General features: G+C 46.3%; 1 protein-coding gene across 1 annotated transcript; it reads left to right on the top strand.

The window, feature by feature from the left end:
* Positions 1–24850: 24850 nt before the first annotated feature.
* Positions 24851–103400, top strand: LOC126539918 (BOS complex subunit NOMO1). The gene is made up of 10 exons (XM_050186736.2): positions 24851–25109; positions 29693–29921; positions 37013–37207; positions 47095–47475; positions 70904–71886; positions 75122–75560; positions 88254–88561; positions 92675–92921; positions 95329–95439; positions 101899–103400. Exons 1-10 carry the CDS (start codon positions 24973–24975, stop codon positions 102334–102336), a joined length of 3468 nt encoding a protein of 1155 aa, XP_050042693.1. The 5' UTR covers positions 24851–24972; the 3' UTR covers positions 102337–103400.
* Positions 103401–123796: the final 20396 nt, after the last annotated feature.

The following is a 123796-nucleotide window of genomic DNA, read 5'->3' as shown; positions in this document are numbered from 1 at the left end:
TGTATGGTGCGAGATTGTCAGCATACGCTGCTAAAGCAGGTCGCGGTACCCTTCAAGGCCATCAGGGGGAGACGCCCGGTATAGAAGAGCTCGGGCATGCCTGTGAGCGGCTTCGTTTCTTCCTGGTAGTTCCAGGTGACCGGGAAACCAGATGACTGAGACTTGGCTGGGCGGATGCTTAATCAGCAATGACAACCTTGACCTGTCAATTAATCCATTATTGAAGTTGCGGCAGGCGTTCTGGGAATCAGTGAACACATCGGCGTTGGGGTTAGATGCTATAGCTAATGCAATAGCTGCTTCCTCTGCGTGAGTGGGGTTGGATGTTTTCATCGAGGCGCAGTTCACCATCGATCCTGAGGGCGTTGAGACTACAATAGTCATCACTCCATTTTTTGGTCCTGCGGCGTCCACGTAAAGGGTGTTAGGTTGCTCGTCCCATTTCTTCTGCAGGGCTTCCCATCTTGCTTTTCTCCTTTCGATGTTATACGCGCGATGCATGTTCCGCGGAATTAGGTACCCGTTGATGCGTCTCCTCACATCACGTGGTACCTCTTCCCTTTGGTGTATCGTACAGGGCAGATTAATGTGGATCCTTTCGAGCAGATTTCTACCTGGTTTTGTGAGTGCGAGCCTATTGAGTTGTGAAAGGTATTGCGCTTCCCACATCTCTTTGAGGGTATTATGTACTCGTAGAGCCATGAGCTTTGCCGTTGACGTGGAGTTTGGTAGCCCCAGTGCCGTCTTGTAGGCTTTCCTGATCAGTGTCTCCAACTTTTCAATTTCCGACCTGGAGAGGTTAAGGAATGCCGTCCCGTACATTATCCGAGAGATCACGAAAGCCTGCACTAAGCGGATGGTGTCCCTTTCCTTTATGCCATGGTGCTTATTTCTGATACGATGTATCATCCGGAGGATTTACTCGGTGGATGTTGTAAGCTTCTTCATAGTGGTGGTGTACTGTCGCCCCTGCAGGATATACAGCCCTAGGATCTTGATCTCCGTGGATTTCGATACTGAGTGGTTGTCTATATACACCGTGATGTTATGCGCCAGGGGTGTCCTCAGGTTCTTCAGGATGAGCAACTCGGACTTTTCCGGCGCACACAGGAGGCCCCTCTCCCTGGCGTACCGGTCCACCGTGCCCACTGCTGCTTGAAGACGTTCCTCGATCTCGGCGTCACTCCCCGAGTTGATCCGGACAGTGATATCATCCGCATACAATGTGTGTTTGATACCCGGGATTTCGGAGAGACGGCCTGACAGATCTTTCATGGCCAAATTGAACAAAAGGGGTGGCAAATATACGGAGCAGAAGTAGAATGCTAATACTCCACCGTCTTCACTCCATACCCAATGAGAAAATTTACTACGTGAAGTGGTTGGTTGCATTTAACTTTGGACTTGCTAAACGTCACCATAACCAGAATAGGTGGATTGGCGAACTTCAGGAGGACGCAATTAAAACACGTCTTTTATGATAATATAGTGCAAATTCCTCCAGCATGCACACGTAGCCACTTTTTGTCACTCTGTCAAAACGCATTTTGCGACAAACTCCAGGGAAGCCTGAGCACAAAGACGACGTGGCATCTCCTGCGCGCCCTTCTTGACAAAGGCCCTACGAAGACGCAGCAGCGACAGAACCTCTGTAGGCTCGTGCACAACCACGCCGGATCGGAAGAGAACCTCCTCCGAGAAATTCGGAAGAAGATGTGTGGCGACCCACCCGTTAATGCGACGGCACATGACAAAGTTTACGGTGGGAAACCAAACCCCGACCTTGACCAACCCTTCACGCATGCTGAACTCTCTGCAGCACTATCGACGCTCACCAGAAACACCAGCCCCGGCAAAGATCGGATCATGAACAAGCATCTTCGGAACCTTCCGCGGCAGGCTACCGCAGCCCTGCTCCAGTACTTCAATGCATGCTGGGAGAGAGGAAGGCTACCGGCTGCATGGAAGCACTCGGAGATTACCATGATCCCCAAACCAAATAAACAGCTCAGCATCGAGAACTTGCGCCCTATTACCCTTACCTCGTGCGTAGGGAAACTTTTCGAGCATATGATTCACAACCGGCTAACCTCGTACCTCGAAGACAACGGATATTTTCCAAACACTATGTTCGGTTTCAGGCAGAACCTGTCAGCACAAGATGTCTTCCTTCTACTCAAGGAAGACCTCATCGACCACCTGAGTACCAGAAGCAAATCATCGATTTAAGACATCGACGTAAAGGGAGCTTTTGACAACGTCACTCACGAAGCTATCCTCTGCAACCTCGAAGACCTGGGCTGCGGTTCTCGGACATACGACTATGTCAGGAATTTCCTCACGGGCCGCACGGCCACAGTTGTAATATACAACCTGCGCAGCGACAGCTTCCGACTACCGAGCAAAGGCACCCCGCAGGGTTCAGTCATATCGCCGTTGCTCTTCAACGTCGCAATCATCAAACTACCCAGCATCCTTGACGCGATAGCAGACGTAAGACACGCTTTCTATGCAGATGATATCACGTTATGGACAAGGGCCTCAAACACTGGAACACAAGAAACACGCCTACAGGAAGCAGTAGATACCATCGAGAGCTACTTGCACAAATGCGGCCTCCGCTGTGCTCCCGAGAAGTCCGAACACCTCGTCCTCAAGTCAAGAACGAGAGGCAGACCACCCGGCTACGATGAACCCGATCCTAACGTCACTCTCAATGGAACGCCCATTCCAAAAGTGGAAACCCTACGAGTTCTAGGGCTACACATACACAAAGACGGGTCCGGGGCGGCCACCCTCCCGCGACTACAGCGAACGCTATCACAACTCACGCATCTCGTCAGGAGAGTTGCAAGCCATAGAAGCGGACTTAAAGAACAAGACACGCTACGCGTGATGCAAGCACTCCTCATCAGTCGAATAACATACGGCACGCCCTACCTCGAGCTGAAGAATGTAGAGGTAGAAAAAATTAACATTCAAATACGGAAAGCCATCAAAATCGCCCTGGGTCTACCACCTACGGCTTCGGCTACGAGACTTCTCAAGATGGGCGTACACAACACCTGGCAACAGCTAGCTGAAGCTCACATAGCCAGTCAATTATAACGACTGAAGCTCACGCCCACCGGAAGATCAGTGCTGCAACGGCTGAGCTACGGTGAAACCTTTATAGCCACCACGTTCCGAAAAGAAAGAATTCCTTCAAACCTCCGCGAATTCCTGTGCATAGCCCCAATTCCACGCAACATGCACCCCACGTACCACAAGGAAAGAAGACAAGCCCGAGTGGATGCTCTACGGCGAAGACACAGGCAAGATCCGGACGCCAGATACACCGACGCAGCCAAATACCCGCAAAGAAACGCTTACGCCCTGAGCGTCGTAGACGTTCAGGGCTGAGAGATAGCGTCTGCCACAGTCTGTGCACAAAACCCAAAGACTGCAGAAGAGACGGCGATCGCTCTAGCAACTACGACGTTCATGGACACAGCTGTCATCTTCTCCGATTCTCAAGCAGCCGTCAGGAACTACGCTAAGGGTCACGTATCGACAGAAGCACTGAAGCTATTGAAGCACCGCAGTACTCCGATCCCCTACACCTGCGTGACATGGGTTCCTGGGCACGAGGGGCTGGAGGGGAACGAAGCGGCACACGCCGCGGCCCGAGGCCACACCTGCCGGGCCAACCCTTCCTACTCTCGAGACGCCCGGTCTGCGCCAGCGGAGGCAGAGACCGTACCCATCACGTACTCAGGGATCCTTCAACATCACAGGCTGGAACGCAGGGTGTACCCACCACCTCACCCAAAGCTCAACAAAGAAGAAAGCACTACACTCAGAAGACTGCAAAGTAATACTTATATCCACGGAATCATCATGCATAGACTGTACCAAACGCTACAAGGATACCACTGCCCAATATGCGGCGTACCGGACACCTTAGCGCACCTGATCGTCGAATGTCCATGGCATCTAGACAAAGACGCATTGCCTTCACCGAGAGACTGTTGCGACGCCAGACAAAGCGAAGACCTCATAGAAACGTGGGAGGCCAAGCTCGTCTCCGAGGACCTGGAACGACAACGACGTCTCGTCGCCAGGGCCAAGGAAGCAGCGAAGGCCAGAGGGTTCCTGGAATGAGGAGACCTCCCACCGAGAGTAGAACCGGGGCTTACCCGGGAATACTGTTTCCAAAATAAAAGTTTATTCCTCCTCCTCCTGTCAAAAAGAGCCTTGCGTGGTTTGTCATTAATTCTGAACATTCTAACATGTTTCATAACACTATGAATGTGGCAGAATTGGATTGGATTGGAGCCAACTTTACTTATGCCTGCAGTTGGGCGCTCGCGCGCCCGACGAGGGCAGAAGGAACACGTTGGCGAGGGCGATAGTCCTATTTTGTGCTGTCATGCGAGTGTTCACGCTGACCCCGTGCGATTACGGTGTTGTAGTACGTTCCGATCGGTTTAGTCCCTCGGTCGCGCACGGCTGACATGGTGAAGGCCACAAGAAATGAAGTCTGTATGAACGTTGTTTGAAGTTAATGTTCGTACTGAGTACTAACAAAACTGGGGGTTTGATGTGCCTGCTCTCGCTGTCTGCCTTACGTTAGCGCTTGGAGCTCAACACTATCAGTAGCTGGAGAGAGATTCGCGCCAGTTCATGGAGCCAACAACATGTCATATTTTTAGGTAAGTTTACTAGCGAAAATGTCACGTCTTTTTTATCTTTCCTATACCGGTTGTGCCGACAAAACGTTGGTCCACGTTTAACCCTTCCAGCCCTCGATTGTTTGCCCATAAGTGCTCATTTCTTTCCTTTACATTGCTGTTGTAAGCAAGCTTTCAGAAGCACAACACAAACAGAATAAAGATTTTGCACTTTTGACCAAACGCACGGATATGCCGACAAATTAGGCCACCAGGGGGCTCGAACTCTGTGAATGGACACCAAACGTACTGTGGAAACACTGGCAAATTTCACTGCCACAGCAGCTAGAAGCTGAAACTTGGGTGTGCTGTGCCTGTCCCTCGGTCCTTTTCGTGACGATTACAGCAGTCGTCGTCGTGTATTGCATCATCATCACGGCCGTGTTGTATTTGTGTTCTCCGCTGTCCCCGTCTTTATTCGCGGTCAATATGATATGCAGTAAACACCAAGTAGGCCAAACTGAAGTTCTGTTGCAAGTCCTCTGATGGTGACATCGTACAAGAGGGATATACTTGCAGAGCTTGGTAAAGATAAGCCGCATATGTATAATGACACAGATTCAAGATACTGAGTTGATAAGTATTTGAGATACAGATACAATATACGAGTGGAATAATTGTATCCCACACGATACTCGTCATACGTATCTTAAGATACTTCGATACATTAGTTAGTTCCTTGTTATAGCTCCACTGTAGAGACCAATGCAAGTTTACAGCTTTTTACACACCATTTTCATATTACCCTCAGCAGATATCCTTCTTTTCGAATTTCCTCTCCTAAATTTAATGCCCATTTTTTTCCGCTTTTCTAAGAAAGCACTGTATTAAGATTCCATATGAATCAACAGTGAAAGTGTACGTCCACTCAACTAAGCAGCTTCTATATTAAAAACGGCTGCTTTCAGTTATCCGGTGCACTATCATAAGGACAATAATGAAGCAATGAAATGAACGGCACGCCTACCATACCAATAGAGATATTTGTAGATCTGCTGTGTTCGTTTAAGAAGATAAGTGTGGTACCACATTGGGCACCCAGTTTTAATGGGTTGCAGACATGGTGAGACTGTGAAAAAAAATTTCCTTTGCCTGGATCAAGTTAGCAGATTTACAGGCCGCCCCAAAATGTGGCGTTTATATCGATTGGCAGCTGGGAAATTGTTAAGCAGGACCGATTAGCACCCGTGCCTTAATTCTCTCAAGAACTGGTGCGCCTCTGCGCGACAGCCACGACTCTCCAGCAGCAATTCGTAGTAAGTGTCCCCGCTTGCATATCGGCCCCTCACCTTCGAGGCTTCAAAAATGCGGTTATGCGTTACATTCGAACGGAAACGGCTATTTGATAACTTTTTAATAGTGGATTCTCAAGTCGAATACAATCTGAATACCAAATACAATTCAAATTTTTTCTACTCCATTTCGCCTACTGGCACGTTGAAGGAGATCGCCAGACAAGCCACGGAGATTACATGGGTAAATACTCCCCGGTCTTCCCGATTCAGTCTGAGAACGTAGGCAACATCCTTTCCCTAACGCTGTTGTTCACATTAACGTCCAATAATTGCCTTCATTACTCTTCTCGGAAAGTCGGCTTGTTCACCTGGGGCTGGTGCAGCTTTTAAAGTAAACACGATTATTCCCACCGGGAGCTTCAACTTAATCAGTGCATTAAGGCTGTTTCATCAATTTTCTCTTAGATATATGTAGTGGATATAAAGGCTGTCCCACACAACTTGAGTCAAAGTTCTAAAAATGAAAGGCACTCCGAACGCGAGTTGAACCGAAAGCATAATGTTGGCACTGGCCTAGAGTTACTCAGACTATTTTTTTTTATTTTCCCCTTAACTTACGTATTAGTTATGTTGAATTAGTCAACATTCTAAGTATTGGCTGCAGACCCCAAGTGTGATACGCGAAGTTGTATAGAGCACCTTGAGAAACCTCTTAATGAATTGTTTCCAGCACGATATACTTCACGTTCCAAAGAACGCCCGCGAAATATTAAAAACAAAATAGCACGTGACGGGGCGATTGCGCACTGTTATTGGGCTGCTCTCGAGCGTGCGACGGGTGAACGAGGTCGGCTGCTGCGAGACTGGCCCGCGACAGTGCACGTTACGCCTGGTATCTGGGCGTCCGGCTTTTGTCGCATGACGGCGCAAATGCGCGCTGCTGGCCGAGCGGTGCCGAAGCGATGAAGCGTCTGAGACGGAAGCGAACAAGAACATAGTTTTATTTTTTGGTGCGTAAAATGGGGGGCAAGAGCCGACGGAGTGTAATGTGGTTGGGTGGGAAGGCGACGTTAGGGCTGGAATGATTATCCAGTGACCTTCAATTCAAAAAGCGCCGAGGCGCTTTTTCAATTTTCAGAGGCGCTCTCGATCATGGTATCAGGGATGGAGTTGCGGACTTGTCTTATTTTTTCTTATAGGTTCTCTGATGTGGTTGGTGTCCGGTATAGTTGATCCTTGGCGTAGCCCCAGAGAAAGAAATCGAGGGGAGCTAAATCTGATGACCGTGCCGGCCAAGCAATGGGCCCGTGCCGTCCAATCCATTGCTGCGGGAATACTTCGTGCACCATTTGCGAGCTTTGCTGCCACCGTGCGCGGGAGCACCACCATGCTGATACCGAATATCCTTTATCCTAGCCTATGAAACTTGGCAAAGAAAATCCTCAAGCGCCCCATCGCGGATGTCGTTGACGTATCTTTCCCCTGTAAGCATGTTATCAAAAAACACGGAGCCAATGATAGTGCCACCGTAAGTTACACACCACATATTAACCGACCACTGATATTGACGATGTGTCTTCAAAACCCAGTGAGGGTTTTCGTCGCTCCAATGGTGGCCATTGTGGATGTTCACTTGGGCATTACGTGAGAAGCAGGGGCGCAGCTATAAATTTCGTTCCGGGGGAGGGGGGGGGGGCTCACGTTGCAGCTAGGCCTCCTCCTTATAGAATTTGTAGGCGGATCAAATACATAAATAAGTGCACTGACATTGCCAAAGATGCTGCAAGCAAAGTGAACGCTACGCACTGTCAAGATAAGTAAAATATGTATTTTTTCATGAAAGAATGTACTCGTATATCCCAAAAACTGTTACCGAAATAACTGACATCAATGGTTCCATGTTTTTTGTCTGTTTAATAAGTAAAGAAAATATCACACGAACTTTAGAACTATATCAGTTCGAAACCAGCAACGCATTGCATGCCGCTGATATGAAAAATGTAAAGGCCAGGAAATGAACAAGTTGAGGACACATATTCTAATGAAACTTTGTCATTCAAGAACTTTGTTTACATTTTTGTACATATGCAACGGCCAGGAAAAAATCTCAAGGACCCTGTCCTTTGCTCCATTGCGCAGAAGGAGCTGTCACCAGTCGTGTATTGAGAGTAATTGCACCGAAATTATAGCCGCAACAGAGAGCACATATAAAAAGTAGAAGTTCTACAAAAAATACGAGAGCGAGTCAAATGAAACTGAGCCAAGGCAAATGTATGACAAACGGCGTACTTTATTTAAAAGTAGTCTCCATGACCATTTAGACATTAGTCCCACTGACTAACGAGTCGCGTGACTCCGTCTCGTAGAACTCGTTGAGTTGCTCCTTAAAGAAGTCTGTAACTGACTCTTTCACGTCCTCGTCCTAAACTAATCTGGTTCCCTTGAGCTGTTTTTTTTTTCAATTGCCCCAAAATGTGGAAGTCTCAAGGTGACAAGTCTGGGCTGTATGGCGGATGTTGCAGCGTTTCCCACTTGAACTTTGCGAGTTTTGTGTTAACCACATCAGCGACGTGGCGACGGGTACTGTCGTGGAGCAAGATGACCGCATTCCTCAATTTGCCGCATCGTTTGTTCTTGATTGCGACACGCAGCCGATCCGCCGTTTCACAATATCGGAAACGATTGGTAGTCTCTCCAAGTTTCGCAAATTCGATCAGTAATGGCCCCTGACGATTGAAAAACGTCAACACCTTTCCGGCAAAAATGACACCCTTTGCTTTCTTTGGGTATGGTGAATTCGAATTTTTCCATTGTAAGCTTTGCCGTCGTGTTTCAGGCTCGTAGTAGTGGCACCATGATTTGTCCGCGGTCGCAATTGCAGACAAGAAGTCGCCGCCCTCATTGCAATACCGAATCAGATAAGTCAAAGCAGCACCGAACCTCTCCATCTTCTGACGGTGGTTCCTAATCTTGGCATCCATTGCGCTGATAAGAGCCGATAACCGAGATGTTCATGACTTATAGTGTGAACCGAACCATGACTGATCTTCACACGTTCTGCCAGTTCATCCATGCTTATCCTCCGTTCTTGTTTAATCAGCTCATCAACCTTTGCAATTGTGTTGGGGGTGATTGCACGGTGGCTTTGGCCCGGTCTTCGATCGTCTTTGCAACTTTCACGTCCTTTGAACCGTTTCCTCCAACGCTTCACAGTGGCCAATCAAATGCGATGTTCAACGTGCTCGGCAGCCATACGGCGCCTAATTTCTTTTTGGGAAACACCTTCAGCTGTCAAAAACTTCACCGCACCACGTTGCTCAACTTCTGGGGCGTGCATTACGTGACGCAATCATGTTAAACCCAGTGTATGAGAGCATTAAAGAACATTTGTCCTCACACCTGCGTGTCACTTTTGTAAATGAGAGATAATGAACCGAACATTGTAAAATTGTGATTGTAAAATCGCAGATAATTAACTGAACAACTATTGCCCGGGGTGGGTTGGCTCACTTTCATTTCACTCGCACTCACGCATCAGAATTGCAAAGATACAATGGAATATACAAATGCGAAGATGCAGCTTAATAAACGGCAGAAAAGTGTCACTGGAAAGAAAGTTCACTGCACAAATACACAACACCTCCCAACAAAATATTTAAATATGCGTAGAAGTCTCCAATAAATCTACGTATCTAAGAAAAAGTCACTGTATATAATGCGTCAAACAAGGCAAATAAACATGCTGCGGAATCACTGATTCACAGATCACAAAATCCTAAGGCCCGCCCCCCCCTCCCTCCACTCCCCCTGATGTATCGCGCGCGATGGAAGGTGGCGAGCTTCCTCCCCGCTTTTCTCCCTTGCGCACACAAGACTGGGCCACCATCGTTGGCTCACCTATGCCACCACCATCTCCCTACGCTTTCACTCACACATACAGCATGAGACGCGCGGTCACGATGTTATCGCATGGGACTTTATACGGAACATGAGGGCGACGGCGACGGCAGGAATGCACCTGGAGTGTCCATATAGTTGCTATCGCAATAATATTGCTACGGAATAGTATTACCAATGACGAAGAGGCGAGCAGTAAGAAGACGACGACGACGATTGGAGGCTAGCGCGGGCTGTTGCCTCTTGGCCAAGTGCGGCGTATTACGTTGTAAATATTCAGAAAAGCTCCTTTCGCGATACACGGGGCCCTACCGCGTGCTGCGCCAGGTGACGCCTGTGACGTACGAAATTGCTCCTGTGAGCTCAACCTCGTCATCTACTCTGGCATCTAGTGATGTCGTGCACGTCAGTAGGCTCAAGGCCTACTACACTGCTTCCGAGTCCGGCCTTTAGTCGCTCCGGGACGGCGCTTTTGCCGCCGGGGGTAGTGCTACGGAATAGTATTACCGATGACGAAGAGGCGAGCAGTAAGAAGACGACGACGACGATTGGAGGCTAGCGCGGGCTGTTGCCTCTTGGCCAAGTGCGGCGTATTACGTTGTAAATATACTTGTATATAGCTTTTCATCTGCGTCTTCTTACGTAACAATATAATAAGAATATCCGGCAACTGAAGCGTCCCGTGGGCCATTACCTTCCGCAATAGAAGAAGTAACAAAATCGAACTTTCACCACGCGGCAATTCGCTGCGCCGCAACAATGTCATTTTTTCTTTTGTGGGGCAAGGACACCGAAATGAAAAAACAAAAGAACTCAAAGGAAAGCATGTTGGCCAAAATCGAATGCCTTCTTTGGGCACTTAATGTGACTACCGAAGGAATATCGAAAAAAACGTGAGACGCTTGGTCCACAGAGAACCATACGCATAGTGCTCAGTATCCTACACCGGCGAGACAAAACTTTTCGAAGAGGTTGCGTTCAAGCGAACACGTTGCAATCCGTCGAGTCCCTACAGTGAAAACCGCGAGCGACCATTGTTTCTTTTTCTCGTCTGCTAGCCAGAAAGCGTCCAAACTCGTCCAGGCGAAGTCCACTAGGCCACAGAAAAACGAACGCGCACCGAGTTGCGCCAGGTGGTGGTCGGGGCAACACGAGAAAAATGCAAGCTGGCTCTGGCAGCCCGCGGGTAGCGAGAACAAGAAAAGTGAAGAGGCTGAATGTGTCCTCGCGAACAAAAGGAAAAGTAGAAAAATAAATAAGAACATAGTTACCTTTGCTGGCTTTAGTGTCTTGATATGAATGCTTTGGCGCAGGTGAAATAAAAATGATATTCTTTCCTATGACATAACGTACGGCACAAATGAACCACCACAACGCTTCGTCTCATGGGACCTCTCTGCGTCATTTGTCAACTTGTCTGATGGTGTGTTGATTTGGCTTGTCTCGTTGTATGGTCCGATGTGCGACTTTAGAAAAGTCAATGCATCTTTGGCGTCAAGTGTTTATAAGAACATTAAACCCACAATGTTCAGGAATTGAAAATCTAAAGAACGACTTTGGAAATGTCAATGTACCTTTCGCATCAAAAGTTTATGTGAACTTTGTATACCCATAAAGTTTCGAAATCGAAATTCATGTGCTCCGTGGATTCCGCAGCCTCTGCGAAATTCCGCGACGAGCTCGCTCGCCATCAAAACGCCCTTGAGGCTCGGATGGGGCTTTTTGCGTTATGAGACTCCCGGTGCATGGGTGTTGCCGCGAAATCCAGCCCGAATTCGCGATTTTCGTGCCGAAAAGGGTCAGCGGTGCATGACAGCACGCAAAAATGTCGGGGGCGGGGGGGGGGGGGGGGCTGAAGCCCCATAAGCCCCCCCCCCTCCACCCCTGGCTATGCCTCTGGTGAGAAGATAGCTTCATCGGTCCACAATATTTTGTTGACAAAGCCTGGGTCCTCTTCCGTCTCGATTATAATCCAGTTTGCAAAGTCCTTTCAAATTTAGAAATCGCGGGGCTCCAACATCTGGTGCAGCTGCACGCACATGGTACGGATGAAGTTGCCTCTTCTTAAGTACTCTCCACACTGAAGACACTCCAGCTTCAGCACCCACACTACGAGCACTTGCATGTGGCTCTGAAGAAAACTTTGACAGAATATCTGTCTCCACGTCCTCGCCCAGGATTGAAGATATATGTCGTTTCTTCGTAAAAGTCCCAGTCTGTCTCAACGTTTCATATGCGCGCACAATCGTCATTGAGCTCGGATGCGTACCTGGATGCCAGTGTTGAAATAGTTCAACTGGGCGCCTTCTACGTCCACTTGACGCACCTAGAGCCAAAACCATATCCGCACTTTCCTCATTGGAATAAGCCATATCTGCTGCTCAACGTTGGTCACAGCCAAATAGCGTTGCTGTAGAAAAATTATGCACATCCCACGCACTGTGGGAATCGATGTAAGCGAAGCTTTCTGTGCTGGGAGTTTTGATTGACGATAATTAGCGGTGATGTTGACGGCTAAAGCTTACTTTCTTCAATATTTAGGCTAACACGAGAGTGGTGAGTTGATGTTAAACGTTACCTTGCGTGCACCACTGCTGTTTGTCAGCGTAGTACACAGAACACACAGGGAGAGGTGTTTGCTTGAGGCGTTGTTGTGCGCCATATTTTATAACCTCTGATAGGGTTGAGCGTTGTCATTTCCTCACATGGCACATCGCATTGTGGCAGGAGTATTAAACTTGAATGGTATTATGGGGCTGTACGTGTCAAAACCACACTCGGATTATGAGGCACGCCGTAGTGGCCAACTCCGGATTAATTTTGGCGCCGTGATGTTTTTTAATGTGTCCCAAAATCTAAGTGTACGTGCGTTTTCTACTTCGCCCCTGTCAAAAGGCGGCTGCCGTGATTGGGATCAAAACCGCGACCTCTAGTAATGCCATAGCAGCAAAACTAATGCGGCGGGCACAGAAGTGCAGATTTGACGGTCGACCGCTTCCGTAGTGTCTCTGGACCCTGCCGTTTAATTAATGCGGCTCTGCTTCTGCACGCCCTGGGTAAGTTGCCCACTTGGCATATTTGCATGGCGTTTATTTTTCAGAAATAGCAGCAACGTACTGTACCATACAGTACTCTACCGTACCGTAAAATAGTGGGGTTTCCTTGCCTTCTCATGTCACCTCCCCCCTCTATTATGTGGGAACTGCCTTCTCCTCCTCCCTCTCCTTCTCCTCTCTACAGCTCTATCTGCGTCCCCTCTGGCTTCGCAAGTTAGTAGAAAGGGAAGCGCTGCAGCTTCTGCAATGCTTCTGAGTAGAGTCACCGATAATTACAGCTCTCAAGCGGGTAACGTGTCGACGGCCACCGAGCTCCAGAGGTCATTGTGCACATTCGACGCGGTAGGGTGAAAACGAGTTTCTCCCGTCGCCTTTCCTCTCTTAAGCGCGCCTCTGAACCACCCCCCGACGCAGTGTGCGCGACAGTAGCAGCAGCAGCAGCAGGAATGGGAAAGTCGAAGGAAGAGGCAAAGAAAGCTTCGCTTTAAAACACGCAGGGGTACGGGCGCCTGAGGAGCACTGAATATATTGCAGTTCGCTGTGATTGATTCAGATGATATACATAAGGTATGATCTACGTCCGGTAAACTGGAACAGCCTGCGGGCGCACTCTCTCAGGGACTGACGCGCCAGTCATGGTGCCCATGTGTGAAGCCAGACGCGGCCACCCAGTACTGTGACCACGAAGCGATGCACACATGCGGGGTGCAAGATCAAAAAAGAACATCTGGTAGACAGTAAGCGTGAGAAGGAGAGCAGACGGGGCCAGTGCGAAAAGAGTCATCGTCTGAAGAAGACATGCGTAATCTTCCTTGAATATAGCCAAGGTTTTTTTACCATTAGTTAGTTTTGTCCCCGTGTGATTTATCCGAACCTTAAGGTTTAAAGTTGCAGCATCATTGTTCAATTCGAAACTGCTAGAAGGTCATTTGTGTACAAAGGCAAAATTGTAGCAGCCGTCATCGCTTTCCATATTTCCCACGCGCTTCGCCTGTTCCTTCTTTCAAGCAGAATCAAAATGCTGCTTTCATCTTTTCTTATTCGTGGCCTTAGACGCTTTATCGCTTTGGCGACGCTCGGCCAGCAGCATGCACTTGCGCCGTCATGCGACAAGAGCCGCACACCCACATACCTACACCAGGCATAACGTGCACTGTCGCGGGCGTCTCGCTGCAGCCGACCTTCTTCATGCATCGCACGCTTGAGAGCAGCCCAATAAAGGCTGTTTCACATGCTGCGACTGCAACGACGAAAATCGGTGCTGTCGCACGCGTCGCAATGCGATTTTTTCAGGGCTCATTTCACACGATTGCGATTTCAACAATGCGACTGGTGCGACGCCCAGGGTTGCTTACTGCCAGGCTTCGTGGCACACGCTGCATAATTCTTTTATTGTAGTGAATAAAACGTTTACACTATAATATTATTGACTGCTCTTGATTAGAAGCAAATAATATGTACGTTTACTAATTTAAAAACGTTAGTTAAGATTTGTCTTGGGGTGCGGGACGGCGGTTTCTGTAGTTCAGTGCGACATCGCGCACGTAAACAGCTGTTCGCAGGTGGTTCAGCGCTGTGTGTTGTCTTATCTACATTCTATGACCGTTTCGTTCTGCCTGCGCTACAACAATCTACAAGATGACCTATCGACAAGTTCATATAGCTACCCTCACCGTATATGCAGTATTCGGAATTCGGCTGCCACGAAGTTGTCGTGTCAGCCCAACAAGATCCTCGCGCTACCCGTGCTCGGCGTCAGCTTCTGGAGAAATGATGCGTGTATATTGCCCGTCATTGCGCATATGTGGTGCCTGCTCCTAGCCATATTCTTACGCCAAACGCAACAAGAAGCACCAACCTGAACGAAGCCTCAAACGATCTGTGTGATTACGACGTGGAATGAAAATCGTGTTGTGAAATTCAACCTTAGCGCTAGCCTGGTTCGTCCATCGCCGTGCTTGCGCTGCGAATATATATGTGGGAGCCCTCTCTAAATATTTCTAAAGGCGCAAAAGCCGACGCATCAAATGTTTCGAGCAGTTACCGTCACTTTTGTAGAAACCTGTACGTTGTAACATAGCATTCTAAAAGACACGCTTCTCGTCCACTTTGTTGTCCCGTGTCTCGCGCTGGTAGTATACTCGGAACTTCTAACAAGAAGACCATATCAATACGCGCTATTCGTAATGCAGGATCGTAGGCCCACGGCAGGTGCACTTGCCGTAGAATTTTTCAGCTTTCTGCTCAGCCTCGCACGCCTCTCACGGTTAGCCTGTTTTGTGGAAATAAATATTATTATTATATTATTAATGTTATTAGATATTATAGTTTCTTCACTGTAATATATAGCAATCATCCAGATTTCTTAAGCTAGTCATGCATTTAACCTGTATTAGATCAACATTGTTACGACATGCTTATGGGAGTCATTTCAAACTAGATTGCTCAGCCAGAGAAAGTACAAATGCAAGCCTCAATGGTTATTCCAATTTGGTATTCCTAAACAGATTATATTGGCAGAATTTTATGCCTGCTTGCATTTCCTGCAATTCAATGTTCAGAGCTGGAAAAACTGATTCCTTTTCTAGCTGTCGAAAGGCTGCTTCAATGTCGATAGCAAGCTATAATTATTCATTTCGAAAGTGTGAAGCAATGACTATATGTCTAAGCTTATCAATGCGTTTTTGTTCCACGCACAAAATGAATGCATGACGTGCTTATGTACTTATTTATTTATATACCTCGCAGGCTGCAAAGTTGGAGTATTATGCAAGGGGGAATAAAAAAGTTGTTACAAAAGGAAGAAGGGCACAACATTAAGAAAAAAAACAGCAAAAAAAGCAGTACCAATACATTGCACCAACTAGCCCAACGTGTTTTACTGGCGCAACATTATACCATACTTAACAAACAATAACAGAAAAAGTTACTGCCCATGCACCCTGTAGAGACGGTGAACCAGCAAAGCTGAAATGTGCAGCCCCGGTGTTTATCACCGGGTTAATTCCAATGGTTTATTCAAGTCTTTCTATATTATTGGTTATGTCCGCGTTTCTTAATGAGGTTATGCACATGTTTGGCTTGGGTTTATCACATTCTTTATTTGGAATGCCACACATTGCACTTTGCAAGATCACCATCATAGAAAGTGCAATGGAGTGGTTCATTGTGTTAATCCAGCGGGTCCATCAAAGTCTTTCTGAATTATGTTACGCACTTGTGTTTTGTAATGCGTTAATCATAATGTTTATGACTCAGTTATGCACTGTAGTTACGAAGTGACACACTGGGGCTGCACATTTCATTTAATTAAATACAGGGACACATTTTCGAACCTATTGGGAAGTCGGAGAGACTGCTGCACGCGCGCTCTGCTGCTAGAGAGAAACGACGTCACTATCTGTCTAGCCAATGGCCCACCACACCTTTGCTGTGATAATAATGACATCATGATCTTGTCTTAACCCCATCCCCCTCTGTGTCCCTTCCCTGCAATAATACGCAGATATAATGTATGTTAGAAATGCATAAGCATTTCTATGTCTACCCAACAAGAAATGTCTCCATCCATCATGCAAGACGAATGCAATGGCTCATACCCCTACACTAGGGTTTTCGGGATCGGACCATGAGTGTTTCGCCTAGGCATATACAGCTTCACTGTAAAAAGAATGAACGCCTTTCTGCTAGAGACCAAGACAATCATGAGGTGTATTAACAAATGAAAGTTTATTGAACATGCCGAGTAAATGCTGTTCGACAAGCAATAAATCGAATTTACACAAAAAGCAGAAGCAAGATCTGATGTGTGTCCATACAGATCCCAACAGGAAACGCATCCATCTCTGAAAGTGTAACAGCGGCCATGCTGACACAAGATTCTCCCAGTGTATTTGCATCTACAGCATCCATAATTTCTCTAGGCAGCGGATCTCCACAGAATGCTAGCTTCTTCCTCTACAATGCACTCTCCACATCTGAGCGTGCATTGTAGAGGAAGAAGCTAGCATTCTGTGCAGATCGGCTGCCTAGAGAAATTACGGAAGCTGTAAATCTAAAAATGCTGGGTTAATCTTGTCAGCACGGCCTCCGTTAGAAATGGATGCATTTCCTGTTAGGAAACGCACATGAATTTTTGCTTCTCCTTCTTGTGTATGTTCAGTCTATTGCTTGTTAGCGAGCATTTACTCGGTGTGTACATTAAACTTTTGGTTGTTAGATCATCTCGGTTTTCTTGTTTGTCCTATGTGTTCTCTGGTGCCATTTGCAGCCAGGCTATTCATTTTTTTTTTTTTTAGACTGCAACAAGTCACTTTAATGGCCCTCATGATACCTTATAAAATCTTTTATTTGGCCAATGTAGCCAGAATGTACAGTGTGAAGCAGTAAGAACAGGGTATGCTAACTTCTAATTAAAAGGTTTATTGTGAAAATGCAGTGATCTATAAAGGTTACCACAAAGTAGTACAGCAATGAAACCTGATAAAGACTAGTGCTTGATGAAACCAAACATAAAAGCGGGAAAAGGAGAAAATACATATAGATATACAAGTCCAGGGGAAAAAAACATTGTGATCACCAAGTGTGCATGGGGCTACCCTCCAGGAAACTCATTTTTTTCCCAATGGCATGGAACTGGAAGAATGTGCTTGCATATGCAAGCTGTCAGTCTGTCTATTGGAATAACAACAGTGTTTCTTGAAAGGTGCCGGCATGCAGGATTGGCAATTGTAATGATTTTTTCCTGCACTTGGAATTTTTCTCTATTTTCTTTCTGTAGCATATTTATTTATGTTTGGCTGCATCAAGCACCAATTTTTATCTATCCTTCAAAGATGTCTTTCTTTTTCTGGGGAAAACTCGGGGAAGGCAGGAGATGGAAATTCAAGAGGATGAGCAACATGAGAACAAGGTGAAAGTAGGAGCCAACATTTCCACACGTGGACCTTGAAGAAGACAAGTCCACTTGTCGAAACGTTATATGGGGTTTAAGTTTATGTAGTGTCATACTACTGTTACACTGCTATTGCCAGATCAGTGTACTATATGTGCCTTATGTTTGCTTGCATCTTCATGATTAGCAACCTCCTCTGTGTGTTTGGCAGTTGCATACAGTCTCCTGGCCTAATTGTTTGCCCCCATATTCCACGGTATGGGCCTGTTATGTTTCAAGTTCAGGTACTCCCGAGGTTGTGTCTCTGAAGGGAGGGGTAGTCGTCTTTGCATCTCATATGCTAGCTGGCATGGTATCTTGGGACGAGGTTCTGAGCTCTTGAGACAAAGAATTTGTGCTGCAGGCTGCAACTCTACTCTGTCTAGGTGCTTGTTCATTAGCTCTTTCTCATAGAGGTCTTCAAGCATGGTACAGTTGGAAAGACCTGTTATTACTACCCGATGCCTGTATTCGATGAGTTGTCTTTTTTGTGTGCTGCTGGTAATGCATACCGTACCACACCTTGGACACAAGCACAGCATCTGCGATTTTCTATAGTATCCACTCGTCCGCCCCCATTATTTCGAGATTATTCTTCTCACCAGGTGAGGAAGTTGCGCCCAGGCATTGCATAATTGTTTCACCCACGTGCTGGCTCTGCCGTCATGGGCTTACACTAGCTGAGGATTTGTGGATGTTGACTTGCGGGCATATTTGTCCAGCTATGTGGATCACAATGTGCAATCTGGGGTAGTTCTTGATTCTAGTCTTTCTTTTTTTTCCAACGTCGATATGAGCTGACTTATCAGAAAGCGAGAGGCCAGACTGGCCAAGAAAGTCTGCAGTGTTGTTGAGGGCTTGTTGCATCATTCTTGATTTCTGTATAAGATAGCTTTCCCACAGACTGTAATACACCATAGGCTGTAGTGTTTCTTGTAGTATGCCTGTGTTGTTGGTGTGTGTGGGCCTAATGTACCTCCAACTCTCACCTGGAATTTTCTGTCTTTCAGAAAGTTACCGTTTAAGTGTTCTACCAGAAATGTTTTTGCTCATCGTTCCTCTTATTAGAGCAGCATGAGCTACTGCTGTTAAAAGCCTCTTCACTCTCTTCATTCTTTCATAAGCGGTATTACACAATGTCCTGCAATAAAGTTTCTGCTGCTTATGGCCCACTCATATCTGCCAGAAGGGACAACTCTTGAAAAAGGTTTTTTTTGTGCTATGTGTGCGACGTAGTATGAGCATTCATGCCTTGACATTTATACATCTGTAGAACCAGCTTCCTGACAGAGTACTTTCTATACCTGATCATGCTTATTTGTGCAGTGCTGTTGAACAATACATATGGATGCAATGAATATTTACACACTCGAATTATCACGAAAGATGGTTGTTTTACAATTCTGCCCTTTGCTTTCTATTGGTGTTAGATTTTGCATAAGCATGCCCCCCTATGCAATAGCATTTTGAAGTGTAAGGGTTCAATAAAAGGTGAACTAAACCTAAGTGCAAGAGCTTTTTTTCTCACCTGCGACTCCCATCGAAATGCGACTTCCATGGCTGGCAAATCAACCCCTCGCCTTGTGTTAGCAGCAGATTGCTATAGCCACAGTGGCAGGTGAACAAATTGAAGAACAATATTTCTGTCTATAATTTTTTTTCTTCCCTATATGTAAGTAAAGTTTGGAATAAGTTTGTCATTGCAAAAAAAGCCCAGTTTGTGGTCTTTTATTGAATAAACAACATATTGTGTAAGTTGAAATGCAGAAATTTGTTCTAAAATCCTCGGGCGATGTATGTTCTTGCAAGTAGCATGGTATTTCATTACTTCTAAAGATAGTAATCGCAGCGGATATCGTTATATGGGTTTACACACTAATATATGTGATCACAAACTTATTAGAAACTTACTAGAAACATGTAAGGCATGAATGTTTCTGCACACTTGATCAGCTGTGAACATGCAAGAACTGCTTGTACTGGCTGACTTCACTGCACAGTTTTGATTTACTTTTCTTCAGCGTGTCGTTTTATACTGGTTTATCCCCACAAGAACAGGCCGTTTGCCTGCTTTTCGCATTGTTGCACGAGTTCTACATAATTGTGCAGGAGGGTACGTCGTCACTTTGCCACTATAGCAAGCAATTTAATTAATCTACTAGCTGTACAGTTAATTACCTTGCAGAGCAAGTGTTCATACAGATGCAGTACGGATACAAAGTCCGCAACATAGTCTATGTTTATTGGTTTCTGTGCAAGAAAAAAAAAATTCTCCAGAGAAGAGGTGCAACTTAACGTGCATGTAATATTTTATTCAAGCCACGGATTTAATGCTATCGTAGCAAATTCATTACGATAGCCTACACTTTTGCTCTGTCAAATTTAATAAGAGGCAAGATAAGCTTTCAAGATGCATCGGGAAATTCATGCTTGAAAACCGACAAGAAAATGCAACTGAACGGTACCGCGTTCAGCGCAACGTTGAAACTTCGGGTACTTTGCTGTCTTGTCATTTGCCCTTGCCGAGGTTGAAATAATTCAAGCTGCTCCGTAAGCGCGATTTTACAAAAGAACATTGTGACGACCTCGTCGTCTGCTGGGGATCGAACACCTCCTAGCACTGACAACTCGCAAAGGCGTACGAAGCAAACGTGAAAATGCACTTCATTTGCTGTGTAGCGTGTCAACAAACGCATAGCAATCGGAGAATGCAATCTGCGGTACAAGTTTTTTTATTCTCCCTTCGCGTACGTACCGAATTCGACGATCCACGTCTCCGCGCATTGCACTTGTCGTACGAGACGCCATTTTCCAAAACAAACCGGCGAAATAGCTCCGTTGACAGCTCTCCGCGCAATTTCGACGGAAAATCGCAGCGATCGGTGCGACGGTGCGACTGTGCGACCAACCGGTTGGTCGCAGCCGAAAATCGGGGGGTCGGCACTGCGACTGCGATTTTCATCGCAAACGACGGAAATCGCACTTCCGGTGCGACGAAAATCGCATCATGTGAAACAGGCTTAACAGTGCGCAATCGCCCGGTCACGTGCTATTTTTTCATATTTCGCGGGCTCTCTTTGCAACGCGGAAGAAAGGACCACGTGAGATGTATCGTGTCGGAAACAATTTCTTGAAAAGTTTCTCAAGGTGCTCTACAACTTCGCGTATCATACTTGGGGTCTGCAGCCAATACTTAAAAAGTTGATAATACGTAATCATCATAATACACAAATATACATACGCATAACTAATCCGTTAGTAAGGGGAAAATAAGAAACAGCCTCACTAGCTCTAGGCCAGTGCCAACATTATGCATTCGGTTCAACTCGCGTCCGAATAGGCTATTTCTTATTAAGTGCCTTTCATTTTTGAAACTTTGGTTCAAGTTATGTGGGGCAACCTGTATATGTGTATGTACCCTTGGATTTACCTTATAAAGGTGCATTGGTCATCTGCACCTCTTCGCGCCACTCAGTTAATAAGCCTGGTTTATTTCACTATAATATTGTTATGTTTGCTCATTGTTCCTGATCAATATTCCTCTAACAAGTAGCGCTCGTAAAATAACGCGCTATCAATAAAATTTTCTTACGTAGCTTCATGTTGAAGATAGGCGGCTTCTGTGGCAAAATATACGTGTTACTTTTAGAAAACAGAGTTTAAAACAGCAGGTCACTGGCTAAATTAGGCCACAACTGGTACCAGCCGACAAGGGTCGCGAGCGCACCAAAGCAAGTAAACCCATGAAAAGATTTACTGCAGATACTTTTTTGCGAGAGAAACTGGGCGCACGCCAGCGTCCATGCAACGAACGCGCCCTCGCTAGCAGACGACGCACTTGACAACGACATCAAAATCGAAGACGTCATGTTGTATAAACCATGCCTCAAATATTTATAAGAGGCAAAAACGTGTCATTGTCAATTTCCAGTTTAAATAAAGCACCATTATAAGAGCGTTCGCGCGCAATCGGTCAATCGGCGCAATCGCAGCGAAATTACGTTGAAAAAACCGCGAAGCGCGTCTCCACCCCAATCCAGCGCCCTGGCACAATTTCTCGCTTGATTTTTCCGGACGTGGTGCCTCAGCGGGAGAGCGCCGGTCGGCCCAACGTTTTGAGATTCTAAAAACGCTGGTTCGGCCCACTCGACCATTGTCTAGTACACTCTACTGCAGCTCTTGCAACAGCGCGAAATACTCAATTTTTGAATGTTTTCCCTCACCTGGGGTTTCCCTCCATATGATGAAATTCAAATGGCCCTTACGTCCTTACGTGTTGAAATATTTGTTTCGTTCAATATATCTTTGAAAAATTAAGTTCATGGTATGTTAATGTGCTCGCATGTTCTTTAAGAAAGTAATTTAAGATAGTCTAGCATTCCACTTGAGATCATTGGCGTAGAATGACCCGTATATGTGCTCGCGTTTCAATCAGGTACGATCGAGGTACGAAAACCGAAACTGCCAGCACGCGCAATGAATGGATGGATGGATGATTAAGGCTCAACCCTTTGAATTGGGTGGAAGCGGCGCGCGCCACCTAGCCTTGAAAGGTGCTATATGCATGCATACCTATGTTTTTACTCCTTTACTTTTGCGTTGATATTATCCACCAATCAGATAGCCTCCGTTTAGTTATTTCGACCTGTTCAAAGTCTATTTCACTTTCACTGTCTTTAAAACCCAAAGCTTTGAATAGTTCCCCGTTACATTCAACTCCAGGGTGAAGTCAATTGCTTACAAGCATCAGGTGTTCAGCCGTTTCCTCCTCCTCTCCACACGCCCCGCACAACAAATATATCTCCTGGTATCTGACTCGGTACGTTTTAGTCCGCAGTACACCTGTCCTGGCCTCAAACAACAATGAGCTTCCCTTAGACTTATCGTAAATATTTTCTTTGCCTATTTCTTGCTTAAACGTCCTGTATGTCTCTAATGCTGATTTGGTTTGCATCTCTGTTTTCCACATACCCCTCTCTGTCTCCTTAACCTTTTTCTTGACGGATGATTCCTTACCTGTCCCCCCACTGCTGCCCATTAAGTATTTGCTTATCAATTTTCTAGTTCGCTTCCTCCACGTTGTGTCAATATTCCTTGTGTATAAGTAACTGAAAACCTTCCTAGCCCACCGCATTTCCCCAATTTTTCTCAATCGCTCCTCAAATGCTATCTTGCTATTAGCCTTCCTGCCCTAGAAAGAAGACCATCCCAGATCCCCCTGCACCCCAAGATTTGGTGTCTTGCCATATGTGCTTCCAGAGCGAGCCTACCCACACTACGTTTCCAACTGTTGCCGGGTCTCTACTCTCATGCATAAAACTGCGTTGGCAAAAGTCAGGCCTGGACCATTACCCCCTTCCATATCCCTCGTACTACCTCGTACCTAATGTATAGTTCCACAGTGCCCTACTCTTCATAATCACTGCCCTTCTGTCACCTTTAGTAGTTACATATTTTTCGTACTCTGTCAGATATACTCAATGCCGTTATTTATCCACACCCCAAGGTACTTGTATTTATCGACTATCTCCAGCGCGGCCTCCTGTATCTTATGCTCGCCGCAAAGGTTATCATTAAAAATCATGACTGCTGATTTTTCTTTGCTAAACTTCAAGCCTAATCTGTCTCCTTCTGTACCACATATGTCCATCAATCCCTGCAGATCTTCTGTAATGTCAGCCATTAATACAATATCATCCGCGTACATCAGTCCTGGTAATGACTGTTCAATCAATTTTCCTTGTTTGAAAAATGATAGGTTGAAGTCGAGTCCGCTTTGCTGTATTTTGGCCTCTAAACCTTGTAGGTACAGCATAAACATCAGTGGTGACAACGGGAACCCCTGCCTAAGCCCCCGCCGAATCATTACAGGCTCCGAAACCTGGTTTTCCCATTGTATAATCACCAGGTTACATTTATAGATATCTTTTAAGAAATTGGTTACTCCATCTTGTACTCCTAAAGTTTCCAGAATGCCCCACAAGCCCTCTTGAAGTACACTGTCATAGGCTCCCTTGATATCCAAAAAAGCCAGTCATAGGGGTCTGTGTTCCTTTTCAGCTATTTCAATGCACTGTGCTAGTGAGCAGATTGTCTTCTAGCCTCCTATGCTTCCGGAACCCATTTTGTAGCTCTCCAAGCACCCCCTCGTTCTCTACCCATGCCTGCAGTCTGTCCTTTATAATCTGCATAACCACCCTGTAAACCACTGACGTCACCAGCTGTTATAGGCCGGTAGTTATTTATGTCAGCTTTGTCCCCCTTTCCCTTATATATCATTCTCATCCTACTTAGCCTCCATTCGTCAGGTACTTTACCATCCATTAGCATTTAGCTCACCACCTTCCTTAATGCTTTCTTAGATTTCGGGCCCAATTTCTTTATTAACCTAATTGGAATACCATCGGGGCCTGCCGATGTGCTACTTGGTACCTTCTTCTCGGCATTTTCCCACTCTCTTTGTCCAAGCGAAAGCAGTGGATTGACCGGGCTATCCCTCTCCGACATACTGCATGTACCATTTCCCTGTCCTTCCCTCATCATGGTTCCTATATGCTCCATTGCCTCTCCTTCTAACCGAGTACCTTGAGCTGTTACTATATACCTCTGCTTGGCTTGTCCTATTACCCAAGGAGTTCAGATGTTGCCAGAATTTCCCAGCTGCCTGTTATCTGTTTTATTGCTTATTTCTGACAGCCATTGGGACCATTTTGTCTTGATTTTCTCGTTGATCAAATAGGATGCTTCCCTTCGGCATTTTATGTAGTTTACCCATTTCCTCTCTACTTCTGCTTCAGGTTCTCCCTTACTTTTGGAATACCTGTGTTCCCTGGAGGCTTACCTATCTCACGCTCAAATAGTCTCATTAACTTTGGGTAAGTCCAATCAGTTTCAGTACCCTCTGATATTTCCTCTTCAATTTGTTTGGCCGCTATTTCCACTTGGTCTCCTGAGTAAAAAATCACATCTGGCACACCAATTGACAACGCCATCGCTTGTTAGTGACGTCACTGCACGAGGTTTGTTGCCTGTCTGCTTGCGCCAAGCCGAGTGCCCTGGGACGAAGGAAGCATATCGGCACCGTGACTGCGTTGAATGAACTGTGTTTAATTTAATTTTAGCAACGCCGATAGTGTACAATGTGGGGCTTTCTGTATAACATAGCAACCGTACTTTTAGCCGTCGTGAGCTTAGCGAAATCTGACGATGTGATGGGCTGCGGTGGTTTCATTCGGTCCAACGTAACGATAAACTACTCTCGGGTTGAAGTAAAGTTGTAAGTATCCCAAGACGATTTTTCGTCATATTTCGTGCTGCTCAAAGTTGGAAAGTTGCATGTTTTACCTTGCATAAGCGGCAAGATTATGATGTCCGCTGAGGTACCGCTGTTTCCTGAACCGGGCTCGGCCGCCCGTGCTTCCAAGCCAGGGCGGTGAAACTTTGCCGTTGCAGAAATTTGTCTTCCTTCTGTCGGCACTTTTGTGAACAACTCACAAAGCTCGCTAGCGCTCGGGAAGGCCGTGTCACAGTACATCTACTGTGACATCTACTGTGACACGGCCTGGTGCTCTTTCGTAGATGTAGCTGATATTTGTTTCCTCGTCTTCAACCTTGAAATCGGCCATGGAAGTAAGATCGGGAGTGGTAACTCTGCATCTTCAAAGACCTGACCTGAGATCGCGGGGGCAAAATATTTAACCACCTCTGCTTCACTGTTGAAATTTGCGACACATTATTCCTGTTTCCTAATTGAATACTTGCGCTATAGATGCAGCGTGTACGGCCCTTTGGGAAGCATAAAAACGGCGTTAAGGCAGGACACAGTAAAAGTAAGAGAACACACACGAGCACCATGCGCTTAATGTTTATCTGCATTCCAGTGCTCCGTGTCCCGACTTGCCCTCTTTCATAACACATACAGCAACAAGAACACAATCCAACAACTGGTTGGCAGTCCTGCAATAATTCAGAGGCTACATACCTTTTCAGTCGGTGTGGTTTAATCGGGAGGCTAAGGCTCCGACTCGCGATCCTTTCATTGCATTTCTGGGCCAAGTTGTTGCTCGTATTGTTGATCATTCTGAATGGAAAGTTTCTCAATTATGACAGTGCTTCAAGGCAGCATGCAAGTACAAATTTCATCACCGTGTTCACAATCCTAGCAGAACTGTGTTGGTTCCTGAAAGACAGCATGGAACTGCATTGCTACTCCAGACAAAATTTGTTTTATTTCACCTGTGATCACATTCAGGAATTGTGTACAAATAGTTGCAGCCTTCACGGCCAGGCATTTCATTAGCACTTACGTTTTTTGCATCTAGTATCAACATGTCCTCGCATAGCAGATCAGGCGTGTAGTCAGCAGGGCTTGAGGCATTTGTTGTTGCCTTGTAGATTATGCAACAGCCAATTGGGTTCACAAACTAGGCAGCTGTGTGTACAACCATACATCTAAGGAAGAGCATCAAAAATGGATGCACTCATAGAAAAAATGACATTTTAAGAACACATCACATGCACCTTAAGAGACTTCTCTGCTTGGAAGTGTGTTCAAAGATTTAGTAATGAAGTGTGTGTGTAGGGAGCTGTTAGATGTCCGCATGTTTCTTACAGTGCTAGTATCTCATCATGTGGCAAGTTCTCTCCTATTGTGTTGTTTTTGACAGTAGTGATTCGCACTAGGCAAATATCTGAAGTGGCTTGCTGTTTCTCAAGTGCAATTCACATGAAACGGGTGGTATCATTGCCATCTTCCAAGTATCCTTTAGCATATATAATGGCGTGCATATGTTTGTGGATGCAACAACACCTCCTGAAAAGTGCAGGATTTCAAATCTGTTCTGCTGCTCTGCGTACGTAATGATGCTGCAGATGCATGCAATGTATGAAAATGTAATTGTTCTCAAGCTAAATTGGTGTTTGAAAGAGTTGTAAGCACAGCTGGGTAAAGAGGTGCTCCTTCTTCACGAGCTCTGTCACTAGTGAAGTTCAGATGTGCAGAGCATTGATATCTGTATTCATTCTTGAAACCAAAAGCACTTGGTCAATAGCAGTTACTGCTATGTAATAAATACCATTTTGTGACCGTGCATTGTTGCATTAATCTTGGCTTTCTTTTCCAGTAAAGCATAAATGATGTAATGCTTAAAGGGACCCTGAAATGATTATGACAATATTGCACAAACGTACTGGCTCGTTAGAGTAGGTCCGCCTGATCATTAATTGATGCATCTAACTGCTCTGCTTAAATAGTGTAATTTATAATAAGGTTCTAAAAATGTTCGTCGCTGCCGATCACAGCACACTGCTTGGCTGAATTTTCAGCCGCCCCTAACCATTTCACTTAAACGGCCCTAATGACGCTAGTAGGGCGAGCTATACAATTGGCTGTCCAGGGCACGTCCTTGATAATTTTTTCAACTTTATGGTAAACAAATGTTACTCGTAATAGTTGAAGTGTTAGTTAATTTGTTTCTACAAAAAGAAAATAACAGAAAGAGAATGCACAAGGACTACACTTAAGAACTTCCGGCACAAAGCAAGTGTCGTCTGCTTGTGTTACAACGTGCCCCGTGTTGGCAAGCGCTCCGCAGTCAGTGTTGATCTTTATTTTCGCTAGAACCATAGTTCACCCTTGTTACGTTGTGGGCCGCAAACATAGTGACTGGCAATATGTCAAGCTGCGACACCGTGTCCCTCTGCAAGGCAGCAGACGAGTGGAGTGGCTGCAGCACATCGGACTGTCGCTATCTGATCGGCGCCAGGATTTGTGCATTTGTAGCCATCACTTTACACCGGAGGATTACTACTACAGTAGTGTTTCACCTATCCGGTATTCAGGTAAACACAAGCACAAGCGAACTGGGCCTGGCCGTTTGACCGTTCCGTTTTACAGGATGACCAGAGGAGCAAACATGAATGGTCTGTACAGTGGAGCCACTTGGTAGCAAGAGCTCAACCAAACACAGGAGCTGTAACGAAGGCTATTCCACTTTGCTGCTGGTGTAAATTTTCTTAAGGAGCGTAATTGTGAATATGTTTCTGTAAATGTTTAAAATGCTTTACACTTGGTTAGAGCAATATTAGCTCTTTGTTTGGCTGGTTAAGCTCTGCGCCACCAGGTGGTTGAACCATGCAGACCGATCAGGCCACTCACGTACCTCTACGCTAAAGCTCCTTCATCAGCTTGAGTTTATGCCTCCACCCATCCATTGAAGCACCCATCTCGCCTGTGGTTACCGGAATACTGGACACACTCGGTTCTGTGACAGAATGCTTACAGTGCTTCGCTGCTTGCTGCTTCGATAGCTCTCGCTTGGGGTCGACGGCCAAGCTGCTGGTGGAAAGGTTGAAGAAGCTTCACGCGCTTGCTCCTAGACAGCTGGAAGTAGATGACACAATGTGTCGTCATGATGCAGAGCCAGGGAAGGTGGAGCTCAGCCCCGATTACTCGGCGAACGAGTTGAGAAAATGCATGGCTATGGAAGAGGGTAACTTGCAATCGTCCGTAGCTCTCTTAATATGAGACACTTCACACAAATTGTGCGAATCATTAACTTTAGCTGTACCCTACTCGTCTACAAAATTTGTCCAAACCGTTTCAGGGGCCCTTTAAGAAAAGATGCTGCACCAAAGACAGATGAGGAAGAGAGGGTATCGACAAGCACAAACTCTTAACTAAATGTTGCTTCCGTCAGAGGCGTCGATATAAATGGTTGACCACAGATTCACAGTGAAGCAACAAATGAACAAGCCTAGTGAAATATGAGCATAATGATTACGCCACCGTAACATTCCGTGCATGAACCTTTCCTCACTGCTAAACAAAAAAAAAATAGAAGTTTTGCTAATGCATACGTTCTCTCTGGAGGCAATATAAAATGCTTCCATCAGCTCTCTGGCAGTAGAATCTTTGTGTTTGCCCAGAATCTTCATTTCCTGAAGCCACGAAGTGCACATGGAAACTCGACAATGTGCAGGAAAATGCATAATACCGCTGTTTCTTATTGAAAGCTTATGTTCCCTTGCATGATCCTAATGATCATGTAAGGCTAGTTTGCCGAATATATGACTTGCCACAGGACAACGGAATTTCATAAGAAGAACACCCTTCATGCATTTTACAAACACCCGAGTGTGTTTCTTGTGGAAACCACTAGTTTTTTCACCATCATAGGCAATTCTGTGGCATAGGCCAGCGAGCTCTTATTTCTTTGTTTTGCTGCAAGAAAAGGTTTCTGAGCGGGACGTTGCAGGGATCTAATCATTATGCTCATATTTCACTGGTTTTGCATGTTTTTTTCTTCATCGCACGTGCATGGTCTACTTTTTATCTTGAGATCTCTGATAGAAATAAATTTTTGTTGAAAGTTTGGTCTTCTCTTTGTCAATACCCTCTCATCCTTGTCTGTCTTCAGTGCAGCATCTTTTCTTCCGCACTATGAACCAAATTGTCCAACAACAAGTTTTATTGAGCTACCTAAACGATTTGCATCCTTGAGGCATACAAAACTTTATTCTCCGGAGCGCACGCAGTAAAAATTTGTGCTGTCATGTTATACTTTTGTGGATGTAAGTGTATGCATGCATTGAACGCATTACACTTACAAAAATGACATTAAAGTGTTATTATCGGCAGTCTAAGCAATCCTTTTGTGCAGTTGTGCATAATGTGTGTCGTAGTGAGTGCCAAGGATGGTTGATTCGGTGTTTTGTATCCTCTGGCACACCCAGATGCAATAGAATGCCTTGAGGAAATTGTTCGAGCTTAGAGCCATTGGCGAGCTCGTGAACAAGGAGCATGCATACTTACAATCTGTCTTTATGTGTAGCAGCATTCAATGCTTTCTTTGTCTACAGGTTGACGCGGCAAGGTAGCCAGAAGTACCAGACAGAAGGGGCACCTAACAATGGCTACTACCTAATCCCGCTGTACGACCGAGGTGACTACACCTTGCGGGTGGACCCACCTCCCGGCTGGGTCTTCGAGCCTGCTTCAGTGGACCTGCACATTGATGGCACCACGGATCCCTGCAGCACAGCGCAAGACATTAACTTTGTGTTCAAAGGATTCTCCATCGTGGGCAAAGTAGGCATTTCTGTCTAGCATACAACACTTGTGGTATGAGAACAGACGCATCCAGCAATCTTGCCTCAAGTAGCCAATTTCCGAGCAGATTACACAACCGTAAAAGTGAACTAGTTATCAAAAATTATACATCAATGAGTTCTTCAATGTTTTACATTTATATTCAACATACAGGTACATGTTAAATATATGTACAGAAGGAGGTCCTATAGCACACAAGCAATAAAAGTCCTTGTGTTAAAAATTAACAAGAATTTACCATGTCAGTGCAGCAAATTCAATTGAAATCAATTCAGTGGTTGCCTCCTTGAGGCCATTTCTTCATTTCAACTGTACCGCTTCAATAGGTAAATACAGCTGGGCCGAAGTTGGAGCTTCCTCTTGACATTACACTTTCTTATTCCTTTTTAGGAAGTACTTAGGCAACATTTTATATTTCATCTTTTTTTCTTTTGTGGTAAATGAAGATCCAAGCTCTCTAAACAGTAGAAAAAGTGATAATCTACTATAATCTTAGATAATACACTATAATGCTTTTTTGTAAGAACCATTTTCACGTTTGGCACTCAACAGGTGGATGCACCATGTCATTGTTATACATTAGCTTGCTCTGCTCATGCAATTGCTTAGGCTGCTACAGGACAGTGCAGCCAGAGGAAATGCACGCATAATTTATGTTATGAGCAACACCACCATACCTGGCCTTAATACAACACGTCTGTAAACCTTACGTTATGTTATGATGCCACTGTTTGTATTACACCCCATGTATTATTGCTGTGCCATGTCAGTAAATGTTGCTGTGTTTCATGGCATCATAGTAATGCATCAGAACGGCAAGTTGGGTCAGTTGGTTGGGATTCATGGTATGGGCTGTAACAGCGCACACAAGACAGGGACAACAGAAGGAATAAAACGACGACACAGTGCTGACTCTCAACTGAGTTGAGAGATTAGTCAGAGATTAGTCTTGGCAGAACTCATTGTGTGATTCACTTCAGCATAAATCTTGGGAGGCTTATGGGGCAGAGAGAAACAACATTTGACTTTGGTAGTGCGTGCCAACAAAGACAGTCTGAGCAACTATGTCGATAAAATATACATTGTAGTACTATACATTGTAGGCACCTACTCATGACCATCTTTATCCCTCGTTTGATTGCTTTCGTTTCCATGTCTGCCTGTAAAGAAACTGAGCTCTTGTGTCTTAAAGGGGACCTGAACCACACCTCGGGCTTGGTAGAAAAACACAGCCTGCACATAGCACACGCTGCTGTGAGCATTTCAGCCAAATTTTGCAGTCATGTGCAGCGCGTGGAGCTTGCAAGCGAAGCCCGAAGTCACCTTTTTCTCAAATGCTCTCTTTTCAACAGAAGCCTGCTTCTTACTATTTTCTGGACGCTTTATTTCGTAATGCAGCAGATTCTCATATGTGGCTGGTATTGACCACTAGCTAACATGAATCAGGAACAGTGTTTGGATCAGTGCACTTCTTCCTGCTGTTGATGTGCACAGTCGAACCCGATTATATCGAACCCGTTTACAACGAATTATTCTATATATCTGGGCACGGTATATTTCTAATTCTAATTCTTGTAATTGTAATTCTAATTTCTGGGCACGGTATAGTTACAATGAGTATATATAGCAAAAATTACATTTACATAGAACAAAAATAGCAGCGACTCCCGATATATCAAACGTAGAGCAGCGGAAAAGTGCCCCCAGAGGTTGGCTTTTCCTCGCGGTAGCGGGGAAACCAGACGGCGCGGCTCAATCCAACCTCTCTTCCTACCGTGACCGCGCTGCTTCGGACGAGCCGTTGACACCCCTCTGCAAAAAATGATCCTGGCCCGCCCGGACCGCTTGCTCAAACAGCCAATCAGGGGCTCTTGTGCCCTCGTTGTGCAAAATGACGAAAGTGCGAGTTGTCTCGCTCCTTTTCTGGTTCATTGTGTGTGTGCCTTGTGGGCCTTCTCCCGCAGTGTTGCCGTGATGAAGCGGCAGAATTTGCCTTTTGTCGTGAAGCTCGAAATCATAAATCGGGTTGAACGCGGTGAGAAGTCGGATGTGTCCCCGCACTGTGAATAATTCCGAGGAACACTCTCAGGACGTTTTTGAAGAATAAGGGGGAAATTGGGGCTAAAGCGGCCACTTTCTCGCCCCGGTGCCCGTGGCGCCCGACGCGTACGCACGGCCGTGTACGAGTGGTTCATCCGAAATTGCTTCAGCCGTGCTGGCTTCTGCGTGCTCGGTGATGACCGTAAATTCTGATGACTGCAACGCAGCCGTTGCCGGTGTTGCCGAAACTTCGAGCAAGCTGTCAGAATTTCCGGAAGCTATTGAGGAATCAACAGTGGACGAGTTTGTGAGTGCAAATGATGGTGTCACGACCACAGGAGAGCCCGAAAACGAAGACTCCATTGCCGACGTCGTACCGAGCACAAGTGAAAGTGGGCACAACGAGGAAAGCAACGACGGTCCTTTGCCTACATCCTCCGAAGTGACTGGTGCGCTCGCACTAGTCCGGTGCTTCTGCGCGAATGCGGAAGGTTGCGGCCTCAGCTGCTCCCGACTCCTTAGACAATGTGGAGAAATGCGTGCGTTGCAGGCAGCGAAATTGCCCGAGCAGAAAGAAATGCAGGACTATTTCATGCGAAACTAAGCTAGTTTCATCAGTAAAGTGATTTTATAAATGGTATGTGCTTTTATGACATCCAATTATTCAGCAGGCTTATATCAAATTATGCTCTATATCGAACTGATGGGCGTTTTTTTGTGAGTTCGATATAGCCGGGTTCGACTGTATATTTATTGTCTAAATTCTATAAACAGGCTGAAGTAAGCGAAAAATCTGCTTTTGAATTTCAGTAATTACGTACTTCTGAAAAAAGTCGACTATCATGCGCTTGCACTTGGCCGCAGCTGCCAGCGTAGGAATTAAACTTTGGCCAGCTTGTCTATTGTTGTCGTAGCCGTTGGGTCCTGCTAATTTCAACTGGTTCTGAACGCTCCACTTGCCTCAAACCTCAAGAAACTTCAGGTCAAACCACACGCACGCTTGCCAGTGCCTGCTTACTCCTGGCCACTCCTGGTTACACACTTTGGCAGACTTCAGTTCGTGTACAGCTATTCATAGCGCTTCAAAATCAGCAGGTAGGATGTGGCTACTATCCATCAGTCAAGCTGGTCCAGGCCAAAGCCGGACTGCACCACGTAGCACGGTTAGACTGGAGTGTATGAGCATGAGCACACACTCTTGCCCTGTTCTGCACAATGCAAACACTGTGCATACGCACTGCAGTTGCACGTAGCTGCAGCCTGCTATGTAGCATAGATACCACGGCCGCTTCAGAATTCTGTGACCAGCTCGTTGACTGAGCACACTGCAGCTCTCTGAGAACAACCACGCTTGGCACGTCGTAGGCACCAAAATAAAAAATACTGTTGTCTATGTGAACATCCAAAATCAAATTTTAACTGCACGCCACGGTGATATTCAGTTTGCTGACCGTTGTGGGTATGTGTTGCTTCTCTGTAGCCTTCGCAGTGCAAATCATTGAAGGAAGAGTGGAAGTACCGCGAACGGTATATTCAATTGCTGATGACTCCACTTCTGCTGAACGTATTAAAGTACTTTTTGTGGCAAGGTATTTCTAGACTTCAATAAAAAGTGGTTCAGGGCACCTTTAAACGTGGAAATTGAGTCAGGCCCTCACATTGTAAAAGTAATGCTGAAGAAAGAGTGCTAATGTGAACTTTAAGTTCACATGTATGTTGTATGATATGCTTTATAGCTAACGAATGTAGTATTCTGCAATGTCTGTGAGTTGGCTCTAGTTTATTTATAAGATACAAGGAGAGAAAAAGTGGCTGGAAACTGTAATGGCATGAACCGCTTTGAACCACAACTAAGCAACTACAGCACAGAAACTAAAGAAGGATGAATAAGTGTGGACAAGCACTGCACCTGTCCCTCTTTATTTTTCGCTCACTGGTTTATGTGCTGTATTTGTTTGGAAATACGTTAACAACTAGTGCTTCCTCAAACACTGTTGCACCATAAGTCAATAACACGCTTGTGGTTGGTTGATACCATTGTGTTTTTGTCAACTAGACAGAAATTCAGTGCAGTCATGGCACCATTCTCAAATAGCATGATGATTGGAAGCGTCGTGTAAAACTTGGCCTGGGCTCCCAAATCCTTAGATAACGCATCAACTTTGTGCCAGAAAGCGGATTTGCAGATGTGAACCAGGCCCCAGGATGGAAAGATTCACACAAAAGGCTCAATTCATGAATGTTAGGATAATAAGCTGGCTCCTTCCTTGGCATTTCTCCATAATGACACTGTTTCTCTGACACCAGCCTGCTTCCTTGGTGTACCCGCCAGAGACATTTCACTCAAGCAGAGAGCCACATGTTGACGGGTTTCTTTGCAGGTGTCATTCCCCATGCTGCAGTGAGGATGAGAGCTCTTCTTTGTCGCCTTGTCTACCTCCATTTAGGGTGACATCAGTCAGCTAAGGCAACGTAACAAAGCTGTGCGAAGCCAGTGGTTCTGGTAGCACATGCTGTATAACTAAATAACACAGGCATCTCATTCTCAATTGGCTTGTCTTATGATGTGACCGGGAACAAGGGAAATAGAAGCAATTTATTTTTTCATTTACAGCTTGTGTTTATTGAGAAACATACTTAAATGTTTATTTATTTATTTATTCGGTATACCTACATCGCCTGCACGGCATTATCGTAGGGGGGTTAAAATACAGGTGGTCACGATGGAAACATATTCAGCAACATCAAAAGAATACATCAGTAAATAGAACATAGTTTAAGCACTGAAATTCGCAAAAGCGGAATAGAAACTAACAAAGTACAAAACAAAGTGAGTGACAAACTAACTAACAAAACAGAAAAAAAAAGTAGCGCATGTGCACAGATGAATAACAGAACAATCAAAGAATATGACTCTCAATAGCATTTTCAAAACTAGAAGCTGCCATCACTTCATTAGGGAGCTCATTCCAATCGCTAATCGTGTTAGGAAAAAATGAATACTTAAACACATTGGTACGGCACTGATAAGCTCTAATTTTGTTAGCGTGGTCTCTCCTAGATGAAACGTAATGCGGCTCCTTGATGAACAGTGTTTTGTCGATACCAGTTTTACTTTTATATATATTGTAAAGGAATTTGAATCTTAGGATTTTCCTGCGTGAAGAAAGAGTTTTCCAACCCAACCCTTCCCTTATTTTGGATCCTCTGGTAGTAAAATTATAATTTCCTGTTACGAAGCGTGCTGCTTGCTTTTGGACGCGTTCTATTTTTTCTGTGAGGTTTTTAGTGTATGGATCCCAGATAACGCATGCATATTCTAGAATAGGCCTGATGTTTGTTAAATACAAGGTTGCCTTCAGTGATGAAGGAGAATGCTTAAAATTTCGTCGGAAAAAGTGAAGAAGACGGTAAGCTTTCGCGCTGATTGAGTTAACATGATTAGTCCAGTCAAGCGTTTCAGAAAACGTAACTCCGAGGTACTGAACATCCTTAGCGGTACTGAGTGCAATATTATTTAGGCAATAGGAACTGGGGAATTTTTTCTTTTTCTTTGTAAACTGCACATGGTAGCATTTACCAGTATTCAGAGTCATCTGCCACCGCTTGCACCAAATAGAAACTTTTTCAAGGTCGTCCTGTAAGACAGACATATCGGCATAACATTTCACTGCACGATACATGACACAGTCGGCATACAGTCTAACTGTTGAATTAAGGCCTACTACTAAATCATTAATATAAACTAGGAACAAAAGAGGCCCAAGCACAGAGCCTTGAGGCACTCCCGATAGCACCTGCATTGGAGCCGAGTTTACCTCATGTTGCAAAATATTGTGTAGGGAATTAGGATCACAATTTCGGGAGGGAAATAAACCAATTTTAAAGTTGGCTTTAGTGTTTCTTTAAACACTTGCATACCAGGGCAGTGTCGACATGGTCAGCAAGCCCTTGTAGGAGCTTGTTTGGTGACTGGAGGAGTCAGTTGCTGCACCCTTCCAGGCAGCCTCGTGGAAAAGCAGACCTAATATAGCAGGCATGAGCAGGGCTCTTACTCAGTGTTGGTAACTTTCTTTAGGTAAGTCCACCAGTTTGCAGCCTAAAGCACTCCATCTTTGATGTGAAAGCATCAAATGGCTCATTGAGCAACAAAGCTTGCGGTGTCTGTAGCTGCAAAACGGCACCTCAATTCCCATTAGCTGCCATGCCACGTCACAAGCGCAACTCTAGTGAGCAGTGCAGGCAAATCGGCACACCTGCTGCCACGGTAGCTTGCCAGTTGTTTGGTAGTGCTAACTAGCACGCCAGGCTGCGTGAGGGCAGAGGGTATCGCTGTGACGCCATGTCACCAGCGCACCTGGACGGAGCAGATACAGCAATGCGCTGCCGCAGGCTACTGATTGCTGGCTCATGCAACACATATTGCTATGGTACTCGCAGTGAAAAACTTGAAGGACTGCTGAACGGCGTTCAGTTGGACATTAATGCTTTCTCATTCACATCTCATAAGTGCTCAGGTGTCCTCAGATTCTTTTCTTTAGTGGAAAGTTGCAATGTGATGCTGATGACTATAACCTTTTCTTTTTATTTGAACTTTTTGAATTTTAATTATTTCTTTACTTATCCATATTGTGAAGCACTGGATACAACTGGAGACCATAGAAACACAAATTAGACAAGGACAACAGACTGTCGTCCTTGTCTAGTGTGTCTTTTTGTGGTTGTCAGTTGTGCTCATCATATTGCAAGATGAGCAAACACCAACTAACCCAATTTCTGACTTAATGACTTCTGCGTACAGTGAGAAGTCGTGACATATGGAGGCTCATATATGCCCTTTGTGGTAAAACGGGTCTGAGGCATTGAACTTAGCCAAAGTCCCTCAAGGCATTCTATCAGGGCAATTTACTGGCAATTTACTTCTCTAAGTTATTTACTAGAGCTCCAAAAGGGTAAAGTTGTCTTTCAGATTACTAAAACTCACTAAATTTAGTGACTCTCTCACTGGCCCACCAACAACTGGAGTGCAGGTGCTGAGCGATGGCCAGCAGGAGGGTCCCGCCGGGGTGACGGTGGAGCTTCGTGACAGCCAGGGTAAGACGCTGCAGAAGGCCCAGAGCACCAAAGGGGGTGGTTACGCCTTCACACGCATCCTGCCTGGTGAATACACGCTGACCGCCTCACACCCTACCTGGACCCTGGGCCACTCCAGCACCACCGTCAAGGTGCCTGCCGTCATTTTGACCTTTCCCCCACCTACCTACCCACATTGGTGTGCATCCCACCTTTACAGCACAAAGCAGTAATGTCTTATGAAACCGAGTATGATAGTAGTTCATAATGTTATGCTGCAGTGCTACACTGAAAGTGTACACTTTAAATTGTCCTCATGGGCACTTTTATGTCTGTGGAATGGCTCATGCTCCCAGTGCAACAGGCTTGCCCTCAGTTGTGAACAAGTGTTGCGAGGTGGCGTTTGGGACTGACACGATCATCACGGGTGGCGGGCAGTACCGATGGCTGGTGACCCAGTGCACAATGTTTACGTGGTCAATACCACAGCGAACCCACGATTGGCAAAGCCCTTTGTGTGTCCTTTTTAAAGGTTAGTTGTCTGACTCTAGAATAGCTGTCGCCTGTAATGTCTGCAAACGTACGCTGTGCTGCGATGGAGATTTCGGAAGCCATGCGAGGTTGCGCCCAGTGGTTCCGGCAGCCTCGTGTGGTGCTCACGACCGACGCTATTTGAGGGTAATGGCAGCTGGTTATATGCTCATGCGGCAGGTTTCTAGTAAAAGAGGCATTGGCTCAGAAAACCTGAGACAGCCCCAGAGGAGAAAAACACGGGAGGGGACTTTTCATTTCTATTGTGGAGCCAACAATGCACCAGATTTTGTGAGTGCATGCTCCTCCCAGACAAGTGTTGCCTAAAAACAGAGGTACTTCTCTTCCTTCTTTTGCCCTTCTTTCTGTACACACCTCTTCTTTCTCGTGCACTTCATTCTGCGGCCATACTGGCTATGCATGTGAAGAAATGCAACCCCCGTGCTCACCACATGGTCGCACTTTTTGGGCATTGTCATTTACACACGCTTGCACTTTGGAATAGTTCATGTGTTCGCCTTGAGGGAGACAGTTGCGGTGTACACAGCAAGAAATGTGATAAACAAACAAGAAGATACATTGCACTTTGGAGGCAACATGGAGCTTCCTCTTTTGTAAGTGGTTTTCTTGGTGTCATCGCCTCTTTTGTTCACACCACTCTTACTATATGGTGCTTTGTTGGCGCGTGGAAGTGGCATCTATGAAAAATAGCAATAGCGCGAGTTGAGAGCCAACAGCGACATTTTCATGCATAGCTCATATGGTGAAAACTGATGAACTGGTGGGTTGATGGGCAGAATGGTAATATTTCAATAGGATTTGGGCCAAGAGATCCTTGGAGGCAGATTACAATGTTCTCATACATGGACGAGGATCCCATGAAGGATTCAGTCGTGACATAATAATTGAGTGCAAAACACACGTAGCACGAAAGAAATAGATGCTTGTCCCTTATCAATCCCTATTTCTTTTGTGCTTGTTTGTTTTTGGCACTAACTATTTATGTCACGTATACACCAAATTTGTGACTTGTAACCAGCAGGTGGCAGTGCTAGTCAAGATGCTAAATCAGTTTTTCCTGCTATCCTCACCATTTTAAGTACATCCTGCTCTGTACTGATATGGTGAAATGGACCACATCTGAAAAAATATCACAAATCTTAAATTAGGCCCTCAGCAGGTGCTTTTAAGATTCAGTCAAATTTGGAAAAGGTGCTTTCTGCGTACCTGTCAACTTTTAAATTCATCGTAAAATGCCTGATTTTTGGACCTTGTTTATGATTGTTGTATTCACACCAATTATTTTATGATTTTTCATTTGCGTCTAGTTTAGGTCAAACTGATCTCTAAAGATGCAGTGACTAAGCGATTTCATAGCCTGATTTCTGGTGCCTATCAATGATATGGCTTTAACAGTGCAGCAGCGACACCAACTTATAATATCAAACTATAAAGGAAATCTTAATTTTGGCTTTCATTACATCAATATTTCATAAATTAACTTCATAAGTACTTCTGTTTGTTTGTAGCGCAAATCATTTTTGCTGCGACTACAGTCGAACCTGACTATATTGAACCCATTTACATCGAATTATTCTTTATATCGAACAATTTCTTGACACGGTATAGTTATGAGTATATATAGCAAAAATTACGCTTACATCGAACAAAAATAGCAGCGACTCCCGATATATAGAAAGTCAAGCGGTGGAAAAATGCCCCCAGAAGTTGGCTTTTCATCGCGGTGGTAGGCAAACCCGCCGGTGCGGCTCCATCCAACCGCTCCCCCTACCGTGACCATGCTGCCTCGGACGAGTCGTCGACACCCCCCTGCAAAAAATGATCCCGGCCTGCCCGCAGCGCTTGCTCAGACAGCCAATCAGAGGCTCTTGTGCTCTCTTCGTGCAAGATGGCAAAGTTTGAGTGGTCTCACTGCTTTTCTGGTTCATTGTCTGTGCGCCTTGTGGGCCTTCTCCCGCAGTGTCGCCGTGATGAAGCAGCAGAATTTGCCTTTCATCGTGAAGCTCGAAATCATAAATCGGGTTGAACGCGGTGAGAAGTCGGATGTCCCCACAGCGCGAAAGATTCCGAGGAGCACTCTCAGCACGATTCTCAGCAATTCTCTCAGCACACGCGTATGCACAGCCGTGTACGAGTGGTTCATCCGAAATTGCTTCAGCCGTGCCAGCTTCTGCGTGCTTGGCGATGACAGTAAGTTCTGATGAATGCGACGTAGCCGTTGCCGGTGTTGCCGAAGTTTGGAGCGAGCTGTCAGAATTTCCTGAAGCTCTTGACGAATCAATGGTGAACGAGTTTGTGAGTGCAAATGATGGTGTTGCAACCACAGGAGAGCCCGAAAACGAAGACTACATTACCGACATCGTACCGAGCACAAGCGAAAGTGGGCACAATGAGAAAAGCGACGACGGTCCTTTGCCCACATTGTTCGAAGTGATTGGTGCGCTTGCACTAGTCCGGTGCTTCTGTGCAAATGCAGAAGGTTGCGGCCTCAGCTGCTCCGACTCCTTAGACAATGTGGGGAAGTGCGTGCATCGCAGGCAGCGAAATTGCCTTAGCAGAAGAAGATGCAGGACTATTTCATGCGAAACTCAACTAGTTTCATCGATAAAGTGATTTTATAAATGGTATGTGCTTTTGTGACATCTAATTATTTAGCAGGCTTATATAGAATTATGCTCTATATTGAACTGATAAGTGTTTTTTTGCAAGTTCGATATAGCTGGGTTGACTGCATACCTATATCAACATGCCTGTTCACAACACAACTACCAACAAAGTGCGTCAATCATTAATGCAATTTCCGACATGTAAGCAACACACCCTACATTGCGCAGACACCACATACGCATGTAAGTAGGGTTTCAAAGTGCTGCACCGTCTGTGGCTCTTTTGCTTAGCACCTGCATGTCTGCACCAAGTCGGTACCATGGGTATGAAGGGTGCAGAAAAAATGCACTTCCATTCCACCTTGTGAAAGTGGATACAGCGAGGCTGTTGTCGACGTTAGACCAGCGCAATCGACGTTAGTCAAGTTCAAGTACCACCACCCCAACTGACGTTAGACAAGCACTGCGACCACAAGCGACGTATGTCACGCGCACGCACATGTGTACAGAAGTACAGTATACATCGCGATTCTTCTAGACTCTCCGCCAAGCGCAAGTGCCTTATTGAGCTAATTGAATTTTTCAGAAAATTCGTAAAGTACAACTTACACACAAGCTGCATACATGATAGATTCGCATTGTAATTCAAATATAAGAGAAAACATAATTCTGTTATGTGGAAAATTTAAGGACAAAACCCTTTTGCAGCTGCGCTTTGAGGTTTGGCTGTGTGGCCACAGCCACTAGGTGGAGGTTACGCTTCTTCGATAAGCATGAGCCCACAAAAAATTCTGACCAACTAGAGGCTAACAGCTTCGCTGTAGAATCATGAACCAGCCATGCATCTTTCCTGCACCTTTCGAAACGAACGGTGTGGTTCAGAGAGCACCATTGCTATATCGCTGAAATGAATGGCAGGGTGCAGCTCCTCAATAACTAGCTCAGCTGGTGCAGGTGAATAGAACAGACCTTGTGTTTGGCCATATGTTGTTGAATGCATGGTCGTGTGGTCGTTTTGTACTGTTGTGCGCTCTGCAATGCTAGCTAGGCCTAGCTGTATACATTCCCTACCGGGCTTTCTGCTGTTTAGTGCCGTGTTTTGTATTTAAAGGATTGTATCAACAATGTTCTACTGTAGTAACACAGAATGTCGCTAGGGCATTAGAAAAATAAAATGGCAGTGTTCACTGCAAAATTTGGTTGAATTCTCAAGCCATAACTTGTTTTCTGAATTTCGAGGGACACAATGTGAAATAGGTTTGTATCAAGCTGGTGACTGCAAACAGTAACAGTCACCGTATGCAGCCACCAGCTTCTATGGACCCGAGCTTTTGTTATTTCAAATCTTGAAAATCTTCATTGAAAAGAGAGCGTCTGAGAGAAAGGTGATTTCACACTCCTTTTGTGCACTCCACTCACTGTGTACAACAGCAAAACTCGACTGAGATCTTCACAGCAGCATATGCTACCCACAGGCTATGTTATTTCTCCAAGCCTTAGGGTTGGTTCAGGGCACCTGTAAGAAAAATCGAGCCCTTTAGTTCCCTGGCTTTTTATTTCTCTTTTAGAGCTTCTGCATGGGCCCAATACTAGCATTGTTGCCGGCTAAGGTGCATGCAGTCGAACCCACTTATAACAATATCCAGGTGCCATGAAAATTCCATTGTTATAACCGGGTTGCAGGGAAAAAAATTGAAATTGGAGGATGGCAGAGCTGTTGTAAGAAAACTATAATGGCGGGGAGGCCAGTCCCCCTCCCCACCACTTTCCTCCATCCGGCTGCTGATTGTGTTTCCTTGTTTAACTGCTTCCTGGGCGCTCTGATCGCGTGTAACAAGTCGCGGCTGTTGGCATGAAAGAATGGCACTGCTATAACAACTGCAAAGAGGGGTCGGGTGGCAAGTGATATGCGAGGACCGCCGAGGCATCACTTTAGTGGCCCCAAAAGGGGTCTTTTAAAAATCGCGAGAAGGCTGCTGCGGCAGCCTGTCAGCTTGAGAAATCCAGAAGAAACGCTGAGGCGATATCGCCACAAGCATCTTGGCACATAATTCTCACTGGCTTGCACGAGAAAACCCTATGTCCATCAGCCTTGCATGCTTTATGCGAAGCTTGCCAACATCCTTCTCCAAGGCATCCAGGCACTCCATGGAGTGCAGCAGAAGGTTCCTTGCGAAAACGAAGCTCCGGAGGGGGGCAGAATCATCTGCTGGGCCTCCTGTGAGGACAACGTTGAGGCCCTACCACCCTACCTACCCTACCGTCTGCCTTACCACATCATCGCTGCCGTCGCTATCTGATGCGAGCACGTTCATGACAATCGCCTCATCAGGCAGCCTGTCCTACCGCATCATCACTGCCATCGCTATCTGGTGCAAGCCCAGTCTTGACTATCTCCTCATCGGTTATCAGCACTTAGTTTCAAAATCTATGGCCGTGTCCTTTCTTTCCACTGGCAACGTCGTGCATTGCTGATGATCAGCGGGCGGATCAGCCATCTTACGTTTCGGCAGCGAGAAACCACTTGGCCAGGAACGATTTCGACGCAAACAACGAAGACGAATGCGAGCGATTAAGCTGTTTGCAGAACTGCGCTGAATGAGGAGCCGGCGAGCAACATGCAAGCGGCACAGTTGGCGCAGTCCATTCATGTTTTGGAAGGTGGGGCGGCGTAGAACTGTGGGTGTAGACGAGCTGTGTGCCAGCCCACTCGTGTTCGGAGGGGTGGAAGGGCGGCAGGAGAAAGGTGCGCGGAGATGGCTAGAAAATGAGTGCGCGGCGGCTGTTGGAGCAGCGGCCCATTGTGCAACATCTCGAATTTCTCGTTTTCTTTTTTCTTTTCAAGGATTTCGCATTTCACTACCTTTCTGCTCGGACACCCAGCAGCCAAACTTCATCGTTATAACTGATAATGCGGCATCAGGGCATTGTAAGTGCGTTATTTCACCATAGAAAACATACAAAAGTTGCTGGTGCGGCAGCTTCTCATTGTTATAACCAATATGTTGTTAAAACCGGTATCGTTATAGGTGGGTTCGACGCTGTTGGGACGTGAGTACGTGGGGAGAGGAGAGATGACTCAACAGCGTGAATCACAACTGTCAACTTCTCCGGGGACAAGTGGCGAGGCCACATGTGCACGGGCGGGCCGCTGGTGGTGATGTGCACAGGCACCTCTTGCTTCACTGCAGAGCCGGTTGGCGGCTACCTCATCAGTTCAGGAAATTCATGCAGGATGCGAGCAAAACGTTCGGCGGCTGCCAGCCAGAACAACATAGGACTCGGCAGAGGGTGTTTTGAAGGCTCGCCTTGCACAATCGCTTGCTATACGGGATCGGGAAGGTGTTTGTTGTGCACATTGACGAGAAGACCAAAGTGCCAAAGGAGGCCTGTACCCAGGATACTGAATTTCACCTTTGTCACAATGAAAATCCATCTGAATATTTTCTTCAAACCTAAATCCAGCGATAGCGAGTGATATCCGTAAGTGGCAATGGTTGTGTTGTTCACTGCCTGAAGGGCAGACGCACTGGGGACACAGCGCTCTGTTGACAAAGCTAGCACCACGCTTACCCTACACCGGTATCCACAAGGAATCGCAGGCCACTGTCACGGTCGGTGAGGAAGAACACTGATGGACTGGGGTATCTGGGGTATCCAGAACACTGGTCGCCCTCAGTGCCGGCGGCGGCCGTTTTCTGCGTAATCGCAAGGTGGAATGCATTTGTGGGCAGAATTGCCGTGCTTCCTGTGGTACCAACAGATTCTCTGTCGCAGTTGCTGGGTTGCGCTGCAACACGCTGGTGCTCTGCAAGAGCACTGCTGTACCGTATGGCTGACACTGTGTCGGTGAGGTGAGATATCTGCTGCCATATGTCCTTAAGCTCGTTGGTAAATGTGGGAAGTCCCGTATCTGTTTGCACCATTGGGAAGGATGGCGAAGCCACTGCATTACAAAGTCGGCGAGCTGAGAAAGTCGTTTGTCAGCAGCTGAGGCAAGGATCATCCGCATGTTTGTAGGAAGCCATTGTAGGAAGAGCTCCTGAAGCAGCCTGTTGTCAATATCGGTGGTCGTCATGAAGAGCATCTGTTGCATCTGATGCAACAATTGACCAGGGGTCCAGTTGCTGAGCTCAGCGCCGTGTAGCAGCTGTCTCAGTCACTGTGGTTGTCATGGCGTGAGTCGGCTAATGAGCAGTTGCTTGAGCCTTGTGTACGCATTCGCTGCCGCGGGAGCCACCGGTAGATCCCGTACTTCACTTGCTGTTATAGGTGGAAGGCTGCAGACCACGTGGTGATACTTTGCCTGGTAGGCGTCAATGCGTTGGGTGGCGAATTGCGATTCCACTTGCAGAAACCATAGGTCTGGGTCGGCTGTCCAAAGTGGCAGTAGTTTAACGTCGACTGCAGAGATGGCTGGTGCATCAGCTGTAGTCTCCATGGCATCGATATGTACCTGTCCGGGTCACGGCTGTTGTGAATTCAGATATATACGACATTTGGGGCGATTCCCAGACTGTGTGCGTGCTACCGGCACATCTTAGCTAGTGCAGGACGTAGGTAAGTGGCTTGTGGTCAGGAAGGACGAAAAATTCTACGCCTTCCAGGGATGGCCGCCTACATGGCCAGCAGTTCTTTCCCAAAAGTACTGTAGCGGCACTGTGGTGGTTAGGGGGGGAGGTAGCTTCCTCAGGAAAAACAAGTCGGGCACCAGATTCCATTGACGATGTGCTGTAAGACAGCACCAATGGCTGTGTTGGAGGCATCAACCATCACACACTGCAGAATGCCTGGCCTAGGGTATTCAAGGAGTGCGGCATTTGCCAGGGTGTCCTTGATCTCTCAGAAGGCTTCTGTTGGCTCATTGGACCAGGAAAGGGTGTCTGGAAAGCTTCGTGAGCTGGACAGCAGTTTGTGGAGGGGTTGGACGATTTGTGTGCAGTGGGAGATGAAACGGGGATAGAAATTCACCAAGCCCAGGAATTCTCGCAGCAGGTGCTTCGTATTTGGCTGCGCAAATTCTTGCACTGCTTTAACTTTGCTGAGGTGAGGCCAAACTCCAGAGCTAGAAATTATGTGTCCCAAGAATGACACCTCAGGTACACCGAGCTCACTTTGGCCATGTTCACAACCACCCTGTGGTCGACTAAGCTCTGGAAAATGGTGTGCAGATGCTTTATGTGTTCTTTCGGCATGCCACTTGCAACTAACAGGTCATCAAGGTGAGTGTGGCAGAAGTTCAGGCCACATGTGAAGCCATTCATGAATCTCTAAAAGGTCTGACCCGTGCTTCGGAGGCCGAACGGCATCCGAAGGAACTTGAATAGTCCGTAGGGCGTTGCGATGGACGTGTTCAGAACATCCTCTGGTGCAATGGGAATTTGATGGTATGCCCGCACTTGGTCTATCTTTGAGAAGATGGTAGCACCGTGTGGGCTCGTCATGATGTCATGGTTATATGGTACCGGATACCTGTCTGGTGTCATAACCCGATTTAATGCCCGGTAGTCTCCACATGGCTGCCAGTCTCCCGGCGATGACTTGGGGACCATGCAAAGTGGAGATGCCCAAGGGCTCAACAAGGGCCTGATGATCCCCACTTCCAGCATGTGGTCAAATTCTTGTCAGACATTGTCTTGTTCAGCCACACTGGAGGCGAGTTAAACAAATGATTGAGGACCTTAACAGAGAGAGTGTAACAGTAGGGTTGAAGGTTATTATGCAGAAAACAAAGATAATGGTCAGTAGCTCGGCAAGGGTTCAAGAGCACAAGATCGCCAGTCAGCCTCTAGAGTCTGTGAAGGAGTACGTTTACCTAGGTCAATTACTCACTGGGGACCCTGATCATGAGAAGGAAATTTACAGAAGAATAAAAATAGGTTGGAGTGCATACGGCAGACATTGTCAGATCCTGACTGGAAGCAAACCATTATCATTGAAAAGAAAGGTGTACAATCAGTGTATTCTACTGGTGCTAACATATGGGGCAGAAACTTGTAGATTGACAAACAAGCTTGAGAACAAGTTAAGGACCGTGCAAAGAGTGGTGGAACAAAGAATGATAGGCATAACGATAAGAGACAGGAAGAGAATGGTGTGGATCAGAGAGCAAATGGGGGATAGTCAATATTCTAATTGACATTAAGAGAAAAAGATGGAGCTGGGCAGGCCATGTAATGCGTAGGTTAGATAGCCGGTGGGCCATTAGGGTTACCAAACAGGTGCCAAGAGAAGGGAAGCACAGTCGAGGATGACAGAATACTAGGTGGGGTAATGAAATTAGGAAATTTGCAGGCACAAGTTGGAATCGGTTAGCACAGGACAAAAGTAATTGGAGATCGCAAGGAGAGGCCTTCATCCTGCAGTGGACATAAAATAGGCCAATGGGGATGATCCTTTTATGTAATAAACGTTACATAATGTTAAGACATTGAATGTGGCACGTACAAGTCGTAAGTTGGCCATGGTAGTTAACCTCCTTCTGTAGTCGTGGAAGTTCAGATTTATTGTGTGGTGCTGCAGAAATGACATTCTTTCACTTCTGCAGATTTTTGTGGTTTCTTCCAAGCACAAGTGTAGCACATCATCTCTTTGGAGCTTGAGAAAGGTGCAGAGGTGCATCTCACCGGTCACCTGTCATTTATAACAGGAGGCCCACTGGTGAGTCATGACATACAGAAATTGAGACCTTGAAAAGTACTGCTCTGTGCGCATAGAAATAAAAGCAGCCACAGATGTTCTGGATCAAACGCGTGTTTTATGGTTTTCTCAAGGAAAGTTTGCATGCTGATCATGATATCCATGGTGGTTGAGTGATTGCTGCAATGGAATGTTAACCAGCGTTAACCGCATGGAATTTAATCCGCCAAACATCTCTGCAGGTAATTGATGACAATGGCAGCCCCGCTGAAAGCCTTGTTGTTGCTGGCTACGATGTCCGTGGTGAAGTCTTTGGCGAGGGCGACCCAATACGAGGCGTGCACTTTGTGCTTGCAGCTGACAAGTCTGAGACGGCGACGAAGTTGGCTCTCAAAGGCTGTGAGGCCAGCTCGCCCAGGGGTTTCAACCTGCCAGTTGGCTTGCGCTTCCTCTGCGCCGTGACATCTGCCAATGATGGACAGTTTGTGTTCCCCGCTGTGCCACCAGGCTCCTACAAGCTGCTGCCTTTCTACAAGGCGGAGCGCATTGAGTTTGACATAGCACCACGGCAGGCCGTCTTCTCTGTCAAACACGGCAGCCACCGCTTCCCCAGCAAGTTCCAGGTAAGTGGCGCAGCAACCAGAGCAGCATTTCGTTAGCAGTGCATCCACTACTGCAAAACAGATCTGCCTGTAATACAGTAAAGCTTGTTAATTCGCATTCCACAGGGATGCTACGAAAATTAAAATTATACAAAATTCGAACTAATGGAAGGCGGAGAAAAAGAATCGCTCGGTTAAGGCGCGTATATAGTCCGACGTGGCGTGAGCGCGCGTGCGTACACGTGCTACGTCACGTTGGCGAGAACAACGTCTATAGTTCGAAGCATTGGCGCAGCCTGCAGTCCTACGTCAAGATGGCTCTTGCTCCATCCGCGCGCTTGTTGCGCCGACTGGCGCAAATAAAACAGGTGCCCACACCGCTTCGCCGACGTTCGAAGACAGCTGTTCAAAGCGGCACACAGGTTAGGGATCGTTCTGCGCATACTCTGAAGAGAGCAGCTGACAGTGCGCGCGTCGAAGTCCAGAACAGACGATATTTCCGCTGGCGCAGTGCAAGCGGCGTAGCGCGACAGGCCGCAAGCGACAATGAGGGTGTCTACCAACTGGAAAAACCGGGAATTCTCAGGGAACTTGAATGGTCTAGAAATACTGGGGGAAACTCAGGGAATTTGTGCTTCTATCAGGGAAAATTAGCTGTAACTTTATTGAAAGCGAACGAGAGTCGTGGTAATGCTGGCTCCAGTAACAGAGGAATCGCAACGAATCGTCATTGACGCCGTGTCATCGGCACGATGTATTGCCAGAGTAGTTAACGACCGATTTTCCAGATGCCCGATAATTCGCACGGCTTTGCGGCACCACCACGTACTCCATATAGTCGATGTATATTGCCCTGACTGCAGGTCTGAAATGGCATTAATCAAAGCCACCACCGCCGCCATTTTCATTATCTCGCCGCCTCGAACCGGCACTCTCGCACGCAGATCCTCTGGCAACCGTAGCCACCACCGCGGCAACGTTAGGCCTAGCTGCTTCTGCGTTCGCTATTAAGCTTCTTGTCGTGCGGTGCCGCGTTTTTCATTTAAAGAATTCGCCCCAGTCAGCAATGGCACCGACTCCGCCTTTGTAATCCTCGCGATTGGCTTCGAAGCTCGCAGAGCACAGCGCGTTGCATAATGCCAGTCTCCGAAAGTTAGCTTCGCCTCGGTACAGCAGTGTTACGCGGTGAAGCATAACAAGCGTGGGAAGGGGCAATTGTCACGGGACACAGTATGTATTCCTTAATTATACATGCGTGCACCCCCGTTTCCTGTCACAGTACGAGCACCGATATGCCTAATAAGTGTACTGGCAGGCCTTCAGAGCTTTTTCTGACCTGCCTGTGGCAATTTTAGCCCTTAAGGGCAGTTAAAGACATGCATTCATTTTTTTTTCTGACTTCCCGATTTTTCTGATGTTCTTGCGGCCCCTAGGGAGTCCAAAAGATCGGACGTTGACTGTACAACTGACCAAGAGGATGCTTCAAATGTCCATGGGGTGAAAGCGTGGCAGAAGGAGGATGAGAACAGAAAGGGTCGACACACTGAGGAATTAATGGGAAAGGAAGCATGCCGCCGCCTCTTTGAAGGAGCTTGAGCTCAAGAAACAAAGTGTTAGCTGACGTGGAGATGCAGGTGTCCCTCATCCAAACCAAAATAAACTCTTTAAAGCAATGAAACCCAACACTGAGATGTTGTGGATAGGCTGAGAGTATGTCAGGACAGTTGAGGTTGACTTCCCAGCTGCGCTGAGAGAGAATCTTAATTGTGACAAACTTCAGGCCTCATACCGATGAGCTTGCTATCCGTTGATAGAAATAGCTCATATTCAAAAATATTTACTTATGTATGCATCTCCTTTCCATTCGTGTTTGAAAATGTTCGACTCAATTTGGAATGGGTTTTACCATTTTCTTTTTCGCTGTGCATTTTACTAACACCTTCCTTCTCTTTTCTTTTTAAATAAAACAGATATTACTCCTTACTATTCAAACTGGATGAAGTCATTTTATTGTTTCAACATGCTTACTAGAGAGTGACAGCATCGGGCCACATGGTGTCAACCTGTCTTGACATAAAACAAAGTTCTGACTCATTCAGGGAATTTCGCAAAGGTGCTCAGGGAAAACCTGGAAAACTCAGGGAATTTGGAAATGTCAACTTGGTAGACACCCTGGACATGTGCCGAAAACATCGGACTGTTATTAGACGCGCCTCTGCGCCGCCGACGCTCACTGCAGGAACAAGAGCTGCGCTCTAAAATGCGCTCACGAAACGCACCAAAACCTGCTGCGACATTGATCTTCGTTGTACTTTCATAGCTGCACCGTCCAAACACGTATCCCAGCGATGCTTTCCTTTGAGTGACAGCCACGAATCTCAGAGGCTATATTTTTTGGTACTGCGAGCGCCGATAAACGTCATGTCAATAAATGGACAAAAACACGTAGCGCCGTGTCCGCATCTTTTATCTTGAAGTTCTTGAGAGAGGGAGAAAACCAACCTGCTACAGAGGCGTTGCCTATGCTTGGCCAGGCGCAAACGTGTCTCTCTCGTCCCTCTCTCCAGTCAGGCCTAAACGAAGGGCACCGCAGATGGAAAGAGCAAAGCTGCGTGGCCGGCGTGGCGACGCCAGTGTCGACAATATGCTCCTGTGCACTAGCACTCTCCTCATCCACGATGGCGCGGAGTTGGAATTATCGGTGGCGGTGCGGATTTCAGTGTGAATTAGCGGGATGCGTTACGTATCGCTGTCAATACATTGTTGGACAGACCGCGGCAGCTACTTCAAATTATCCATAGTTTCGAATTAACGAGTTGTGAATTAATGAGCTTTTACTGTATAAACAGCAGCAGTTCATGCTACATATAACGGGCATTCATAAAGTTTGTATTACTGTCAGTACCATAAATTTGGAACAGGCTTACACGAGAAGCATCAAAATAAGTGCACATCTTTATAGCTCTAGCGAAATATAAGAATGGTCTACTACAGCCGAACCCCACTATATCAAACCCATTTACATCTAATTATATATCAAGCAATTTCTGGACACGGTATAGTTAAAATGAGTATATATAGCAAACATTACGCTTACATCGAACAAAAATAGCAGCGACTCCCGATATATCGAACATCAAGCAAAGGAAAAGTGCCCCCAGAAGTTGGCTTTCCCTCGTGGTGGTAGGCAAACCTGGCGGCGCGGCTCCATCCAACAGCTCTCCCTACCATGACCACGCTGCCTCGGACGAGCCATCGACACCCCCCTACAAAAAATTATCCTGGCCCACCCGCAGTGCTTGTTCAGGCAGCCAATCAGAGGCTCTTGTGCCCTCGTCGTGCAAGATGGTGAAAGTGCAAGTTGTCTCAGTTGTCTGCAGTTGTCAGTGCAGTTGTCTGCTTTTCTGGTTCATTGTGTGTGCACCTTGTGGGCCTTCTCCCGCAGTGTTGCTGTGATCAAGCGGCAGAATTCGCCTTTCGTCGTTAAGCTCGAAATCATAAATCGGGTCGAACGCAGGGAGAAGTCGGATGTCCCCACAGCCTGCAAGATTCCGAAGAGCATTCTCAGCATGATCTTGAAGAATAAGGGTGCGATTAGGGCTAAAGCAGCCAAACTCGCAACCCAGTGCCCATGGTGCCCGACACGTACGCGCGGCCGTGCACGAGTGGTTCATCCGAAATTGCTACAGCCGTGCCAGCTTCCGCATGCTCGTTGATAAAAATGTTCGTTGATAAAATTGTAAATTCTGATGAATGCGACGAAGCCGTTGCTGGTGTTGCCGAAGTTTGGAGCGAGCTGTCAGAATTTCCGGAAGCTGTTGACGAATCAACAGTGGACGAGTTTGTGAGTGCAAATGATCGTGTCGCGATCAAGGGAGAGCCTGAAAACGAAGACTACATTGCTGACATCGTACCGAGCACAAGCCAAAATGGGCACAATGAGGAATGCAACGACGGTCCTTTGCCCACATCCTCCGAAGTGATTGGTGCGCTCGCACTAGTCTGGTGCTTCTGTGCGAATGCGGAAGGTTGTGGCCTCAGCTGCTCTGACCCCTGAGACAATGTGGAGAAGTGCGTGCGTCACAGGCAGCGAAGTGCACAAGCAGAAGAATATGCAGGACTATTTCATGCAAAACTAAGCTAGTTTCATCAATAAAGTGATTTTATAAATGGTATGCACTTTTATGACGTCCAATTATTTAGCAGGCTTATATCGTATTATGCTCTATATCGAACTGATAGGCATTTTTTTGTGAATTCGATATAGCCTGGTTCGACTGTATTCACAGTAAAATCTTGTTCATGCATTTTGGGAGAAAGACACGAGAGAAAATGTACTAACCAGAAGAATGCATGATCTGAAGTCACAGAAAAATTTGACAGACTCAACTGTAGTTGACATCTACATAATGCAGAGTGTTACACAAAACGTTGCAGCATGAGATGCTGACATGCACCTAGCTTGTGAGGCTCAAGCGGCTAGGGACATGCGTTGTTGTTTTTGAGGCTTCAGCAAGCTCACATTTGCGCTCCTCAATTTCAGCCTTCGTCAGCAGCTTCTTCGAGTGGGGCATTTTGGCACGAAGCTTTAACGTGCCCGCTCGGTGCAAATCGTTGCGAGGCGAGACGCTGACAGGCGTCAAGCTTTTGGTGTCCGAGCAACCCGAGACACACATTATCGTTTTCCTACTGCACAGTGTTGTAAGACGGCGTCGAGAAACCGAAACAAAATCGAATTGGTCAGTGACGCCAGAACCCCATGCCACCAGAGCAAAACATGATGCTCGCTTTGCACTGCCTGCATCAGGGAACAGTCGCTCAAAAGCATGCTGTATGCTTCCAACATCACTACGCCCCACAGGCTGGGAAACAGATAGGTAAAGATGCTCATTCCCAATAGAGTTGGCCGTGGTGGCTGGGAATGCGACATGCAATGATTTGCTTCTAGTACTGGGATAGGAAACTGAGTGCATGCCGGCGTCAAGCTGCTAATTATCTCAGTCGCGTGCATCTCATGCCTTTTCTTGTTCACGTGACATCTAACAGCCAGAAAACGTATCAAGCGATTGCAGTTTGGCGATGTGCTGAACGTTGGTGCCGAATGATTGGGTTTTCCGGAAACATAAAAATCTGTAAAAGAGAGGCGTAACTGTATTAGGTCATTTTCTGTGTTTTCGATTTTGGAAGTGATGCCGGAAAATCGTACGTAACAGGATTGCATCAACAATGTTCTGCTGTAGTACCGCAGAATATCACTAGGGCACCAAAAAAATAAAATGGCAGCATCCACCGAGAAATTTCGTTGAATGCAAAGACGTGGGATCGTTCTCCACCTGCAGCAAGTTGTTTTTTTCATCCACTTTCATTGCCATTACTTTATCATTCCTTTAATTCAATTAGTAAGTACATTTAATTTCCCCTATGTTTTCTTTGGTGTCTTTGTTGGCGCCTCATGATATGTTACGGAGACGTTGGGAATACAGTAAAACCTCATTAGAACGTACCCGATTAAACAGTAGTTTAATTTTAAAAGTAGTAAAGTCAAATCCCCAACTCAGCGGCCATTGAACATAATGTGTTTTGTATCCGCATAAACCGCACCAGCTCATTGCGTACGCATCGGTTAAAACGTAGCGTTTTCACTTTTCGTCGCACAAACACGGTGGTGAGTCGTCTCCATCGAGCAGCCCGGCAGCACAACAAGCCTCAGAGATCGGAACAACGGCCTTCAAGCACCCTGCACGTTTGTGCGTGAAGCCACATCAACATCAACATCATTTTGACGCCGTGCTAGAGAGATGCCAGAGGGCGTTGTGGCGTCGTGCAAGCGAGGACTCGCATCACACCGAAGCTCGGATAAAAAAAAGACGCTGAGGGCTCAGCATAGAGGAAAAATTAGACATAGTTTTTGCTATGGAACGTGACACGGAAAAGTCGGCGCTGGCATGCAACAGGGATCTGCTGTTGACTACAGTGTGTGGCATTTGGAATGCGAAGAAGTTGCTCGGCAGCGCTGCTGCGACTGTGAAGAAATGTCGGCTACAAGGTTCTACTTTTCGCCATCGTTGCCTCTGTTGTTGCTGAAGTGTCGACTAGCGACAGTGATGAGGACGGCACGGAAAGCGACAGCACGGGCGATTTAGGCCTGACAGTAGCAGAAGCTGCGCGTTACGTCAGACTCATGAATGCAATCATCACGATGAGAACAGCACCTGGCAATGAAAAAGGTGCCCCGGGACTTCTGCAGCACTACTGTGTGCGTGCACGGAGAATACATAACACCAACGAGGAATCTGCCATGCCAGTGTTCGCCAAGAAGAGGGGGCTGGCTGAAAAGCTGGCCCGCAGCTTCAGTAAGTTTGAGGCCGCTGTCGTCGTGCTAGGCCGCCGTGGCATCAAACGAAAATAACAGTTTTGTCGCGCGAAGTGAATAAATACTGCATGTATTTTTCCCCTTTCATCGCACTCTCTCTGAGTTCCGTTTTCGACAGGTAAGTGGGCAATCTCATGCTAATTCGGTTGAACAGTACGACCGTTTAGTACGTACTTTTTCCGAGCTCCAGCCAACTACGGTTTAACAAGGTTTCACTGTATAGAAAGACTATTTACAATATATACGAAAGCAGAGTCAGTGCAGTTAAAGACCATTTACCTTGGCAGGTGACAGCAGGCGGCTGGCGTAAGCTATCACACGCTCGGTACCATTCTGTTGTTGGGCGAGAACAGCGCCGATGCCATGGCCGCTTGCGTCAGTGTGGACTTTGGTCGGTGCAGACGGATCAAAGTGGGCAAGTATGGGAGGGGTGGTCAGAAACCCGATGAGAGCGGCAAACGCATGAGCTTGCTCCGTGCCCCATGTGAATGACGTGTTCTTCTTTAGAAGATCTGTCAAAGGCCAAGCAACGTCGGCAAAGTATTTGACGAAACGGTGAAACACAAACACAAACACAGCCCAATAAAACAATGCACATCAGAAGCAGAAACACAAACACAGCCCCAACAAAACAACGCACATCAGAAGCAGAACGTGGCACAGTGAAATGGCGAACGGCGTAAACTTTTTTCGGACCTGGTTGTACACCAGATGCGTCAATGAGGTGTCCCAACATGATAATCTGACAGCGCCCTAATTGACATTTCGTGGAGTTCAGTTGGAGGCTGGCTTTCCGAAAGGCCAAGAGAATGGCAACAAGTCGGGTAAGGTGGCTGCCGAATGTGGGAGAAAAAACAATAACGTCGTCAAGGTAACAAAGACAGGTGGTCTATGTATAGCCTCGCAGTTCAAATGTCGCAGGAGCATTGCATAGGCCATAGGGCATGACTTTGAACTGATATAAACCATCCGGCTTGATGAAGGCCTTCTTCTCGTGGTCCATTCAATCAACTGAAATCTGCCAGTAGCCGGATCGAAGATCAATGGACGAGAAGTATTTAACTCCATGCAAGCAGTCCAAGGCATCATCGATGCATGGTATTGGGTAGACGTCTTTCCGTGTGATTTTGTTTAAGTGCCGATAATTGATGCAAAAACGCCAGGTGCCATTTTTCTTTTTTCACAAGGACAACAGGCGAAGCCCAAGGGCTGTCTAATGGTTCGATGACCCCTTTGTGGAGCATTTGGTCCACTTCTGATTGGATGACTCGATGTTCAGCATGTGATACACAATAGGGGGATGCCAATGAATAGGACTCGTGTATCCGGTGTTTATACGGTGCTGAACAACAGATGTTTGGCCTAAAGGCCTGTCCCCGAAATCAAAGATGTCACTGTACGACTCAAGCAAGAGACGCATGTCCGTGGCCTCTGCAGAGGTGAGGTCAGGTGCAATAATTTTCGCGAAGTCATCCGTTAAGGAACCAGAGCTGTGAGTTGCAATTGGCGCTAATAAACTACTCTCGCATTCAGACTCTCATATGTGAATACCTGTTCAGCAAAATTCAAGCCCTAAATCGAAATTACGCTTCCAATAATAAACTACTCTCGCATTCAGACTCTCATTGTCAAATTCGGAATGCTGGCAAAGAACATGCTGGCCGGCAGCACTTGGCACGCAGGCTGAAATTCAGGAGCGGTAGAACGACGTCGTTATTAGTAACCGTGACCAGTGCATGTGTAACAGCAAAGTTCCGGTTCAAAAGCACATCGATGATGGGGTGAAGTACATATTCACCGTCGGGAACCTGTGGCTGGGTGGTCAAAGTGACGTAAGTAACTGGCTCGGGTGACAGACGCACATTGTGAAGCGAGCACAAGTGTGGTGGGGCGATGCGTGGATCATCGGCGAGTTGAGGCAGTTCTAACTGAAGAAAGCCGGTTGCGCAGTCGATGAGAGCAGAATGATTGGATAAAATGTCCAACCTAAGAATGATGTCGTGAGGCCAGTTGTCGATCACAGCAAAGAGAACAGAAGTAGGGCAGCCGGCTATACTTAAACGCACAGTACACATTCCAAGAACAACCAGCACGCTGCCGTCGGCCACACGAAGCACTCGGGCAGCTGCTGTGGTGAGGACCTTCCTTAAACGTCTACGTAGGCTAGCACTCATCACAGATTCGTGGGCTCCTGTGTCGATGAGTGCTTGGACAGGTACGCCGTCTATTTTAACCTCAATTACACTTCTCTTTGTGGGCACAGACAGAGGATTTGCTGCAGTAGTAGGCAATGCAGCACCTTCTCCGCAGGCTGCATTTCTTAGTTTTCCGAAAGGGTGCGGCCAAAAGCCACAGGGGACGAAAGGCGATGTGGCTGCAGCGAACGGGAAGATAGGCGATGTGCTTGCGGTGAACGAGACTGGTGTCCATGCAGCGATGGTGAGCGACTGTACCACATATTCCTAGCAGAGTTGTCGGTGCTGTTAGACTCGGCGTTGGGCAAAACATTGCGGGCATTTCCGTCAAAACAGCTCAGGTTGGTTGGCGGGCGAGGTGTTGAGGGCCACAAGTTGCGACAGTATTGGGCGACATGACCAATGCGGCGACAGGTGAAGCATATTGACTGGTCGTCCGCAGTTCTGCACTCAGTCGGGTTGTGATAATGCAAAGAGAAGTGTCGGGGTGGAGCGAAAATAGTAGAAGGGCGTTCTTTGGCTCTCGGGTTGGCGATAGCACAGACAGAACGTAAGCCAATGTTTTCAAGCTCCTGGCGAACGATGGCTTGTACGAGGGGAACTGAAAGAGGGGTAGCATCAGGGCTATGGGAACAGAAAGCTGCGGGCACCATCGCATCCAGTTCACGCCGAACAATTCGCACCACATCCTCTAATGGCGATGCATGCTGCTATGCGGGTTGATCTTCACACGTCGATGTTGCGGCAGCATTGGGAAGTCTGGCGAATGGTACAGTCGAACCCAGCTATATTGAACTCGCAACAAGATGCCTATCAGTTCGATATAGAGCATGATTCGATATAAGCCTGCTAAATAATTGCATGTCATAAAAGCACATACCATTTATAAAATCACTTTATTGATGAAACTAGCTTGTTTCGCATGAAATAGTCCTGCATTTTCTTCTGCTAAGGCAATTTCGCTGCCTGCGATGCATGCACTTCCCGACATTGTCTAAGGAGTCGGAGCAGCTGAGGCCACAACGTTCCACATTTGCACAGAAGCACTGGACTAGTGCGAGTGCACCAATCACTTCGGAGGATGTGGGTAAAGGACCGTCTTTCCTTTCCTCATTGTGGCCACTTTCCCTTGTGCTCGATACAATGTCGGCAATGTAGCCTTCGTTTTCGGGCTCTCCCGTGGTAGCGACACCATCATTTACACTCACAAACTCGTCCACCGTTGATTCATCATCAGCTTCCGGAAATTCTGACACCTCGCCCTAAACTTCGACATCACCGGCAATGGCTGTGTCGCATTCATCAGAACTTACTGTCATCGCCAAGCACGCAGAAGCCGGCACGGCTGAAGCAATTTCGGAGGAACGACTCGTACACGGCCGTGCATACGCGTTAGGCGCCACGGGCACCGGGTCACGAGTTTGGCTGCTTTAGCCATAATCTCTACCTTATTCTTCAAGATCATGCTGAAAGTGCTTCTCAGAATCTTTCACGCTGCGGGGACATCCAACTTCTCACCTCGTTCAACCCGATTTATGATTTCGAGCTTCACGACAAAAGGCGAATCCTGCCACTTCATCACAGCAACACTGCGGGAGAAGGCCCACGAGGCGCACAGACAGTGAACCAGAAAAGCAGTGAGACAAGTGAAACTTCCGCCATCTTGCACGATGAGGGCACAAGAGCCTGTGATTGGCTGTCTGAGCAAACGCTGCAGGCAGGCCAGGATCATTTTTGGCAGGGGGGTGTCATTGTTGCAGAGAGCGATTGGATGGAGCCACGCCGCCGGGTTTTCCCGTCACCGTGAGGGAAAGCCATGTTCCGGGTTCACTTTTCCGCCTCTTGACGTTCGATATAAGTGTAATTTTTGCTATATATACTCATTGTAACTATATACTGTGTCCAGAAATTGTTCGATATATAGAATGATTCTGTGTAAACGGGTTCGATATACAGCCGCCGACAGTTTATTCGGACCTCACGGGAACTGCGGAAATGTCCGAATAAATAGGTGTCCCAAAAAGCAGATTAAGAAAAAAAAAGAAAAAATCCTTTATTTCCACGCACTTATTCGGGCTCGGCAGTAGGCTAGAAGAAATCGCGAATGCGCCGTTGCACACTGTTTCGTTTATGTGCAATCAGATGCGCTTGAATCTCGGAGAGGGTCGTACGGTCACTATAGGTGGCTGAAAGCACAGTCACTGCTTGTACTTGCTCCGCATGTGACGGCAGCGTAGCACATGGTGCGTCATCTTCCGACTTGATTCATCGTCCGGTGGTGCAGCAGAAACCTGACGAATGATCTCGCCGTCGTCGAGTTCTGTGCATGTCAATACAGCAGTGTCAGCACCTGTGAAACTGTCAAATGAGACGGTGTCCGGAATCGCAATGCAACCACTGCACAGGTCTCGGCAGAACATTTTCCGCGTCAGTAGGGAGCACATCGGAAGGCGACAAATCCCAGGCCTCCCGGCACCCGCTTGCCGGCATTCCCCAGCGCAGTCTGTGCGGGCACTGTCGGCGCCATTAGACACTTGACGCGATGTTTCCGTATGCCACGTTGGATCACCGCACCTCAGCACACAGCACACAAAGCAAACACCACCGTGCCGTCACGCCGACACCAGTCGTACAAACGAAAAACGTGGCCTACTCGCAGCGTTGTGCACGAAAAAACAAATCAGCTGCTGGATTGTCTTGACATGGCTTACAAGCTGAGATCAGAACTGCTGTAACCACTCTATCGAACCAGGCAGAAACGATGATGATGAGCGGGGATTTGCACTAGCGCCACTTCGTGGGGCAGCAAGGAGGCTCCGTTCAAAACAAAAATGGCGTTCAGCAAGTCAAACCATGCACCGATCAGAGTCGGTGCATGGTGCACTCGATCAAGTTGGCTCAAGGAGTGTCCGAAAAATCAGATGAGAGGTTGCAAGGTGTCCGAACTTTCGGCAGCTGTTATACATTCTGCTCTATGGGGAGAATGGCAGTGCCGCGAAGCAGACCGAATAATTGAGCATGTCAGAACTTTTGGAGTCCGAAAAATCAGTCGGCCACTGTAGTCGGGTTCAGCTGTAGCAAGACTCGTCGGGTTTTGGCCTGCTCGAATTGTCGGCACTCTTTGGTGATAGCATCAACTGTAGAGCAGCTTTTGCACATGAGTGGATTAAAGGTGTCGTCAGCAATACCCTTTAGCACATGCCCGACCTTCTCAGCTTGTGTCATGTCGTGATCGGCTTTACGACAAAACGCCAGCACGTCCTCGAATTATGAGACATAGGACTCCGTGGGAGATTGGGTGCAGGAGGCCAGTTCCTGCTTTGCGGCAATTTCACGGCAGGCTGGTTTGCCAAACAACTCTGTCAACTTCTCTTTGCATTGGTCCCAGCTGGTTAGCTCCTCTTCGTGGTTTTCGTACCACACCTTTGCAGTGCCTCTTATGTAGAGCAACAGGTTAGCTAGCATAATCATAGGGTCCCATCTGTTGATTCCACTCACGCGTTCGTACATTGCCACCCACTTCTCAACGTCGGTGCCATCGGTCTCACATAAAGTTCCAGTGTCCTTGGGTTACACAACCACAACCGAAGGGGACAACGACGTAGCTGGTGCTGGTGCCGTTGGAGGTGGCAACAACATTGATCCTGCATGCTCATCGTCATTAATGGTGGTGAAGGTGATGCAATGTCCATTGCAGATCTCCGTTTCCAGCCATGGTACCCAGTACCTCCACCAATATGTTACGGGGATGCTGGGAGCATAGAAAGACTGTGTTTACAATATATATACACAATCAGAGTCAGTGTAGTTAAAGATGGCTGTTCAGCAACAACACACAGCAGCGAGCGTCTCGCGATCTTCATCTTCCTTCCTCTTCTTTTATTCTTCCGTAACAATATGATTAATAAAAATCGGGCCCCTTGGTTAACCCCCTTTGAACCTAGTGGCATAGCAACTTTGTCAAGCAACTGTGTGGCATGTGATGTGAGAGATGTGCGCAGAGGCAGGTCCTGCAAAATAGCCCACTTGATGCAGTTCATTTTGTTAACTTTATGCAACGTGATATACCATCAGAGGTCTGATTTCAATTTAAATTTTATTCTATGCAACGTAGAACAAAGACGCACGTGCCAAGTGCATTCCGATACATCCTGCCCGCGTACTTGTGAATGCTCACGTCACTTGCTTATGCAACGCACGTGGTACAGACTTACCATGAACGGTGCCACAGAAATTGACATGAGCATTCATGAGTACGCGCTATGTGGGCAGCATGCATCGGGTGAATTTAATGTCACCGAGGTCGCTGGGACAGCTACAAATAGAGGGGCGACGAAGCCGGCAACCAAAGACCTCGAGAGGTGCCAACATTCGTTGAAGCAAGAATGTACTCATCGCAGATGGATTTCGAGATAGGGCTCGTGTGGCTACACTCAGCCGCGCCATGCGCAGCCGCTGCAGCAGTGGAATTGCCCCCGATGCTTTGTGCACGGTGGAAGACGCCTTGCTTCCTCCCTTGTGCAGGTGAGGTGAAGCCACCATCCTCGGCTCACCATCGCACACACAGCGCGGCCGCAGTGTTATCACACCTGGACTTTATACGCAACATCACGGCGATGCCAACGGCGGAAATGTGCCTAGACTGTCCTTATATTTGCTATCACAGTAAAAGACGAAACCAGCAAACTTTGCCTTCACAGAATGGAAATTCATTTACTTAATGTCCATAGTAACCACCCTGAAGCAGCACTTTATCACTGTTTACAAAGAACCACAACATGTTGTTCTCCATACGCTCCATAGTGTTTGATATTCTGCATTTATCAAACAATTCTGTGACAGTAGCAAATGGGATAGTGCCCATGTCTACACTGACCACTTTGAAAAGTCATCCTGCAATGGATCTCTGGAAGGGAAAGAAAGCATGCCGTGACTTGTTGCTGCTAGTTCAATACATAAAATAACTTATCGTTTGAATGCTCTTTCATAATCTGACGAAAGCAGCGGGTCGCTGTCATGGTATGTGAGAACTTGTTCTGTTATCATCAATAGACGCCTTCTTGTCGTGGCATTGGTGGTGACACTGGCTAGGCTGGCTCTTACAGTAGGCTGTTTCAAATGCCGTGAATGCGGTTTTGGTTTTATATTGGATTGTACCGTGCAGGCATCATTTGGATTAATTTTCTTGGAAATAAAAGCATGACGTTACAATCCGGTAAGTACTACAGTGCAGTTCACTTATAACAATGCCACATATATTGATATATCGGTATAACATATGAGTTGACTTAAGCGAACAGTATGAGATTAAGAAGTTTGCAGGGACGACATGGCCACAATTAGTACATGACCGGGGTTGTTGGAGAAGTATGGGAGAGGCCTTTGCCTTGCAGTGGGCGTAACCAGGCTGATGATGATGATGATGAAGAGAACAGTAATATCTCGTTAACTCGAAGTAGTAAAAACCGAGGAAAATTTCAAGATAAGCACATTTTCGAGATAAGCAAAGTTGCGGGAATTGCAGTGACAAGTCCAGTTTTTCTAAAAAGTTCACTGCTACTGACCAGCTTTTCAAGAAGAGCTTCTAAACTGGCTCTTCGTAAATGTTTCAAAGAAAAAAAAAATATCAACCTGCGCCGTTTTTCGGCAGTGGCATTTTATTCAGTGCATAAAAACTGCACAAGGCTGGTCTGCTTCGCAGCAGCGCTTGGGCTTAGAAAAGCGCCCTCGAGCTGCTTCACACATCGCATGAGCCAATTGTTCTTGCCACTGCAGTCAACTTTATTTCGCATCAAGCGAAGTGTAGTATAGGAGCGCTGAGGGCTGATAGCTCCATGTGTGCTGTGTTCTCGCCGCTTAGTTTGTGTTCAAGCGAGAGGCAGCAAGAAGGTCACTTTGCACGCTGCTGCTGCCGCATTTCCTCACGCCAGGACCGCAAGTGTCCGTGCTTATCGAGTGCGATGTGTTTATGTTTGCCTTTGTGTGCATGACACCATGCTTGTTAATTTAGTTAGTAGGTGAATATTTACGTGCTTATACGGCTGATAAAACTATTATTCTCCTTTCCTGTAGCTGTCCACTAATGTGCTATTGCAAGATGCTTCCCCTTTCGGTCAAAACTGTGAATTTTCTTTTTCTTATTGTCAGAATCGCAGGCAATGCTATGTTTTTATTGCTAAAATATCAGTTGCATGTTCTATTTCTACTTTTATTAGGAGCTGTAATGTCATATCTGTTAGTTTCAATTGTTGTTAATCGCACTTTAAAAGAAAAAACTTACATAAAGCGCAATAAAACGCATCATTGTTTTCAATATTAGCAATGTCAGGCGAAAGAGCATTCCATTCTCTTATAGATAGAGCAAAAAAGAATACCTAAGCACGTCACCCCTGAAAGGGAACTCGTGGACTTTCAGTGCATGATCGAGTCTCATCGACATACTATAAGTAGGTGACTTAATATATCCTTCTCTCTCAATCCCTTATCTTGAATAATAAACAACGTGAAGAAGTTTCAACCGGAGATTTTTTCGGCGGTCTTTTAATGCTTGCCACGATAATTTAATTTTACTTTCTGTCATCCTTAATTTTCTACTATAATTATTATGAAGAAACCTAGCAGCCCTATTCTGTACTCTTTCAAGCTGTTCCGTGAGATCAGCTATGTACGGATCCCAACAGATACAACCGTAATCAGGTAAAGTAAGAGCATAAGTGAAATACACTTGCTCTTTTAATTTATCCGGTAACTGACTAAAATTATGGTGCAGTAATCCCAATGAACCTATTGCCTTATTCTTAATATGCATAATGTGCCTGTTCCATCTTAATCAGATGTCATTAAAATTCCTAAATATTTATATTTGCAACCTTTATTAATGCCATATTACTCAAGGTATAAGTACATGACTGAAATGCATGCTTCCTTGAAAAGGTGACGAACGCATTTTTGAACATTTAGTGACATTTCCCATGTATTGCACCATGTTGCTATAATGTCTAAATCAGTCTGTAATAATGAAATGTCACTTGCCTTATCTCTGATTCTATAAATGACGCAGTCATCTGCAAACATTCTAAATCAAGAAGTAAGGTCAGTTTCAATATTATTAATAAACAGTAAAAATAATAGGGGACCCAAAACTGATCCCTGAGGAGCACCTGAGGTTACTGGAACATAAACAGAAGAAAAACCATTGAGCACCACAGACTGCTGTCTTGCGCGAAGATGCTCAGCAATCCAAGCTATCACACTGTTGTCCAATCTGTAGGCCCTAAGTTCGAGATTAGAAGATCGTGTGCAACCACATCGAAGGCTTTCTTGAAATCTAGTAATATGCAATCTATTATTTTGGTTTTCTAGCATAGCCGTGGCATCGCATGGCTGTCAGCGCAGCTGAGCGCACATGCAGCCCAGGCACCCTGTTTTAGAGGTAGTCTGCCACATGTGCTAAAGTGAGCCTGCCGAAATGGCATAGTATCTTCTGCTTTGTCTTCCTGTGCCCTTAGTACTCTAGATTACTTAATCTCTAAATTCGGAGACTCGTTGAAGCAAGAAGCAGACGAAGCCTTCGCTTCATGATGTAGCTTGATGGTGGTGGGGGACTTGGTCAACATGCCACAGCACTACTCCAGCTGGCGTTTCATCCTTTAATCCTTCTGGCTCCGCAAGTAGACTGCACGTGCCCCAGTGCCCAGTCTGGACCGGTTCCCTAATTCTACACATAGACACTGCTGCCTAGGGAGACGGCCCAGTCGTCAGGGCTCGCGGATGAATCAGCAGCCCTCGACGGCAAGCATGCGTCCAAGCGGGAATGTAGCGGATAGTCGAACAGCATCTCGGAGAGAAACGTTCCTTCCCTTTGAGGGGTTCGCCTGTAATTAAACAACAGTCGCATTAAATTATCTTCCAGCAACCCTTCTGTCATCTTGTGAAACCCATCCATCATGGTACGAGCTGCTCTTTCCAATCGGTTGTGGATAGAATGGCGCTATACGCAGGTGCACATTGTTGGTTCTTGCTATGAACATGACGAACTCCTGGCTTATGAATTATGTGCTAAATTATCGGACATGATTGTGTGTGGTACCCCAAAATGGCAGAACATGCTTCACAAACACCAAATAGTACAAGCTGTGTTTGCGTGCCTCATACGGACGGCTTCAATCCACTTCATGTGTACATCTACCACCACCAGGATCATTTGGCCTGCTAACGGTCATGCAAAATCGATGTGGTTCCAAGATCACCTGTCAGATGTTCTTGGCAGATCTACTGGCTTGGCTGCCGAAGGCATAGGCAAGTTCTGCACACAGTTTGTGCATTGAGCTAACAAGTTCTCTATGTCCTTGTTCAGACCAGGCCACAAAAAAATGACCACGGCACTGATTTCATTGACGATGAGCCCTGGTGTGTTTCATGGAGCTGTAATTCTTTTTTGTGCCGCATATGGTATCACGACTCAGCTACCCCAGTAGACTAATTGGTGGACCCAAGACAGCTCTAATTTGCCATCGAAGAATGCTAATAGCAATCGCTCCATTCCCTTAGCCATTCGAGGGCCCTCATGCATTATGTAGTGCATGACGCGGATTTACACAGGGTCCTTGGCAGTTAGCTTCTGTAATTTGTGGGTCGTTACAACACCTTCTTCAAGGGCCTCCAACGACAAGATGTATTCAGGGTGTTCGCCTTCCAACGTTGGACCACTCACCCCTACTGACAGTCTACTGAAGGCTTCTGCTGTCAGCAGTTGTTTTCCAGGTACATACTGTGGCTTGTACTTGTAGCCACCCAGAAACAGTGCCCACTGTTGAATACAAGCAGTTCCCATCACTAGCGCCTGGCAATCAGTCCTCAGTAGTCGCAGCAGGTGTTGATGGTTGGTGACCAGGGTGAACTGTCAACCTAGAACGCAATCACCAATGAGATATAGCAAACATGAATGCCAACGCCTCTCGCTCCAGCTGTGAGTAGTTTCGTTCTGCTTTAGTTAGCGTCTGGAGTGGAATCCAATTGGTCTGTGCTCCTTTCCCTCCGAGTGAGACAGAACCACTCCCATGCCATACAGAGACACGTCACATTCTAGCTTAAGCTTCTTGTTAGGGTCAAAGTGGATCAAAAGTTGTGCATTCAAGTTTTGCTTAGCTTTTTCAAATGCAGTCTGCTGCGGGGGCAGCCACTCCCAGCACGTAGTTTTTTTTTCATTAGCCGGTACAATGGCAAGAGTACCGTGGACATATTCAGAAAGAATTGTGCACAGTACGTGAGCATGCCCAAGAATGAATGCAACTCTGCTACATTTCGTGCGCCTGGCACTTGCACGATGGCATCTACATTCTTCTCAGTGGGGTGCAGTCTTTCACAATCTACGCATTGCCTAAGGTGGGAGACTGAATGTTGTTGAATCTTGCATTTGTCAGCTCTAAGCTTAACGCCATGGTCTCGGAATCATTTTAAAACTTCCTTAGGCTGCTCTCCACTGCCACTAGCATGTCATCAAAATAGGCTTGGACACCTGGTAGCTCACCGAGTATTGCGTCCATCTTTCTTTGAAAAATAACCAGCACCGATGCTATATCAAACAGAAGTCTGTTATAACAAAACAGACTACGATGAGCGTCAATAACACAGCTTGCATGACACGTCATCGAGCAGTGCCTGATTGTACACGTCCTTAAAATCCAACGTGCTGCAGCTCTCACCCCCTTTCACGCTAACAAACATGTCCTCAATTACTGGAACTTTGTAATGCTCCACATCACATGCCGGGTTGAGAGTGACCTTAAAATCTCTGCATATTCTTAGAGTGTTATACTTTTTTAATACCACTACGACAGCCTTGCCCACTCCGCATGTTGTACCAGTGATAAGACTCCAAATGCCGCCAACTGATCAATTTCATACAATACCTTGTCGTGGAGTGCATAAGAAAGGGATCTACAGAATTTTAGTATCGCCGTCTCCTTGAGCTTCAGGCTTGTGGGAGGACCTTTGATGAGACCCAGGTCTGCCAAGAAGACGTCCTCGTAACCGGTGAGCAGCCTGTTCACCATGTGCTTGGTTGGCCTAGTATTGGCTAGAAAATCCGGCACTGTCAGCTCTCCAATCAAAGCGCCCCTCTTGCCGAGCACAGTTATCAGGTCGCATCCACACAAACTTGGTCCTGTACAGTCAAGCACAGTTAGCATGCATGCAACTGAATTTTTTTTTTTTTTTTTACTGCACCGACAGTGCGAGTTCACCTAGCACAGGCAATTTTCCTGCATAACACGACAACTTCATTCGTGCGCCTTCAAGCATGGCCATTGTGCGAAGTGTCTGTCGTAAACTTGTTGCGATATGACGCACACCGAGGATCCCATGTCGATTTCCATGGGCAGTTCTGCGTATCCCCAACAAAACGTTCGTCGTATCGAGGATTCCAATCTATCTTTACTTTTTGAAGTTAGCGTCCAAATGTACGCATCGCTCGCTTCATCATTATTGTCATTGTTCGTTGCGGTTTGCATGTCTGTCAGTGCTTATGCACTCGCTGTCCACTTTGCAACTTCTACGTCTGCTGGCATGGCGTAGCATAACCTAGCTAAGTGACTGCGCCGCCCACAGCAAAAACAGCGTGCTTTCGCCAACCGGCAGGCATTATCGTCATGCCTCGTCCTTCCACGTCTTCCACAATTTTGTGCTGTGCTTTGCTTATGGTTATATTGAAATAATTGATGACGGGCTTGCACTTTGAGCACTATTGGCGGTTCTTGCTCATATCTTTAGCACCATAGTGCTATGCGCCGTATGTCGACGAAAACTCTTGCATTGACTCCCCTTCCTGTTGGCAATGCATAAAAATACTTGTACCTCTCTGATGTCTCATGATGCTTGTGGTCGTAGTAGTTGTTTAGAGCTGCGACTGCCTTGGCATACGTGATAGAATTGGGTGTCTTTGGCACGATTCGGCCAGCTAGCACCTGAACTGTTTGCTTGCTGAGAGCAGCCACAAGCGGTGCTCGGTGCTCGTTCGCGTCGGTATTGCCGTTGGCTTCAAAAGATGCTTCTGCCCTTATGACATATGGTTTCCACTTACCTCTGGTGTCATCAAACAGCGGTAGCTGGGGGTGGGCCATGGCTCTCCTTGGTGGTCCACCTAGCGGCAGTCCATCTTAGTCTACTTTCACTGGGTGATTGGTATGTGTGATCTTCGTCACCACTGTTGCAAATTAGCTATGACCAGGGTAGCAGCATGAATGATACACTGGCTGGTGGTGAACAACAACTTTATTGATAGCACCACTGCGTTATAGGAAGCAGTGTGGAAAGGGCTTAGGCAAGGGAAAGGGAAATAATATGCTGGTTCAGGAACGGGAAACGGGGGGGGGGAGAGAAAACGGGTGTGCACACGCACAGCCTGCTTGGCTGCTTCGAACAACATGAACAACAAAAATGTAACATTCAAATTTGCCTTTTCTGATCGCTTGATAATTCCAAAAATGTTGTTGCCCCTTCCGTGTAAGAAGAACCCCATCGGCGACTGTGCTCATTTGCATAAATGGTGGCATTTCAATGTAACGAGCTTTCAGTATAACAAATCAAATTGCCAATTTCACCGACTTCGTTATGTCGAGGTTTAACTGTATGTCAGATCCGTCTCGCCTGCAGACATGTCTGCAGTGGACAGAGTGAAAAACACCTAAACAAATGTCTTGGTAAACATCAACATAATCGCAATGTGTGGTACGATGCACACGCACTTGGCAGCACACTGTTCGAGCTGCACGTGTCACATGCAGTTCGATATAACACTGGCGCTTTATTGTCATCGACATTCGACAGCAAGGGTAAGAATGGAGGCACTCTAAATTAAGATGAATGAAAATATTTGCTGTCGGTCAGCTGTCAGTGAAGAGTTAGCTGTCGGTTGCGCTCTTGGGTGACAGAAAGATAGCACTTTTGGAAGAGTGACTGTTTTGTGGCCTGCTTTTTATCGTGTCTTGCTGTTATTGTTTTGCTAAGAGATTTATTAGCAACGGGCGCGAACGGGTAGCCGTCACAAGCGTTCAGTGAAAGACAGCAACCACGAGCTCATGCCGGTAGCAATGGTGCTGTGGCGCAGGCAGGCTACTGTTCTTCGTTACAATCGCCCTCCGCAGAAAAAGGCGCCATCCTGGCGGCTTAAGGCGAAGAGACTACTATTGGGTCGTAGTACGGCTTAATGCGAGAGACGTGGACAATTTCGTGGCCCCGATGGCGTAGGTCCGTCGATGGTGTGAAGGGCTCTACGATGTAATTGACGGAGGACGTTTGCTCCAGAACGCGGTAGGGTCCTAGGTACTTTGCGACAAGTTTTGAGGAGAGGCCGGGTGTAGTAGCGGGTGTAGTAACGGGCGCGAACGGGTAGCCGTCACAAGCGTTCAGCGAAAGACAGCAACCACGAGCTCATGCCGGTAGCGATGGTGCTGTGGCGCAGGCAGGCTACTCTTCTTCTTTACAGTTTCATTACATTTCTGTTTAGTACTTCAATTAGTTTTCAATTATCCTCAACTTTAGCTAGTCTTATAATGGCAGTAATGAGACTTAACTTCACTAACCATTGTGCAATATGCAAGCGTGATGCCTTTAGGAACATGCTGTTTCAATTACTACTGCTGACTGATAATTCAAACTTTGTGAGGACCGCCTAAATGTCCAAATAATTCAGAGTTCTGAATAACAAATTCGCCAGAAAATAAGTGATTTGATTCCACAAGGGGGGGGGGGGGGGGGACCAAAAAGTAGTCAGCACATTTACCCTTGCACATATGCTTGCATGCTACCTGGTCAGTCTGTTTTTTGACCATTCTCACACTGTCGCTACTAATTGGAGGAAAGAATAATCAATGCGTGAACCAAATCTCTATTCCGTCTTAACTTGAAGACAGGTTGACTGTGCCCGAGTAGCCTTCCGATTGCCGGTTTTTTCATGACAGTTTTTGTGCCGCACAATTTTTTTGCTTCCTCACAGCCCATACTGATGCAGACACTTGGGATGGATTTGGCACCACTTAAAGCTGCTTGATGATTCTGAGCGACAAACATTTGTGACAGCTGTAAAGGATGTCCCCCAAGACCTTGTCATTACTAAACATGCAAAGGAACAGAAACAGACACGTGAAATGCAAGCAGCAAGCTGCGTATACAGTCGAGCCCACTTATAACGATGCTGGTTTTAACACTACATTGGTATAACAATGAGAAGCTGCTGCACCATCAACTTTTTTATGTTTTCTATGCTGAAATAACCCGCTTACTACAATGCCCAATGCCACATTATTGATTATAACGATGAAGTCTGGCTGCTGGGTGTCCGTGCCGAATGGCAATGAAATGCGAAATCCTTGAAAAGAAAGGAAGAAACTTGACCCGCTGCATGACGCCCACTGCCTTAACAGCCGCCGCATGCTGATTTTCCAGCCTTCTCCACGCGTCTCTCTCCCATCGCCCTTCCACCCCTCCGAACACGAATGGGCTGCGCCCATAGCTCTATGCTGCACCACCCTCCGAAACACGAATGGACCGCCCCAACTGTGCTGCTACCAGATTGCTTGCTGGATCCTCATTCAGCACAGTTCTGCAAACAGTTTTAATCACTTGTGTTCATCTTTGTTGGTTGGGTTGAAACAATTTCTGGCCACGTGGTTTCTCAGCCTCGTTTGACTCGCTGCCAAAACGAAAGATGGCTGATCTGCCCGCTGATCATCGGCAATGCATGACGCCATTGAAAAGAAAGCACATGGCTATGGATTTGGAAACTAAGTGCTTCTAACCGATGAGGCGATCGTCACGAACTTGCTTACATGGGATAGCGACGGCGACGACAGCAGTAATGACATCGTAGGGCAGGCTGCCTCAATGTTGTCCTCACAGGAGGCCCAGCAGGTGACTGAGTCCCCCCCTCCGGGGCTTCGTTTTCGCAAGGAACCTTCCGTGAAGCACCTGGATGCCTTGGAGAAGGACGCCGGCAAGCTTCGCATAAAGTATTCAAGGCTGATAGACAGAGTTTTCTCGTGCAAGCCAGTGAGAAGTATGTGACGAGGTGCTTGTGGCGATCTCACCTCAGCGTTTCTTCTGGATTTCTCAAGCTGACAGGCTGGCATGGTAACCTCCTTGCATTTTTTAAAAGGCCCCTTTTAGGGCCACCAAAGCGATGTCTCGGCGGAGCTCCCATATCGCTTCCCGTCCATGACCCCTCTTTGCAGTTGTTATAGCAGTGACATTCTTTAATACTGACATTCGTGACTTGTTACACGCAATCGGAGCGATTCTGATCAGCAGCCAGATGGAAGAAGGTGGTGGGGAGGCGCACAGGCCTCCCCGCCATTACAGTTTTCGCACATCAGCTCTGCCATCCCCCTATTTTGATTTTTTCGTGGAATCTGGTTATAACAATTATCAGTTATGGAATTTTCGTGGTCTTGAATATTGTTATAACTGGGTTCAACTGTACTACAGCTTTTAGCACTTAATGGCTTAGCTTTGTCTTTTTGATTGGGTGCAATCAGCGGTTACAGGATCAACTAAGCTTCGCCACTTTCAGTTTCAGTGTGCCAGAGGCAAATCAAAACAAAAACATTGCTCTTTCTGCTTGACTAGTGGCTAAACTAGCATGTGGTCGTTCAGGCAGCAAACTCTATTATCGAGCAATGAGGCGTCCTTATAGTACATTATTATGTCATTGGGGCGAGTGATTGTGCTGTGAAGCTGTCTGAATTATTGATCAGTGACTGTCAGTTGCTAGGCTGTGCGTGCAATCCCGCGGTGTTTCTGGTATGTCTTAGTCTTCATTGTTCGCGCTGTAAAAATAACAAAACCATTGCCAATTTGCCCATTTTACCTTTGTCCAACCTTGCAGGTCCAGGGCTTCAGCGTGAGTGGCAAGGTTCGTGTCTCTGAAGAGGGACCCGGCGTGCCTCAGGCCGAAGTTTTCCTGGGCGGCAGCAGAGCAGCAACCACTGATGCCTCAGGCACCTTCCACCTTGAGAATATGAAGGCCGGCCAGTATGTCATCCACGTCAAGGCACCTGGCATGACCTTCGACCCATTCCCCGTACGAGTGTCGCCCAACACACCTGAGCTTCCTGCCGTAGTGGCCTCCCAGTTTGAAGTCTGTGGCATCATTGAGGGTGCAAGCCGGCGGATCATTGTAGAAGGCGGAAAAGAGCCATCGACAGTCATCACAGACTCCTCTGGGAAATTCTGCACTGCCCTGAAGGCCGGCAAGTATGTTCTGCGGCCTTTTGTTAGCAAGGAGGAGGAGTCGTCTGGCCTGCGCTTTGTTCCTGCCGAGATGTCACTGGACGTTCCTGTTGCCAAGGCAGGCGAAGTGGCCTTCATGAGATTCAGGGCTGAGATCCAGGGCAAAGTGGCCTGCATCAGGGAGTGCGGGTCGGGTCTCAAGGTGTCCCTGCGTGCCACCAGCTTGCCAGAGGATGCTGAAACAGTCACGGCTGAAGTACAGCCAGACGGGAGCTTTCACTTTGCCAGTCTGTCCGTGGGGAAATACAGGCTCTGGGTGGACCGCCCAGAATGGTGCTGGGAGCACGACCGAGTTGGTGGCAAACTTCATGCCGTCGACAAGCCGATCTCGCGTGTGACGCTACAGCAGACAGGCTTCCGAGCCACTGTGGTGTCGAGCCATGCCACTCGTGTCGAGGTGGTTCACATTGACGACAGCGCTGCCGCCCTGAACCTGGAAGTCCCCGCGGGCTCATCGCAGCACTGCCTGCCAAAACAAGGAACATACGCCGTGCGGCCAGTTGGATGCCACGAGTTCAGGGAGAAGGACCTCCGTTTCGACACATCTCAGCCAACTGTCATCACTCTGACTGTGGCCAGGTAAGGAAGACATAGGAGGTTTGGTCCTCTGGCACATGACGATGCCTTAACAATGAAGCAACTGCTCAAGTACCATGGGTACGGCACCAGGCTACAGTGATTCTCTTGTTTTAACTGTGCAGGCTTATCAGTTTTTGTTTGTTTGTTAGATTAATTGAAAGAGTAGCAAGATTTCAAAGAAGACTTGCTTCACTTGTTCTAGGTCATACAGAAGAACAAGGTTTGTCTTTATTTGATTTCTTAAATCATGTAAAAGGAACTAATACCCATTTTAATGAAATCTGAGGAACTTGCAAAAAAAAAAGAACATGACAAAAGAAACTATGCATTTTATACCAGATGTTACAGTGTAACCAGATTATAATGATCCCAGATAAAACGGTCTATTGACTATAACAACCACATTTCTGTGCACTTAAATATTTTCTGACCCTCCCTATGGAAACGGCTTCCAGATATAAAAAAAATTTTTTGAATCACCGTACTGCTACAACGAACGCTTCAAACTCAGTCACGAGAAAAAGAGGGCACACGCAAAGTGCCAAAGCACAGAAGCGTGACCCAGCACATATCCCACTCCACTCCAACCACGATGATGATAGGACCTTCGAGATGAGAGAGTTACTGCCTCACACGGATTTCAGAAGCCGCAAAGAAGGTACACGTTTTCAAGGCTCACCTCCAAGGCAGAGATGTGCTGCGTACAGCATAAACCGAGTCCTGCACTTCTGCGTGTGACAGTGCTATATAGGATGCCACAACAGCATCAATCTTGGTTTAGCACAATTTTGCATGTGGCATGATGTGCATTACGCCTGTTTCAATGATTTGGAATGGCCACTCAAGTGTTCCTGGGGATGCGACCCTGCACGACCTGACTTGGCGAGAACGCTGCAACGCGCAGTTCTGCCACGCAATGTTGCAAAGGCTCGGCGGTTACTACACCGCTATCAGGAGATTATAGTTCGGCAGCACTTTGTTTACACATTTGCCAACTACTGATAACGGTTTGCGGTGACGTTTTACCTTTCTAACATTCCTTTCTTTTTCACCTGAAGCGACATCCATAACCTAATTTTATGGCTCTTGTGTGGCTGACATGCAGTCGTAATGCCAAGACCACGATGTCCAAGATGTTCGCAGAATGTTAGCATGCTGCAATAGTTTCCGAAGTTTACAAGCAACCGCCTCTGGAACTAAAACGCTTCGCTCTCGTGTGCAGAATGCAGTCATGTCTCGTTAGTAGTAAAACATATCACAAGCTCTCGAATAAAAAATGGTGGTTGCACTTGCAGTTTCAAAATGACAGGTGATCTGAAGTGGGCATCATTTTCAAAGAGCTACATGACGTGGCATTTCATTCTTTAGATGGACATGTTTAATGGCAGTTTGCAGCTAGGTGCGGGAACGCGCCAAGAACAAAAATACCACTGAAACTATGGTTTTGGGACCATAGTGCTGCTGAGTTGTAACTGCTGCAGCCAGCTTCAGTGCAGTTACTTTTTTAGCGTATTTAAGGGGAGTTTATATATATTGAACTACTGATATAATGACCACTTTCCACTGAGCTATCGAGTGCATTATACCTAAATGGATTCGACTGTATTTCTTTTATTCGTTTGTTGTGATAGCTCTTCCGTATACAGATGCTCAAAGTGCATGTGCAGCTTCACCACTGCCATCGTTGCGATGCTGTCCTGCTGACAGCGCATGGGCGGTTCGCGCGTCAATGGCCTTCAGAGATTCAGAGTGCGTTTGGCTGCAAAAACGATGGAGCGAAGTGGGTGCACTGCTAACACTATGCTCCACCGCTTCAGTTACTGCTTCAGTGGCAGAGCAAGGGTGGCGTTCCACTGCTGGCACGAGCGTTGTCCACATGCACACTATAAGCACAGTAACGTTTCTGCTGACCTGCTGTCTGTATAGTCTTGTCTGAGCGGTGAGCATCAAGGCAATGTTAGATAATTATTTCACTGGGCACTGACTAACCCCAACAGTTGGTCTCGTGTTGTGCACCGTCAAGGTTCACCACCTGCATTGCTGTGCTCAGCACGCCAGTGTGGTGAAATACCTGGTGGCTGCCAGGGTGCGGTTCAGTCTACCCAGCGGTAGTTACTTTGCAAGACATGTTGCACCCGCACGTCAGACCTGTGTATAGTAGTTGGAATACCCAAGTGCAATGCTAAACCTTTCTTTCACTGTCAATGCTTTGCCCTTAGGACAAAACCGTCAAATGTTTACATCAAGCAATTTTTTTTAATCGCATGTAGGCACATAGTGCAGTTCAGTCTGTCCAGGTCGATTACCTAAAGTGGCAGACATTGCTTACACAACAAATAACATTGTCCAGGTGACTAACTTAAACAATGTGCACAAATTAATTTCATAGACCACAAATAATGGCCCCACTTAAGATGAACTTTCTCTTAATATGAACAATATGACACTTGTAACATTCCTCTCAAAGGTGCAACACTTTCTCACAATATAAGATGTTTTATTTCCATAAATACTTGATGAGTATATTATGTAAGTACATGCACGGTTGTTATTGCTGTTGTAAAAATAAATAAATAATTATTCTCTGGCACTAAATCGGAAACAGAATTGCAGAAGAATGCATACCCTGGCGTGCCCTGGAGGTAAACTGTGCTTCAATCTCAAAGCCATACAAAGTTTATGTAATGTGTTGTACATTATATAATATACTGCTGAAATAAAATTATATCTTGCGTGATAATATTTGAGTATAGTTTCGTGTACTACGCCACAAGCAAATGCCACTAGTCTAAAGATTGAAGTCAATCCGAAGCCTGTACTTCCAATCATTCCCATCTAGGTTGAGGCAACGCTCAGGAGAACCCTCGTAGACACTGGCGCCACATTAATAATATACTATAATATATAGATATAATATACATGCAGAGAGGAGTTTCAAATACATTAACAAAAATTAAGCAGAATGTTAGAAAGGCAACAGAGGTATAACAAACATATTTGACTATAATCGAAATGTAATGCGTAAGGTCACAGCAATGTGTTCATCAGAGACACTTTTGAAAAAGGTGGTGTCACTTACACGTGTTAATGGTGAATATGGTTATTCCATTCGCTGTAAGTCATGGGAGAAAACAATGAGCCAGAAACACATAATGGTCACATCTGCAGACAAGCCAGAGTTTCATCACTTCACACGGATCCAGCTCATCTTCACTATGTGATTTTTTTTTTCCAGGCACACTGTGGGTGGCATCGTGATTGCTGAGGAGAATGTCACTGACCTTGTTGTGATGGCCACGCTGTCTGGAGCCTCTGCACCTGTCCGAGTGGTGCCTTCTGCACCTGTCAAACAGGCTGGGGACAAGTTCCTGTACCGGTTCAGCATGATGCTTGCACCATCAGTGTCGGTGGAACTCGTACCACGGTCAGGGCGCCTGCTGTTTAGTCCACCAACGTCACGCATTTCTGTAGGCAACGACTGTGCACATGAAGCTGCCCGCTTTGAAGGGCGCATTGGCCTCTTTGTGGATGGCCGTGTGAACCCACCACTGGGAGGCGTGCGGGTCGTGGTTCGGGACCTGGCAGGCCAGCGTCCCGAAGTGGAGACCGAATCTGATGCAAATGGTCGATTCCTGGTAGGGCCACTCGACTCCGAGTCTAAGTATGACGTTCAGGTAGGTGTGCAATTCAGTTTGGAGCCTTCTCTTTGCACACAATCGGCTCCTTGACTGTTTGGTCTAGTAAGTGCAAAGACGAAGCCATTTTGCACGTACACTAATTGCCAGCTAGTTAGACCCAACTTGAGAATTGCTTCTGCAGCTTTCAGTCTAGCCTGCATGTGTAGCCCTCCGCTCGATTGTCAGTAATGACACCTGGGGTAAACATGCTAGCAGAAAGCTTTCCACAGCAACTTGCCACCCAAAGGTACACTGGATGGCAGCAAACGTTTTTCACTATGTTAGAGGGACGAGCAACAATTTTTATGGCACCTATTCACTTTAATGCAACAGAAAGCTTATCATCCAGAGTTCTAATTTCTCAATCGGTCATGCTGACGAATGTCAAAAAATTTTCACTCAAGTTTTTCAATTTGTTGTCATGATTGTGTTTACCTAGCCTTATACTGGAAATGGTGATAAGTGAGCATGATAGCAATGGTACTCTGGCATGAGAGAAGAGTTGCAAGTGCAGCTCGGCTTATGAAATTAATCTTTTGTTTGTCAAGGATACCTTCATGCATTTTGTGCTTCCTGAATCATTGGATGATTCCTATGATAATATCTGCATGCTTTTGTCATTTCTATAAAACTTCTCTCGTCATTTCTAAGTGAAGCCTTCAAGCCAAGCCTCGTCAGAGTTTCAAGAACAAAACGACGTCCTTACATGTGCTTGTACATGAGTGGCAAGTGGTAAAGTAAGCCAGCAGTGCTCTTCTGGCAATGCCAATGGCCCTTCGCAACAAATTGAGTGGCATCTTGAATCCCCCAGGGAAGCCACAGAACATGGGGTACTCACTCGCAACTGCAATGCAGCCCCCAGCAAGCCAGTATTGTGAGATACCTGGTAGCTGCTAGGGTGCTGTTCCTTCTTCCCAGCTGTAGTTGCTTTGCGAGCTGCGTTGCACATACATGTCACACCCGTGTATGCAGTGGAACTTTGATTATATGACTTTCTTGGGACCATGCAAGAACATCATGCACCAGTATCATCCGGGCATCGTATAATCCGACCAACAAAAATTATGTCTATAGACCATTTCTTGCAAAGCATTTTGTTCTAGAGGAACGACATGATGCTGTCGGCAGAGCGCACATTGCCTCGGCGAAAGAGCACGAAGACAAAATCATTACCACATATACCTGCTGCTTTGCGATCAGCTGTCAGAAATGCAACTGGGTGTTCACTAACGCACTGTGCTCCATTCATGATTCAAAATGTGGAGCAACAGAGGTAAGATGTGTGTACTAGTTGTCTGAAAAAGTAGTGACTAGCATATTAAGCATATAATTCTCTATGATGTCTCTCTTTTTTTTTTTGGTCAGAATTCACTATTAAAATACATATGCCTATTTAACAGTTGGCAGCATGGGCACAATCGGACGAATTTGTGCAGCTAGAAAAAATTGTAGGCATCATATATTTGTTTGTTCACTTAAATACTCTCAGCACCAACTAGGATGTTGCAGAGAGGAGTGATTAGCACGTAGAAATGGCGATCTTGAATGAAGACTCGTCGGGATTGCTGGCAATGGAGGTGGCGGGGAGACGGTTCCAGTCAGAAGTAGTCTTCATTATGAAATCATTTGCGTACTGGCTTGTGTGGCAACTGGGCACATTGACTTTCAGGCTGTGATCAGTACGGGAGGAAATCTATAAGGGACAGTGACAAGCTCATGTTTTAGCTTTGGAATATGATAGAAGATCTTATAAAAGAGGCACAGTCAAGCACCCTTCTGTTTAATTGCTAAGTCAGGTCGTTCAAAAGAATGCTTGATTGCTGACAAACTTGTGTTGCAGTGGTGTAACCAGAAATTTCATTTGGGGGCGCTCACGTTGCAGCTCGATTTCTCAAGGTATCAAATGCATGAATAATGACTACATTGCCATTGCCAAAGATGCTGCAAACGAATTCTTAAAAGCTATGCACTGTCAAGACCAGTAAAACATGTATTTTTTCATACAATAAGGTACTCGTATGTCCCAAAAATTCTGCCCGAAATAACTGATATCAATGCTTCCATATTTTTGTCCATTTAATAAGTAAAGAAAATATCACACAAACGTTAGAGCTATATCAGTTCGAAACCAGCAAAGCAGTGCATGCCACTGATGTGAAAAATGTAACGGCCATGAAATTAACAAGAAGACAAATATTTTATTGAAACTTTGTCATTCAAGAACCTTGTTCACATTTTTGTACATATGCAACCGTCAGGGAAAAATCTCAATGACTGTCCTTCATTCCAATGTATTGCGCAAGAGCAGCTGTCACTGGTCGTGTATTGTGAGTTATTGCACTGATGTTATAGTCGCAACAGCGAGCACATATAAAAAAACAGGAGTTCCCTAAATTTTACGAGGGCGAGACAAATGAAAGTGAGCAAATTCAATTATACGACAAACGGAGTAGGTACTTTATTTAAAAATAGACTCCATGAGCATTTAGACATTTGTTCCACTGAATAACGAGTTGCGTGATTCCAGTCTCATCAAGCTCCTTGGGTTGCTTCTTCAAAAAGTCTGTAATTGACTTTTTCAAGTCATCGTCCGACACGAATCTGTTTCCCTTGAGCTCTTTCTTCAATTGCCCCAAAATCTGAAAGTCGCGCAAGGCGATAGGTCTGGGCTGTATGGCGGATGTTGCAGAGTTTCCCACTTAAACTTTGCCAGTTTTGTGTTAACCACATCAGCGACGTGGGGACGGGCATTGTGTAGGAGCAAGATGACCCCATTTGTCAATTTCCCACGTCGTTTGTTCTTCATCCGGCATTTCACACTATCGGAAACAATTGATAGTCTCTCCAGATTTAGCAAATTTGATCAGTAATGGCCCCTGACGATCGAAAAAAGTCAACACCTTTCCGGCGAAAATGACACCCTTTGCTTTCTTTGGGGGTGGTGAATTCGGATTTTTTCCACTGTAAGCTTTGCCGTTGTGTTTCAGGCTCATAGTAATGGCACCATGATTCGTAGTTGGTCGTAATTGCAGACAAGAAGTCGTCGCCCTCATTGTAATACCGGATCAGATGAGTCAAAGCAGCGCCGAACCTCTCCGTCTTCTGATGATGGTTCCTAATCTAGGTATCCATTGCGCACATAAGATCCGATAACTGAGATGTTCATGACTTATAGTGTGAACCGAACCGTGACTGATGTTCACGTGCTCTGCCAGTTCAACTATACTTATTGCCCATTCTTGTCTAATCAGCTCATGCAATTGCAGCCTTTGCAATTCTGTTGGGGGGGTGATTGCACGGTGGCTTTGGCCTGGTCTTGTATTCTCTTTGCAACTTTCACATTCTTCTTGAACAGTTTGCTCTAACGCTTCACAGTGGCCAATCAAATGCAATGTTCAACGTGCTCGGCAGCCATACGGTGACTAATTTCTTTTTGGGAAACACCTTCAGCTGTCAGAAAACTCACAACACCACGCTGTTCAACTTTTGGAGCGTCTATTATGTCACGCCACCATTTTCAACCCAGTTTATAAGAGCATTAAAGAACATTTATCCTCACACCTTCATGTCACTTTTGTAAATGAGAGATACCTGTATGCTACGCGTATGCCTCGCAGATAATGAACTGAACAGTTATGGCACGGGGTGGGTTGGCTCACTTTCATTTCTATCGCACTCGTGCATTAGAAAGTCAGAGATGTAATGGAATATACAAATGCGAAGATGCAGCTTGATAAAGGGCAGAAAAGTGTCACTGGGAACAAAGTTCACTGCACGTATACACAAAACCTCGCAACAAAATATTTAAATATACATACAAGTCTCCAATAAATCTGCGTATCTAAGAAAAAGTCACTGTATATAATGCGTCAAACAAGGCAAATAAGCATGTTGCGCAATCACTGATTCACAGATCACAAAATCCTAAGGCCCACCCCCCTCCCTCTACTCCCCCTGATGTATCGCGTGCAATGGAAGATGGCGAGCTTCCTCCCTGCTTTTCTCCCTTGCACACACAAGACTGGGCCACCATTGTCGGCTCACCTATGCCACCACCACCTCCCTGCACTTTCACTCACACATACAGCATGCGGCCCGCGGCCACGATGTTATTGCATAGCACTTTATACGGAACATGAGGGCAACTGTGATGGCAGGAATGCACCTGGAGTGTCCATATAGTTGCTATCGCAATAATATAATAAGAGTATCTGGCAACTGAAGCGTCCTGTGGGCCATTACCTTCCACAATGGAAGAAGAAGTAATAAAATCGAAGTTTCACCACGTGGAAATTTGCTGTGCCGCAACAATGTTTTTTTCTTTTGTGGGGCAGGGGCACCGAAAGGAAAAAAATATCGCCAGGGAAAGCATGTTGGCCACAATCAAATGCCTACTTTGGGCACCTGTAATGTGGCTACCGAAGGAATATGTAAGAAAACATGAGACGCCTGGTCCACGGTGAAGCACACGCATACTGCTTGGTATCCTACACCGGCGAGACAAGACTTTCCGTAGTGGTCACGCTCAAGCGAATGCATTGTAATCCGCCGAGTCCCCACAGTGATGCCGGCGAGCGACCATTGTTTTTTTTTTTTCCTCAGCTGCTAGGCGAAAATCCACTCTGCTAGAGAAAAACGAAAGCTCACCGAAGTTTGCCGCGCAGTGGTCGGGGCAACGCGAGAAAAATGCATGCACTCTGGCTGGCTCTGGTAGCCCTCGGGTAGCGAGAACAAGAAAATTGAAGAGGCTCAATGTGTCCTCGCCAATAAAAGTCAAAGTAGAAAAATAAATAAGTACGTAGTTACCTTTGCTGGCTTTAGTGTCTTGACATGGATGCTTTGGCACAGGTAAAATGCATGTTGATATTCTTTTCTGTGACATGACGGCACAAATGAACCGCCACAACGCTTCATTGCATCGAACATCTCTGCGTGCTTCGTCAACTTGTCTGATTGTATGTTGATTTGGTTTTTCTCGTTGTATGGTCTGATCTACTACTTTAGAGAAGTCAATTCACCTTGTTTATAACAACGTTAAACCCAGAAAGTTCCGGAATTGAAAATCTAAAGCATGACTTTGGAAATGTCACTGCACCTTTCGCATCAAAAGTTGATGAGAGCTTTATATCCAGAAAGTTTCGGAATAGAAATACATGCGCTCCGTAGATTCTGCAGCCTTCGCGAGTTGCCGCGACAAGCCCGCTCCCTATCAAAAGACCCTTGAAACTTTTTCCTCAGATGGGAGTCCTTGCGTCATGTGACTCCCGGTGCATGGGCGTTGCTGGGAAATCCGGCCCGAGTTTGCAATGTTCGCGCGGAAATGTCTTTTCGAGCGTGAAATAAACATTCTAGACAAAATCGAGGATGATTTGCGGTGCCGGGGGGTTCTTTTGGTGGGCAGTGCATGACAGCGCGATAAAATTTCGAGGGGGGTGCTGAAGCCCCATGAGCCCCCCGTGCCTGGCTACGCCCCTAGTTGCAAGGCGTAGTTGCACACAATAAAACAGGCACACCATTTTTTAATTGATTCAAGGGAAGAAGATAGGGTAGAAGAGGAATCCCAAATACATGAGCCGTATTCAAGTTTTGACCTGACTGTTTTGTAGACAGTTAGTCTTAGAACTCGGGGCGGAGGAGAAATAATGGTGAATGAAAGTCAGGCTATGATTAGCATTATTAATTACGTGGTCAATGTGCATTTTTCATGAGAGGCTATTCGTAATATGGATACCAAGGTATTTATATGAGTTTACTGAATCTATGGGTGCACTGTTAAGCACATACAGATAAAGATCCGAGAGGCCACCTGAGCTTGACATCCCCATAGATTTGCATTTACTGATACTGAGCCTCGTCAGCCATGTGGAACACTAATGTTATACATTGTCAAGATCAGTTTGAAGGAAGACATTGTCATCGGGGTTGGTTATTTCGCAGTGAATAACACAGTCATGAGCATATATAATCGAGGGTGTCTACCAACCGGGAAAACCAGGAATTCTCAGGGAACTTGTGCTTCTATAAGGGAAAGCTGTAATTTTATTGAAAGGGAAAGGAAGGCGCACTAATTCTGGCTCGAGTAACAGAGAGGAAGCGTCACGAATTGTCTTTGACACCGTATCGTCGGCTGAAGAAGTTGCCAGTGTACAGTCGACTGATTTTTCGGACATGTCGGACCGCTTTGCGGCAGTACCACGTCATACCCCATAATGTCAATGTGTAAGAACGTCTGAAATTTTGGACACAACAACACTTCGCCATCCGATTTTCTGGATGTTTTGCCATGACCGATGGTCTGAAACGTCATTAATCAAAGCTGCCACTACCGCCGCCTCGAACCGGCGCACGGGGGATGGATGGATGGATGTTATGAGCATCCCCTTTGGAACGGGGCACTGGGTTGGGCCACCAAGCTCTAGCACCACCAAGCACCAAGCTAGAAGCTTGATGTGGGCAAGTTGGTTTAACATACTTGAAGAAAAGTAAAGAGCGCTGTCCGTCATACATGTTCTTCTTTTATCCGCGTCCTTGTAGTGCTCTTTTCCCTTGTTGCTATTATACTGCCTACTGTCCTACCTAGGTTTAAAAAAAAGAACCACAACCAAATTTCCTGACCCCGTATTATGAACTTTGCTTTTGTACATCTCCATTTTTTTGTCATCTCCCTACTTTTCTGCTACCAATCTTCGTATTGCCTCTTACTAATGTCTATTGCGGAAATGCTTACTTTTCCCCTGCTCTCACTGAACCCAAGGGCTTCAAGGAGGCCAGTGGTGTCTAAATCGACCACTGGGCAGATGTGTTCACATTCTAATAAAACATGCTTGATCGTTTCCCTAGCTTTACTGCAGCAAACACCACGCTTCTTCTTCCTCCCTATATCTCGCTTTATAGGTGCGTGTTCTAAGGCATCCTGATCTTGCTTCGAAAAGTAATCAGTTTCCCTTTGAGTTATCATAAATTGTTTCTTTCCTGATTTCGTTTTTTCCTCTTAAGTAGTTACTCATGGCAGGGTTCTTTTCCATTGCCGCTACCCATGCGATTATTTCAGCCTCTCTGAGCTTCCGCTTGACGTTCTTCGTTGCTGTGTTGCTCACCCTACAGGCTATACTTGCTGGTAAGCTTCCTAGTTCATTTCCTCCACTATGAATCCTTGTTTTTCCTTTACAGATACCTCAACACTATCCCAGCCCATGTACTTTCTTCCATATTCCTCAGTCGATCTTCATAATCAATTTTGCTGTGAGCTTCCCTCACTTCAAAACTAGCCCAGCCCATATCATTCTGCACCCTTAGGCGGACAACGCTAGGCCTAGCTACTTATACGTTCGCCCTTAAGCGTCTTGCCGTTCGGTGCCGTGTTTTTCATTGAAAGAATTCGCCGCTGACAGCAATGCCACGGACTCTGCCTTTGTAATCCTCGCCAATAGCTTCGAAGCTCGGAAAGCACGGCGCGTTGCGTAATACCGGTTCTCGAAAGTCAGCTGCGCCTCAATACAGTAGTGTCACGCGGTGAAGCATACGGGAAGTATTGCGGTGAAGCTTAAAAAGCGTGGGAAGGGGCAAGTGTCACGAGACACAGTATGTATTCGTTAATTGTATACGCGTGTATCTGCCGTCACCTGTCACAGTACGAACACCGATATGCCTAATAAGTGTACTGACAGGCCTTCAGAGCTTTTTCGCACTTGCCTGTGGCAATTTGAGCCCTTGAGAACAGCAAAAGACAGGCTTTCAATTTTTGGGACCGCCCGATTTTCCAGATGTTTTCGCAGCCCCTAGGAAAAATCGGACGTTGACTGTACAACTGACCAAGAGTATAATTCAAATGGTCCGTGGGGCGAACGCGCTGCAGAAGGAGGGCGAGAAGAGTAAGAGCCAACGCACAGAGGGATGAACGGGAAAGGAAGCGTGCAATCACTTCTTTGAAGGAGCTTGAGCTCAAAAAACAAAGTGTTGGCTGATGCCCAGATGCACGTGACCCTCATCCAAACCAAAATAAACTCTTTAAAGCAGTGAAACACAACACTGAGGCATTTTGCGTGGGCTGAGAGTATGTCAGGACAGCTGAGGTTGACTTTCCAACTGCTTGAGACAAAGTTCGGCCTCATACCAATGAGCTTCCTATCAGTTGATAGAAATAGGTCATATTCGAAAATGTTTGCTTCTGTATGCACCTCCTTTTTATTCGTACTTGAAAATGTTCGACTCGATTTGCAACGTGCTTTACCATTTTTTTCGCAGAAATTGTATTCGCTGTGCATTTTACTGACCCCTCCTTTCTATTTTCTTTTTGAATAAAATAAACACTACTCCTTACTTTTCAGACTGGATTAAGTAGCTTTTTATTTTTTAAGATGCTTGCTATAGTGTGACAGCATCGGGCGACACGGTGTCAGTCTGTCTTCATATAAAACAAAATTCTGTGTCACTCAGGGAATTTTGCAAAGGCACTCAGGGAAAACCTGGAAAACTCAGAGAATTTGGAAATGTAAACTTGGTAGACACCCTGATAATCTGCTAGTTGAGAAGACTTCATTAGACAAATCAGTAATAAAAATAAGAAATAGCAGTGATCCCAGAACTGGGCTCCGTGGTACTCTAGACATGACAGAATCAACGGGTTAATTACAGTCCTTAGCAGAAACAAACTGGGTGCAAAAGGTTAAAAAGGTTTCAATCCATTTTAGCACATTCGAGTAGATGTTAAGTCGCGGTAGCTTTAATAGAGGGAGCCAGTACGAGACAGTGTTAAATCCTTGCTGAAGTTAAGATAAATACAGTCAGTAAAAGAACCATGATCAATAGCAGAAAACAAGTGGTTTGCAAAGAGAAGTTGTGTTTCGCATGAAAAGTAGTTCCTGAATCCATGCTGAGACGTGGCAAAGATGTTATTCTCGTCAAGAAATGAGATTAGATTGCAGTAAATTATGTGCTTCATCAGCTTGCATGGAATACTAATAAAGGTAATTGGTCTGTAGCTGTCAGGGTTTCTCAAACTACCATGTTTTGACACAGGCACCACCTTCAATTGCCGGGAAACTCCAAGCATTGTAATGACTGTGAAAAAAGCTCTACAGTAGAACCTCGTTACTATGAACACCGCATTAACAAACTTTTCAGATTAACAAGCTTTTCAGAAATCCCCAGCTGACTTATGGTTTCAATGCAAGAATATTTCAGTACTACAAACTTCAGAATGCCAAATTTTTCAGAATAGCGATTGTTATGCATTTTGCGTGTCATGTTAAATCCATCTCAGTACTACGAACTAATATTCCGAAATCTGGGGATTCTTTGATTCTTTGAACCTAGGCCAGGATGAATTTTTTTTCAACTGGAGAGGCTTTTTCTTTCTAGGAACCCATAAGGGTTTCCTTTGTAGCAATGTGCTACGTACGGGTGGATGTTTCATTTTCCCTTTATTAGTTACTTCACTCCACCTTGCGGGTTTCCGCAGAACTGTTACATCAAACTCTTGCCTTTGCTTCAAGTTGATGAATTCGACTTTATCCTGCCATCTGCTAGCCTGGTTAGCTCAGATGGTAAAGTGGCTGCACCGGAAAGGTGGTGGTCCTGGGTTCGAGTCCCGGACCAGGACGAATTTTTCTTCAACTGAGAGGCTTTTTCTTTTGAGAAACCCATAAGAGTTTCCATTGTAGCAATTTGCTATGTTCGGGTGGATGTCTAATTTTTTCTTTATAAATCACTTCTCTCCACCTTGCGGTTTTCTGCAGAACTATTATGTCAGGTTATAAAGCATCCAGGATGGCAAGCGATGATCTCCTCTTGGAGCTCTGCAACCAGAAACAATATGAAAAGCTGCCCAATTTAGTGACATTTGGGGATGCCCAAGTAACAGTAACCCTGCACCGTACTATGGATACCATCCTAGGCATAGTCTCAGATTATCTCTTGGAGCTCACTGAAGCTGAACTCCTTAAGGGCTTCAGTGAGCAGAACTTCATCAATGTTAAACGAATTAAGATGAGGCATGACAATAAGGAAATCTAGACCAAATACCTGATAATTTTGGCACAAGTGTTCTGCCCAAGGCCATCGAGGCCGGGCATAATCCAAAGTTGCTGTGTGTTCAAGAGATACATCTAAAATGCACGCAAACTTTCTTCGTCAGTATGCCATCTTCCGTTTTCTTTCGTCCTGTAATGCAATAAAATTATGTTTTTATAACGAGTGGTTTAGTACTAGTCACAGAATTTAAATAATAAGTGCGTTCGTCATCGGGCAAGTACTTGAATGATCCAGGGGAGTCTCTAATCGTGTCTTGCATTTGCTTCGATTTCTCGATTACTAAGGCTCTCTCGCGATATTATCGACGCCTTAGAGATTCTCGAGCACTAATCCATCGCTTTACCTTGACTTAATAATTTCCCTTTAGTGTCCCTTTAATCACGGTATGGCCCACTAATAAACCAAAAACTACATCGATACTTAGGGCAACTTCGCTATTTCTTCAGCTTCAGAGGGGTAAGAAGCACTTGATTCTATTTGACAGACATTCTATCGAGAAGAAATATTTTCCATACATTCATATATGAGCTGAGTTGTCACCAGGGCTCACATGCTAATTTGGTGTTCCCTTTAGTAAGAGTAGAGTATACTTATACATCTCAATTCATAGGTACCTAAGTTACTGACAGCTAGCAAAATTCTTGTTAAGTAATGTGATTAGCCCCCTGAGCATGTGCAGCACTGTGTTCTCTGCTCAAAATTTAGAAGCATAAAAGTTTGTGTTAAATTTTCTTATATTCAGTATTCGGCTTTTTTTTCTCGATTCGATTCGAAATCTACTATTTGGTATTCGCACACCACTATTATTAACGCATTTTCTCTATGCGGAGTTTGCTGGGACTGCACTATTGTGTCTTAAAACCCGGGACATCACAAAAGCGGGGGATGAATAGCAGGGGTTCCACTGTAGTTTGAACACCGTCCAAGCGGTTCGAGCATAACACTGAACCTTGCTGTCACTGTCAGTGCACACATACAAATGCGCATATGCATGCCGCCGTGCAGTCGGGGACACCACGCATCAGCCTTTTGACTCGTTACCACAAAAGCAGTGCTGCTTGCAAACAGAAACCTTCGTTATAGTTTCATATGCTTGAAAAAGAAAAAAAAAGACAATACAATTATAAAATATAGTGAATGCATTCTTAGACAAAAGGTATGTTATGTTTAGTGGCGTCTAACTTACGAGCATCATTCTGCGATCAACTTGTGAAGCTATAACATTACTGGCAAGTTTTGCTCTATAGTGTCACAACTTTCGGTGTCCATTTAAAATTATCACTACTATATAAAGTGCAAACATCCTGTTCGATTCTGCCAATATTGAAGTATGTTCTTTCCATTTCCACCAACATTTCATGACACGTTTTTATAAGATTTCATGCCTAACCTGTGCTCTTTCATCAAGAGTTTTTTACTGAAAGGCATCATCATCACCAGCCCATTCTATATCCACTGCAGGACGAAGGCCTCTCCCTGCAATCTCCAATTACCCCCATCGTGCGCCAGCTGATTCCAACTAGTGCCCGCGAATTTTTTCATTTCATCGCACCACCTAGCCTTCTGCAATTCTCAACTGCGCTTCCCTTCTCTTGGTACCCATTCTCTAACCCTAATGGTCCAACAGTTATCTAACCTGCACATTACATGACCTGCCCAGCTCCATCTTTTTCTCTTAATGTCAATAAGAATATCGGCTATACTCGTTTGCTCTCTAATCCAAACTGCTCTCTTTCTGTTTCTTAACGTTACGCCTAACATTTTTCATTCTATCGCTCTTTGCACGGTCCTTAACTTGTTCTCAAGCTTCTTTGTCAACCTCCAAGTTCCTGCCCCATATGTTAGCACCCGTAGAATGCAATGATTGTTCACTTTTCTTTTCAATGACACTGGTAAGCTCCCATTTAGGATTTGGTAATGCCTGCTGTAAGCATTCCAACCCATTTTTATTCTGCTATGAATTTCCTTCTCATGGTCAGGGTTCCCTGTGATCAATTGACCTAGGTAAATGTACTCCTTCACAGACTCTAGAGGCTGACTGGCAACTGACTCTTGTTCCCTTGCCCAACTATTCATCATTATCTTTATCTTCTGCATATTAAACTTCAACCCCACTCCTGCACTCTCTCTGTTAAGATCCTCAATCATTTGTTGTAACTCGTCTGCAGTATTGCTGAATAGAACAATGTCATTGGCAAATCGAAGGTTGCTGAGATATTTGCCGTCGATCCTTACTCCTAAGCCTTCCCAGTTTAGTAGCTTGAATACTTCTTCCAAGCACGCAGTGAATAGCATTGGAGAGATTGTGTCTCCTTGTCTGACCCATTTCTTCGTAGGTATCTTCCTACTTTTCTTGTGCAAAATTAAGGTAGCTGTGGTATGTGTACTGAAAGGTATGTTTTGATGCAAAGTAAACAGATATTTTTGCAATGGTTGAAAGGTACTCTGAAGGCTAAGAAACCATCTCACAAAGAACAGTGAGGACACAGGTGATAATGGGAATACTTGCAGAAACTTCGGTAATTGTCACGTGCAGCAGTGCAAGCTCAAATAACATCTGTGTGCCGGTCTAATCTGGTTTGGCTTTTACCCTCACCCCCCTTTTAAAACGATTTCACACAAGACAGTGTTGTGACAAAATGCGCTCCCATCATGCAGGCAAGCAAGGACGGCTACGTGTTACGCCCTCTGGACAAGCTTGGTCATTTTGAGGCCTTCAAGTATGCCGAGGTGAAGGTGTCTGTTCAGGAGGCAAGTGGGCAGCCCCTGGCGGGCGTCCTGGTCTCTCTAAGTGGGGCCGCTGACTACCGCAACCACAGCCGCACGCGTGAGGATGGCCGGCTCCGATTCCCCAACCTGAGCCCCGGCAATTATTTTCTGCGGCCCATGATGAAAGAGTACCGCTTCTCGCCATCCTCCAAGATGCTCACTGTTGGGGAGGGTGCCACTGTTGAACTGGACATCACGTAAGTTGCACACATTGCTTTCAATGGGTGGTGTCCGTATCACTTTCCTAGCTTTCAGCAATGGCTTTTGGGGTTTGTTAGCATCAAAATGAAGAAAAAATAAATGTAGTAATATCTGTGCATCAAGACTGTCGCTTGCTTGTAGTAAAACAGGTCAGGAATAGCAAGAATGCAGTTTTTATCACATGCACAGAAAATTTGTCTCGTTTTTATTTCTTTACTGCACAGCTGTTGACCAAGTAAATACACTATGAAGTCTTAATTCCTTGAGAGCACAACGTATAATTAATTGCGTTACCTCTTGATACGACCAGTTTAACGTGGGCGCCAACTGTAGTGTAGCTTCAGACATGGGAAAGGGGACTTCGCCAAAGCCTGATGTGGTGCCAGACAGCACTGATGCATGCACACGCTGACTGTTCTACCGAGAGCACGGTTCATTCAGCACTCAGTAGGACTAGAGGGGCGAGTGAGTTCCCCTGAGTCTCCAAGAAAGATGGGCCAATTGGTCGACTTTCAGCAACATGGCCTTCAAGCACTGCATTGGGCGGACTGGCTCTTAAGTTCTTTGCGATGCCACGTGACTGCCAATTCCACTTTCGGTGACGTGAATAGTCTCCTTTCTCATGTCTGAAGCTGCACTGCCCTTGTCGCGCATTTTGAAATAGAAAAATTTGTTAAATTGTGGGCTTTTACTTGACAAAACCACAATATGGTTATAAGGCATGCCATGGTGGAGGACTCCGGATTAATTCAGACCACCTCTTGTTCTTTAATGTGTACCTAGTACACAGGCATTTTTGCATTTAGATTAATTAGGGGCCTTGGCCGGGATCGAACTGGCAATTCGAGCTGAGCAGCACAACGCTGCTGAGTGAATTGTGCGCATTTTGAATGGGTTGATTAAAAGGTGCTATAATTATTTGTGGTGCTCTCTAATGATTGCGGCTTTGTATTATGGAGTTGACAGCTACCTAAAGAAGCACAAAGAGTGCAACAGAAACATTTTAATTGGTACCTCTTTGTGCTGTGTAACTCAAGATAGTACAACAAAGTTCTGGATCTGCTTCAGGTTCTGAATGGCCTTAGAGAATGTGATTTTTCACTGTTGCAACAGTGTGTGGCACCATAATCTTGAAGGCCAAGGCATTTGGAAGACAATGCAGTGTGATGTGGCCATTCGTCATTACACAAAAATAATGTGCTAGGAACTAGGTCAAATGGATGGAACAGGTTTGAGCATCACAGGTGTGGTTAACCAAAAGCCAATGCATGTTGATATCAGCTTTCAAAGGCATAGATGTGAGACAGTGGGTGCTGGAAGCAACGGGCCATTAAGTGTTGTTTTCCAGTAACCATTTATTTGCCAATCCACTACAATCTAGCATTTTATACTATGATAATGATGGACATATGTGGATTTGCCTAAACATTGTTTTTCTTGCTTCGAGCAATCCGTTGGATTCTTATAGTACTAATGCTTTTGAGGCTCATTCGTCATATTGAATTCGCTGTGTCCAACAATTAGTATTGTTTATTGCGCACTTATATCATTCAGTGGTTCTTAAAGCATTACTAACAGTAGTTGTTTGAAAGAAATGTTAAAGTGAAATGCAACCAGCTGAACCACAAGAAACAAAAGAAGCTGTAATGTGCTTTGTTAGTGAATTTATGACAAACAGTATGAAAATAAGTTCATGTGCTACCTGTGTTTCCTTGCGATGGTTGAACGATTGCATTGCCAGATTTCCAGTAATTCTTGTAAGAACCACTATGCCTTGTAGGCATAGCTGGACATTATATACTAGCGCAGTTTGCTTGTTTCAAGGATATGATAACATGGGCGCCGGCACGTCTGTGTGCTTCCAACATTTATTCCCGCAGGAGGTCTAGGTAAAAAACAATGCTGCTGCCGATCCTAATGATGTACAAATATGGGAAATAGCTGCCACAAGTCTGCCACTGTTTTTTTTTCTTTTCTTTCATTTTGTGCCCCGTCAGCATTCAGGTCCCGTATTCTGAGACATTCGCCATCCGCGAAACTATTGTCTTGGCCACGGCTCCGCCAACGACGCATCCTGATTGGCTGTTTTAGCAAAACCGGAAAATAAACAGTGCCATCTAGTATTTCCGGCCTACGTCATTTTAACGACATGGTGTAAAACATGTCATACTTACTTATGCTATTTATTTTACCTAAAGCGGCCGTAACCAACCATAGTCAGTGCACAGAACCCGTACTGCGGCCACTACACTCGAAAACAACACACCCGAGCCGCTCTGCACTGGCACGGTGGGCTCTCTCATGCGATGTGAAGCGTTCAACAACGCGTGCTGATAGTGCACGCTGACGTCATGGGTAAGCAGTCGCTTGATTTATTGAACGTGACTATTGCAGTGGCGAAACTATCACGGAAGGCAAACATTTCAGAATGCGGCCCCAGAAAAGCAGCCTTTCAACGACTATTCATTGTAGTACACAAAGGACTGACAACTGGCCTAAGTGATAGGTGGCCTAGTGAGAAATAAAAGATTGTGCTTTGTATTCATAGAATCACGCAAATTAATAAAAGGGTGAGCTTCAACACTCATCGGTCTCCATCTCCCCGTCGTCGTTCCCTCTCCCCCATCGTCCGCCGCCCTCCAGCTGTGGAGGAAAACTGCGATCTCTTCGAACTGCTCAAGCCCTCGTTTATCCCCTACGAACGTCATTGAAGTTTTTGCCAAAATGTCGCCGTTCACGTGCTTGTCAACACGGGTGCCGCAGTGTCCGTAACAAAGTAATTCTTGCTTCCCCTTCGACTCTGTTATAACAAGGTTTTACTGCGCTTTGATACCCATGGCATCCCACTGATGTACTAGCGCTGGGGTTTCACCACGAAATTTATCAATTTTTTTCTTCTAATAATCACCCAATTAGCACTGCAAAATTAACAAAAGCTTTCTATAAATAATTTATCAGTCTATACTGATTTAATTTTTCTTTTTCTAGTGTATGTTTAATGGTTCAGGGAGGAATTAGTATAATTTTAAATCAGCGCAAGGAAGTGGTGTAAAACTACAGATGAAGCAGCATCTTGTTTTGGAACATTGATACTATACCCGCCAAGGTTGCTTAGCAGCTATAGTGTTGTGCTGCTAAACACAAGGTCGCGGTGCCAAATTTTGGCCACAGCGGCCGCACTTTGGTGGGAGTGAAATGCAAGAAAGCCAGTTTCCCGTGCATTGGGGGTACGTTAAAGATTCTCTGGTGGTCAGAATTGATCTGGAGTCTCCTGCGTCAGCGTGCCTCATAATCAAATCATGGTTTTGGCACCTAAAGCCCCAGATTCAACCTTGGTACCATTAACTTTACAGCCCCTTAGTGTGTTAACGAACTGGTACATGCAACTCCCGTTGTTTATGAAGCACACCACGCATTCTCTTTAATATGGCATTTGTTATGGTACTTTATTAGTGCTTGTGCTCTTTACAATGCGCATTACAGTGTGAATTAAGTACCCATTGAAAAGTAGTGCTGCCTTTGCGTCAGTGAGTTGGATGGCAGAGCACTGCTGGTGCATGTAGCTGTCCTTGCCATAGAGCAAATGTGCAGATGTACAGAAAGAAAAAGAAGTCAGCAAACTTGAAACTCTGCATCATTGAATCATTTACAGTGATGACAAGTTAACTTGAAGAAGTTGGTTTCACTCATTGCACTTGCCCCATTGCTTTGTACGAGTTTCATTGTTGCTCTGGCATTTGTTATACTAACTGACCTCACCCCACTTTGATCCTCTCACAGCTTCTGGGTGAGCTTTGCCTGCTGCTAGACCTTAAGTAATCTTAAGTAATAGTTGGCATTTAATTATGCCATTTAGCATTGCCTCACATTCTGGAAAAATCATACCTTCGGGTGTTTGGTTCTCAGCCCCCCCATTCCAAATCGTATTCCATATCTCTCTCGGTTCATCCATGACAACCACTCAAACTTGCTCTGCATAAAAGCACGGTTTTTCCATGGCCTAACTGCGTGTCACAGTAGAACGGTGTGACTGCACAATGAATAGTTTGCAAATTCCAGACACAAATTGGCTGTGGACACTGTAACTGAGCACATTGTGCTGGTTGCAGAGGTGACCGCGTAGCGTTCAGCTGCCTGGGCTGGGTGAGCTCGGTGACGGGCGAAGCCGAGCCGGGCGTCTCCCTTGAGGCACTGGGCACAGGCACCTGCCAGGGCCACCAGGAGGAGGCCCTCAGTGACACCGAGGGTGCCTTCCGGCTGCGCGGGCTCCTTCCCGGCTGTGCCTACCAGCTGCAGCTCAAGCCAGATGCCAACCCCCACATAGAGCGGGCCGAGCCCCCCAAGCGTCAACTTGTGGTGAGTCCTGCAGGCGTGCATGGTGATGTGATAGGTGGAATTAGCCTTCATTGCAAGTGGCTAAGGACTGAGCAGTGAGGGACGGAACAAAACAAATTATGCACATCCCACGCACTGTAGGAATCTGTATGCGGAGCTTTCCGTCCTGCTTCAGTTCATTGGTGATGTTTGGTGGGGATGTTTATGGCCTACGACAGCCATGATGTGATGTTAAATGTTACCTTGCGTGCACCACTTGTGCTTCTCTACATGGTACAGTGAATTCTCGACATAACAAACCTCAGGGGAGCACGTCAAATTGTTTCTAATTCCGAAAGGTTGTTATAGTGAAAGCCCCTAAATTAACTATTCAACCCATCAACCCATCAGTTCATCAGTAGCTACCTACGAAAACATCACTGTTTGTTCTTGGCCCATGCTGTTGCTATTTTTCATAGATTCCACCGCTGCGAAGCACTGTATAGTAAGAGTGGTGCGCACAAAAGAGACGCGGACAAAGAGGAAGCTCTATGTTGCCTCCAAAGTGTGATGTTTGTTTTTGTTCATTTGTTTTTTACATTCCTTGCCATGGGCACTGCAACTGTCTCATTTGGGGTGGGCACCTGAACTATTTCAAAGCGAAAGCGCATGTAAATGACACCGTCTGGAAAGTGCGACCGTGTGGCATCCCCGCGAGCACGGCGGTTACATTTCTCCCACGCATAGCTGGTACGGCTGCAGAAAGATGCGTGAAAGAAAAAAGAGACGTGCCTTCGTTGCTAGGCAATACTTGTTGAGCGGAGCATGCGCTCACAAAACCTGGTGCATCATCGCCTTTGCAATATAAAAAGAGTCCTTTCCTGTATTTTTCTCCTTCGCCGCCATCTCACACTCTCCAAACCCACACGCTTTTCGTTCATTTTCTGCGCTTCGTCATCCACTAGCCTATTCCCACAGCTGTCATAACGGAAATGTAAGAACCCCCAGATTTCAGAATATTAATCCGTAGTACTAAGGTGGTGTTAGCATGACACGGAAACTGAGTAACGATTGTTATTCTGAAATGTCCGGCAATCTCAACTTTGTATTACTGAAATATTTTTACATTGAAGCTATAGTAAGTCAGCACGGTATTTCTGAAAAGTTCATTAATCTGAAAGGTTTGTTACTAGAGTGTTCATAGTGATGAGGTTTGACTGTACACAGAACAAACAGCAAGACGTGTTTGCTCGAGTCATTTTTGTGCGCCATTGTTCATAGTCTGCGAGAAAGCGCTGCCATTCCCTCACACTGGTGCATCACGTAATGGCTGAACTGTTGATTTGCTGGACTGCCGCTTGCGCATTGTCGTCTTGACACTGCCATGTTTTAGTGCGCCTTTTAGTCTGCACGCCCTGCGTCAGTATAAACTTGCGCAGTGCTTATTTTTCAGAAATAGCAGAAACGTGCCGTATCATACCTTGAATTAAAATTTTCACTGTTTGTCTGCAACTGTTGCCATTTCCAGTAGTGGCACTTCCTTTACTGGAGAGACCCCAAACCATGCGTGCTTTCTGATGGTGCCTTTCCTTTCTTTTATGGTCCTCCCGTGTATGCAAGCTGCCACGAGCTTGCATATGAGCGAAGAATGGCCATCAATCACACATTTCACCACGGCATTGGCTTTATGCATTTGCTGTCTCGTCTTTCTACCCTACTATCTCCCCACTAGGCAGTTGCATGTGAGTGCAAAAGTAAGTGCTGCAGCTTCTGCAATGCTTTTGTGGGGAGCTAATGCTTAATTACAGCCGTTCAGAGGTCATTGTGTCGATGGCAAGGAAGTTCTAGAGGGCATTGTGACAACAACCACAGAGCTCCAGAGGGCATTTTGGCGACGACCACAAAGTTCTCACTGGAAAGGACTCGCAGACGCCTCTCCCGTGTCTCTACCATGTGCATTATACACATTCTCAATTATCCTTCCCCGATGCAGCATGCAAAACAACGACAGCAGTGTAAAAGTTGAAGGAGGAGGCAAAGAAAGATTTGCTTTAAAATTCAGTACAGTGCCAGCAGGCAAGGACAACTGGGAAACGTTGACACGACACAGGTTCAGTTCCTTCAGTTCGTTTGTTGGGCCAGATGCACTTGCACTTATTTTACCGATCTCAGCTTTTTCACCAAAGTAAGATTGCTACAAGCTTTGATGTCTCAGCAAGACAGAGCGCAGTGCAAAGACGGGCAGTTGATTGCTACTTGTAAGAAAGTTTCTTATAGCCAGTGCAGCCAGTCTGAAATTGTAACATCTTGACCAAAAATGTCATTTCGAGCAGACAACTACATGCGTTTTAGCTGTGGTCTGCCCACATAATGCATGCTTGCTCATTTGCCCTTTGTGAACATTTCTCAGGAAGCAGCATGAGATTTTTGCTCATTTCACCCATCGCAGGTCACCAGCGCAGACCTGACAAGTGTCCGAGTCATTGTGTTTCGTTTCTTCAACCAAATGGACATCACCGGCCAGATAGTCACCGATGCCAAACACCTGCCCGGTCTCAAGGTGAGAAAGTCTTTCATGCTAAGATGACATGACTCATCTGTGGACAATGCCATGCGCTAGCTGTAGGTTCCCGAAACATTCTACGTTCATCCTTCTCACTCAGTCTCGAATACAGTAGAACCTCGTTGATACAATCTCACTACCTACGTTTCCGATCAAGAACATAAATATGACCTAATACAGTTAAGCCTACTTTTTACCAGTTTTACCCATTAAGCTAATTTTTTACCGATTTTACCACATTGTGTTTTTCTGGAAAGCATGATCTTTCCGCACCGACTTTCAGTAGATCACCAAATTGCGATCATATATGTTGTGCGGCTGCTAGATCCCACATAAGCAAAAAAAAGAAAGAAAAAGAAAGGCGCAAGGTGTGTGCGATTGAAAACAGTAGCCGCCCACCGCGGCAGCTTCCCCGCAATACTCACTCACCCATCTCGTGTGAAAACGCAAAAGTGCACTACGTTTCAGTTTCAATAATAATAGTTTCAATAAAGATTTAGTTGAGAGTTAGCACTCCTCCTGTCTGCTTCTAGTCTCTGTCTGTGTCACTTCGCGCTACAATCCAAGAATATGCACTATGTTTCTTATTGCAGTACCAGCAAATCCCCTATTGGGCATCTCACACCGCATTCATAGCTATCGCCGCCTACCCTATTGCGATAAGCAGTTTCACTTATCTGTCTCAGCGCATAGGCTGTAGTGTCGTTGCAAGCATAGCGCACACCTTTAATAACGGGACTGCCGTTCCCTATTTCAGGCTGCACAGAGTGAGTGCCATGTATCACTCTGGTGGCATCGTATTCCGCTTTTGCCCACCAGCTCAATTTTGTTTGGGTTTCCCCTCACAGTCTTGAAACGCTACGCAACAAGAAACCGACAATGTGCATTTCAGATTGCTTGGGCCCCACCAGGTCGATCTGCATCAGCATCTCGTGCCGCAACAATTTGCACTTGGTGGGTGCGTCAAACCTTACCGCCAAAGCACTCCGCTTGAAGAAGCTGCTGACCCAAGCTGCAATTGAGATGCGCAAACGTCACCGAAGCAGTAAAAATGATAGTGTGCGTCTCATGCTGCTCGAGTGCCACCAGCTTGGCACATATCAGCGTCTCGTGCTGCAACGATTTGCGCAACACTTTGCATTACTACGTAGATGTCAACCACAGTTGAGTCGGTCAACTTTTTTTAGTGAGTTCCAATACGTTTTCTCAGTTAGTATGTTTTTTTCTCGTGCTTTTTTCCTAAATGTATGAATGAGGTTCTACTGTACTTGTCAAAACATGTGGTTTGTCAAATCTTGCAAGGCAATGCTGGATAACACAAAGAGCAAAGGAGACAATGCACCTTGTGATCATCTTGTCCTTTATGTTCTTTGGTGCTGTTTCCAAATCTTCACAACATTTGAAAGCATGCCACAGATAATAACAAAAGGATTGTCTCTCTGCCTGAAACCCTTCTCAATTGTTATTTTTGACTTGTGAATGATTATGATAATTGCGGAATCTTCTGGATATTACCAAAAACATTGTCACGTATGGTTCCTGTGCTCCTTGACTTTGTAATGTCTCCATAACCACTTATTGACTCTGGCATTTCAGTTCAAAGGAAACAGAACCAAATTGAAACAGTGTACTACCGGTAGGGTCTGATCCCACAGCCTTCGTTCGCCATGCCTGCTGTTCCATATTCATTAAGTTCCTTATTCATTAGTTGTTCATTAAGAGGAAGCTTTAGCTCGGGCCCAACTCCGACGCAGCCTATTCAAATACATGTAAAATGCAAAAACGTTTTTCTGAGATAACCCCCGGACCGATTTTAATGAAATTTGTTGCATTTGAGAGAGAAAGTTAAATTCTAGTGACTGTTTTGATTTAGAGCTTGAATATTGTTAAAAAGATTTTCAAATATATGACCTTTCAAAATAAATAGAAGCACGAAGTTTACAAATTCATAGCTCAGGATCAATAACAGATATCGCAGTTTTGTAAACGGCATCTATTAGATCATTCAAAGCGGACAAGAATGTCATGTCATTTTACACCTTACGTGAATCTGTTACGTTGGTTACAAGGGTTCTGCAAAAGCTGTATTTCCATATTACTAATTTTTTTATATTCATCTGTAACATATCAATTTCGTCCGCTTTAGATGTACTATTAGATGCAATTCACAGAATTGTATTATCATTTTTCGTTGTTGAGCTATAGAGTTGTAAACTTGATAATTTCGTTTTTTGAAAATTTTCTATTTTTGCCAATTTTTAATTAAAGAATTGATGACCTAACTGAAAAATTCGAGACCAACAGGCACTAGATTTTAAGTTTTTCTCTTCAATGCGACAAACCTCGTCAAATTTCGTGCGGTGGTTGCTGAGAAAAACGAATTCTCCTTTTGCATGTACAGTCGAACCCGTTTACATCGAATTATTCTATATATCGAACAATTTCTGGTCACGGTATAGTTACAATGAGTATATATAGCAAAAATTACGCTTACATCGAACAAATATTGCAGTGACTCCCGATATATCGAACATCAAGCGGCGGAAAAGTGCCTCCAGAAGTTGGCTTTCCCTTGCGGTAGCGCGGAAACCCGGCGGCGCGGCTCCATCCAACCGCTCTCCCTACCGTGACCGCACGCCTCGGGCTGTTCGCGCGAGCCGTCGACACTCCACCTGTCGCGCATAGTGGAGTCTATTAGGCTACATCCTCCCTCTTTCTCTATCATCTTTCACTTCCCACTCCCTCTCCCCTGACGACGCTTCGCCGTGCTCCCTCACGGGTTGCAGAATCAAGCGTCCTTCCTTTCTTTAGATCACTATCTATCGACACTCCCCAGCAAAAAATGATCCTGGCGCGCTTACAGCGCTTGCTCAGACAGCCAATCAGAGGCTCTTGTGCCCTCTTCGTGCAAGATGGCGAAAGTGCGAGTTGTCTGGCTGCTTATCTGGTTTATCGTGTTTGCGCCTTGTGGGCCTTCTCCCGCAGTGTTGCCGTGATGAAGCGGCAGAATTCGCCTTTCATCGTAAAGCTCGAAATCACAAATCGCGTAGAACGCGATGAGAAGTTGGATGTCCCCGCAGCGTGCAAAATTCCGAGGAGCACTCTCGGTACGATTAGGGCTAAAGTGGCCAGACTCGCAACCCGGTGCCCATGGCGCCCGACGCGTACGCACGGCCGTGTACGAGAGGCTCTTCATACGTGCCGGTTTCCGCGTGCTCGGTGATGACTGCAAATTCTGATGAATGCGACGAAGCCGTAGCCGGTGTTGCCGAAGTTTGGAGCGAGCTGTCAAAATTTCCGGGACATTCGAATCAACGGTGGACGAGTTTGTGAGTGCAGATGATGGTGTCGCGACCACAGGAGAGCCTGGACTCAAATAATGATCGCACTTTTTTGTAAAAAAATATGATGCAAATTCAAGGGTGCGATCATCACGCGAGTTAAGTTTTCCGCGAAAATAATTTTTTTTTTTATCCCACGTTTGCTGTGGGATGACAACAGGTCAACAAACAGGCGGCTGCCGCTGTAACAGTGCGGGACACCAAAACAATAATGGTGGCCAGCGGAGCAAGCCGAACGCGCCAATCGCGATTTTTTTTCTTCTCGTGAGCACATTATGGGCATTGAAACAGTTTCTTCTGTTTCAGTAATGAATAATATTGTTAATACAGGCAAGTTTGCGGCAATAATTTAGCCACGTCCACTTTGAGGGGACAGAAATAGAGATGGCCGCGCTTAGCTGCCAGTTACATAGAAACATGGCGGGCATGTTGCGAGCACTGTGGCACTTGTCTTCGCTACTATCCTAATACGGCACGTTTCTGCTAAGGGTGGGCGAATATCTTAGCTGTGTTACAAGTGTCAGCGTATGAATGGGGTAGACTTCTAATGTATCAGTGTAGAGAGAGAGAGATCATTTAATTGAAAGAAGGCAGAGAGGTCGGCCTGAGCTAAGGTGCTCTAGCCTGCTACTCTGCACAAGAGGAGAGGGAACGGGGACATAAGGATGTAATGAGGGATGATGATGACATAGCAAGAGGGATGCGCAAAGGTGAAAGCAAGTTCAACACTCTGATGATAAACATTCACAAATGTCATCCATGAGGCCTGTGGGAGATACGAGGTTCTCCTCCGTACTCTTGGGACAAAGGAACGACAACACAGTAGTGCAAAGAGTCACAAGGGCATTTATTGCACCTTTCATAGATCAATGCCAGCTAGCAGAGTTGCAATCCCCAAAACATGCCGATGGGCGCGCGACAAATCTAGAAGTCCGACTTACCGCGACCGCATTGCGAGCGAATATGTTCGCCCCATGCTGGATCCCAACGCCTGGTCGTTCGCGTGTACTGTCACGCGAACGGTGTCCTAGGCGGCCACGCGAGACGGTCTCGCAGAAGCATGGTCGGCGCACGCGCGGGCGGCACGTCCGTCCCGCTCGCTTCCCGAACCCAAAGAGAGCAAGCGCCTTCCCTTTCGGTGCCCAAGTAACCCCGCAGCAGCGCGACACTCGCGCCATCTCCCGCACTGCGCCTCAACCACTCCGACCGCCGCGGGCGAAGCCGCCCTGCAGGAGACGAGCTATGCGGGAAAACTAGATCTCAGGGGAGGCGTGAGAGTCACGCATCCCCACAGGCCACAATCAGGTTTCGCATCAAGTCTGTAGTCACCAATTTTAGTGAACTTAAAAATAGAGGCGCTAGGACGAAGCTGGTGTGGGCGTCCCCTGCGTGAACAGCACAAGCACCAAACAAAATCTTTATAGCATATAAAGAGCTGCGATAAGCGGCTCTAGCACGGCGAGCGCTTGTAGGGCACTTTTAGCGGCCGGAGTCTCGAGACCACCGAGAATCACGCGCATTGACTCTACTAGGTGCTTCAGCATTTTTTGTACACTCTCCTTCTCATAGTGTTCATCTCCTTGCTTGCCCGTAGTGTCACCGGTTTCATTGGCCCTATAATTCTTGGCTTTATGGCGCAGAGGACCGCTAGTGCCCACTGGCATGGCCGTGGGCCTAGAGGGCAGCAAGGGCCATTCCGTGTCTGTATCAGCCGGTGAAGGTGAACGTTTGCCGCGTGCTCTCATCGACCTTGAATTATCAGTAGACGCTGTTACCGTCCTCGATGCATGCACAGGCAGAGGTGGTCGTGGTACCTGTGCCACGCTAGGTAGTTCTCCTGAAATGGTTTTGTGATACTTCTGTTGCGAGCGTTGGTCACTTTGACGAAAAGATTGAGCAGCCTCTTTACGTGAAGATTGGTCTCTTGCCATTTTTCGAAGAATATGAACCTCCTGTTTCATCTTCGGGCATCCCTTCGAAGTCGCTTCGTGAGAGCCAGTACAGTTGGGACATTTAAATGAGGACGCCTCACAGTCGGTGGTATCATGCTCTCCGCCGCCACGCGAGCAGGTGGCTTTGCTTCTACAAACAGTGCTCACGTGTCCTATCTTGTGACATTTCCGGCACTGAATAGGCCTCGGAATGAATGGTCGTACTCGGTGTATAACGTAGCTCACTTTGACAGATGCTGGTAATGTCGAAGAAGCAAACGTTAAGTTGATACATCGGGAGTGCCCCAAGCAGTGAATCTCAAGAATGCGCACCGATGACCTCAAAAGACTCTTGAGGTCCACATGCTTGATTTCAAGCTCCACATCGGAAATCACTCCAGTTGTTGTCTCCTTCCCGTAAGTAATAAAGGAGCAGACAGGGATTGCGCTTAACTGTGGAATGCTCTTTAACTTCTCAAGTATTGCGGAATTTTTCACATCTATTGTCAGGATGTTCTTGCGAGCGTTGATCCTGATCTCGTTAATTTGCCCAGGGGCCACACTTTCAAAATATCAGTGTAAACGTGGCTACTATCGTTGCCACTCGCGATTCGTTGCATGCCCACGAATGCAAATGAGAGGAATCGAAAGGCACCTTTTTTGTTGTTGTTGACCACAACCATTATAAAGCCTACAAATAATAAAGCCAAGGAAAGTTTGGCTGTAGTCTTTTTTATCATGGAAGTGCAGAAAGTGATCAAGGAATGAGATGGGGCATCTGCTTAAGAGTCTGTTTGGTGCATGCAGACCACTTGGTATGTCTTAATGAGTCGTTCGCATAGCATTCGACAGATGGTAAGCACGATCATCATCAGCTAGACTTTGCACTGGACATATCCTGCTACAAGTTTGGGGTGCGATCATTACGCGGGAAAGAAGAAAAAAAATCGAATTTTGACAACAAAATTCAGGGGTGCGATCATTACACGAGTGCGATCATTATACAAGTAAATACTGTACGTATTCAACCTAATTTGAAAATTTCACTACTCAAACACCCATAATTTACATGGTGCTCACGTTTCATAACCTAGCCACGAAAGTATTGGGCAGTGCCTCTCAGAGATGTGTGTGGCATCTCATGTTGAACTTCAGGCAAACAGTTTGGGTGTCGTTTTCTGCAGGTTCGTGTGGTGGTGGACGACGCGCCCGACCAGACACTGCACACGGTCACGCCAGGTCTCGGCGGCTTCTTTATGCTGCCGCCGCTGACACGCGATGGCCGCACCTATTGCCTGCAGTTGGAGGGAGGCAGTAACACCGGCAGCACCTGCTTCCACGCCAACACGTCACACCGCCACGTGACACTGCGCCATGCACCCGAGCTGCCACCGCACCTCGAGCATGAGATTGTGGCCCGCTCCTCACTGCTTGCCCTGCCGGTGACGGTTGTCGCGCTGCTCGCCTGCTACTACTCGTCGCGCCTGCTCACCATGGGTGCGGACATTGCCCAGACACTGCGCACCCTTCTTAGGCAGATTAGTGGCACGGCCAGGAACGGCGACGGGGCACTGGGTTCTCCTGCGGACACAAGACGAAAGGCCAAGGCCCGACGCACCTGAGACCACTTTTGGGTGCCCTGAGATCCGAGTTGTGAGATACCACATTCCCGTATGCTGCCCTCTGTGCATTTGTTTGCTAATCTGACTGAACCAGTGACACTGTTTATTATTTGAAAATGCAACCTCGAGGATTGTGTTTCCTTCCTGTGCTCCCGTGACCCACCTTTGCAGAACCAGTGGAATACATTCATCTTATTCGCCTAAAATATAAGTTTCAAGAAGCTCTGTACAAGTTGCGTAAGGGCAGCCTTCCCGAAAAACATGGACATTTTTTAATAGCTCATCATCATTTAGATATTTGTTGTCACATTATACAACGGCACTAAAGTGTTGTATGGTGCAAGACAGGTATCGCTGAGAATGGTTTGTTTGAGAATTGGGAGGGGTCAGGGTAGCATGGCACCACTCTCTGGAAGCTGTGTTTTGTGGCAACAAAGTGCTGATAATTTAGACACGTAGTTAGTGTAGCTGTGTGCACTGACCCTTGAGAATGCAGTTGCGCCGGATTATCATGAGCTGAGCTCTGACAATAGGGCAGGCATTGTAAAAGGGTTTTACTGACAGAGGATCTATTATGCTAACACTGGACGTTATGAAGAACTTGTTTTTCATGCGGGACATTAAATGTACAGTAATTGTGTATAGTGTTTGAAGTCGTGAGTGGGTTCACCTGTGGTTCATGTTACTTTATTTCTCATTTTGTTTGAATGGTGGCTAGTAAAGTTGCGAGACCTTTGCACATATGTATTTTTTTTTTAAGTTTTTGATAAAGCAGCCTGCAGCATGTGCATTGGCTTGTGAGATTGTGTGATGGTACAGGAGTGGAATCAGCTATACATTTTGTTTGTTTTTACATGTTCCTAGCAGAAGTGCAGTCCATGCTTGTTACAACAGACTGTAATATAATCCCGCAGCGTCCATGATATCCAAAGCCTGTTCTATCCGAAATTAGGGCCACGGTATGTTGTTGAATGGAGGAACTTTGGATGTGCTGCCATCTAGTGTTTGATTATTAAAATATGGATTCGATTGCAAGATAAACGAATAAATGGTTTAACATCATACTAGCACACTAGCTGCACGGCGGCTTGTAGTGCTCCATTTTTTGAACGATGGCAGTTTCTCTGCACAACGGCACGGTTCTCCTGTTAACGGAAAAAAATAGGCTCAAGTTATGTTTCTACAATTGCAGCCAACTCCGTGCCGTGCTGGCCAGTTCAAGTGTGTCGTCGCCACCTGGGCATGACACGAACATCGGCCACAATTTCTTTGTCACGCAACACAATGGTCTATAGAAGAAACTAGCATCCTAATTTAATTTTTTGTGACTTACAACAACCTCTGTCAAACTCAGTGGGGGAACAGCTGTGCCATATGAAGCATAAGAACGGAAGCCTCTGTCCATTGACACTGCCCTGGTAGTAAAAGTGAGACAACAACCTAAAGCACGCCATCATTGTCACCATTATAGAAATCAATGGAGGGGCCATAGCCGCAGATATTGCTGATGCCATCAGTTCTTCATTCGCTGTTTTCACGCTTTTGTTGCATTTCTCTTCAGTGGATGTTCCAGTGTACTGCCACTGTGCTGTCTTTCTGTTTGCGCTGTTCGTGCTGCAGTTCACTATTTCTCGTACTTGTGTGGCATGGAGCTCACTAAAGAGCATGCAGGATCATAACAAAGCCTCCAGCCACACATTATTTAGCATAGCTATTGGCGGTTGAGACTTTAAAAATATCTTGTAATGCGTCGGTACTCAACGGCTGACATATAATTTGCTTATACAGGGGGATCTCTTTTGCAACCCTGCACTGTCAGAAGACCAGATTCCATAGTTGCAGTTTAATCAGCTTTCACATGTTTCACATACAGTTATGCGGCAGAAATTGTGTGCGTTAGCAGAAACCTGTGGAAGTTCTCACATAAACTCAATTTACTCGTGTGTTCTAGGGCGTGGCTTTGATGGCATTCTCTAGTTCTGCAACTTTTTTTTGTTCTTGCTTGTTTGAAGTGTGCTGAATGCGCTATGCCTCTTGCAAGTTGAGGGGATTTGGGGAAGTAATGTGCCATTGCACGGGCGCATTCATCTGTTCTGCCGTCCCTACGCCTCACCCTGTTTCACTCCGAACCGGTTGTCAGCGGTGGAGCTCCACTCGCGACAGTTCACAGTGAGGGCAGGGCTACGACATCAAGAGGCGACCCCTGGCAGCTACTCTCGTGGTGGTAGCATGTCTCTTCTCCGTTGGGACTGCGCCAGGTACGTACATGCTTCCTCTCATCTGCCGATAGCTTTGTGACTAGGACTGAGCTCACGTACGGTGCCTTTGCTCATGCGGGGAGCTCGTACCTTGTGTTGATCCTGTCCGGATGCTAAGCCGAAGAACGGGTGCTTAGTGCTCGCGCGAGGTCGTACCACGTCGAGCCGCGCTTATCGGAGGCCCAAGCCATAGGAGATTGCTTGAGCTCTCACGAGTTGGCCCGTTTATCGCAAGAGCAAGTAGCATAGCCGCCGGGACATTTCCTAGCGGCGTATCCCAGCTTGAGCCTGTGCTCTCGCAGCGACGTGCTATAGGTGCCCCCGACTGTACTTTTCGCCGTTGGTGCGCGACCACTTTGGTTCCCTGCCGCCCCGGGACTGGGCGTTTGTGCAGTGTCGCGTGCCGCCGGATACAATAAATGGTTTCCGTTAATTCAGGTCAATACTGTGTTCTTGCGTATGTTGCTCAGTAGTCCCTTGCGGGCTGAGCTCGTGTGCAGCAGCTCTAGAAGTGGCGACTGGCGCGGCCCTGTGGCTCGCTAAGCTCAAACCCGTGGTGGTTGGTAATCCTGTGACACAAGACGACCTAACAAAATATAGACGATGACCAACAGCAGTGCCACTCGATGCCGGTGCACTGTGCACAGCAGTAAGCTCCTTTTGGGGTCATCCCGAAAACTGCAATAAGCTGGTGCGGGATATTTGCCGCTAAGGTGTTATTTCCTTGAAAAAAGTGTATTTTCGCACTTTCCGCAAGTGGCCAGATTTGTACAGCGCACTGTCACACGTACGGATTACTGCAGCAGAAAAAAAAAGAAAAAGTATGTTGTGCACTTACAGACCCTTTTCACGGCGATTCCATAAGCGCCGCTATGTTTGATCCTATGGTAACGCGTAATATGGCATGCGCGATCGTTCAAAGTATGCACTTGGTTGCAGAGTCAAAGCTGCCCCCCACCTCCCTCCTGCACTGCCTCCCTACTTTCTCCATATATGTCGCGCGAGATTGAGCCGTGACCGTCAGTTGTCATTTCCATTGCACCCGGTCGCGAAATGCGCAGTTGCAGCCGGAGCCCAATGCTGCCCCTACCCCCCGCCCACGGCCTTTTACACCACGCAAGACAGTGCATTTGCTCTCCGCTTGCTTTCTTCGTGCATGCCAGATTGAGTCGCGAGTGTCGGCTTCCCTGATGTGCCTTCACTCGCACATACAGCACACGATGCACGGCAGTGGTGTTTCGCCCTTGGATTTATACGCAAAAATGCGCCCAGAGTGTCCATACAATTGTTATCACAATAAATTGGTGCGCATTAACCACGGTGAAGGCTGTAATCAGACGGCAGCTATGGTTATTGGTCGAAAATATTCCTAGGGTAGGTGGAAATTAGGCATTTTCTATGGTAAGTGATGCTTGTTCGCATCTGCTATCCCTTATGCTGTTCCGCTGCATAGGAAGACAGTTTTCATTTTTCTAGGAGGGGGAGGCAGGGAGGATCGACCAGCTTTCCGAAACCCACCTATATATATATATATATATATATATATATATACACACACACACACACACACACACACACCAAGGACCATACAGGGGAAATTACTTGTACTTACTAATTGGATTAAAGAAATGAAAGTGGATGAAGGAACTACTTGCAGCAGGTGGGGAACGATCCCACAGCTTCGCATTACGCATGCGATGCTCTACCAATGAACGGTATGGATGGATGTTATGAGCATCCCCTTTGGAACGGGGTGGTGGGTTGCACCACCAAGCTCTTGCTATTATACTGCCTAATGTCCTACCTAGGTTAAAAAAGAAAAAAAAGGAAAAGAAGAAAAAACCACAATGATTTCCCATAACCAAATTTTCGGACCCCCTATTGTGAACATTGTTTTTGTGAGTCTGCGTTTTTTGTCGTTTCCCTATTTTTCTTCCACCAATCTTCCAATCGCCTCTTACTAATCACTATTGTGGCCATTTTTCTTTTCCCACTACTCCCGCTGAACCCAAGGGCTTCAGGAGGCCAGAGGTGCCTAAATCGACCGCTAGGCAGATGTGTTCACATTCTAATAAAACATGCTCCATCGTTTCCCTAGCTTTACCGCAGCAAGGACATGCTTCTTCTTCCTTCTTATATCTCGCTTTATAGGTATGTGTTCGAAGGCATCCTGATCTCGCTTCAAAAAGTAATGAGCTTCCCTTTGAGTTATCATAAATTGTTTCTTTCCTAATTTCGTTTTTCCTTTTATGTAGTCACTCATAGCAGGTTTCTTTTCCATTGTATGCACCCATGAGATTATTTCAGCCTCTCTGATTTTCCGCTTGATGTTCATTGTTGCTGTGTTGCTCACCCTACAGGCTGCATACTTGCTGGTACGCTTCCTAGTTCTTTTCCTCCGCAGCAAATCATTGTTCTTCTTGTACAAATACCTCAACATTCTCCCAGCCCATTTACTTTCTTCCATATTCCTCAGTCGTTCTTCATAACCAATTTTACTGCGAGCTTCCCTCACTTCAAAACTAGTCCAGCCCATATCCCCCTGCACAGCTTCATTTGTAGTCTTCCCGTGAGCACCCAATGCGAGGCGACCCACTGACCTTTGGTTCCTGTCGAGTCCTGATTGTACCCCTGATTTAAAGCAAACAACCGCATTTCCAAAAGTAAGTCCTGGAATTATTACACCTTTCCACATACCTCGGAGCACCTCGTACCTAATGTATCCCCATAGCGCTCTGTGCTTCATTATGCCTGCCCCTCCATTTATCTTCCCCTTCACTGTTGTTTTTTCCTGTGTTTCCATATATCTGTTGCCTTTGTTGATCCATATACCAAGGTATTTATATTCTGTTGCCCGAGGTATTTCTTGACCTTGTATTGCCTCTGTCTGTTCACTGTTTTCATTGAATACCATAACACCTGATTTTCTAACACTAAATTTCAAACCTAAATTCTCGCCTTCCTGTCCACAGATATTAGCCAGACGTTGCCAATCTTTTTGCTTGTTAGCTAGCAACACAATATCGTCCGCATAAAATAAACCTGGAAGCTGCTGCTTTATTACTGTACCCGCCTTTTTGTAGGAGAGATTAAACCCGATATTACTTCCTTCTAGCGCCCTCTCCATCCTCACCACGTATATCATAAACAGAAGTGGAGTTAAAGGGTACCCCTGCCTCAGTCCCTTGTCGATATGAACTTCCTCCTCACTCCTGATCCCTTCCCATTCAAAGCAATCGGTATTTTCTAGGTAAATCTCTTTCATAAGCTGTAGACAATCGTCACTTAAGCCTTCCCCTTCCAGAATATCCCACGAAATGTTGCAGTCTACGTTGTCATAGGCTCCTGTAATGTCTAAAAAGGCCACATATAATGGTCTGCTTTCAACATTTGATATTTCAATATACTGAGTAAGAACAAATAAGTTATCATCTAAATGCCTACCTATTCTGAAGGCATTCTGAAGATCTCCCAACATGCCGTTATTCTCTGCCCATGCTTGCAGCTTTATTTTATTGCCTGCATTGCTAGCCTGTATATTACCGACGTAATGGTCAACGGTCTATATGAGTGAACTCTATCCTTCTCTCCCTTACCTTTATAAATCAAATTCGTTCTACTTTGTTGACAACCGTCTGGTATTCGTCTATCTTTTAAAGTTTTTTCCACTGCTTTCACGAGAGCTTCCTTACTTTTTGGTCCTAGTTCATCAATCAGCCTAACGGGAACCTCGTCTAGCCCTGTGGCTGTGCGCTTAGGAATTTTCTCTTCGGCTTTATTCCAGTTGAAATTTCTCAGCACCAGCTCCTTTTCCACCTGGGTTTCTTTCATGCTCTTCAAATACAACCTCGTCATTGCCTTGGAAAGATTCGGCTGTTATTTTTCAGATGTAGTATAATACCCCTTTCTCTTCTAGTTTATTTCCATCTTCGCCTAGGATATTTTCTTGTGCTATTGTGTTGACTTCCTGAATAAGAAATTTATGTTGTTCCAAAATATACCAGGTGCGCCGTTCTTATCCTCACGCATTTCTGACAACCAACGTTCACTTTCACTTTTTCTCTTTGCTTGCACCAGTATTCGAACCATAGACATTTTCTCCCGGTATATTTCCCATTTACTGGTTACTTCATCCTGCGGCAAGTGCGCCTTCTTTGCCTGCCTCTGCTCTCGAGATGCTTTCTGTCGTTCGGTGATCGCTTCTCGTATCTCCCTGTTCCACCAGCTTCTCGGTTTCTTTTTTCCTTTCCAACAAATATGTTGTTTCTCTTTCCATATTTCTGTCATTACATTTAGAAGCTTACTATATTCCCACTCTTTATTTAGCCATTTGCCAAGTTCTTCCTCAGCTCTAGTGACTATATTTGCTATTTGTTCAGCGTTCAAATTTGGACTGGCCATTTTGCACTCCTTGCTCTCTTTCCCAACTACATATCCCAATTCAAAATGATGTGTTTATGGTCACTCCCTACGCTGCTAAACCCTTCCTCATCGATGACCCTTTCTCTCAACTTATCATGAATTCCTTCTGACATCAGACAGTAATCAATGGTTGATTGCCAGTTTCCCACTTCCCACGTGATCTGCCCTTCACACTTAGGCCCTGTATTCATGATAATGAGGTTATGTTGCTCACAAAGGTCTAGCATTGTCTTCCCGTTGTTGTCGGTACAGCCATCTAAATCTTGTATGTGGGCATTCATGTCACACAATAGGATAGTTTCAGCACCATTCCCGAAACACTTAATATCAGCACTTATGCATTCCACTAACTCTTTATTCTTCTCTGTGCAATTATTTCCGGTCCACAAGTATGTAACACCCAGCCAAGTTTTTTTCCCACTCATTGTACCTGATAACCAAAAATGCTCTTGACATTTTGAATTTACTCTTTTCCAGTTGGCTCCCTGATGGATGAGCATTCCGACTCCCCCTGCCTTTCTTTCTGACTTAGTTCTGTTGCACCCTTCCCAGACATAATTCTCAATCACTGGTGGCTCTTCCGAGTCTCTAAGGTGCATTTCTGTAGCCGCATACACCCCTATTTGTTCTCTATTTAACTACTCCTCAATCTCTGCCCACTTTTCCTTTCTTCTGCTGCCCTGTATGTTTATGTAGCCTATTGCATGGCTAGCTCTCTTTCTTGCGTTTCCCCTTTTTCTGTTACTGACAGTGATGCTCTTCTGAGGTTCCCCTAGGGGACCTTCTTCATTACTACTTATTCTGGCCTCCTGAGCACCCGTGGGCCCCCTAAAGAAGCAACAGCGCGACCACCAAGTCGCCAGCCCACTTCTCGTGCCAGCCTGTAATAGAAGTGAATCCCGTCTCGTTTAAAACCACCACACCTTCTCACTTCCCTGTTTACTTCGACAACCTCGAAGCCTTTCTCTCGGCTCATTTTCCATATCGCCTCATTAGCAGCCACTGCAGCTCTTTGTATGTGACTGTCACGTACAGGCACCTCTGGCACTGTGCAGACCACGATCTGCACCTGAGGGGATAGCTAGTGCAAGTCGTCCACCCCCTTCGAGAAGCGCTGGGCTAGACCTTTCCCTTTTCTGTTTAGGATGTCATTTAGCCCACCTGCTACTATGACAAGGTTGCGCATGCGGGCATTTTCCGCGAGCTTTTCTTTTGCTCGCTCCATGACAGAACCCAGTGTCCTCCCTGGAAATGTCCCTACCACCACTGTTTTATCGCCTTTCACCCTCTCCACAATTGCTTCTGAGCCCCTAGCAAGGTTTGAGTCGCCGGCGATAATCACCCTTTCACTATCTCCTACCTTTCCCTGCTTCCTTTTGTTCTTTTCCGCGTGATTCAGGCTCGACAAGGGGCATTGTCCCCTGTGCTGCTTTTTCCGCGTGGAGACCTCAAAGTAGGTGCTGCTCTTTCCAGCTAACCCTTCACCTCGTTGCATGCATTCTACGTACTTTGCTATCACTCCCTCTCCTGTCACGTCGGGGGACTGCATTCCATTATTATGCACATTCTCGTTCACAACGGCGACCCTGGTCAGCTTTTCCTTGGCTGCTTCAAATCTTTCTTTAACTACTTTCCGTGCATCACGCTCCCTATTTAGCTCATTTTTAGGCTCTTCCGCCTATTTTACAAGCTCTTCCTGGAAAGCCTGCATTGTCTTGAGCCTAGCATCGACATCACAGTGTGCTGATTGACTCGGTTCCCTCTCCATTCTCATCCGTCCCCTCTTCTGCCTTGAGGGACCCCTCGGGCACTGCCTGCTTTTCCGGCTTTCTTGCCATGTCTGGTCCCACGGCTTTTTCTGATGCAAATACTATAATAATGTAGAGCACGTGCCTTTAGCAAAAACCGATACGCACAGGATCCAAATCCTCAAAATGTCGCAAAGCAACTCTCACCACTGTTTCAAAAGCAATCAGTGCCGCGGAGACCCAAGGTATCAAGCTCTCGCCCGCGCTCAACCATGCGGCCACGCTCTCATTTTCCTACCAAAACAGACAGTAAAACCACTAATAGCTATTAGTCTTGCCACCTCCAAGCTACCATTTAAAGGCTATAAACACTCATCGTCCCACCAGGCTGCACGTGTTGAAGCACGTGGCGCGAAAGAACGCTCTAACCATCCTGCAAAACCAAATGTACACGAAACACACTCGCGCACACGAAATACGAAAGAAAAAAAAAAGAAAACCGCCCAATTACTATTTAAAAAAAAAATCGGCAAATCAAAAGCAGAAGCAAGCTCAAAGCATGCACAAAAACTTATGATTTCGTCGCCGCCACGGAGCCCCGTAAAGCACGTCCATTCGCCATAAAATCTCAAGCCCAGTCTTTTGTGCCTTCTCAGGACGCCCTGTAGTGGACGAAGCGCGTGATTGGCCATACACACTCGCGTAGCGGAGAACACCTGTTGCTACGCAGTTACCGCCCTAACAAATGCCATCTTGCGCAACTTGCATCATGCCCAGGTTTTTGTGACCAATATTTCCGTACTCGCAAACACAATCAGCTTGGTACATTTAACCTGCTGGCTAGGGGGACGTCCGGAGAAAGCACTACAATCAGCCGCGCCCAATGACTGGCATGCCTTACGGCATGAAATCGTTGGTTTATCAAATGCTGGAACAATTTAATCTGTCTAGAGGTAGCCTACGTTACTTTGCACTCTCAGTATATTAACGCCATCAACAATCTAATCAAACCTCTTAAAGGTATGACTGCCTAATTTCATCGTGCAATCACGGCTTATCATAGATATGTTAGTGAAAATGACCTTGGTCGAACATGCGGAGCCATTTAAATACCAATAGAACACTGACTTGAGTTTTTTGGAAAGGAATCTGTCTCTTCTGACTTTGGCGATCTCATTTTCAGGCTGTTCTTACATAAGAGCCACACTATTACTTGTTTCCCGGCAGGAGAAAAAAACAGCAGATATTCCGTATATTGAAAAACGAGGGCCACTTTTTGGTGACGTGTACTGAAATTCGCACTGTGTAGGTTGCTTATGTGCTCTGAAAACAGTTACTGATAGTCGCGTTCTCCCAATTCAAATGCGGTATACACGGCATTAAGTTGCTTTTTCCCGATATCCTCGGTAGAATATGCGAGGCACGGTGTTTATATTTATTCGAAGTACGAAGTAATGTTCTGAGTGACAAATGATATATGTTTGTTCTGTAGGTTCATTGCAGCCTTTCTAGAAAGTTACTCATTGAAGTGTTCCAGAGTGTCATGCTGCCGCTAATCTAAATGTTTCCCAGACTCCTAAAGCAACAGCACAAGAGGCGGTTGACATTCCGTGAAAATATAGATAATTTTAAACGCAATGCGTTGCAAAACTTTCACTTTCCTGCTTCAAATGGAAGCGGTGCCGATAATTACTAAATCCCAATTTTTCCATGTGTTCTTGTGCATCATACGAGATTCGTAGTTTGTTTCTCCGGTGTCCACGGTGGGCTAAACAAAGCATCTTGTTTAAATATGGGGGCGAAATTCAGTTCAGTTTATTACCTTAAAAGTCGCCCTTAGGGGCATTACATAAGGGGTGGGTTTTTATAAAAATAGCGAAAACGTCATGAGAAATAATTATTTAACAAAATGGTCGGTTACAAGTTCACTGAACGAAGAGGGACAAGTGGTAGTAGCGATGTTGGTGGGAAGGCCGTACCAGTACCAGGTACGGAAGAAAAAGGAGGCTGTGAAGGCGGTTGTCCATGCACGTGGGCGCGCTACTTGAAGTGGATGGCTGGTGCGATGAGATATGCGTGCTGCTGCTGTGATGTAAGGCTCTTAATTAAGGGAAGGGGCATGGTATGAAATTAGGGGCATGGTATGACAAAAGTATCGGCAATGTTCCCCAAGTGGGTGGGCTAAATGAGCAATTTCCAGTATAATACATATGCAAGTGGTCCCTAGCATTATTAGTCTGTTTTACGATCGGTGTAAAACTTTGACGGCCACGCTGACATAACTACAACAAATGAGGTAAAATTTTGCGAACATAAGGGGAACAATACGCCAAGTTTGCGCGCGATGGTAAATGCATGTTGATCAAATACAGCGTTAAAAAAATTTTAAGAGAGAGAGAGAAAGAGAAATAGAAGACAAGAAAGGCAGGGAGGCTAACCTGCCTCGGTAGAAAGCAACTAAACGCCGTGTATAATGCGTAGGAATTGGGAGAAAGCGACTATCAGTAACTGTTTTCAGAGTACACAAGCAACCTACGCAGTGCGAATTTTCAGAACACGTCACCAAAGAGTGGCCCTCGTTTTTCAAAATACGGAATATCTGCTGTATTTTTCTCCTGCCTGGAAACAGGTAATAGTGTGGCTCTTATGCAAGAACAGCCTGAAAATGAAATCGTCAAAGTGAGAAGAGACACATTCCTTTCGAAAAAATACAAGTGAGTGTTTTATTAGTATTGAGATGGCTCTGCATGTGCTACCAAGACCATTTCCACTGGGATATCTAACGATAAGCCGTGATTGCACGATGAAATTAGACTGTTATACCTGTAAGAGGTTTGATTAGATTGTTGATGGTGTTAATATACAGAGACTGCAATGCTATGCAGGCTACCTCTAGACAGAGATTAAATAGTAAGCAATTGTTCAAAACTATCACGCTGCTGCTATTAGCAGGTTTCCCAATCTCCCAAGAGAACTCTGCGTTTCATATATTTTATGCTTTTAAGGAATAGGCAGCAGTTTAAGTGTTAACGTTTCTGGCTTATTTAGAAGCGTTGAGAATGATTATTGGACCCTCATGCAACCTTTCCATGCGTGATATATTAGTTTCGCCTGGATGCCCTCACTAAAATAAAAGAGACGGATTCGTTTTGTTTGGTGACTGTAAGGACAACTTAATGGGTGACGTGTAGGTGAAGTTCAATATTGACACGTGTACTTATTTGCCTTTATCGGGTGACATGTTTCACCGCCTAACAAATGTTACCGTACAGCGCAAAACGCGCCTGCTTGTACCGGAAGCTTCTGGAATGTTATCGATGCTTTCGTCCGCTGTCTGTGACCGAACCTTGTGTAATCTGATCGCATGTGTGCGCAACGCGAATAATGTAGAACTTTGTAGAAGGCACGCGAGTCCCAGCGATTGCTCTGGAACATTCGACGACTGATGTATAAAAGCGGACGCGCTTGACCCGCTGATCAGATTTTCGACGATCGCCGACCGTGTTCGCCGCTATCGCTGTGCTATAAGTGTAGCCTGTTTTGTGGGCACAGGTTCGGCCAATAAAAGTTCGTTTTGTCTTTCACAGTATTGCTACTGTGTTCTTCAACGTCACCACCACGTGACATCTGGTGGAGATGCTTGTGCGTTCATGTACGGAACGCTCCCGCAAAGCCGCGATCCAAGTCCGAAGCCCGAGGACAAAACCAGCATCGCCCAAGACCAGCGTGCTAGCCGCCGACTGCAAGGACTGCCCCCAGAACACGGACTTCTACCTGAGACGACAAAGAAGATCGTGGCCCAGGCAACCCTAATGGCTGCCTCCGCGTCCCCCGTTATCCTGCAACAACCTCGGGACCCACCGACCTTTCATGGAGCAGCTACTGAAGACCCGGAATCATGGCTGGAGACCTACGAACGAATCGCGACTTTCAACAACTGGGACTCCGACGACAAGCTGCGGCATGTATACTTCGCATTAGAAGGCGCCGCCAGAACGTGGTTTGAGAACCGGGTGTCGACCATGACAACATGGGACCTGTTCCGTAGCGGCTTCCTGCGCACCTTTACGAGCGTCGTGCGCAAGGAAAGGGCCGATGATATGCTGGACGCCCGAGTGCAGCTACCTAACGAGAACGTTGCCATCTTTACGGAAGAAATGAGCCGTCTGTTCCGCCATGCCGACCCGGATATGTCCGAGGAGAAGAAAGTCCGCCTACTGATGCATGGTGTAAAGGAGGAACTTTTCGCCGGAACGGTACGAAGCCCACCCAAGACCGATGGAGATGCGGTTGCTGTTCGTCGAACTGACGAAGATCCTCCGCTGCCGACGAAGACGCCGAAGAAACTACCTCGACGACATAACGCCACGCCGCCGTCCCAACGAAGTCTGGAAGCAAAGAATACGACGATGAAAGACGACCTGACGACGTCATATACCAGCCACAGGTCAGCGCGACGCAGCCGTGATCCGACGCAAAGACGAAACTGTAATGCAAGACAAAGAACCACCGACCTCGACGTGCTTCTCGACGGCCACGCAGTCACCGCCTTAGTCGATACAGGGGCCGATTACTCCGTCATGAGTGGACACATCGCCGCCCAGTTGAAGAAAGCTAAGACTGCATGGGAAGGCCCCCAAATTCGGACTGCTGGAGGGCACCTCATTACGCCGACTGGAATCTGCACGGCTAGAATCACCGCTCATGACCGGACTTACCCTGCCACCTTCGTTATCCTCCAACTGTGTTCACGAGACGTCATTCTCGGCATGGACTTCCTGAACCAACACGGCGCAATCATAGACCTGAAGTCAAGATCGATAACGCTGTCGGAAGATCAAGCGATACCGCCGGAGAGCTCTCGTATTCACCAGGCCTTGAGTGTGCTCGAAGATCAAGTGAGCATCCCGCCGCGCTCCAGCATTATTATTTCCGTCGGCACCGAAAGATCCGCTGACGTAGAAGGCGCTCGACCGTGAAGTTTGCGTCGCAAGAGGGATCGCTCGACTCCACGGAGGGAAAGCGGAAGTTATGCTAACCAACTTCAGCTAAGAGTTCAAGCACATCAACAAGGGCACGATAGTCGCGTACATCGAGGAAATTGTGGAAACCAGCAATGCCTTTGTCCTCTCGGATTCTGCCGCAGCTCCCCCGATGAGCATAGTCCCCGAACCAAACTTGGACGTGAATCCAAGTCTTCCTATGAGTAAGCAGCAACAGATCAGAAGTCTTCTCCGACGATACAAAGACTGCTTTTCGACGTCATTGAGGATTCGACAAACACCAGTTGCAAAGCATCGCATAATAACCGAAGAGTGCGCTCGACCACTCCGCCAGAGCCCTTATCGAGTTTCGACGCGAGAACGTCAAGCTATCACGCAATAAGTCGACGAAATGCTGCACGACGACATCATCCAGCCGTCGAAAAGCCCGTGGGCATCTCCTGTAGTCCTGGTGAAGAAAAAGACTGAACCTTACGCTTCTGCGTCGATTATCGCCGTCTGAACAAGATCACGAAGAAGGACGTATACCCCCTCCCACGGATAGACGACGCATTGGATCGGCTCTGCAACGCTAAATACTTCTCGTCGATGGACCTCAAGTCTGGCTATTGGCAAATAGAAGTCGACGAAAGAGATCGCGAAAAGACCGTCTTCGTCACCCAGACGGCCTCTACGAGTTCAAGGTTATGCCATTTGGACTGTGCTCGGCGCCTGCAACGTTCCAGCGCGTGATGGATACGGTTTTAGCAGGATTGAAGTGGCAGACCTGTCTTGTTTACTTGGATGACGTCGTTGTCTTCGCAGGAAATTTCGACGATCACCTTAGGCGGCTTGCAACAGTACTAGACGCCATCAAGTCATCAGGGCTCACTCTGAAGCCAGAAAAGTGCCGCATCGCTTACGATGAGCTTCTGTTCCTAGGCCACGTCAGCAGCAAGTCTGGAGTCCGCCCCGACCCGCAAAAAACAGCTGCCATCGCAAAGTTCCCGCAGCCCATCGACAAGAAGGGAGTGCGTAGATTTCTTGGCATGTGTGCCTACTACAGGCGATTTGTCAAGGACTTTTTACGCATCGCTGAGCCGCTGACACAGCTAACTAAATGTGACGTCGAGTTCAAGTGGGAAACGCCGCAGGCCGATGCATTTCAAGAACTCAAACGACGCATGCAGTCGCCGCCGGTACTTGCACACTTCGACGAGGACGCCGATACCGAAATCCACACTGACCCCAGTAGCCTAGGCCTCGGTGCCGTCCTAGTCCAGAATAAAGACTGACTTGAACGGGTGATTTCTTACGCTAGCCGGTCGCTGTCAAAAGCGGAAGGCAATTATTCTACGACTGAAAAGGAATGCCTCGCCATCATTTGGGCTGCAGCAAAATTCCGCCCTTACCTCTATGGCAGGCCATTCAAAGTCGTCAGCGACCATCACGCGTTGTGTTGGCTAGCTAACTTAAAGGACCCTTTAGGACGGCTGGCGCGGTGGAGCCTCAGACTGCAAGAATATGACGTCACGGTAATATACAAGTCCGGAAGAAAACACTCTGACGCCGACTGCTTATCACGCGCCCCCATCGATCCCCCGCCGCAAGACGACGACGCCTTCCTTGGAATAATAACCGCGGAAGACTTCACTAAACAGCAACGAGCAGTCCCGGAGCTAAAAGGCCTCGTCGAGTATTAGGAAGGGAACACCGACGTTGTCCCTAGGGCATTTAAGCGTGGTTTGTCTTCGTTCACGCTACAAAACAACCTGCTCTTGAAGAACTTCTCACCAGTCCGCGCCAGCTACCTTCTTGTTGTACCGTCAGCGCTCCGTCCAGAAGTACTGCATGCCCTACACGACGATCCAACTGCTGGGCACCTCGGATTCTCCCGGACGCTGTCGAGGATACAGGAAAAGTATTACTGGCCACGTGTGACCGCCGACGTCGCCCGTTACGTCAAGACATGCCGAGACTGTCAGCGACGCAAGACACCACCGACAAGGCCAGCAGGATTACTACAGCCGATCGAACCTCCTCGCCGACCATTCCAGCAGATCGGGATGGATTTGTTGGGGCCGTTTCCGACGTCAACATCCGGGAATAAGTGGATCGTCGTAGCGACGGACTATCTCACCCGCTTCGCTGAAACTAAAGCTCTATATCAAAAGGCAGCGCAGCCGAAGTGGCGAAATTTTTCCTCGAGAACATCCTGCTGCGACATGGTGCCCCAGAAGTTCTCATCACCGACAGAGGAACGGCTTTTACAGCAGAGCTCACCCAAGCCATTCTGCAATATAGCCAGACAAGCCACAGGAAGACAACTGCCTAACACCCGCAGACGAATGGTCTCACGGAGCGCCTGAACAAGACCCTCGCCGACATGCTAGCAATGTACGTCGACGTCGAGCATAAGACGTGGGACGCGGTCCTGCCGTATGTAACCTTCGCTTACAACACGGCGGTGCAAGAAACAACACAGATCACGCCGTTCAAGTTGGTTTACGGCAGAAAACCGACGACGACGCTCGACGCCATGCTGCCGTACGTCACTGATGAAGAGAATGTTGACCTCGCTACTTATCTCCAGCGCGCCGAAGAAGCCCGACAGCTCGCCCGCCTACGGATCAAGAACCAACAGAGGACCGACAGCCGACACTACAACCTCCGACGACGCTTCGTCGAGTACCAGCCCGGCGACCGTGTTTGGGTTTGGACTTCGATACGCCGTCGTGGACTCAGTGAGAAACTACTGCGGCGCTATTTCGGACCCTACAAGGTCATCCGACGTATTGGCGCACTGGACTATGAGGCCTTACCAGACGGCATTTCGCATTCACAGCGGCGCCGCGCACGATCTGAAGTGGTCCACGTGGTGCGTCTTAAACCCTTTTACGGACGCTGACGAACTTTCCTTATTTTGTTGTTTTCTTTGCTACGAGTGCTCTTCTTTATTATTTTCGTTTGTTTGCAGCATCGGGTCGATGCTTTTTAGGAGGGGGGTATTGACACGTGTACTTATTTGTCTTTATCGCGTGACATGTTTCACCGCCTAACAAATGTTATCGTACAGCGCAGAACGCGCCTGCATGTATCGGAAGCTTCTGGAATGTTATCGATGCTTCCATCCGCTGTCTGTGACCGAACCTTGTGTAATCTGATCGCATGTGTGCGTGACGCGAATAATGTAGAACTTTGTAGAAGGCACGCGAGTCCCAGCGATTGCTCTGGAACATTCGACGACTGATGTATAAAAGCGGACGCGCTTGACCCGCTGATCAGACTTTCGACGATCGCCGACCGTGTTCGCCGCTATCGTTGTGCTATAAGTGTAGCCTGTTTTGTGGGCACAGGTTCGCCCAATAAAAGTTCGTTTTGTCTTTCACAGTATTGCTACTGTGTTCTTCAACGTCACCACCACGTGACAATATGCATTGGCGTTCGCAATAAATTACGCATGCAAGCACTCTAGAGTATTATGAGCGTGCCTAACGAGCGGGGAGGAACTGAGCCCCCTGCCCTGGCAGAACTATAAAAGGAACCAACACCAAATTTAGTGAAAAATAGTGGAATGCTATGGAAACCGAAGTGTGGCTGGATCAAACAGCCTTTATGAAAAAAATATTAGTGTTATAGCGTGTGACATGGCTGCTATCAGCTATGCTTCCCGTGTCCCGACGTAGCTGTACTTTACAACAGGTTTACATTTTGTGGAAAGTGGACGTGGGGCATGGTAACTGCAATGTGCGACAAAGTTTTTACATTCCTCGTCCAGTTAGAAGCGTTGCAAATAATTACTGATATGAAATTACTGATAGAAAAAATAGGAAATTTCTTTCCCTATCTTCAGGCGCCATAAGATGTTCCGAATGGGTTTCAGCGGTGGCCTCGGGGAACTAAACAAGACATTTTGTTTATAATAGGCGAAAATCAAGGGCGCGGTATAAGCAATGGGTAGGCAAACTTGAAAGACAGGGGATTAATTATGGCATTTGCAGTAAATGGCGCATGCAATCGATCCGGAGTTTTATGAACGTGTTTTGCGAACAGAGAATTTATCTCGCTGCCCTGGGAGAACTGTGAACTCAACGGACATCAAATCTAGCTGAAATTGAGATCGGGGGGGGGGGGGGGGGGGAAGAGGCCTGGAAGGAAGGTAGGACGTTATGGTGCATGTTATTCTACGTAACATGTGTGCCGATGAATTACTGGCTCTTTAGAAATTCCCAGGAATACGAGCTCCAAAGAATTACTTGTGGGCACGGTTTCAAACGGAACGCTCATACATATACGGGCAACTTTTTAAAGTATATGTGATACAGTCAATAGAAACTGAAACATTTATTGCAACTGTTCGGAAGAAACAGCTTCGCTGGAAATCGGGTTGTAATTCTCTCAAGGTCACACACATCTACTGCCTTTCTTTCGTGCGAATATTGCAAGTAATTTATGTGGATTGTACTTGGTTGCGTATAACCTCGACAATACTATTACGTAAACTAGCGGTATATTTATGATGTAGACTTAAACATGAAGTGCAATTCTTTGTTTAATTATTAAAATCGTTTGTAGCAAATTCGCATTTTTTATGTACCCTGTACTGCTGCTACCGGGCGGGACCCGCTACCACTGTGGGGCACTCATTGCCCCTTGTCCCTGTATAATGTTGAGATTTTACACAGTTGCAAAAAATAAATGTAAATTGAAATAATTTTTTGAGCCCCCATAGTTCACCACGTGACTGATATATATATATATATATATATATATATATATATATATATATTCATTTAAATTATGGGGTTTTACGTGCCAAAACCACTTTCTGATTATGAGGCACGCCGTAGTGGAGGGCCCCGGAAATTTTGACCACTTGGGGTTCTTTAACGTGCACCTAAATCTAAGTACGCGGGTGTTTTCGCATTTCGCCCCCATCGAAATGTGGCCGCCGTGGCCGGGATGGTATATATATATAAATATATATAAAGAGAGAGAGCGAGATGTCAGATCCTTTGGGGTTTGCCCCCTTACTCGAGAAATAGTTGGTACACAACTGTCTCGTTCATTTCATAACGAGGGTCTGGAATCCGGCAACACTGATGTCTTCAGGTAGCATGTGGGGGTTTATTGAGCAGTTGCCTTCTCCCAAAAAAAGGTCACGTGATGCCTGCTGCAGAAAGAATGTTCCACATCCGCCGCCAAGGTTTGTGAGTGGTGGCGCTGGCGAACACTCTCAGGGTTAGTTCTAGTAGTAAAACATAAATCCCCAAGAAAGTGGATCGGAAAATGGCGCCGCGGTAGCTCAATTGGTAGATCATCGCACGCGTAATGCGAAGAAGTGGAATCATTCCCCACCTGCGGCAAGTTGTTTTTTCATCCACTTTCATTTCCGTTAACTTATAGTTTCTTTAATTCAATTAGTAAGCACAAGTAATTTGCCCCGTGTTGTCCTTGGTGTTGCACTCCTGCTACTCACAACGAGGCTATGAAATTCGTCTACATGTCTATAGTCGGATACAACTGAAGTCTGCAGTGAAGCCCCCCCCCCCCCCCCCCCCCCCCGCTCTCATAACCGCCAGCCACTGTTCCTCCGCGAGGCCGTACTCGCGTCCCGACAGAGATGGCTGCGAGTAATCCCGAACGAGAGAACTACTGCATTTGGCAGCGGAACTGCCGGGGCTTCCGGCGAAAACGAGCCCACTTAGAGGAATACATTACCTCTCTCGCACCACATACTTCCCCCGATGTTATCGCATTACAAGAGACCGGAGAACTGGCTAAGCTGTGGGGATACGCGGCACACACCGCAGTTTGCGATGATAACCGCAGGCCCCAAGTAACCACACTAGTTAAGCGAAATATTCCGGTTATACAGCATCACATGTAGGCATTGATACAGCAGCTCACATTTTCCTGGAGATCATCCCGTCTGTAAGGCGCACGCAACAGAGCCTCTTCATCCTCAATGTGCACAGCAGCCACAAACAACAACATACGTTTCTACGACATTTCACCAAAGCGGATCAAGTAGCCAGGGGAGCCCCCTGCTCATCGTAGGAGACCTAAATTCCCCTGCGGTGGCATGGGGATACCTTATGGACTGCCGAAAGGGCAGAATCTAGCTCTTACTCTTATCACGGATCCAACTTGTCCCACTCGTATGGGAAACAGCGTTAGCAGAGACACTACTCCGGACTTGACATTCGCAAAACGAATTCCACAGGGAGACTGGATCAACACACAAAACAATTAACTTGGGCAGCGACCACTATTTAATCCAAACAACAGTTCCAGCGGGCCCACGAAAGCCTAAGGGCCGTCAACCCCGAATAACGAGCCATGGAACGCTTTCCGGCAGGCCAGAGCCCTCACCTCTTTCTTCAGTACCCAACCCCCTTTCGAAGATTGGGTCGCATCCTTGCTGCAAGATGCGAGCGAAGCCACTAAATTGGTGCCGGAGGAAGCCAATCTGCAGGAGGCAGATAGCAAGTTACTGCATATGTGGGAAGCCCTCGCCAGTCTGCAACGCAGATACAAACACAACAAGCTCAACCGAACGCTTTGGAAACGTATTATCACTCTCACCCTTCATATCGAAGACTATGCACAAAAACTTACCAAACCTGCCCAAAACGTGGAATATTCTCCGTTGCCTCCTCGACCCTACCAACAGCAAGAACACACAACAGCACAACTTGCAAAATATTATTCAAGCACATCCAGGCACGGACGTACAAATTTTTCAAGTGCTGATAGACCGATACGGAGGACCTCAACCTACTACACCCACTCCAGCATACATTGGCACCGTTAACGACCATCTGGACCCGCCCATACAAGCAGCAGAAGTACGTGAAGCCATCCTCGCACTCCGCCCTAACTCGGCCCCGGGACTTGGTGGCATTACTAATAAAATGCTTCGCAACCTAGATGAGGATTCTATACTAGCCCTCACAGCTTATTTTAACGCATACTGGGAAACTGCAAACCTCCCCTCACAATGGAAAGAAGCCAAAATTATTATGTTTCCCAAACCAGGGAATAGGAGGCGCTTCGCCTCCTACTCGAAAATCTACACCCTATCTTCCTTACTTCATGTGTCGGAAAGGTCCTCGAACACGCCATCCTCACACGCTTACAAAGACATATGAACGACAACGACCTCTCCCATGGTTTGCTTCCGCCCGAAACTTTCTGCTCAAGATTTAATTCAACTCAAGCACCAAATTATCGATGGCGATAAAAGCTCCAGGTTGGACATCGAACATATAACTACGTGAAGAATTTCCTTACAGGTCGCACGGCCACCATTACCATCGGAGGATTGCAGTCGCCAAATATTCACTTCGGCAGCAAAGGCGACGAGCTCACGGATCGGTTCTGCCCCCTTTTCTGTTTAACGTGGCCTTGCTCGGACTACCGCCTGCATTAGCCAGCATCCCCAAACTCAAGCATAGCCTCTACGCAGACGATATCACCCTGTGGGTCACCGGGGGTAGCGACGGGGACATCAAAGACACGCTGCAGCAAGGCATCAACGAGGTCGTTGCATACGTAGAACTGCGCGGCCTAGCGTGCTCCCCACAGAAATCGGAGCTCCTTCTGTACAAGCCTAATTGGGGAGACGTAGCTGTGAACGTGAACTGTGTCGAGACGTAGCACGCGCGTGTCCAAAATACCTTTGTATTTTCGGGACTATACCGTGTAAACTGAGGACAGTTCGCTGTCAGAATGGCCGAGTGTTAGCGGAATCGGAAGCCAAGGCTGGCAACATAGAGGGAGATGGCGGCCGCGAGGGAAGGCAGCACGGATAGGGTGGCTAGAAGGTTCTTCTAGCTACCCTAGCACGGAGGAAGGAAACTACCCCACGGAGGAAGGAAACTAAGGAGAGGCCCTACCCTCTCCGCGCGCTAGGAGAAAAGTGTGGCGGAAATGACGTAGTAGGTTCTCATTTTTTTGCTGCTTTTTTTTTTTTTTTTGTTGTTGTATGGCCACGCCTTTTGGGCCACAATGGCGGCGTTGTTATGGTTTTGAGCGCTCACACGTG

The sequence above is a fragment of the Dermacentor andersoni genome, chromosome 2 (assembly GCF_023375885.2).
Source record: "Dermacentor andersoni chromosome 2, qqDerAnde1_hic_scaffold, whole genome shotgun sequence".
Taxonomy (NCBI): Eukaryota; Metazoa; Arthropoda; class Arachnida; order Ixodida; family Ixodidae; genus Dermacentor; species Dermacentor andersoni.
The sequence above is the reverse complement of the archived record's forward strand: the minus strand, read 5'-3'. Positions and strand labels throughout refer to the sequence as shown.

Bases quoted from the DNA above. Each gene is read 5' to 3' on its own strand.
- LOC126539918 (XM_050186736.2), top strand. From the start codon at position 24,973: ATGTGGGGCTTTCTGTATAACATAGCAACCGTACTTTTAGCCGTCGTG. The intron at 25,110-29,692 runs GTAAGTATCCCA...CTTTGTCTACAG, and splicing joins TCTCGGGTTGAAGTAAAGTT to GTTGACGCGGCAAGGTAGCC. The intron at 47,476-70,903 runs GTAAGTGGCGCA...CCAACCTTGCAG, and splicing joins GCTTCCCCAGCAAGTTCCAG to GTCCAGGGCTTCAGCGTGAG.